The following is a 123,644-nucleotide window of genomic DNA, read 5'->3' as shown; positions in this document are numbered from 1 at the left end:
TGTATGTGGCCGGCTCACGCGTCGGAAAACCTTCCGATTTATTCGTGTACGCACCAGACGGAAAAACAAAAAATATCGTGTATCCACAAAGCACTCCAATAAATAAATAGAATTGAAACGACACTTTGAAATGTTTTCCTGATGAAAATGAATAATAATAATAAGTTTCAATAAAAATGATGAAATGTAAATTTAATTTTATCATAACGAGTTTGCTTGAATTTCGTTTCTTCTGAGATCGCAGCAATGCGCGACGGAAAAGCTAGTATTTAAATAAATAGATGTTATATGTTTTTATCAAAGCAAGAATTGGCATTTAGAGGGCATATGGAATATATTGGATCTAATAACAGATGTAATTATAATGAACTTGTTTATTAAGTACGTCAGATAAATAATATATTAAAGAAAGAATTAACTGATTGCCCCTGGATGTCGGCTTCTTATAGAAACACAGCTTCCCTATCATTAAATGTCACGGCACGCCCCTGATTATTCCTCGTCATTGTATGTGACAGAGATCAATGCAGTAGACAAAACAGTCACAATAGTGATTAATACGAAAACCTCTGTTTTTTTACCTTACAGAAGTACATATGAAATTCAATAATCCGACACCCTTTAATCCAATATATGTGGGATAACAAAGACTCTACACCAGCGTTTCTCATTTATGCTTGAGCAACCCAATATATTTGTTTGTAATGGTTCCGCGACCCAAATGTTCATAATAAAAAAAAATTTTAAAAACCTTGTAAACTGGAGTCACTGTTTATTATATAAGGAAATAAAATTATAGATTATTGATAATAACTTCCACGTGAAAAATGTAACATTGAATATCTTACTATTAATTAAGAACGGTTCAGGCCAATTTCAATTTATAACAAATAACTTACTTTAATGTCAGTTTTTTAAAATTGAAATTTAATTATTAAAAAAATGCAATACTGGCGATTGTAAATAAAACAAACTGTTTCCAAATTATTTGGGAGTCTCTTTTACTTTGAAAAATATTACAAGCTCTTTTTATAAACTTAATGAACCCTTTTTTGCAATGCACTTTTCAGATTGTAAGAATATTTTGTTAATTTAATTTTGTATATATGTTACCGCTAAAGCTCGAAATCCGTTAATGTGTACATTACCTAGCTAATCTGCAGATTAACTAGGGTGATCCGTTAAAGCTGCGAAAATTGTTCAATTTCTCAAATTACCTAGGTAATTTGCAGAGTATCTAGGTAATCTGCACATTAACGGCTTCCGTATCGTTAAAGTTCAAAAGTTTGTTTCTTTCACTTCCTTTCCCCACTCCTTCTTTTTACGTAGATAAATTTAAATCCTAGAATGCAAGCAAGCACCGAATTGGTGAGTAAAATCAAGAAAAGATTCTTCGCAAACCTCTTTAGCGAAGATTTAAAATATAATACGTAGTGTTTTAATAACAAACCAAAGTATGATTCCATAATTGAAGATGTAAAGCAAATAAAAGTTTCCAAGAAGAAAGAATCATCTCGAGATTATCAAATAATTCAAAGGTGTGATGTGTTGACTGTACGAGGCTGTGAAAAACTCATTGAGCCGTTGTCAGATGCGCGAGAAAGGTTTGAAAAAGTTTGTCCATGCCGGAGAATTGTTTGACATTCGATAAAAACTGAAGAAGACCTTGAAAAATTAGAAGATTCACAAGAGACTGTGATTATGAGATCACAGTCAAATCTTACTCAAGAGGACATTCCGTTATCCCCCGCTTCTACAGAATCACCTATAGAAATACAAGAATTTACCGATAGTAATCTTAAACTGCCTTCTATACCGTTGATTGATGATGCAGTCACGAAGAATATTCAGTTACCCTGCACCTCCAAGGAATCGCCTCTGCAAGTTGAAGAAGTCATCACTGAGTTACTCTCAACTTCAGCAGAATCGCCATCACAGTTTCGTACGGAGCCTGTAAAGAGCACTATACAAGACATAGTCTGTATTGTTTGCTCAAAAGCAGCATCAAGTGCTCACAAGTGTAAATCGTGTAATATGTTTGTTCACGCAGTTTGTGGTGAAGTAGATCCTAAAGAGGAAGGGTATGGTAAGAATGTATTGTGCATCATCTGTAAAAAGAATATGGATCAGAAAATACAGCGTGATGAAGCCAAGAAATGTTTAGAAAAGCAAGCAAAGAAAATGTTAGCAGTTTCTAATGCAAAGCACCCAAACGTCGATGAAGGTTTCGCTGTGAGAATTAAAGTACCCGAAGAAGACAGAGCAAAAACTGATGCACGTTCAATTTTAGCTGTGGTTCTTAGTAAAACAGAGGATGGCTTTTATAAACTTGATACTAAAACAGGTATTTTAAAACAATTGTATGCAAAATCTGAATTCAGTGTTTGCAAAGAGAGATTTTTAACGAAAGAAGATGGATGTCCCTGCTGTAGAAATATCTTTACGTCAAACAGCAATAAAACAATCCCTTGGTACTGGGCAGGGTTTCAGAAAATGTGACTGCAAATCTAAATGTACCACAAATAGGCGTGCTTGTCGCAAAAACCAATTGCTACGTAATTCAAAGTGTCACCAATCTTTAGATTGCACTAATAAGTAAGTACAATTTTATCATATGTTTTGCAAATTCATTTCCCTAATTGTAGTAATATTTTAAACCGTTTGATTTTTGTATTAAAGTTTTTTTAATTGATTGATGATTGATTCAATCAACTAATTTGTTGATTGTATTAACTTGATTCTTTAGATATTGAAAATTAAATAAATAACATTATGTTAATTTAAGCGTACAGAAAGAAACGTTGCTGTTGTTCCAGCAAAGATCTTATTTTCACTTTACCGAGTGCCTAGTAGGTAATTCGCAGATTACCTAGATAATTTGAGAAATGGAATAATTTTCGCAGCTTTAACAGATCACCCTAGTTAATCTGCAGATTAGCTAGGTAATGTACACATTAACGGATTTCGAGCTTTAGCGGTAACATATACAGTATATGCAAAATTGTACACATTTTGTATATATAATAAATAATGCTTAAAGAAATTGTGTGTGTATACACACACACACACACACACAAAATTTCTTTAAGCATTATTTATTGATCCATTCGTATTAAAATTCATCCTTATTTTATTTTTAATAATTTATTGTTATGTATGAGAATAAACCTAAAAGTTTGAATGAACAAGGAAATATTTTCAAAACCATTGCAATTTAAATGGCTCTTTAAAACTATCTTACATAAAATATCTATTTTTATATTATTCAAAATAGAAAAGAGAAATCAATTCTATAATCTTAATTTTGTTACTAAATGGAAACAATAACTATAAGAAACAAATTTCTAAAAATTTTCAGTACTTAGCAGGCGCATCTATTGTTAAAGTTCTTAGAGACAATAGAAGATTGATCGCGTTCCACAATGCCGATTTGTATATTACCCATAGTTTCAGATGTAGAAAGTAGAATAAAAGTAACTGGCCCACGTGCTTCTATATATTCTGACTTTTACTTTCGATACGTAAGGTTTATCTATCGCAAATATGCTACCTAAAATTTCAGACTTTTGGGCAGGTTATGTAACTACTCTTTCCGAAGCAAAATATTTGCAAACTCAAATTATTAAAATGTGCAAAAATCTTGGTTTTAACGTTTCACGATATGGGATACAGTCATTTTTCAAAATAAATAATTCGCAAGATCCAGGACCGTCGTCAAGTGTTTCAATTCGGCCTAGAAAAAAGGAATGCCCCAAGCCGCACACCTCAAGTGATAGGAAAAGTGCGACGACTGATCCAGTGGTTCAAATCCAAAAACCTAACGAAGTATTGCCCAGAGTGTTGGAATAGCCCAGTCCACGGATCATGCCATCATTCACAACAATTTGAAACTGCAGAAATGCTATAAAGGTCGAGTTCACAAGCTGCTGTCTCGTCACATCCAAGAACGAAAGACCGATTGCCGAAAACTATACGAAAAGTATCTTTCGGTAAACAAGTGGCAGTTTGTAGTCACGTTAGATGAAGCATGGATGTACATGAACAATTGTAACAAATCGCGGGCAATTTACTACAGACCATACCAAAAATGGTTCAAGGAATGTCGCGAAAGTTTTCTGTCAGGTTTTATGGTCATTGCGGATTATTGTTATCGTGGTAAACTAAACATCAGAAAAGTTGAAAAAAACGTTAAAATTAAATATATATATACAGTAAAATATCTGGTTTTTTTTTTAACTCTTTCCACCCTGTGGGCACTAAGAGGGCTTCTTACATCAAGCCCATTATGAGTTCAGCCAGGCCCACAATGGGGTGGCCGGGTGGTAAGGGACGGGGTCTCGACATATCCGGACAGACCACCCTCCGAAAAATTGGTGGGCATTTTTGACACGTCCGGATTTGATCCCGGGTCCCCCTGGAGTGGTAGGCTGCCACCTTAATCCCTCCACCATCCGGCTGTCAAAAAAAAATCTGTTAATATTCAAAAGAACATATATTCTATAATTTCCCAACTAATTTTTTAAATTTATAATGTATACACGTATCGACACAACGTAAATTTACAATTTTATGGTTTATTTTAAGATAAATTACTATATTTTGATGAAATTATTTATACAATAGTACTATCATCTATTTAATGAAGTATTTCATTTATATAACAGAGCTCAATCAATAGCATTTCACGGTGATAACTGAAAGACGCGAATGTTACGATGTCAGTAAATTCAACATAATTATCTGAAAGTAAAGGAAAATATATTACGTTTTATTTTGTGGTTATACTAAGATACATTTATGTAGTAATTCAAAATAAATATCATTTAAATAAGAGATAGTTATGAATAAATAATATTAGTAGACAATCTGATTGATTATTTTTTTATCTTATCAAATTAAAATCTTAATTCAAACTTTATTCGTCAGATGTCTCTGAAGGAAGACATCCGGGTGCCATTGAAGATGGCTCCGTGAGGATTAGTTTTTGTTGAAAAATGCGTCAACAAACCGTTCGATGTTTTTGGTAAGTTTATATGCTTATTCGAAAAGATGAAATACATAAGTTTCATCCCTTATCAACTCTCGATGATAGCGTGATGTTGATTATCGGAATAATTCTGTCAAAGGATGTAAAGTGAATATCCACGCCTATCTTGGAGTAGAAGGTCAGATGTGGATGGAGCTGTTCACTGATGATGAAGGAAAACGTATAATTTTGATTATGTGAAAACTTCCTCAAAATAGACATTTTGATTCAGTGATACATGGTGGAAGCAGTTGCTTGAGCCTTGGATAGAATCAAGGTTAGAGATGACATGATGGTGTTTCAGGGTCATTTCTTCCAAGTTACCGTTTTGATTATTAAAAATTCATTTAATTCCTTCACAAAATTCAACACGTTCTTCTCTTAAAGGTAGAGTTTAGGAATATATTCAATAGATTATAAAAAACAATCACTTCTGTAATATTTGCTGCTATATTGTTTACAAAAACATGGTACATGATATACTAGCATCAATTAATTCAAAAATGATTACTGTATTATAATTTTGTTTTGTTATTTAAACAGAACACATTAAGATATTTAAACTGTTTATAAAATTTTTAGTTTACTAACTTAAAGATCATTAACTTCATGTTTTTTAAAAATGTAGAAAGTGTCTTGTTTAGTGATTCAGCATGATATGCTACAGAGCAGATACTAACTAAATTCAATTTCTAATTAAATTGATTTTTATGTATTCATATTTTGTTTCATAAAAATAGATTTTGCAGGAAAAGTGATTTGAATTGATTTTTCTTTTTTTTTGGAAAGAAATATTTGTTGAAATTAAATGATTAAAGGAAGAAATATTTGCAAAAATATATAATTATTACTGACTTTTTTTTCAATAAAATTATTTTTTTTTTTAAATCTGTTCTGCAAAAATAAAAGAAATTCCAAAGTAGATAACCTTGAATGATATATTAATTTTTTTTAATTTAAACTTTGACTCTATTAAATTTTATTTAATTTAATCAGTTACAAAACTTATTAAAATGAAAGTGTAATGAATACTACAAATGACATACAAAAATTAGTTTAGTTTATTTACAATTTACAAAATTGTTTTATTTGAAAATATTTTATTGCAAAATGGTAAAAAAAATTATTAATTGTTAGGAGTGTTTTCTAAGATGTTTTGAAACCAAAAATATAGAAATTATAAATAAATAAGTATTTATTTCAGAGAATAATTTAAATTAATTTTAATAAATAATATACTTAATTGTTAAAATATTTTCATATACTGTAAAAAATTAAATCATTATAAAATTTACTTAATCAGCAGCAAATTACTATATATAGAAAATTCTTCTAATTTTACAATTATTTCTGGTATGAAGTTAATCATTTTCAAATAGTCTCAACATTCAGTTTGAATTTTGTAAAACTTATAATTATTAAAAACAGGTTTGATGTAATAAAAAAATACATTTTTGATATTAAAGTTCTGCTTTAAATGATAATTTATTTCTAATTTCTGAAATTCAATTTGTTTATCATTATTATGAAATTATATGGAATTAATCTCTTATGAAATTATTAGAAATATATGCTTAAATAGAATATGAATCATACATTAGTGTATTCAATTCAAATTAATAGTTTATTTTCTGATTTGAATAATATAGTTCAGTTTTATATTGTCTTTGATGAAATTGTATAACTTATAATTTTAACCACAGTTTCATATTATATTTTCAATATATAATAGTAAATTATATTTGATAATTAAAAATTTTTAAAAATTATAGAAACTTGTTGGGTTAAAAGTTATTTGAAATGTACATTTGAGTATTTTGTATAACCAGTTTTGCCTTTTTTTGTGTATAAATTTATCATAATTTGGGATTATATAAGTTAGTCTATTTAATATTAGTAACAATATAAATTATTTAAAGGGAAATGCAAGATAAAAATCTTCTGCACGATTTATATGTAAAGGAAAAAGTAGCCAATAAAATTTGCTTAACTATAACTTATTTTAAAAGTAGACTAAAGTTTACTTTTTATTTATCAGACATTTTCTGATTCATATTATTGTAATCAGTTCTTTCTATTATAGAGTAATATTTAAAGTAATTAATAAAACAGTATTCTTTAAATATAACATCTGTTTTTATATTTGAATAATGATGCATCTGTGTTCTGTTTTCATAGTTTTAAGCTTGCACATTTATTAAAATTATGAACAGATTTAACATTTATTATTCAGATTTCCATCTTCTGTTATCGTTTGCTGAAATCACGTTTGATTATTATAAACAAAATTTTTAATTTTGCATAAATGGTGATAAAGATATTACTTCTGTTTTAAAATAAGTTTGAATTTATTGTTTTTCTTTTATTTGTAAACGAAAACTAATCAAAAGATGTAATTCTTACAAACCAGTCAGAAAAAAAAAAAAACTTAAACATCCCTCTTTTTTACCAAGTCCTTTGGAAACTAATTAATAATCAATAAATGAATAACTATTACACTAATACATTTATAAATTTAAAATTAGTTATTTTTTTAAATTTAAAAATTTAAAATGGAAATTTAAGATTATTTCATTTTAATTTGCTTTTGGTTATCTAATTAAGTAAAATATTTAGTTAGGATTTTGAGATTCAGACTAAATGTAAATTGAATTTTTCCTTAACTCAATACTTAAATAATAATAATGGATAAGTTAGAAGGTGATATAAAAAAAGCAACAGCACTTTACATGAAAGAGGCTAGTTGAAAGAAAAACTCTGACTTCTGATGTTAAATTGATACATTTTGAATGTTAGAATGAAATTTGAAAGAGTTAAAGGAGTCAGGATATTTATTCAGATTAAGTGCTATTTGGCATTCAATCTCATCTGTAGATCAACAACATTCAATGTTCTGATAATTCAAATAGAACATTGAATATTGTTGATTTGAAGATGGGATTGAAAATCCAAATAAATATACTGACTCCTTTAACTTTGGAAAAAGCCATTCAATATTCAAATTACATATGCCTGAAGATAATGGAATTGATTCTTGTTGAAAGTTCTTTTAAGTTTTTTTTTAATTGTTATATCAAAATATATCAATTTAACATCAGAATTCAGAGTTTTTTTCAACTGAAGATGACATTTTGAAATTGTGAAAATGTTTGAGTTATTAAAGAATTTTGTTTATTTAACATCAAAGACTGAGTTTTCTTCTTTTTTGAGTTAAATAATAACATATAAGCTTTTTGCTTACCAAGGAGTACAATCAGTTTTACTACTGAGCACTTTCAGATGCATCGTCATCAGAGTACAAACCATACAAAATATGTTATGAATTTCTGTTGAATATTACATCATTGGAACTTTTGATAAGCAGAAAGCTAATTCTCTGATTCTTTTTTTTATTATTACAAATATATTTGACACTGCCATATGGCAATAATAGCCTCATCTCAAAACAACAATAATTAATAATCTGATATAGTAATTGTGATAAAATGGATTGTATTGATAGTTTAGATGGATAATAATAACAATAACTGTTCAAAAGTTAGCTTTTATAAATTAAAAGAAGCTAATTGTGTATTTTGTATGTCTGTTAGTGTAGTTATGCAGCCATGATTCAAGAAGATATTGAGGTCCAGGAAATGGGCCATCTTGTCATCCTGCTGGTCTAATGTAAGCTTAAGTCCAAAAGGGTTGTTGTTCACTATCTGCAGTACGGCGTTTAGATCTGGCTTGGATTTCCAAATGATAAGAATATCATCTACATAGCACGCGTAGAGAACGATGTCTGCGTTGAAGGACTGTAACACTTGGCTATCCAATTTTCTCACAATTAGTTCGCAGAGGTCTCCAGAGAGGGGGCTGCCCATAGGAACTCCCCTTTCTTGTAGATAGATTTGCTGGTTGAAGGTGAAGAATGAGGTGTAGCACATAAGATGGGCAAGCTCCAACACATGCTTGTGGTATTCAGGTTTGGGTGGAGAGGCTTGGAAGAGAAAATCTCAAGGGCACAGAAGCACAGTTCCAATTTAATGGAAGGATACATAGCTTCAAAGTCTAGAACTGTAATAAATTCCTGATCCGTCAGAGTGATATTCTGTAATTTAGTGATGAGTTCCCAAGTGTTCGAAACGGTGTAACTATAATCTTTTAAATGGCTTTTGAGGAGCTCATGTAGATCCTTCTCAATAGGTAGGGTTGGAGATCTTGATTTATGAACCCTACCTATTGAGAAAGGTCTACATCCTTCCATTAAATTGGAACCGTGCTTCTGTGCCCTTAGAGATTTTCTCTTCCAAGCCTCTCCACCCAAACCTGAATACCACAAGCATGTGTTGGAGCTTGCCCATCTTATGTGCTACACCTCATTCTTCACCTTCAACCAGCAAATCTATCTACAAGAAAGGGGAGTTCCTATGGGCAGCCCCCTCTCTGGAGACCTCTGCGAACTAATTGTGAGAAAATTGGATAGCCAAGTGTTACAGTCCTTCAACGCAGACATCGTTCTCTACGCGTGCTATGTAGATGATATTCTTATCATTTGGAAAGCCAAGCCAGATCTAAACGCCGTACTGCAGATAGTGAACAACAACCCTTTTGGACTTAAGCTTACATTAGACCAGCAGGATGACAAGATGGCCCATTTCCTGGACCTCAATATCTTCTTGAATCATGGCTGCATAACTATAAATGTGTTCAATAAGCCTAATCTTCAGTCTGTTAGTGTATTAATAAATTTTTGTTTAATAATTTATCTTTGAAGATCGTTAGCAAATGAAGATTCTGAAGGTTTGTTTTAATAATTTATTCTAAGAACTACTTTTGATCTGTTGCATTGATAACAAATAAGTAGGGATTGTATAAAAAAGTGTACTATTTTAAATTTTATTGTCATTACTATTATTTGACTAATATTAGCAAAATTATATTATCATGTAATGTCTGCTTCTTATGACACAATCTTTATCCAATTTCTTCCTTTTATCTGTCATGTTATGTAATTATGATTCTAAGATCATTTTTATTTTTAGTTTTTAATTTTAACTCTTAACTGGTTTTATGGGGGCCGCGCGGCCCCCACGCGTCATATTTTTACAATTTTCTAAAAATCTAAATATCGTGCGCAGCTGCCATTTTATGTAATCTCATTACGTCGCGACTCTTAGCAAGTGCCAAATGTTCGGCCCTGTAGCACTTACAAGGATGGAGCTACATACCAGTTATGATTGTAAAATTTACGAAACCAGTTAAGGGTTAAAAACTATAAATAATGTAGTTTTTGATAAATTCACATTCTTTACAATCTGATGAACTTTTTTTATATTATTTGTTATTTTGTTTAAAACAATTAAAATTCTTCAAACAAATATTTTATTGAAGTAACAAAAAGCACGCAAAAAAAATTGCAAATGAAAAATTATCTAGAAGTTCTCAAGTTTTCACATTTTTTTTACTATAAGAGCAGTGTTGCTTCATTCTTGTAGCAACTATTAATAAATAGAATCAAATTGATAATTATTGAACATTATGAACTTATTAAAATAAATTATTTAAAAATTTTAAACATTGTTACTTTTTCACTGAGAATATATACAAAAGAAAAATTTTTAAACATCCAATTGACAAATTGTTGGATAATTAGACTAAAGAACATTTCTAGTTTAATTACTTGAATTTAACCCAATGTCTTGCTAAGTAATTACAGGTATCCTTCTTATAACATGGTAATTATTTCCAATAAGTGCCGTGTTATGTAAATTTGTGCTATATAAAACAAAAGACTAATGTAAAACATAGAGTTACATTCCAGAAGTTAACAAAAGTATAATATTCTTTTTCATTATTCAGAGAAATATGTTTATTAAAGGAATTGATAATTTATTTCCAACTGATAATTTATTAACAATCACAATTATAAGTACTGTATTACATGTTAATATTAATTTTAGTTAAATGAACGTATTTTCTTTTTACAAAGTATCATCATCATCTCAGCTTTTTTGTTGATCTCAATCAGAAGGATCAGCAACATTTTCATATTTTTTATTTTTATCAAAAATAATTTTTATGTATGATGAAATTAAAATATGTTATTAATCAAAAAATTTTTCTAGTGGGTTCCATTTGTTCAGTCAAATACTGAGAGACTTTTTTTCCCAGAATTTATGTTCAAATTCAGAAGTGTTTGAGTACTAAAATACTGCCATATTTTGTTCTTCATTTTATGAATGATTCTTTACCTACAGTTAAAAAAAGTTTAATAACACTTATCTAAAAATGTTTAAATAAACTTTATAAATATGAAGATTAATTTATAAAAACAAAAGACAGTGATAGTGTTAAGGGCTAAAGTCTGAAAGCAATGACAATGACACCTGGTTGATAGGAAAGCTAGGACAAGGAAGAAAAAAAATTATACTACAGCAGAATCTCGCTTAATGAGCATAATTCATTTCAGAATCTTACTCCTAATGCAAAACACTCATTAAGTGAAACAATTTTTCCCATATAAATTAATGTAAAATATGATAATGCATTCCATGCCAAAAAAATACTCAAATATTTTATGTATAACGTTTATTCAAAGAAAATTATACAATATACATTGTTAAGGAGCGTGAATCATTATCATTTCTTCTTGTGCAGAATGAACCAACCTGGAATGCAAATTTGATTTGCAGTAAACAAAAAACAAATCGAAATTTAATTTGGAATCAGTCATTAAATTTCAAACAAGAGGGCAGCATAACTGCTTACCTCTAGTCAAATTATTTAATTTCTAATATTTAATTATAGCCTTTACATAGCCCAAGAATTTGGCATATTGTTTGGTGTGTTTATTATATGACAGGCTATGATTGTTGATGCTTATATGTAATATGTCTGAGCACAAGTTTGGAAAAATGTGTGATCACAAGCGACAAGCTAGTGGAATGAGTGCTAAACACAGACTGATGTAGCATGCATACAATCTGGGAATTCCTTTCTTCTTGTCACTTATTATGCAACATGTTGCTCGTTAAGCGAGACATTTTTTTACAATTTGCTTTGCTCGTTATGTGAATTACTCATTGTGAGAGGTGCTCATAAGGTGAGGTTTCACTGTATCAGTTTTCATTAAAGTAAACCTGATGAAAGGCACAAAATAATTTGAAAATTTCAATATTCTAAAATCCATGGACAAATTGAGACCACACACATGCTTACTTGAATAAAAAAAAATATTGAATAATGAAGTTTACACTTAAAAATTGTGAAATTTTGTATGGATGATTTCCAAAACCATGTTAGAGCAAAACCATAAGTCATGTTGTACAGGGAATATCCCCAATTTTCAAATTGTGTTAGAACAAAGTTATGTCGTAGAAGTACTGTGTTGTATGAGAGTTACCTGTATTTCTATATTAAAATAAAATGATTGTCTATATTTTTTCTATTGATTGCTACTCTATTCAAATTGCTTTAAAAAATTAATTTTCCATTTTCAAACAAGATAATTAACAAAAAAAATTTTAAAAATAGTTTAAATTTTTGAAAGATGTTTGAATGAAGTAATAATTATTAAGAAAGGTAGAGTAATCTTTTTCTTTACATTGAAACTACATCTTACTAAAAAGATTGTCAAATGATAGGGAGAAAGATGAAAGTATTTTGAATTTATTTAAAGAATTTTTTGAATAAACTCTCATTTAACAAAATATGCTACTTGTAATTTATAAAATTTATTTTAAGAAGTTTATGATATTATATTATTTTTAATTTGATTTTGTTTAAGAATAATTATATAGGAAAGCAATGAATGCAGGTATAAAAAAATTCTAATAAATTTTGTGATAAACCTATTTAATGAAAATTCATACATTTAATAGTAAAAATTTCACAATTTATTTAAACTGTAAATTTACTTTAAGAACTTCTTAAATGTAATTTGTGAATTTTATCTTATACAGGTAGTCCTCACCTTTCAACGTAATGTGTTCATAAAAATGTGTACAAAAATCACATGTATGAAAGTTGAACAATAGAGTTGTTTGCTATGAAGGAATTTTCATTCCCAGAAAGCTAAAAAGAAAAATTATAAAAATTTCTTATTAAGCGCTAGGAAAGTTTGTTCTTAATAGTGAATACAGTCGACCCCCGTATAAGATCATTGATTATTCCGTTTTATATGAATTCCATGTTGTACAAGTCACTTAAATTTTACAAATACGTGAGCCGTTCACAGCCCGGTACACGTATTTGTAAAATCTAAGTGACTCGTACAACATGGAATTCATATAAAACGGAATAATCAATGATCTTATACGGGGGTCGACTGTATATTACAATGCATAAAGCATAATTTAGATTGTTAAAACTGTAGATTAAAAAGAAAACAGACAATAAAACTTAATTTTTGCAAATGGTTTTGATCTCATTGGTAAAGCTTAATATTCTACAGATAAAATGATTACTGTTAATAAATGGGCATTTAAATAATAGTTCATTTGTTTCTTAATATTAACATCTCTTAGCTTTACAAAAATTTATTTAAAAAGAAAGGGCAATTAAATATTGCGGAAGAAATGTACAGGATATAAACTTTATTCCATGAAAATATCAGATCTGAATTTGGTATATATTTAAAGCAATTTAGTAGTATCAAAATGTTATATACAAAGTTGTTTGTATGTCAAGTATCACCTGCATAACATTGTAGTAATCAGACAAAATTTTATTTAATTTTGACAAAAATTTATTAACAATTATCCTATTAAATTCTGAAAGCTGATAATTCATATGAATACACGAATCATTATTATGCTTTTGTAAATGAACAAATACTTACCAGATTATTAAACAGCTGTTTTTAAAATTCTGGAAATTATTTGGTTCATTTAAATAATTTGACTATAGTTTGTATTTGCTAAATATTTGTTGTGTGTGGGTTGATGAAAATAGTTTTCTAGAAATATTCCTTTAAAATTATATATTTGACTATGCTATTTATTATTGTGGAAAATTTTCATTGTTGTTAAGATAAATGAAGATACCATAAATAAGTAAGCATTTATTTAATCTTAAATTTTTTTCTTTGCAAAACTTTGAACATTTGAACAGTTGGTACAGTAATTCATACATATTCAAATTTTAATTATTAGGCAAAAAAAATAATTAAAAGTTATTAAAAGAAATAAAAGTGATTTATTGTTGGCCAAAATTAGCAATATTTGAGAAGTTTGGACTGGAATTGTGTAAGATTGAAGCTATATATTCTCCCAGAGATGTTAAAATATCATTTTTAACTGAAATGATACTAATTCAATTAAGCTGAATTAATCAATGCACCTTCAATAGTAAATGAAGTGTAGATAATGCCAACATGGTTATCAAGTCATTTTCAAGTGTATACAGGGAAATAGAATTTAAGTTTTGAAAGTAAAAAAGATTGGATAGACCATGTTAGAGAAAACAATCAAGGTGGACTACAGTGGCAATGGTTGATACAAAAGCCAATTTAGATATTGCCAGATAGGGGAAGGAAGTATGTAAACATCAGGGTCAAGGACTTCCATCTGCAAAGGAATATCTCCTTAGTCTTTTGCATCTACTGCTGCCATCATAGTTCACTTCTCTTAATTGTTTACTCTAACAGGGTCTATCTTTTCTTCCAAAATTGGCATTCCACTTTTAACTGTCCATGCTTGAAGATGGCCTGTTAACAGGATTGACAATCTCATGCTTCTATTTTTTAAATTTCAATATGTAATTGTTTCAAACACTTATTTTTTAGAAATTATCACATCCATAGACTCCAAAAATACTAGCCAATCAACAACTTTATTTCACCCAATTTGGTTGAAATAAAGTTAATGATTGACTAGTATTTGAAGATTGAAAATGTATTTAAAGTTGAAGATTGAAAATATTAGCATTATTTAAATTTTATCCACTGTTAAAGGTACATTGATTAATTCAGCTGAGTAACCACAGTAGTTAGTCATCTGTATTAATTTAATTACATAATAATTATAAATTGCCAACATTACAAGAATCCAAAATTTGAAATTCTGTAATATAAAAGTTTTTTTAGGAGTGTAAAAAAAAATATACAAATGCTTAAAACTTTTTTAATTCATTTTATTTAATTATTTCTATTTCTAATAATTAAAATGTATATGTTCAAATTATTTTAGTATTTGAATATTCCAACATTTGTAAAAAGATTTGAAAAAAATGTTTAATATTAATACAAATTATCAGAAGATATTTTTCCTTTATTGTAATAAAGAAAAAAGTACCTTCTGATAATTCTTATGTACTAATATTAAACATTCTCTCATGTATTAATAAAGATTTATTTTTTATTTTTTAAAGTAAGTAGAAAAGTCCTGAAGGACAGTTGATATCTTCCCCAAAAATTAACAAATATACATAAAAAGATGAAAAACTCTTTGATATTTATCGAAGGACTTTATATTAATGAATAGTATCATTGATATAAGTAGTTTTTGAAAGATTGTTTGGTCAATTCAGTGAGTTCTAAGAATTTAAATCTATAGGAAAATTTATATTGAGGTGTCTTTCTTATTTTTAGAAGAGCCTAGTTGTTCAAAAGCTGTGAACCATTAAAACACATACTGGCAGAATGACTTCAGAAAAGTAGTAACTAGAATGGAAACTGTGAAGATTGAATGATTGCATTAATATATCAGTGAATTTATTTATCTTCACTGAAATTAAATACAGCAATATAATGGTTCAAGAATAATAAGTGTTCAGATACTTATCAGAAAATTATTAATGGACATTTACTCTTAAATGTTGCTATAAGAGATATGAGATATTTATATGCAAGATCAATGTGTGTAAATCTGATACTTGATGTATAGAAGTATGAAAAAAACAAGCCTTAGTTACTTGAGATTGTCAATGAAAGCTGTGAATAAAATAACTTAGTAACTGGATTATATATTGTAAAAAATTTACACCAATGTCAATGAAAATTATTGCAATTTTCATTTCTTCTTTATTACACCATTTTATTGGTTGGCATGCCCTATTACAAAAGACAAATGCACAAGAGAGATTTTCCTCTATTAGTGACATTTGCTTCCTTTCAAAACAATACAATAAATGTTTTAACCAAATTCTTTCATTAAATTATTTGACATTATTATAACTAGTTCAAAGTTATGAAACAATTTTATAGAGAATTTATATTCCTTAACTTTACGATTTATATATCCATTGTCATAAAAATAATGTCTTTCGACTTCTTTCCCAAAACTACAAATATTCAAGTACAAAGTAACTGGTTTCAACTTATTCTATTAAATAATTAAAAGATTAGGGAATTAGGGACATAAATAAAATCCTGCTGAAAGAGCTGGAATTTTACTTAAAAATTTAACTGAACCAATCTCTAGTCGAGTACAGTGGGGACTGATTTCTTCGCAATATTAGATAATAAAGACAGAAATTTTTCCAGTTCAATGAGAGTGACTAAATTTTGGAAATTTCCATGAACACCTGGTCCTAAAACAAATTAATTAGAAAACAAATGATGGACAATCTATTAAGTTCAACATGTTTAGATTTTTACATCTATGGTGAGAAATGTTTAAAATTTACAACCACCCTGTTGCATCTTTTGAGGTATACTAGTGATGCAACAAAAGAGGCATTTGACATTGATCAGTATCGGCCTGGGGATTTGGCCACCTTCATGCATGCACACAATGCACATCTACTCTGATTCCATCCATTAGCCACTCGTAGGGAGCTATTTGACTAAGTGCATTGTTTTAAGATTTAAAAAGTAAAGATTTTATTTTTATGTATGTTTCTGCACAAAGCTATATTTAATTATAATTTTCTTTAAAAGTATATAATTATATTGAACTCGTTTATTTATTAAGTATGTCAAATAATCTATTAAAATACATTTAGAGAAGTCTACGGTTTTTACTGGCTTATTGAACAAACAAATACGAATGGACCCTAGACCATCACCGACGCGCAATTAACTGACTGCTCCCAGAAGTTGGCTTCTTACAGAAACACAGCTTTCCTATCATCAAATGTCACAGCACACCATTGTAATGTTGTGCTGGATGTCTGGCTATTGTGTTGATATCCAATTGTTATCCAAAATACCACAGTGGAGGGGATTTTTGACCATTCTTATGATTGAATCTGTGTAACTTATTTTTGTGGATATACCTGAAAGAAAAAAAACTGTTTCCAATTAGACTAGCAAATGTTTTAGAGATACAAGCCCAAATTGTTCAGTTGTATATGAGATCTGATAAGAAGTGTGTTGTCAGATCTACACAAACAGGTGCTTGCATCTTGAAGCAGTCCAGTACAACAAAAATCATGTTGATCATGTAAAATGATGCATTTTTTTGAATGGGCTCTACTTATTTCTATACATTTGTATTTATTTTCAATGTTAAATAATGTTATAATGAAACATTTAAATGCGTTAATTATACACCATCCAGTGAAATAAAAAAAAAGTGTAATAGTAATTACAAATTAGAAGTAATAATAAATGTCTTCATATCTTTGTCCTTTTTCAACACCTCAAGAACATAAGTCTTTACAAGCAATTGAGACTACTTATCTTCCTCAATTTGTAAAACATTTAAAAAGGCAGATGAGTAGCATCAATAAAAAGTCAACTCTGTTGTAAAGACTGTTATGTTCTTGAGGGGTTGAAAAAGGACAAATGTATGAAGACATTTACTTCTAATTTGTGAATATTATTTTAACCAAACACTTTTTTTTAACAAATATTTAATAAATATAATTGCCAGGACAGTAATAAAATATAATAATAATGTTCTTATTTTGAATATAACTTTTCAGCTGCATCTGAAGATGGATTGTAGTTCATTTTTATTGTTAAAATTTAAAAAATGCATAAAAATTATATAAAATGAAATTAAATGAAAGCTTGATAATATGAAGATGACAAAGAAGTTATCTCAGTAATAAAAAAGTAGTAAATGTTAAATATTTTGACTAAAAGATATTACTAGTTCTCTTTGGCAAAATATTTATGATAATTTTGATGTAAAATAATTTTTTAATTAATGAGGGCATTTTATATTATCACTCATTTTTATTAATTCTATTTTATATTATTAATTCTTGTAAATCTTTAAATTTTCTTAGTACTAAGATAGTTAGCAGTTATATTGAAATGCATTATACATTGGAATACAGTAGAGCATCGATTATCCGACCCCCGATCAACTGTCACATCGGTTAACCGACCGCATTCTAGTCGGCAAATTCAAATGTCCGCTAGTGATGCGGCACTATAATATTTGGCTATGTCTTGGCTACTTTAATACTATTTTCATTAAATTTTTGGTGTTTTAGCTGGCAACACTGGCTTGACCATGAAAGGGATGCCAGTATTTAAACAAGGGTTAATTTTCTAATTATGAGTGGTTATTTGTTTTGTAAGCAATAAAATAATTTAAAAATAATTTTTAACAACACAATAGCGATGATTATTATTTTAAAAAAATTTTGTTAGGCTTAACATCGATGAAAATTCAACGTGAAGTAGGTTAATAGCGATATAATAATATACTATACTAATAATGTATTTTTTCATACTTTTCGTTTATCCGTTTTTTCAGTTATCCGACCAACCCCAGTCCCCAATTGAGTCGGATAATCGATGCTCTACTGTAATTCCATTTTCCACATGAATGTTAATTGTTAAAAATATTTGTTTAATGTCATTAATTCCATTTCAGCTTTGTATCATTTCAGTTTTATTCTTTCATTTCTTATTCCTTATTGTTTTTGCTAAATTTTAGTGAATTATTTTTATGAAATAATATACAAATTGTACAAAGTGCTTCACAATTTTTTTTGTGTAATTTTCATCCAAATACTTGTGTCATTGCTGTAATAGACTAAAGAGACTGAACTAAATTGACCTTTTAAATATTTACTGTTACAGATATTGGCCTATCAAAATTATGCAATGGAATTAGTGGCAAAGAAATTACTCATGTTACTAGCACTTGTTAATTATGACATATTATTGGGTTGTTCGGAAAGTAAGTTCGTTTTTTTTCATGAAAAAGAAATCAACTTTCTTATAATATATAAATATTTTATTCAATTATATATTGACCATTTTGGTCCAATACCTTTTGCCATCTTTCTGGTAGTAGCATGATTCCAACTCATAAAATTTCTGTTCTTCGCTTGCAAAAACTGATTCAAGTGATTTTTGACATCCTCATTTGAAGTAAATGTTTTACCATTTAAAAAATTTTGTAACGATCGGAATAAGTAATAATCCAAGGGTGCCAGATCTGGTGAATATGATGGGTTTGGTAGCACATTCCATCCAAGCTGTAACAGCTTCTGACAAGTTAGCAAACTTGTGTGAGGTCTGGCATTATCATGGTGAAACACTACACCTTTCCTGTTGATCAGTTCTGGTCTTTTCTGTTTGATAATATCACTCAATTTGTCCAGTTGACGGCAGTAGACTTCAGAATCAATTGTGGAATTGTCTGGTAGAAGCTCAAAAAAAAACAATTCTCTTAAAATCCCACCAAACAGAGAGCATCATTTTTTTTTTTGAAGAATATCGGCTTTTGAAGTGCTTTGAGCTGGCTCATCTTTTCTACTCCATGATCGCTTGCATTTGACATTGTTGTATACAATCCATTTCTCGTCACCAGTTATGATTCGCTTCAAAAATGGATCATTTTCTTGATGTTTGAGAAGCAAATCACAGATGTTAATGCGATTGTGCAAATCTCTTTCTTTAAGAACACGTGGAACCCATATATCAAGTTTTGAAACAAAACCAAGTTGTTTCAAGTGGTCATAAATGGTTGAATTGGACAAATTTAATCTGTAAGCGATTTCTCTTGTTGTTATTTGGCAGTTTGCTTCAATCAATGCCTTTATTTTGTCTTCATCAGCTTCAACTGGCCTTCCAGAACATGGTGCATCTTCAATATCGAAATTGCCAGTACGAAATTTTGCAAACCACTTTTGGCACTGTCGTTCTGTCAATACATCTTCTCTGTACACGTCACACAATTTTTTCTCGCTTGAACATCATTCTCACCTTTTCGGTAATAAAAGAGCAGAATATGCCAAAAATGCTGCTTCCGATCTTCCATATTTGATGGGACACAAAAAATAAACAATTGCACAAAATTAAACAAAATTTTTTACAAATAAGCCTTAAAATGTTAGCTGTCAAAATATATAATGATAATACAGTTTAGAATGAAAATGGTGGGAAAAATACGACTAATCCCTCTAGTGGTAAAAATAATGAACTTACTTTCTGAACAACCTAATACATTGAATTTAGGATGTACCCTATTTTCAGAGATAATAAAGTCTAAAAAAGTGCAAGTTACATTTGAGTAAATACAGTGGAACCTCATTTAATGAGCGTAATTCGTTCCAGAATCTTACTCATAATGCAAAACACTCATTAAGCGAAACAAAATTCAAAGAAAATTATATTGTATTTAATTATAGCGTTTACATAACCCAAGAATTTGGCATATTGTTTGGCATGTTTATTATATAACAGGCTATGGTTGTTGATGTTTATATGTAATATGTATGAACACAAGATTGGAAAAATGTGACCATAAGCAACACTAAGGGTTGAGTTATAAACTCATTAATGTAATCATATGGTCATACTGTATTCGGTAATATAAGTTTGGATCGACCAAACTTACAGTAGGGATATGGGGAATCGACGAACTGCACATGTGCCAAGTCAGTCGCTATACAATTGGAAGTTGTGCTGGAAGCAACAAATTGGTTGAAACATATCTTTTGACTAACAGTGCTACTTCTGAACAATATAAAATTTTAAGATAAGAGTTATTTTGATCATAAAAAATTAGAAAAATGATAAAATGAATAACTAATTATAGTGTTAGATCTGGCAACATGCTGATGATTTTGCACATTCTCACAATGGACTGCTTCATAAGCTGTAAAAAAAAGTTTGTTCCTTAATTAAAGGATACAGAAACGGCCTTATGGTATTTTATAACTATTGCTATAGATATCCAGTGTGGCAAACATTTATGGATACAGTTACGTTATGGAGTTTATCACTCAATCGTAAGATGCTAGCAGAATGAATGCTAAACACAAGTTGATGGAGCATGCACACAATCTGGGACTTTCCTTCTCCTCATCACTTGTTATGTGACATGTTGCTCATAAGCGTCATTTTTTCACAATTTGTTTTTGCTCATTATGCGAATTACTTGTTATGCGAGGTGCTCATTAAGCAAGGTTCCACTGTACCGTATTTCCTTAATTATTTTAAAAATTTTCATTAATAATGTCTATTGTAATCCAAAAATTGTTTATTTCCTGTAGAGTCAATTGACTTTAAAATAAATGAATTTGATTTCTAAAATATTATCTTAATTTATTTTATAAGCTAAAACATAAATTTTCATCTAATTGAGATCATTATTTCTTATACATTCATTATAATTTTGATGCTCTGTGAATCAATTGCTAAGTGTGGAAATGGAAATTAGAGATTTTATGACAGCATTGCATTCAATATTGATTCACTATTGATAATTGAAATGCCTTTTACATGAATGTGCTCATACACAGCTTAAATAAATTGTTAAATTACTATAAGAGATTGTGTCTACAATCTCTTATAGTAATAAAAATGTTTTTACAAAATTTTTCTGAAAAAATTATTTACATAAGTCATATTAAGAAATTTTGTTTGTTTGTAGTTTTATTGTTATTAGTTCTGAAGATTGGTTTATTTAGTATAGGTTTCCAATAATATATGGTGGAGTTTTGTGAGATTATTGTGAAATAAATAACTGTTAAAGTACAGTAAAAATATGTTTGAAGTTGCATTCTAAAATATTTATTGCAATCAGTAACTGAAACAATTTTATTAATCTATCAGAATTAATCTGAATGCAAAAATAAGTAAGTTACACACTGTTCTTGTGATACTAAGAATTTTTTTTTTCTCAACTCAATAGGATGACAGAATGAAGAGTTTTATATTATTTTCAGAGCTGTAACTAGGGTATGGCCAATGTGGCCCCAGCCATAGGTGCCCAAAATCCTTGTAATGGCTCTGATTATTTTTAACATAATAGTTCACTATTATGTTAAAAATAAACATAAATTAATTTCATCCATTTATTCAACATATATTATCTATGATCCCCAAGAAGTCTTAAATTTTTTCTTATAAGATTATTTAAAAATATGGCATAATATAATAATTATAATATTTTGTTCAAATATTTTGTTCAAATAAAAAAATAATATTTTGTTCTATTTTTTTACATGTAAGTTGTTTCATGATGAGAGTTCTGAACTATACATTCTTTTAGAGGAAAATCTATAAACATGTCTCAAAATATTTCCAAGAAACAATGCCTAAATAAAATTTATATACTATGATAAATTTTTATTGAAAAATATTATCTTTGAAAATAGTTTTTGACTTAAGGATGTTTTATTGCCTTATGTAGGAATATATAAATACAGTGGTGCCTCGGTATATGTCTGCTTTAGAATATGTCCAATTTGGAATACGTCCTGTTTGGACGAAACAAATTTTGCTCAGTATATGACTTTTGTTCGGTATATGACTTAATTCAATAATACGTGCCATCTATAAACAAGTAGCACTATCGGTGTATTGTACTAGACCAGACTAGATGTTCACAGTGCCACAGTTTATAACTTTGTTAAATTTCTTCTGATTTTAATTTGTAAGTAAAATTTTATTATTTTTATTAATCATTAATTGCAAAAAGGCAAATGAAAAGCAAAAGAAAACTAAAATAATGACTAGAATCACAATGGAACTGAAAAAACAGATTATTGTGAAATATGAAGGTGGCATGCATGTTCGAGATTTAACTGTTGCACATCGTATTCTGAGAATGGCGATATCGACAATCATGAAAAATAAAGACATTATTAAATCTGCTAACGTTGCAAAAGAGGTTAAATCAATTTCTAAACAGAGATCGAAGACATTAGATCATGTGAGAAATTGCTGTTGCTTTGGATAACTGAAAAACAGTGTGCTGGTGACACTATATCAGAAGCAATTACCGGTATTTGCGAGAAAGCTAAAAAGATACATGCTGATCTCATGAAAAATCAAGCAGGAACTAGTCAGGAAAGCGAGATGTTTAAAGCCAGCCATTTTTTTTACATGAGAACAGATTAATCATTTTTACATTACTTCTTATGGGAAAGGTTGGTTTGGTATACGTCCTATTCCGTATAAGTCCAAACATCAGGAACGGATTAAGGTTGTATACCGAGGTTCCACTGTATAATGTCTCCTTGTCTCCTTCAAGAGCACATTCACAAGTGATATTTACATTATTAGACAAACAATGAAAGAAGAAAAAAAAAAATAAATAGTTTTTTCTTCTTCAATTCTATTTTTCTCATCATCATCATCATAAACAATCAGTTTTGTTACTAGATTTTTATATTTATAGATATTTCACACTAAAAAAAAAAAATAGTTTCAAAACTAGCTAAGTTTCCTTCTTATAATTTTATAGTTATGGAATAATTTTATCTATTTTAAGTGATTATTGCAGAACTTACAAGTCAAACATTTTCTAGATCTTTCAAATCTATCTAATGGTTTGAAATTTTAGCAATGCTCCAAATACAACAAATTTTTAAAAATTTTGTTTTATAGTAGATACAAGCTTGGATAAATTTTAATCTAAACAATGAATGACTTATTATGATGAATAACATTTAAATCTATTTATATCATATTTGGTAATAAAATTTAGCAGATAAAAGTTCGATGAAAGTCATTGTATGAATTATAATGTAGAGGTCATCTTCATTTAACATTAAGTAATTTTATATAACATAGTTTCATTATAACTGTTAGAGAATTGCAGAAAATTGCACATAATTTGGTATTTTTGAGCTTTTGTGAAGGCAAATCCTTACTAATAAGTTAAATGTAATTTTTTGATATATTCATTTTTTTAATAAATTCTCACTATTGACTTTCTAGCCATTATGCAAAAATATTGAAAAATATTCATATTTTCTTTTGTTTGGAAATTTCCCTAATATATTCTGTTTTACTAAACATAATCGAGCTTGTTTGAGACTATTGAAAGCCATAACTTCAAAGTATGCATTTTGTGACTTAAGATTGTTTTGGTAATAACAAAACAAACAAACTGCTAAAGTGTAGATTACCAAAAGTATTTAAATAGATAATGTTTTTTATCTTGATTTAGGTCATATCAGTCAACAGAATAAACTAAATAGAATTGTTTTGCATTTAAAATTACAAATTCAAATTTTGAAAAATTTATTAATAAAATATATATATATAGGGATTGTGCTGCATAATGCCAAAATTGCCACTTGACAATATTTTTATTAAAGTGGAAATAAAAATATAATATTGGCGATAAATCCCTAGTCTGCTTATTTTGACATTCTGCATGAAATTGAATTACAAAGCACATTTCAGGAAAAGCAGCAAATGTCTAGCTCTCATGATTTCATGACATCATGCAGCAAGTTTGAGCAGAAAAGAAGGAAGTGATATTGAGAACCAAAGGCAGTTTTCATCCAATGTTGCCCAATGTTTCCAGATTGGGAATTTCTTATAGATTGACAGAAAATTGGGGAAAGTTTTTGGGGTAACATTTCTTCACTTTGCTCTTTCTCAATAGACTAAACAAAAATTTTGACATGACAGAATGTGTGAAATACTGTTTAAATGTTGTGATTAAATGTGTTATTCAGAGTTATTTATTACAGAATTATTCAAAAATGATTCCTATTGCTAACAAGGAGAAGGCCAGATGTTTGTGTCTCTGATTTGAATGAAATTTAGTGAGCATGTAGTCTTAAACACAAACAGTTCCTTCTCCAAATAATAGGATCCACTTCTCAAGCATTCTCAAAAGATTGGGAAAAACTGAGGTTTTGCTTATAAGTGTTTGGAAATTTCATGGCTCTAAATGGAGATAGCTGAGTGGACACTAAGACATTCACAGTGATAAGACACTAAGCAGTGGAGCTACACAATATAAATAAACAATTATTTTAACAACATAAGAGTTAAATCTACAGAGACTTATTTTCACTAAACAGTAAAATAATAAAATAATTATGTTACACATAAAAGAAAACAAAACTGAACTAAACATCTGAAGATTTGAATGTCTATCGTGTAGCTCCACTGCAAGTGTCTTGTCCACTTGGCTATTGCTTCTGAAAACTGTGAAGTTTCCAAAGACTTATAAGTGAAATCTCAATTTTTAGAGGCCAAAGTTTTGGAGATACTTGAGAAGTGGATTCTATTATTTGGACAAGGAACTGTTTGTGTTTAAGGCTACATACTCACCAAGTTATGTTTGAATTAGTGACCTGAATGTCCGGCCCTCTCCTTGTAAGTGACAGCTTAACATTTTTTGCTTTCCAGATGCCAAATTGATAAGGCCATCAGCACCTGCATTAATTACTAAGTAAAACTGTTGACAATAAATAATTTGAAGTGGTGAAAAAATTTAAAATTGATTTTTAAAATTTTTCAGAGCGACTCCCCTCATTTCACAATGAAATGTGAATTAATTATACACGTATGTGGGTGTGTGTAAGAGTTTTGAAAATGAAAAGGTTGAAAATGTTAGTTATATAATCCAAACCTAAAATCCAGTGAGAATAAAAACAAATGTTTTTAATCTTTGCAAAGGCCATCCTCAGATTTTATTGGTAGAACACAAATTGAACAAAAACAGAATTTAAATAACGTTTGTTGTGTATGAACATCGCATGCGCAGGAACACAGTAATAAGTTATAAAATAAAAATGATTACAAAAGAAAAACAATGCATACAAAAAGGTTATATGCTTATAAATAACAAAAAGTTAGAAAGTTGAAAATGTTTCTAATTAAATATTCTTCTGTAGCTGAATTTTAACAATGTGTTTGTTTTGCTGTTATTGTAATAATGGCAAGTTTCAGAGTATGTTCTCTATTATAATATAGTGATAGTGATAGTGAGCGAAAGAAATGGCGTACCCAGGGGTGTTGCCACTCAGAAAGAGGGTGATAGAGAGGGTGAGAGAATGATAGGGGGAGGGAATGGGGTGGGGGAGAGAAAAGAGGGGGAAAGGAGAGAACTGTAGGGTGTTATCCAGATAAGTGTGAAGTAAACAGAGGAGAGAATGCACTGAAAAGTAACAATTGTACAATTAATAACAGATGTCTGCCCACCAAGAACAGAATTGATATGCGGGGGCGGATTGGTGAGGGACACAATGGGCTTAGCCCCTGTAAAGATAGCTGTAATAAGCCTGACAACTAGGTTATCGCTCTGCGTCCATTGTGAAAGTTCATTAATGGTAGATGCTTACAGAAGTTTTTTAGTCCATGGAAGATCCGTATTGAGGAGAGGAGGACACTGAAGTTGCAGGGCCAATGATGACCTTCCGCTTGCACAACACTACGCAGATTTTCGCGGTAGGAGGTGTACTTAGGACAGGTGATTAAGACATGGAATGGATCCTCTTCTTCTACGATGTCACAGGTGCAATTACCATTTCCTTTCTTGAGGAAACGTTTAAGGTACGCACGGAAGTTCCCGTGCGCTGTGATAAGCTGGGTGATGGCATGGTTGGTGCGGAACTATCATAATATAAGGAAAAATACAAATACTAAGAAGATTATAGGAGTTAATACTTTTTATTTGTTGACAAAACATTTTTCTTGACTTACAATGTAAAACTTTGGTTCAGGAATTTTGAACTTTGTGAGTCTGATGATGGGACAGAGAAATCCCAAAACAAAAGTAAATAATCACAAAAAGTAAATAAAATGCACTGACTCCTGTAATCTTAGTGTTTATGTTTTTACTCCTATTATTATAATGATGCTAAGTTTTGTGGACTTTAATGAAAATTGTTTTGGTCTTTATTTGATCATTTATAAATTTTTATGGTATACATATTACCAAACTTTGATTTTAAGAATCATATTGGAATACAGTAGTACCTCAGGACACAAAATTAATCCATTTTAAAACTGAGATCATATCATGAAAATGTCGTAAGGTGAATCATTTTTCTCCATATGATAACCAAATAATCTGTTTGAACATGAAAAACACACTCAAATTAAAGCTAAGTAGTACATTGAAAAAAAAATAACTTTAGTAAGGAAAACACTAAAAAATGCATTTTGTAGTTGTAAATGTATAAATAACCATAATAGAATAATAATTGATTAAAAAAAAATGTAGTTTTATTTGCACTTTATCTTTGAGGATAGACAATGATGGAGGTGTAAACTGATGACAGAGGAGATGGAGAAGGGAAATGATACTAAAACTTAACTTACATAACATAATGTAACAATAACTTAAAAATAACTTAACACAAATTTTTTTATCTTTTCTGTTTTATATATATAGGCATACCTCGACTTACATCGTTTTGAGTTATGTCGTTCCTGATTATATGTCATTTGTCAAAAAAGTATATGGAAAAATAAAAATCAAGTTTAAGTCATTTTATTTGACTTTACATCTGTCCGCTACAAATATTGAAGTTGTAATATCACTAGAAAAACGTTTAAAGCACATAAAATCATATTAAAATATATACAGTAGAGCCTCGATTATCCGACTCAATTGGGGACTGGGGTTGGTCGGATAACCGAAAAGTATGAAAAAATCCATTATTAGTGTAGTATATTATTATATCCCATGTAATTAGTATATTGCTATTAACCTACTTCGCATTGAATTTTCATTGATGTTAAGCCTAACAAACATTTTTTAAAATAATAATCATCGCTATTGTATCGTTAAAAATTAGAAAATTAAGCCTCGTTTAAATACTAGCTCCCTTTCATGGTCGAATGAGTGTTGCCAGCTAAAACACGTAAAAATAATAATAAAGTAGCCAAGACATAGCCAAATATTGTAGTGCCACATCACTAGCGGACATTTGAAATTTGCCGACTAGGACGGTCGGTTAACCGAGGTGTCAGTTAATCAGGGGTTGGATAATCGAGGCTCTACTGTACAAGTACTGTGCAGGTACTGTAAATACAGTACGTATTTACAGTACCTGCATTCGTAAATTTAGATTACTTTTTTCTGTACTATATTAAAAACTAAAATTTATTTGTTTGTAAGCTTAAAATAGATTTTTATTAACCATATATTATTAAAAATGCATTAATAAATAAAATACAGAACCGGGAATGGTAATTTACGGTTTAGCCTAGTGATAAGTAGATTCGGAGACAAGTAAATTCGACTTACGTCGTTCTCCTGGAACCAATTACCGACATAAGGCGAGGTATACCTGTATTTTTTAAAATTTTTTATTCACTGCTTTTTGCTTTTTTTCCTTCACTTCCACCAGCACTCACTGGATAGAGGTCGCTTGGTAAAATATCTATCCAAAGAGGTTTGGCTTTGCCTACTTTTTAAAATGTTTCTAAAATGACTTAGGCAAATGTCATTACTCCGAGCAGCAATACGGACAGTGTGAACCTTTTCGGGATGTTTCTTTTCAATAAAATCAGTCACTTTCTGATAATACCTCAAGATTTCCTTTATCGAGCGAGATCCTTCCACGACGAAGCAAACACAAGGACTGAGATCAATGAACAGAAGTGAATAAAAAATGGCACTGTGAACTAATGTAACATTGTATGGTGAGTTTTTGTTTGTACCGTGGAGCAAAAATATGTTTGAATTTCATGTCGTATCCTGAAAATTTCGTATGCTGGAGCGTTCATATACCGAGGTACTACTGTAATTTCTCTGTTATGGTTGTATTAGAATCATAGCTTTATCATTCAAAAAAGTGAAACCATGCCATCAACATTAAATACATATTGGAAAAATGTATGACAAGAGTCAGTTCATTTAGAAACTTTGATGGAACTGGCAGAAAGTAGAATTAGTATGATAGTAGATAAATAGAATTAGTAGATAGTGGAATTAATCAGTAGACAGATAATGTATTGATGATATGACTACTGAAGACATCTACAGATTACTGATAGAAAAAGAAGCTAGCAAGACAGATTTAGTGGAAATTGCACTGGAGATAAACCAAACTAATTTAGATTATGTTAATGCAGATAAAAATTCCAAATTTTACAAAGTACATGAAAAGTCATAAATATAGAAAATAATTAGAATTTAAATTTTTTTATTATAATTTCTTTGACTAAGTAGAGCACAAAGTTCAAAGGGGACCTTCAAAAATGTTTAACTCCATACCATGAAATTTACAAATATCTTTTAAGCAAACAAATGCTGGATAGATATTTCTGTAGTTAGAGTGTATTAATGATTTGTAGACAGAACAGAGATATATAAAATATAGATTAGTGATGACAAACCTGTGACTTGCATGATGATTTCAAGGTACCCACATTGAATGTTCAGAAAGTATTAGGTTTTTATAAACTAAAAAATATTGATAGATTTGAAAACTTTGCATAAGTAGTATGAGAGCAAATTCTCACTTTATAGTCAACTCTGGCAATATATCAGCTGCTTAATAACTGGAAACTTCTCACCCCACTAAGATATCCTTAATATTGCCTCAGGCAGAAAACTCTGGAGGAGAATTGTCTAAAACTAAGATCTTATCTCATATTTATTATAATAATAGTCTTTTGAAGTATTCTTTGACAAAGTTCAAAATTTTAAGAGAATAATGTGAAATATGAGGTGGAAGTCATCCCTCAAAACTGAAATTGAATTTTGAGTGAGTAGTTGATAAGGCATTATAATTGATGAAAAGATGATGAATATTGATTTCATACATATTACGAAAGGTCAGGTGTTATCATTTTCCAAGAACAGGATGTTTGAAAAATAGTCTCAGAAAATAATAGTTCAATCATAGTTTCATCAGAAAACACTAATGAAAGTGGGTAAGGTTATTGAAAATGTAGTTTTGAGGAGTATTTATATGGCAAATTTGTTTATACTAAGAAAGGAAAGTAGATTCATGTAGTGAGTGGAGGTCTATGTTTGACTGGGATATTGCATTACAGATGATGTAGTTTCAGAGGGAAGTCTAGTCTAAGTGAGTGGATAGAAGACTATCAAGTACAGTTATGCATTCCTTTAAAATGTTGTCTTGGCTATTGCTTAGTACGGTTAGTTGTGGGAGAGGAGTTGCTTCTGGTGGTAAGTTTCTTTAGATTAGATGAGACTTTTGAAGATGATTGAATCAGAATGTTCTTTAATTAATTCTTTGGTGAAAAAGAAGATTTGTTTCAAGAGGAGTTTGGTTCTGCTTAATTCAATTTTCATGGCATATCTAGGGACTGAACAGTCAAGTTTTTAAAGCTTCCAATAAAAATGCATTGGATTTATATTAAATATATTTTATATTTATTTGTGTGTATAAATCACATGAATATTTTCTTATTTATAGCTATACTTAGTAAAAATAGTGATGAAGCTGATGACTTTTTAAACTATATCAATGAGACAACAAATATACCTCTTTAAATTGTAAAATCCTAATTTATTTTGACATTAGTATATTCAAAATCTTTCAATTTTATCTTTAGATATAAGATGTACAAGTTCAGATTCTCAGCATTTAGAGCAGGGATGGGCAACCTTTTTTTATGTAAGGGCCACATTTTGAAATTTTTGAAATGACATGGGCCGCATAACAGAAAAAAGTGAAGAAAAATGCCGGTAAATCACAATTATTTATTCATATATAATAAATTAGCATAGGTATACTTAATTTAGCTTCTGGAACTGATGTAAACGTAATATATCAGAAATTATTTGGTTAAACATTAGTCACCACTAGCTTTAAATTAGTTTCGGTGTATCTGTTAGCCGGTTCCTTGCTTTAATTTTTATTAAATTCATTACGGGAAAAACTATTCACATACATAAGTTATAGAAAATAATGTTTGAATTTTTGCTGCATCCTTCTTTAATCTGGGAAATTGAAATATTTATTCATATTTTATGTGACAAGGGCTGCAAAAAATATTAATGTGGGTCACAGGTTGCCAATCCCTGATTTAGAGCATTACCTGTTGGGATAACTGAGGAGCTGTAAATACTGATATCATGGTAGCTGATGGTTAATAAATGTCAAGAATAATGTTTACTAAATTTGTGGATTATATTGTTTTAGTAGTATTTTTAAAAATGTTTTAGCTATGTAATATTCTAAAGAAATTTATTTTTGTGTTTTTGCTTTTTTTATACAGGTGTTCTTGTACTTGCAAACAGGTTAGGTTCCTAAGGTTTTGTTGTAAGTCAAAATAAAACACTGCAAAAGCTGGAAAATAATATAAACACTCAAAAATACCTTCCATACTGATACCAACAGATGTATTAATTGGAAAAAAATGAACATTTTTGATCACTTTCAGGTTATTGTCCCATTGCAAGTATGGCAAGCAATGATATGTTACTTCTATCATTATTTATTAATGTAGAGGTAACATATCATTGCTTGCCATACTTGCAATGGGACAATAACCCGAGGGAGGTCCCTGAAAATGATAAAAAATGTTCATTTTTTTCCAATAAATACATCTGTTGGTATCAGTATGGAAGGTATCTTTGAGTGTTGTGGTACAACATTTAAAATTTTTTGTGTTATATTTTGTCATTATGTATGTTATGTTTTAGTTTTTTGAATTTCAATATCATCACATTGTGTACAGAACATTCCTTTTTTAAAAAGTTGTTTGAGTAATTGCATTTGATTTATGAAATGTATAATAACCTGAGGAAGGGCTCTGAAAATGATCAAAAACATTCATTTTTTCTAATAAACAAACCTGCTCAAACCAATATGGATGGTTTCTGTGAGCATAAGTCAAAAACTAACATAGAAAGTACATTTGTGCATAGAAAACTATTTATTGATAATGTTTGATCCCTCAATGTATTTAATAGAATACATTATGCTTATTTACTTGCTTACTCCTGCTTAGTAGCAGATGTTTTAATCAGTTGTTTTCACTTAATGCACTTAGTTTTAAAATGTCCAGTTTAGTTTCCATGGTAATAGAGGGACACTTTTTGCATTTATCTCTACTGCTAGATTTACTGTTATGTTTTGGACACATTTTTGAAAAACTAATCATAAAAGTTTATAAAAGTAGTTTGCAAACAGTATCAGAAAACATTGTTACTCTGTTATCAACTTCAACTCCAAGTGACAATGGAACCTCAGATTTTATGCAAACATGAAAAATGACAATATGCAATAGAAATAAGCCCAGTTTATTTATTACTGGCCAAAGGCTTACTTCGGTGCCACCTTATGAATAACAAGAACTTTAGAACCCACACAAAATTTAAATTTTAGATGTACAGTACAGTCAAATTGTTCATAATTCTGAAAGTTTGTAAGTTGAATGTTCATAAGTAGGGGGCACTTATATTCCAATGTTTGACCTCATAAATCTTTGAAGAGAAAGACTATGCACCATAATCTCCAAAAAAGAAAGAAGTTATACTATAACTTTAAATAAGGTACTATAATCTTATATTGAAGATGAAGTTAAAGACTTCAAATTGTTAAACATTTCTAATTTAAAAAGCATGTTTGCTTTCATATTTGATGATAAATCCAATTAAACAGTGAAGCTTTTTGTCCTAAAATTTATTTCTTTATATTCAATGACTATATGATTATACTTAAAGAACAATCACAACACAGGTCATCGGTTGACACAAATATAACCTATTTTATTCTTTTAATTTCTCTAAAATGTACATTGATTGCTTTTTAAGTATAACCATGTAGTTATTGGATATAAAGAAATCCAATTAATTTATTAATGTTAGATAGCAGCTTCAACGTAATTTAATGGCATATTCAAAATTAACACTCATCAGTACCAAAATCCAGAAAATGTAGAAATTTTAATATAAATTAACATTTTATACTATAAATTAACATTATATACTTTTAATCATGTACTCTGAACTGATTATAGTGTGCAGATGAACAACAAAAACAAACATTTTTGAACTCCTTCTGAGTTCTTCATCAGATTTTGTAACGATTCCCTGATGGTTCTTCATAACAGCTTTTGGAATAAAATTCGAACAAGCGTTTGAATATAAGTTTGAAAAAATTAAAACCATGTTGTGCCTGTGCAGAGTTGCCCTATCGGGACAAAACGAATAGCTAAACTGTGTTGTCAATCAACTCTTGCCAAGCCATTGGCAAAACCATTTCCTCTTTATAATTTATGCATGTTGATGTAAAATCCAATTTTACATCAATGTGCATAAATGATGTACATTCCTGATGGATTGTAAAAGGAACAGTGTCTTACCCATGTTGTTCTTCCGTATCCACCTTCCTCCTGGGAGTGAACCTCTCCTTAATAGGATGAGGATGATGTGCTTGAACAGTGCCATTTGTTCTCCAGGAAACAAGTATATTCTAAATTGGCAAAACTGGTAGAAATTGAAAACTCTTTGTTCCACCATGGCTTGGAGGTCCTATCACATGAGAATGCCAAGCTGGTTAGCATCCCAGATAGGCTAAGAATCAATCTGAAAAGACAATATCACAAAAAATTTCTGTGGATTCTGTTTTCAGGTTTCCAGGAGTCAAATTTTATTCCAAAAGCTGTTAAGAAGAACCATTGGGAAATTGTTAGTAAACCTGATGAAAAACTCAGGAGGAGTTCGAAAACATTTGTTTTTGTTTGTTATGTTTATGTGCACACTGTAATTGGTTTGGAGTATGTTATTAACTATATCTCGGTGTGGGTGAGTGATTGTTTTTTATATACTGTGTTTTCATCCAAGTATAATGGACATCTTCAGGTTTAATTTCATAGAATAGAACAGTAAAGTTAAAACTAGGAAATCATGTGACTTTGTTGTATCACAATAGAATTGAGGTGAAACTGGAAAGAAAGAGGCAATCCTTGCACTTGTTGGTACAGAAGAGACAATCCTTGCACTTGTTGGCACAGACGAGACAATCCTTGCACTTGCTAACATGGAGAGGCTAGTGCAAAGATTGTGTTTTGTTTGTTTTTTGTGTCCATTTTTTATTATTTGTATAGTGTTTTTGGTTGGAATTAATCTGTCTGTGATTAGAGAATAACAGATTAATTCCAACCAAAAACATTATACAAATAATGGGAGTCTGACCAATGACCTAAGGTTTGTGGATTGGTTTTAAAAATAATCTCTGTATGATACACAACTATATAGCTATAGATTAAAAGGGAGAAAATTGAAATTCTTTATATTATGTGTAACCAAATGGTTAATGGGAAGTTGTTGATACAATATATATGGATTTATAATTATGGATTTCATGCTTGTAATTTAGTGATTGTAATGGCTGAAAGTGGACAGCTTGTCTGCCCGAAATGCATACGGTGGTTTCTGATAAATACTTAATGTTCATCAGTCTCTGAATGAGTTCTCAATAGAGTGTGATAAGTCCTAAAAAGAGCTATTTATAGTGCTCAGATAATTTATTTATTTTTAATAATAATCTGCAAGTATCATTGAAGTTCTACATGCATAAAAAAAAGGCCGTATATGATACAATGTATTGCAAAGAAACAGAATAATCAGTTTGGTAGTACTGTATACAGTATACATTATGTGGATTACAAATAACATTAGGGTGATAAATGAGTGTTATTAAAAAATCTTCCAGACACAAAAAAAAAACATTTAATTACCACTCAAGTACTTTCAATTAAGTCAATTTAATCTTCTTCAACATAGAAGGTTGAATTGACTTAACCGAAAGTACTTGAGTGGTAATTAAATGTTTATTTGTCTGAAAAGTTTTTAATAATGCCCATTTACCATCCTATTGTTATTTATACTCAATTTAATGATGCTGAGGAAATACAGTAGAGCGTTGATTATCCGAATCAATTGGGGACTGGGGTTGTTCGGAAAATCGATGTTTTGGATAACTGATTATGTATGAAAAAATATATTAATTTATTCCATCTTGACATTTTTCTCCGTTGCATGTCGCTTCGCGTTGAATTTTTGGCGATGTTAAGCCTAACGAAGACTATTGTATCGTTAAAAATTATTTTTTTATTTTATACGAACAAAATAAATATATTGAAAAATATAAAAACAATAAAAATTATACTTCAGAAGTTAATTTAGTATCAAAAACGTAAAATATTTGAGTAGCCCAAGACATAGCCAAAGATTGAAGTGCCACAGCACTGGCGAAAATTTAAATTTGCCGACTGGAATTCTTTTGGATGATTGACTTTCGGATAATCGATGCTCTACTGTAATAAATATTATTTCAATTTTTAATAAATTGACAATAAAATTCTTGATAAGTAAGTTTTCCAAAATTGAAGAAAATACTACGAACTAACCTTATATTTCATAGAAATTTTTAACTAAAATATTTTCTGTATTTCTAAGGTCATTTTTGGGGCAAAACCTCTTCCAGACACAATTTGAACATACAGACATTGGACAAATTTTTCACCCAAACAATTTAAAAGAAAAAAGTTTTCAAACATTTAGGTTAAAACTCATACAGATGATTGTTACATCAGAGAATCAACAAATGCAATTCTATTTATGATTTAAATTCTAATTCATAATGGATGCATCATCATCTTTTATCCATATTTTTCTCAAACAAATTTTTTTTTAAGAAAATAATTTCAAGTACACAGTTTGGAGAGTCTAATTCTTTTCTTCCAAAACATTTTCTACCATTTGATAGAAAACATTTTGGAGTTTAAAGATTTCTACTGAAGGTTAAAATTTTTCAACTGTCCAAATTTGTCCAATGTCTGGGTGAAAAATTTGTCCAATGTACTGTTGAAAAATTTTAATTTTTTAAAATAAATTTTAAGAGTAAGTCATATACTGATGATACTGAAAATAACATTATTGATTTTTCATAAAAAATTTATATAAGAAAGTTTTATTAATAGATTGCATTTTTGGAGAAAAATTCTAGTTAAATGCAATTGCTATTATCATCAGAAGAATTTGAATGAACAAATTTAATTATTAATAATAATAAATACAATATAAATAGAAAACATTCAATTTAGAATATTCAACATAATAAAGATAAATTTGAAATTACAAATACAAAAAGATGATAAAATAAGAATAAATAAAATACATGTATAAATTTTACACTACTATACAGTAAAAGATGTCTAAAATGGACTTCCACAAAATGAAAATCTGTCGAATTGGAAAGTAAATCTCAGAATAGACTGATTTTCTATGTAAAATACTGTTATATATTAGAAGACTTTTTGGACTAATTGCATAACATAACCTGAAGTAATGCAAAATTTTTCAGCATTACTGCAGTTAAATTCGAAATCATAAGTAATGATGTAACATGCAAGCTTGGCTCAATGATCAACTGTGGTGTGACAGGTTAACGAAAACCACATTTTATGTGTAAAATACATTAAACTATCTCTTGTAATAGATAAACAATAGCAACAATATCAATTTATTATCTTTTATGTGGACTTACAATATCCTCTTTCATGTTGCACTTTTCTTAACAATAGGTTGCAATTTCCCGACAGTTGTGAGTCCTGGATCCAGCATGTGGACAATCTGTTTGCATCGACTTAAATGACTACTAAAAATTAAATTATTCTATATTAATATTAATGTTAGTTAAATTACGGAAGTAAGGGAAGATAAATTTCGTTAGTTTTCGGGATCCTGTATTCCTTTATCTAGCAGTTGGGGTACTAAAGGTGTCGTTTCCTAAAAGTAGAGACTTTATCACCTCATCAAAGGGATATCCTTTGTAGAAAAATGGGAATGTCAACTAATAGTCCTTTCTTCACTTCTTAAGATCACCAAATCCAAGCACTATTATCCCATGTATTTACTATATAGATCTTCATTCTCACAACTCTTCTCCTCTCTCACCACATGCTTCTGTCCTCACTTGATTCACCACGAATGAACAAAAATCGTCCCCCTATGCTGTGAAATCATTCGATGCCCCTTCCAGCCCAAAACTAGCCAGAAACAAACACTTAGTAGTTAAGAGTTGAAAAGGGAAAAGCGACAAATGTTAGTTAGATACACATAGAAGGACATATAAATTAACAAATATATATCGTGGGGGACCCCACCACACAACTTCTCAATGACACCCCTCCATCTTTCAGGCTGAGAATTTACCTTTGGAAGCAGTTGTCATCCTTTGATAGAAATTCTCTGCCTTTTTGAGATAACATATTACTTTTAATGAATTTTTTTTCACAAACATGGATTTATGGCCAATACTAAAAATTCCAACTTTGCATCTATGGCAGTTTGCTTTAGAAATTGTCCATTCCAACATTACATTTTCTGGGTTCAACATTTCCAGATGTATGAGAATTCTTATACACATACAAGAATTTTATTGAAAGCTTTAAATTTATGATTAAAATATATAAATTGTGGTGTATGAAATGTTTTCTCAAAATGTGGTAGATATACCAGACTGTTCTTTAGTATGAGAAAAGCAACATTGAAAATGGCAACATTGTTTTTTCTCAATGCCATTACCATGTTGATGAGGACTGGATGGCCAAGTGGTTAAAATATATAATTTGCAAAACAAAAATACTTGTACTGTATAAGGATGAAACACTTTATTGTGTAAAAATAAATGCTATGGACAAGAAGCAGTCTAATCAAGTTGGCAAATACTGTACAGTAGACTGCTCTCTATATGGCCAGATCAACGAGAAATCTATTTCTATGCCATTGATTATTTATGAAAGTAAAATATTAGCAAAAATAAAGATATGCAAATATATGTAATCTTCATAAGAAATGTGTTTTATTTTTCTCATATTGATTTGATTTAAACATTTGAGATGACTTTAATTTTAGGAAAACATTTGTTTTAAAGATTTCAATACTGATATTGTTACTATTGTTGTAATTAACTATAAAGTGTAAACTGCCTTTTATAAATTAATACTTGATTGTTTCTTGTTCTTTCTCTGCTCATTGGGGAAAACACAAAATTGCTGTGTCAAACTTATCATACAGGAACATATATGATGAACAGAATGGACTTAATAAATTACCAAATGATCGCCTAAATATCAGGCTATAATTAAATGATTGGAATAAAGTAATTTGTCATTAGCTTTATTTTGCCTTTTATAAAGACTTATATTTGGTCAACTTTTACAGATTAGTGCCAGATATGTCTTTATAAAAAGGCAGTGTAATAGTAACTAAAAGTACACTTATAGTTAATTACAATAACTTTGAAGTATAACCAATCCTCTATATTATTAATACGGTGGGTTATTGCCTAGTTAACAAACATAATCTGTTCCAAGACTTTTGTTCGTTAACCGATTATCGATTTACCATAGGTTTTTATGGGAATTTGATTAATTCATTCCACAGACTCCAAAAAATAAAAAATATATACTGTTTACTATGTTTATTTATATGTAATAACTAGCTGTTACCTGCAACTTTTGCCTGTTGCCTGCAGTGGTTTTGCAAGCAAACCCCATTTATATTCAGTATTTCAACAACCATAGTAATTGTTATATAACACCTACTGCTGAGAATGATGAGAATTACTGAAAATCAAATGAACTGTTTTCAATTTGATCAATTTTCTGGAACGTTTACAATCGTTCCATAATCGAACCAATATGCAATAACAAATTCGAATTTAAAATGGTTTGAACATTTGGTTAAAAAATCGAAATATATGAAAATATTTATAACAGTGTCTGAAATGTTATCAATGTAATACACCTAAGTACTTAATGAAGACTAAACATTGTTGAAAACAAAAAATCACATCTAAAATAGTACAGTAGAAGCCGTTTTTCCGGTTAAGCCTTAATGCTCTCCCTCTCCCCCCGCAGGGAATTTCGAAAAATCCCTTCTTAGTTTAAATAATTTACAACTGCTGGGAGAAAAAAAGAATCGGCCCGGAGCGGGACTTGAACACACAACTTCTGCTTACCGTGCAGGTGCATTGCCAGTTACGCTATCCGGACCTCCAGTCCGATCTCCTCTTCCAGCATATAGAAGCTAAGTTTATAACCATCGACGGTTATTACAATGCTGGTTGGGGACACATGCCTTATAGGATGTGGGCACTAGATGTGTCCCCAGCCAGCATTGTAATAACCATTGATGGTTATAAAATTAGCTTCTATATGCTGGAAGAGGAGATCAGACTGGAGGTCCTGATAGCGTAATTGGCAACGCATCTGCACGGTAAGCAAGAATTGTGGGTTCAAGTCTCACTCCGGGCCGATTTTTTTTTCCCTTCTTAGTGTGCATTCTCATGGTATACCCTACTACAACACAGATAAAAACAAAAAATTGCATCTAAAATAGTACAGTAGAAGCCGTTTTTCCGGTTAAGCCTTAATACTCTCCCTCTCCCCCCGCAGGGGAATTTCAAAAAATCCCTTCTTAGTGTGTGTTTCCGTGACACCCTAACTGTGTACCAAATTTCACCTCTTTAGGTTCAGTGGTTTGCTCTGGGCGATGATGAATCAGTGACTTAGTCAGTCAGGACAAGTAATTTTATATATTTAGATAAAAATACGTATATACAGTCGACCCCCCTATAACGTACGTTCCTATAACGACAATTCCTATAACGTAGCGAAAAAATTGTAGCAACTTTCGTATAACGTACCTCCTATAACGTCGTTTCGCGACAAGATTGATAGAGTCTGGACCAATAGTGGATGAGCAGCCGAACTACTTTCCTCCGACCCTGCGCCACGCTACGGAGGCTAAATTGAGTTTGCTATCGTCTGTTTAGTATTATATATAAATTATATATAAATTAGGTACTGTACATATAATTATATATTAATTATATATAAATTAGGTACTGTATATATAATTATATATTAACTTAATTTATTGTAACTTTATTATAATTATATATATGCTTTCTGCCGCCTGGCAACACGCTACGGAGATTTTAGGCTAGTAAGTTGAGTTTATTATCGTCTGTACAGTATGTAAATTAGGTACCGTAAGTCTAATACAGCACTAATTTTATACATTTCTTGTGAAAGAAACACTTCTTATTCAACGGCCATAAAAATTATTTATATTAATGATGTCTCCAAAGCTCAAGTTATTTTTATGCAAAAAATTCGTTATTAGAAATCGCGGCCGCCATGTTGTTCCGCGATGAAAACCAGCTTTAAGCAACGGCATAGTCGAACGATACACACTCGGTAAGTAATCCTATAATTTTTTGTTTATAGCATAGTTTATACGGATTACTCCCAAAAAATTATACGTGTTTTGGAAATGTTGAGTGGAATTAGTCTAGAATCGGTTAATTTTATAGAAGAAAACCTTTCGAACAGCCTTAGTCCGTAAAGTTCCCACCTATTGGGCTGCGATTGGATCATGTATTTAATCGTTCCTATAACGTAAAATTCGATTAGCGTGGAACGTATCTAAGCGTTATAGGGGGGGTCTACTGTATGCAGTCTTGCATTTTATTAGTCATGTTTTTTCCGTTTGTGGGGGTTAAAGAATCTGTCCAATGTCAATTGCTTTTCTCTTTTCTTCAGGATTTTTCTGAAGTAATTAATAGTATTGTAATTGTAGATATCCCCAACCCCATTAACCTTATTCTGGTTTGGATGATCATTGTTCAGACATCCTCCCACTTCTTCAAAAGATTTTTACTAGCAGATGTCGACATTGGTACGCTTTCGTCTTCCTCTTTTTTCAAAAGAAAACACATCTCGCTGAGTTTCTTGGAGAGTTCTTCTGTCATCAGATCAGTTTCAGGTTCCGTTATGAGCTCTAAAATGCTCTTTATTTCCCAGATGTGATTTTCATTACTCCATTAGCAGCTTGAGACTTCTTGATATATCTTTCATAGCTGAGATTGTGCCTACTGTAGACCTGTTCAAGCCATACTGCCTAGCAACATCAGACATCTTGTGCCCACTTTCTACCTTGGCTGTTATCTCTTACTTGGTTTCTACAGTGAGCACAGTTCTTGACACTCCTCTTTTTAGGCTTCATAATATTATCAGTTTCTTTTTTAAATAAAATGTTCATGAAAGCAGTTACAAACATTCAGAGAACAGAAATCAACTAGCCCACAAAAAATTATTTAAATGCAAGGCCTGGATAAAATTCAAAATTTGGGTATTAAAATGTTAATGAATATCCGATGGGACAGTTAAACTTTTGCCTTTCATAAATAAACCCTGATGCAAAAGTTAACAAGTGCCCATCTGACAGTCTTGTGAAGACTAAAAATTATTTGTCAAAAAGCTGGAATTACAAGGGAGAGTTTCAAAATTTGGAGGAATACTATCTGATTGGTATCGGGTTGAGTGTTGATGTTGACGTCTCCCACACTCTGAAAGGTTTTGAATTGTTACCTAAAAAAGACAAGTTAAAATCAATTGGTATTCGTTATTTTCCATCACTTCTTTTTATGTTTGTTTGGCAAAGTGTTCGTTATCTGAACATATGTTCATTGTCCAATCATAAAAATCTTTTGCAAAAGTGTTCATTATCCGATTTGTTCGCTATCCAAACTGTTCGTTAACCGATCACCCACTGTATATGTTACTAAATGCCAATTAGTTAAAACAAAGGGAAAAAGTAATGTGGACAAATACAACATACTACTAGTATGTATTAAAGACAAACACATTTATTATGAGGTCTCAAGACTATATTGAGACTTAATATCACTGGCATTTTTATTTTTTTAGAAGTGAAATGTTTTAGCACAAAATACATCCAATCTCTTCATCTTAGCCAGACAAAGAAAGAAATAATCAGTGTCATTTGGTAAAATTCTGAGAACTATGGAAAATTAATACTATGTTACTGAAAAGAAAGTTTGAGTGTAGAATTTTCTCTTTTGATTGCATTCATTCTAATGCACAGCTGATAATGATCTTATAAAAGAATGAAAACATTTTCAAATAAAAATTTAATTTGTTTTCCTGAATTAAGCATTTTTTCCCCATCTTTTTGAATATAATACCAAGTTCAAACATTCCTGACATAAAACAAAAATTAATTCTTAAAAACAGTCATTCTTATAGACAGTATAACAGTAATTTTAAATAAAAATTAAAAATAAAACTTTTTTTTCAATAACAAAAAAGCCAGTAAAACGAACAAACACTTGAAAAGCAGATGTTTTTGTCCATTTTTAAAGGACATCATCAGGCTGGTGTTCTGATATGGAATCGTATGATATTCAAATGGATCATAAATTCTACGTTGCTGCTGCTGATTGATGGACACATTGCATATATAATCTTGCAGGAATTGCAAGATTTATGTTGAATGGATATATATTTTCCACAGATTTGGGATTGTGTTATCTTCTTTATAGTTGATGGCTTGTTTTCTTAAGGCTGTCTTATAAATTTCTATCAACTCAACATATCTGATGTGTAATCTATCTGTTGTTCTGTGTAGGATTTTAGTCTGATTGAAATAGACTTCTATGTCTGAGTCTCTAGCATATGTTGATAAGGGTGATGGATAATAGGCTTTTAGATATGTCTGTTTAATGTTCCTTTAGATGGATGGTAATGCTGCCAACTTAAATCTTACAAGATTATATACAATGTTTTTACCAATCAGTGTCAATCAAGTATCCTAAAACCAGTGGCAGCAATGTAGAATTTATGATGTGTTTGAATTGAATATCATGCATTTGCATATGAAAACATCAGCCTGACAATATCCTTTAAAAATGGATGAAAACATTTGCTTTTCATGTGAATGTTTTTGTTTTACTGAGTTTCTTGGTTATTGATTTAGAAGTTTTATTGATATTAACTAGTAATCTGTTGTCTTTTAAAAATTAAAAAGTTTTATGTTTGTTTAACTTGATAGCCAGTGAATTGGATAGTGTATGAAGTAAAATATTCTCAAGAATACAATAATTAAAACATGTTCTGTAGTTTTTGGATCTTTAGTTTTTTTTTATGTAGTATAAAAACACATATTCAGTGTTTTGACATAATTTTGAGATTTAAAAACTTACGTTGGAGGAGAAGATAAGTTGGAGGTAAATCAGTTCTGAATATGAATTGTAACAGTTTTTTAACTTTTGTGTTTTTCTGCATTAATAAAAGCATAACCTTCATAAGTGAAAATCTGCAAAAATAAAAATTCTAAATGATATTATCATGTTCCATTTTAGATAGGTTTTACTGTACTGAGACAACAAAATTCTCTGCAAAAAATAAATCAGAATAAGAAACAAAAACAGTTTATCAGTTGTTTTGCACTTTTTTATTTTTATTTTTTTTTTTTTTACCTTTTCATTTACAGTACTTACTTATTACTTTGAAAAGTGTAAAACAATTTTACAATCAATTTTTGTATCATAAAGATTGTAGAATGTAAAAACAATTAAACCTGTTCCTAACAAACAAATACTGCTGTGTATTAATATCATAAAAATAAGAAAAGTATGGTAAATAGTTTTCTTTAGGATTTGCTGACAACTTATCTCATTAATCACTTCCATGATTTAAGTTCTCTGACTACTAAGGAATACTTAAATGCATAACTTTAACAAGAAAGTGGACAGAGGCACTCTGGAAGAAAATTATTACCATAAACATCTATCAAAGAGCCTTAATTGAATTCCAACAAGATGTAATTCAAAATAAAAACTTTTGGACTAATGTGTTGATCTGGAAATGGAGATCTTCTTCAGGTCCATGTATTTAATTTTTATTTTGAATTAAATCTTGCTGGAATTCAATTAAGACTCTTTGATAGACATGTTTATAGTTCATGTTAATAGTTTGATAGACATGTTGAATTCCAGTCTCTCAATCACTATTGGAACTCCAATTACCACCATTTTTATGATGATCAGCAGTGTATGTTGTGAATTGATTTATTCATGAAACAAACATATTGCTGAAGTTGAGGATACAAAAAAAAAATTTTTGATTAGAAACATTTTCAATCATCATTTTACTCATGACTCAAGAAGAAAAATTTTTTTTTTCCAAATTTATAATTTTAAATGAAAGAAAATTCTATTTTGTTTATTATGTTTTATTAGCTGATGATGATTGAAAATGTTTTAAATTAAATGTTTCTTGGTATCTTCAACTTCAGCAGTGCATCTATTTATTTTGTTGTTATAATATTGCCAAACTTTGTAAACTTTTGTGCATTCAGTTACTTTTTGTACTTATTTAGTTTTTATTTTTTATAATATCTTAGTATTTTATATAATATAGTAGTTACAAATGTATTTATTTATGTTTATTTTAAAATTTTTATATTTATAATTTCAAACTTTTCTATTACAAATATGTTGTATATTCTGAATTGGGTCCTGTTTTTAAATTTTCTAATATTGATAATTAAATTTTCTCTGCATTTAAATTGATTTGAAGATGGGTGTTTGTTTATAAAAATATTTAGTAATTGTTTATTTGTAATTTTCCACTAGTAAAAGCAAGCTATTAGCTTTTTATTGGAATTAGAACAATTATTGCCATTTGAAGACAAAAATAATACTTTTTATTAGCTATAAGACATATTATACAAATAAGAAAAATGTTTAATATATTGAGTCCCCTTTTTTTCCTATAGTGAAAAATAAATTTGGTATTTTTATTCTAATACACATTGTATTTAATCAAAAACAGAAGTTTAGCTGTTATTTTTACATTTACGTTTTTAAATTTAATTTGTACTATTTAATTTTCAAGTTATTTACATTTACATTTGCATTCTGGTTGTCATAGTGATAAAAGTTGTTTATTGATATAATATGTTTATGGATGTTATTGAACTAAAATGGAATATAGCCTATGAAAATGAATAAGTTTAGACTAAAACAATAATAATTAGTTTTTGTATAGCATTTTGATTTATTTAATTTATTTATATTAAGCAATTTTGAGTGTATCTTTTTGTAAAATAAAAGCAGATTCTTTAGATATTATAAAAATGAAAAATGTAATTGTTTTAATAACAATAAATAGTATTAAAAATTGTAAATACAAACATTAAATTGATTTTTCAAAATATCCACATTTACAGTAATAAGAACATGAAAACATCAATAGTATTTTATGGCTCTAATATGTTCATTTATCCGGGTTTTTAGTACTCTACTGGTTTCACCTATGTAATAGAATTTAGGATGACAAGTACAGGCAAAGCTGTAGACTAGATTGTTATTAAGTAAAATGTCTGTGTTACTATTACTTTGTTCATTGATTTTTAAGGAATTTTTGATTTTATTGTTTAGTGTGGGAGCTAAAATAATGTTATATGGTGTTAAGATCTTTTGGATGTTTTCAAAAATAGTAGGGATATAAACTAACTTTTTGTAAGTTACCTGTGTTTTTGGTTTGGGTTGACGAGAAGGGGGGTTGTGTAGCCATTGGTAGATGATTCTGTTGGGGTAGTTATTTAATTGAAAAATGCGGTAAATTTGGTCAATTTCGGTGTTTTGGTTAGTAATATTACTAGTACGAGTTTTGATTTTGTTGATATACATCATGAATATGTTCTTTTTAATGTACATGGGTGTGCTGGAGTGGAAATTTATTACTTTATTGACATTACATGGTTTTATATATTTTTTAAAAGTAATGTGCTTGTTATGTCTGTGTATGGTGATGTCTAAAAAATTGAGATTGTTGTTGTTTTCATTTTCAAATTCGAAAAGGATGTTTTTTTGGATATTGTTGGCCTGATGAAGTATGATATGAGGGTTGGTTAATTGTTTGTTATAAATAACAAAGCAATCGTCGACATAACGGTTGTAGAATATTACACCTTGTAGTTTATGGATGATATTGTCTATGTTGATCATGCAAAGTTCAGCAAGTTTGGGGCCGATGCAAGAGCCCATAAAGATGCCATCAGTTTGTCTAAAGAAACTATTATTACAAATAAAGTAATTGTTGTCTAAAACAAATTCAACGAGTTGGGTTATCCATTTATCACAGTTTAGGCTATTTAAAGTATTTATTATAAACTTTTTTTGGATTGAGGGGTACATGTTTTTGATATCCAGGCTTAACATTCTCATATTTTTATTTACCTTTAGGTTTTGGAGGTTTTTAATGAACTGGTCAGTGTTTTTAATGCTATTAATTGAGTTTTCAAATATGTTTAGTTTATTTTTAAGAAATTTCTCTAGGTTGTAAAGGATANAAAGTTGTCCTACCATCCTCCCACCTTAACCCCCACTGTGCAATTCCCACCAACCTCTGTATATGTTACAAGGATCCCTCACTTCTTTGTAACATCTTCCATCAGACCTGTCCTCTACACATCTCTTCTGTATTTGTCACATCCTACAGGTATTCCGTTAATTTTTCATAATTTACACCTTTTTAATATACACTTTTTTAGTTTTGTGCATACCACTTTTTATTTTAACACACATTATACTATCCTCAGGTGCATGTATATTGATCTGATAGCACTATTTGCTCATTCCTCCTCCCGTGTTTAAATATGTGTATATATATCTTATGTGTAATACCAGCTTAATGGTCACTATCTCAGGTAATTGTATTTTATCATATAAATCACTGTACGCGTATACTAATTTTTTAAATGAATTCTGTAAATTTTGATACCTGTAACCAATTTGATAATTATGTAATAATAATAGGACTGAAGAGGGGCATTAAGCCCGAAATGCATATCCGTCCAAATCAATAGTATTAATCATTTTTTGAATATTGATGAACAGTTTATAAAAAAAAAATAGCTAATACCAATGATCTTTATTATCATTCTTTTTGATGAGTATGTGACATTTTAAAAGGATAATTTTAATGTTTGGTTCCATTTTTATTATTTTAATAATAAGTATTATTGTTATTAGATGAATTATATTCTGAATATAAATTATTTATATATTCCTTTCTTTGATGTATTCAGTTTAATATGAAACCTCTGCATGGCTTGTAAAGAAAGCTAAAAAGATTTTATTTAATTAAATTACTTGTTGGAATACTAAATGTTTTTATTTTTTTATATTGTATTTAAAACTGATTTAACTATATTTTGACTAATTTGAAATAAGGTCAAAACAGGTTTTCATTAAAACAGGGTTTAAACTTAAATTCCACTCTGTATTTTAATTATATTTTTAAACAGAGTTTACCTAAACATTAATTATGTTATCATAGTTCTCTAAAATTACTCAGCATGCTTAAATTATATTCTCTTTTTATGAAAATTACAAAAAAGAGAGAATTAGACTTTAGAGAAAAGCTTTATATACAAATTATGTAAAAATAAAAACTACTTGAACTATTTTTCCTGTAAAATAATAGTTATTATTATTATTTATTATTTTTCCATTTTCACCATATATAACTCACAAAAATTGTACTTTTAAGGTTCAGAAGTATACTGTTTTTTATGATATAATATATTCTAGTCTTACAGTGTTTGAACTATAGTTAAAACTAAAACAGCCATTAGTGAAACTAAGAGTTTATCAACAAAGCTAACATTTCCATTCCACATAATCTTCAGAGTTTGTTACAAAAGCAACATACATTCATTCTTTAGAATAAATTTTTCTTTCTCTGGAAATTGCAGTAAGAAATGTTAACACCAAACTTTCTTTGTTGTACAGTACCTTCTGAACAGTTATCCAGTAGCTTATTATCTTGATAATGACTAATGTTTTTGATCCTTCAGCTAGATCTTCGGTGAAACATAAACATTGTTTTGGAAATAGTTAAATAAATATTAAGAAGAAAAAAGAAGAAAAAAACATTGTTTTAAAAAAATGTTCTGTTAATTGAACATGTTTCTAGGTTAAATTCACTGCATGATGTCATTGTTATAAAGCGAGATATAAGATATTAAACCCATTTCAAGCTATTATTTCTTTTAAAATTTTTAAAAATTTTCTTTGACCTGATGAAGATACACCTGAAGGATCAAAAACATTAGTCATTATCAAGATAATAAGTTACTGGAGAGTTGTTTAGAAGGTTCTACAAAGAAGGTTTGGTGCTATATTTCCACTCCAGTATTAATAAGCATGAGTAGAAGAAATGTTAAGAGAAAAGATTAAAAATAAATATTTAATACAGTAGAGTCTCGAAAACTCGACCTAATGTAGACCGAAGGGTGGGAGTTTGTGAAAATGCCGGTTATCGGGAATGGGGTTAAAAAAAAAAAGTATGAGTGTTTCCTCAGAAAATACTGTACTGTACTTGTATGTATTGTTTACTTGAGAATACAACAGAGAATAAACTGCCCAAATACCCTTAAACAAAGGAAAAGTACGTACTTTATGAAGACATAGAGCCTTTACTACATGAAAATGAAAATTAATGAATACACTGTGTACAGTAATTTACCTGATAAGACAGACCTCTGAAAAATACTTTATGAGGCATAAAGCTGTCTATAATGAAAATTAATTAAGGATTTTTTCGTCCTGCCAGGGTGTGGTTGAGTTATCCAGACTGCTGGGTTATCGAGTGCCAAGTTTTCGAGACTGTACTGTACATACATTATATTTATTGAAGAGTTGTGAAATAGTGAAACTTTAGAAAAATTTAAGACCTTTACATTTAAACAATATAAGATTATTAATTAGGATTCATAAAAATTTACTTTGAAATTTACATTATCTATATTTATATATTTTAAATAATTAAGATTTTATTTTAGGAATGGAAGAAATTAAAAAATTCTTATAGCATCAAATGATGAATTGAATATGCCAAAATCTTTACTGATATGTAATATAAATGCTTTATATATTTAAGCTTTTATTTTCTAATCTGAAAAACAATAAAAATAAAAATTTATTTTTATTGTTTTCCAGATTAGGGTATATAAAATAGGAAGAATAATATATAAGGTATATGAAAATTATCTTTACAACATCTTTAAAGTTATTAGTTGATATTCCATAAAATGGAAAAGTATATTGTTATTATAACTGGAACTTTAATTAAGAATTGACATAGACATGCTGTAAAGTTGCAGTTTATGTCTTCAAATCATTGGTATTTATATTTCTATATTAATATTTAATAGAGGAGAAGGTGGTATTATGGAACTACCCCATTTCGAACTGATAATAAAGGCGAACTGTAGCGGAATGTGGCCGAACTGAACTAGGCAGACATCCATAGCAAGGGGAAAACCCGTTTTACTTCAGTTAAACGGTTGTCTGTATTTAATCAGCAAATTTGTTTTTTTCAAAATTTACAAGTTTTGAATGCTAAGTGAATTTAATTATTTTTAAAATATAAATCGTGTAGTTGTAGGTTCACTGGTGCATGTATTCCGTTCCAGAGACTTAGGGGTACATATTAATCTGTGTGATGTTCACGTTTTTTAAATTTTGGTCTTGACAGACATAAGTTAATTCGAGATGGCGATGCGTGAAATACGGACCCCATTGGTGCTTTTACAGTAATATGGAACTCAACTCCTCCGAACTTTCTATTTGCAAGCAGACATTCCTCCAGAGCAATTTGTGAAAAAGACACTAGGTAGAAAGCCAATTCTTCCTGAGAATATCGAAAAAGAGCTGCTGGAATATATATTGTTGATGGAGGTCATATTTTTCTATTATAAAAGCATTTTTGCGATAAAATACATTGGAGTAAATAATTTTGTAATTATTTAACATTTTTTGTCCTTTCCTATTTGTTTTTGGCTACATTAAAGCATTTTTTTGAAAATATACAGTAAGGTTCCATATTACCACCCGATTTTCTCTAAGCCTACTTTCGGACTTTTTGTACAAAAGCCTTCAAAAACCATACTTATAATTACACTAGCGAAAAATCCAATTAGAAACATTTAGTTTACTAGTTACCAGTACTTTTCGCACAAAAAATGTGGGTGTAGTTATGATACCTTGTTTACAATTCACTAAAATGTAATTGGGGTTCCATAATACCACCTTCTCCTCTATATCATGTATCAGATTGTTTCTATAGAATCATAAATCAAAGATCTGGACCAATGGTGTCCAACTTCTTGATTACAGGTCAAATTGTACATAATTTGTAGGTAGGCAGGCTACACATATTTTGTATATTCCATATAAACAAAAAGTATGTCTATTTCTATCATTTATAAGTGATATATCAAATGTGTTTGTAGACTGGATTAATTTGTGCCATGGGACTGATTTGGCCTGGAGGTAGTTGTTTGGGCTCATTGATCTATCAAAACCCTACAGAAGCTAGAATAGTAAATAATAATTACCTTAAATCACCTTAAACACTACTACAGTAGAACCTCAAAAACTCGGCCTAATGTGGACCAAAGGGTGACCAAGTTTGTGAAAATGCCGGGTTATCAGGAATGCGGTTAAAAAAGGATAAGTATGCGTGTTTCCTCAGAAAATAGTGTATTGTACTTCTATGTATTGTTTGCTGGAGAATACAACAGAGAATAAACTGCCCAAATACCCTTAAACAAAGGAAAAGTACGTACTTTATGAAGGCATAGAGCCTTTACTACATGAAAATGAAAATTAACAAATACACTGTGTACAGTAATTTACCTGATAAGACAGACCTCAGAAAAATACTTTTAACTTTATGAGAGCTTTTATACTTTTATAAAGCTGTCTATAATGAAAATTAATTAACTAAGGAATTTTTTGCCCTGCCAGGGTGTGACTGAGTTATCCGGAGTGCCGGGTTATCGAGAGCCGAGTTTTTGAAGTTCTGCTGTACCAGTAGATAGCTTTATCACAAACATTTTCACCTTCTTAAGTAAAGGTTTTTTTGAATGCATAAAAACTCAATTATCTCTCATTTGGCAAAATTTATTTTTGATGAAAGACAAGTATGTAAATTCTGGTATTGTTGTTAAATTGATTTAAACATGATAATAAATGTATGGGAAAAATTTTTAAATTGTTTAAATTTTATAACAATTCAAAATGAATAACTAGATAATAAGAAGTCGAGTATGTAAAGGTGTTTTAAAGGTTCAAACCTTACAAACATTTGTAATTTAATGGATAACAAGTTAAATGTGCAAAGGAATTTTATGGTTTTAATTTTCAGTAATCTGTAATCTAAAAGTTGGCTAAAGAGGGGCAAGAAATGCCTGAAACGTATACAAATACAATGAACACGTATCATCTGAATAAAATTTAATGATGAGATTTGCCAAGTGTCTGAATAAATACAATATATGATTTGTGTTCAAATTACTAAAAATTACTGGCACGGTTTCAAAAATAGCAGAAAAATTTATTCAATCTTTTCAATTCAATCAAGCTTGTTATTATACTTAAGAGACTGAAAATGTTTGCATGCTGAAGAAGCTATCTGTTGGAAGTAGTGTTTGAGGCAATTTAAAATAATTATTTCTCACTGATCTAGATAGCCAAAATATAAAACCATCATAGTTTATCATTTGAGAAATCCTTATTGAAGAATTTTCTTTTGCTTTTTCAATATCTACCAATTTCTTTGGTAGCTTGAAAAACAACTAATTTTCACATATGTATCCAAAAACTGATAGTTTTTATGAAATTAACATTTTTTTCTTATTTCAAAACTTGAAATATTTATGCAGCCAGAAGTGATGTGTTGTATAGTTTCTGGCATGATGTGACATTTTCTGCATGTGTTGTATCTTTGAGTATGTGTTTTCTGTAGTTTTTATTATTTCTGACCTGATCCTGTATGGCAGTCATGAATCCTTCCATCTCCCCAGAGAGGCATCCTTGAGCTAACCAGCTGTTTGATGCTGTTTTGTCAACAAAATCCTGGACCAGGTCTTAAGGATGCCTGCCATGGAGTGCCTTTCAAGCCCATGATTGCTTAATGGTGTCTATGATTTTTATAGGTTGTGTTGTGTCCATATGATGTGAGTGTAAGTTTGATGGTGTGTTATTTGAGTCTGCTAGAGTTACTTATTTATGTAACTGTGATGTTTCTTCTTTTTATAGAAAAACTCTTGCAGTGTCTGTATTTGTTTGTAGTGAAGGTTTACTATGTTGGTCAGGCCACATCTATCATCTTTATATGGAAGGGTTAATTTTTCTATGATGATGATTATTATTATTATGGCATTTAATTAATTGTGTTATTTTTACTAATAATAAATTAAAACACAAAAACAATAAATAATAATATACATAAATACTGTATAATTAAATGAAAATTGTATTAAGTAATTGCATACCATTGACTTTGTCATCATCTTAAATATAGCTTTCAGATCTATCATGTGTGTACTGATTTTGTGCTTTGTGATAAGTTTTTTTTCACCTCAATCGTCAATATTGCAGCCTTCCTCTTAGACTTTGTTGCTTCCACATAATACTCAAATGCTATGGTTAATAAATAAAGGTTATATTGGGTTGAACAGAAAGATTTTGCATATTTTTGTTGTTACTTAACATAGATTTATGATTTAATTATAACAATTGTGAAATTTAACAAATTATTGCTAATGTGAGATTATATACAGTCGACCCTCCTATAATTACGATTCCTATAAAACTACAAAAAAATATACGTATTTTGGAAATGTTGAGTCGGATTAGTGTAGAATCAATTAATTTTATGGAAGAAAACCTTTCAATCAGCCGTAGTCCGTAAACTTGACACGTGTCAGGCTGTGATTGGAACGACTTGTAAGAAATCGGATTCCTAATAAATTGGAACGTATCTATATCTTATAGGGGGGTCGACTGTATATTCTTTGTTTAAAAGCATATTTTAAACTTTTTACTTCACATTTTGTTTGAATAAAATGAAGTTGGAAATATCTTCAGATAAAAAGCATATCAAGCATATTATGCTTTGAGTTTCAGAAAGATTTTAATTCCATCAAACAATAAAAAAAGAAACAAAATGTAATGTGTATGGGAAACGTTCTCCTAAACTTCAAACATGTCAAATGTGATTTAAAAAACTCTCTAATAAAATGAATTACACTTTACGCTTACATTTAAATATGTAAAATGTAGTTGTGTTATGGCTTTACTGTTTGCAACTATTTAGAGTTTTTATGCTCTAAATAGGTGCTCGCTAGTACTTTCAGTAGTATAAAGCTACCATCTTCAGGCAAATATCAAATATAAATATTTTTCAAACAATTAGCTTTCGAACAAACTTATGAAAAAACAAATTGAATACAGTTTGATTTGTTTTTTTTGTTTGTTTTAAATTCACTAATTGGATTGAAATTATTATATATCAAAGCCACTACTAGAATGCTCTGCCTCTGTCTTGCAGAACATTGCGATGATGTTGCACTTAGCAACTGTACAACAAAGTTAACTAAAAAGGTAATAGAGAGCAAGTTTGAGCCGCTTTGGTTTCAAACTTATTTTCTAAAACACTGTGGGGATCAAAAAACGTTATTCTCATGGAAATCTCTTTACATCTCAGCAATGTCACCATGTAACTCTCCCATACTACACATACTGGAGCTATGGATATCACTGTTTAATCTGCTAAAGTTGTAAGTCATATGTTTGTGATAAAATACCTCACAATCATTAGTGCCCAAACATTTATTATTTGTTTATTGTCCATTTAATTCATTATTAATTATATACTTTATATTTTAATCCAATTTTATTTCATTGTTTTCCTTTTACATATTATCATATTTTGAATTGTTGTATAAATTTTTAAAAAATTGTATGTGTGTAATTTATATTCCATGCAAATGTGGGACAAGCAGTTTGAAAAAATGTTGGTTTCTATTCAGATTCTATCACTTGAATTTAAATGTTATGTTCTTTGTAAACAATTTGCATGAAGAGGACAGTTGTATACTGTTGAAAGTACTTTCATAATAAATTTTTTTTATGTAACACCAACAGACAGTTCTGTACATTATTTTTCTAATAGTATTTGGCATGTATGATTATTTAAATTTTATTGCTTTTTTTTTATTATATTTGTTATGACTTTAGTCAGGTCTGCATTAATTAGTTAGGTGGTTGAAGACAATGTTTAACATAGCTATGCCAAACCATCCTGAAAAATTCTGAGTATATGATATGTATTCAGATTTTATTGACTGCTACTCCCTCAAAGGGAATAGCAGTCAATAAAATCTGAATACATATCATATACTCAGTCAGTAAAAACATTTCAGTCAGTCAGTAAATACTCAGTAATACATCAGTAATACTCAGTCAGTAAAATAGCATATACTCAGTCAGTAAAAAAGTAGCAGTCAATAAAAATAATTGTTGGAACTTGACATGCTGGAACTTGACATGACTGCTGCTTTGACTGCTACTCCCTTTGAGGGAGTAGCAGTCAAAGCAGCAGTCATGTCAAGTTCCAACAGTGGCTGATAGTAGTTTGTGAGTTCATGCTTGATCAATAAACTGGCTATGTAGAGTTTTCTTCATATGCCTAAACTCTAAATAGGAGCCAGTTTTCCATAGAAAATCCTTCTGGGAAATAGCCTCTCTTGGCAGATCACTATATGCTGTGTTACCATATCCCATCAAACAAACATTGACTACAAATCATATTCTCAGAATAAATACTCCATAGGATGCCAAATGATTGACCAAACATATCTTTTTTACATTTTAAAAGCATTTAAAAAAAACTAAACTAACTATATGATGATGTTTATATAATTTAATTTTATGAATAATAATTAATTTTACAAATTATTCTTTCTGTCTGGTAAGAAAATATTCTGCTTTTAAAATATATTGTCTTCATTATTTTGTTTTTATTTTTAGGTAATCTCTTATTTACCTGGGAAAGCTGCAGTTCCTCTGATGAGTCAAATGAGAAGGAACAATGAGTGATAGTTCTTCTGGTCCTCCCACTACCACTAATGGTGGTAAGGAGCCCACTATGGGAACAAAGCCCATGGTGGGCTCCAGTGAAACATCCTGGACCAATGATGATGGTCTCAATGTGCATTCATCTTCATCAATTGAACCTTCCTTTACAGGATGTGATGATATACCAACCAACTCCATATCAACAACTGTGACAGGATGTAATTTGCTGCATTCATCAGAAATTGCCAAATCTCCAACAGAATCTACATCACAATCATCAAACATTCATTCTGAAATGAATCATCCATTAGATTCTAAATTGAATGCATTATCATTGCCGACAGATAATGTAGAACATGTTGCAACTGATGGTTCAGAATTGTCCTCATTACAGGAGCATTCATGCATATCAGAAGCAGTTTGTACTATTTCATTAACAGAAAAAGAATTAAATATGTGTACTCCACAAATAGAGGAAAATAGTTCTCATACAGGATTTCTTTCTGGGGAAATAGATATAAGAACTCAAGTTTCTCCTCATATATTAGGAAATGTATCTGTAGTACAGCCTACATCAGAGATGTTAGCAACTGATATAGGTAATATAGATGAATCAAATAGTATTAGTGAAGTTACACCTAATGAATCAATATCTGCACCTCCAGAAGAATCTTCCATCCAGATGCAAGATTTAGTACAAGAACAAGAATTTAAGAGTATTAGTTCCTCTGTAATTTCTCATTTTCATTTAGGTGAGTCTCAAACATCTCTTATAATGCCAGACAGTAGTTCAGCATTGATGAGATCCACTATATCAAGTGATGGTTTGACGGGTATCTGTTTTTCTCCACCTCGTACTAGTTCATATGAAATACCAAAAGGAGTGAGCTTACCACCTGTATCAACTATTATACGTTCGTCAGCTTTAGCTGCAGCAAAAGGCAGATTTGACAATCCTTATCCAAATCCTGATTTAAATCTTGAACTCACATCATCTTTATCAAAAACAAATTCTTTTCCTTCACTTTCTTCTCTTGATGTTCAACAAACAATTATAAATCCTCATTCTTCAGAAACTATGGTAACTTTGGCTAATTCAGTTTTAAGTGGAATGAAAGATTCATCTTCGTTAGTTGATACCAAAATTATTTGTATATCTTATTCACAAACTCCTGATAGTCATATCCCTTCGAGAGTTTGTGACAGTTCTTCCATTATGGTAACATCTGCAGCTACATCTTGTATGGGACCAGAAACAAATATACCTCATACTTTATTAGATGATCAGTCAAATTCTTCAAAAGGTTTAGGTGCAGTTACTGTAGACCATCCTTTGCATTCAACACAGGTCCATATAGATTCGCTTCATGAAGTCTCTCGAGGAAAAGTTGATGCAGATACAAGTGCTGAACTTTCTTTATCAGGTGCTGTTGCAACTTCAGATTCTACTACAACTGATGATGCGTCTGATTTTGAATGCATTTCTACCCTTCCGCATAAAGATTCAGATGCAGTTGATTCAAATATATCACATCACATGGATCAGATTTGTCAAGTAGAATCTACCACTGTTATTCATTCTGTTTCTGATCAAGATGTTACCTCAGAAGAATCTACATCAAATATTTCAAGATCTCATTCTAGCCATATTACACAACTTCCTGAACTTATTAGAGTAGTTTCTAGTTCTAGAAATGTACAACATATGACAGTTCAAACTGGAAATCAAACCCTACCATCTCAAGTATCTACTTCTATCCCTCCAATAAGAACTTTACTAGCATCTCAACAAATTAAACCATCTTCTTCACCTTTTTCAACATCACCAAATTCTGGATCTTTAGCAGAAAATAGTAATGTACAAACTCAGGAAACAGAAAAGTTGGTATCTGAGAGTGCAATGGCATCTTTAGGTATCACAATGGAACAAGATAATCCTTCTCAATCTGAAAATATTTCAGCATTTCAACTTGCAATGGAAACAGCAGTATCTACAGTATCTACTTCTAATACCTCTTCTGGAACTAGTGTTATTCAGCAGTTTTTGGCAACAGATTCCACTCAGGGAAGATTATCATCTGTTGTCCATCATCCACCAGGTGGAGTGATTGCTTCAGTAATGACAAATAAGGTTAGACCACCTGCAACAACAATCAGAAGTGATGAAAGGCATGTTCATCATTCTCAATCTGTTATTACTGCATCTACTGTTATGGATACAAATAAAGCACCAAATAGTACAATAACAGAATATCCTTTGACTTCATCATCAATGATAGATGCAGGTGATTCATCTGTTGTAACTTGTACAGAACCATCAGTTACTACAGTTTCTTCACCTGTATCAAATACTACTGATGCTGCTGTGACTTCTCCTTTGTCTAGCATTGCATCTGTGGCATTGCCTTCTACTTTGACAAATTTATCACCCAGTGCCCTAGCATTTTTACAAGCTAATTTCACAGCTCTTCAGTCCATTCCTCATACCTTACCTACAACTTTAACCACTGAAGGTGCTGTCCAGACTGGTTTGAATTCTCCTTCAGTACCAAACATTTCCCCATTATTATTACCAAGTATACCAAGTATTGTTTCAAGTGCTGTATCCACCTCTGTGCCCCCAATAAAACAAGAACCTGAAGAAAATATTGCAGTTACTTCAACTAAAACAGCTGCTGCAACTCCAACAAACAATAGTATGTATGCAGCTCTAGCTACTTTACCTTCATTATTGAAGAATGATGGTACTGTTACTGGTCCACTTCCACCATTTACTGTTGTGTCAGGTTTGTCACCAATAGTCAAACGTGAAATTGGAACATCACTTGCCAATACATTTCTTGCTACTCAAGGAACACTTCCTTCAGGTGTAATGACTATAAAACAAGAAAAACAAGAATCTGAAATAGCTACTTTGACTTCATCTGATTCAAATGCTACCCTTCCAAGCCTGGTACGTCTACCATCTATTGCTTCAGTGGGAATTTCCAAAATAGCAACAACTGGAGCAGTAACTCCATTGTCCACCTTAACTAACCCAGTGCCTTCTCAAACTTCTACGGTAACTTTCCCTTCTGTTGCTATAACTACTGCAACCAGTACATCATCATGCACAGTTGCTACACCTACAGTGCTTGTTGGAATTTCAGCAGCAACAATTACATCAGTTGCATCCAAAGATACTGCAGAGGAAGATGATAAAAAAATGTGTTGTGTTATGTGCAAAAATGGTAGTCCATGTGGATTACATCCAACTCAGACTCAAGGAACATCTTCACAAGGGCCTTTATTGTCTACCGATCCAGCAAAACCTTTTCGCTGTCAGTTATGTGGTAAACATTTGGCTTCAAAAAACGTCTATCAGTTGCACATGAGGTCTCATTCTGGTGAGAAACCTTTCACCTGTAACTTATGTGGACATCATTTTTCACAAAAGACATCTCTCACTCGCCATATGCGATCTCATACTGGTGAGCGTCCTTTCCCATGTGAAGTTTGTGGGAAACGTTTTGCAGATAAGGAAAGAATTAAAATTCACATGCGTACTCACACTGGTGAGAAGCCATTTGCATGTGAGGTATGTGGTAAACGTTTTTCACAAAAATCTACTGTCAAAAGACATATGAGTGTTCATACTGGTGAAAAGCCTTTTAAATGTGAAGTTTGTGGAAAAGGATTTGCAAACAGGGGCAATTTAAATGCCCATAGTAAAACTCATGCAAATACATAATATTTGTAGATGATACATGCAGAAGTGTGATACTATCTTCTACATTTAAAAAAAAAGGAGTTTTTATATCTGCAAATATATGTTTTACTAACTCAAATGGTCAAGATTTTGGCCTCAGCCATTCTGTGAATTTTAAGGGATCCTATTGGCTGTAAAATATTGAATTGTCAGATGACATACCTCAAAACTGCTTTAGCAGTTCACTTTTCCTATCTCTTATACACATTAATGGAAAGCATCAGAGATGGGAGTTATGGCATCTGTGTTTCACCTGGCTAGTATTGTTACTTTATAGGTGACTAAATTAAGATACTGTATTATAGATGATGTTGATCTGTAACCTGTTGTCCACTTCAAGTGAACAATTGGTGATTTGTCACTACTGAGTGGTTGGCAAGTACAAAGTGATGTTTGTTGCAATATCTTAAGAAGGTTTTTAAGAAAATTCAGTAATGTCTTCTGTATACCTGTTTATGTGAGAATTGTCACTAATACATTGATGCACATATCTAGCACATGTCAAGCAAATAGAATATTGAACTGTGACTTAAAGAAACACTTTCAAGTGAAAATATTTTTGTTTTCTCAGAAATAATCAGGGTATTTCGAATATATATAGTCATGATATGTATCTATATATATATACATATAATACATAAATGCAAAAATTATATAGTATATATGTATATATATAATATAGAAAGAAGAGAGAAATGATTGATAACAGATTGTTGAAGTTGTTGGTTTTATAGCTTTTGAGCCAGGTAATGGCATTTATGCTTTAATTTATGAATGGTAATAAGTAGATTATAAATTCAATAGCTATTTCCATGTTAAAATGTTCAAATCATGCACATAGTATTAGATAAAATTTTAAAATAATTTGTTTATGAAAAAATTTCAATGAATAGTGACCTATTTTGTTGCCATTCCAAGCACAGAATTCAGATTTATTAATGTTAAATGAAATTTCTTAATTGTTACATTTTAGGCTATTGATTGTTGTTACAGTGCAGATCATGATGTTTAATGCATTAGTTCTCATAAATAGGGAGAGCTGTTTAATAAAATTCTGAAATTAAACATGCTCAAAAATTATGCAAAAACTTTAAATTCGATAGTACATTTTTATATTTGTTGTTATTTTTTAAAGTTTTCCTTATTTAAATTATATATATATATAAATATCTATATTTATGTATCATTTTAAAATTAAATTTATGAGAACCTCTTGTTAGCAGCATCATGAAGTACTGTCTGATACCTTACCTGGTGTACAGATTGTACAGATGTTGAGATAGAATGGATTTGGTTAAGAATTTAATAGTTATTAGATAGAACAACTGGTGTTAGTATAAAGATACTGGTTGTTAGCCAAAATTGCTGAATAAATCTTACTTTGCACATTTATTTTGTGCCCTTTTTATAATATAAGGTTCTAAACACTATTAGCAGCAGACTGATAACCAGTTATCTGAAGACTAATACTGGATATTAGGCAATTATCTTCCCTGCCTGTACAAAATTACTCTTAACAGGCATAGATACTGGCAACCCATATGCACATGTTAAGTTTTCATTGTAAATTTATGTACAAAGTATAACAGAGTGAGAGAGAGAGAGAGAGAGCTTATATATCCAGATGTTTTGTTTATATAAATATATAAATATATATATATATATCACACATATACACACACATACAAGCATACACACATAACACATACCACCTCCATCCAGGGACTTGGCCCTTTTTACATATGAAAATTAGTATATAGTGCACTAATTTGTGTTGTTTTGGGGAACTGCCAGTATATTAGTGGATAATACAGCCCGAAGCTGTTGGATGCAGACCATTGAGCCTTAACTGGAAACTGGAATTTATTTTGTGTTCAAGTTAAATTTTAGTAGCATGATTTTAAAATATAATTTGTTCAGAGTTTAATATAATTAAAAATATCATATAATCAACTTCTTTATCAGAGTTATATTATTATTTTGGTCATTGCACCAAATGTTTCTCTATTGTAGATCGGTTGATTGTATAGATATCTTGATACATGTTATTACAAATTATATTATATGTTGTAACTAAAGAATAGCCTTTATGGCAATCATAAAGAATTGTTATTAATATTTTCACTGCTGACAATCAGCAGAAAAGTTTTATTGTATATCTTTCCTCTGAAAATCTTAAATTCACAGTTTTTTGACAATGATATATCATTGTCTATCTTTTTGCACACATTATTGCCTGTACTTTAACATCTACTTCTGTACTGATCATTGAATGTTTGCAGAAAAATAATTGCAGAAGCACCATTAAATTTCTCTTCATCAAGTTTACATTTCTTGTTTTCAATTTGTATATATTTGACAGTGTTCTAAACAAACAGTTACATTAGTGAACATATATTTTTTTCTCAAACTTTCATTCCCAAAACTTAAAGATTTTTGTGTTCTCATTCTGAATCCCTCATGAAATGGCTGTTGAGCCATGTTTGCACCTTGCCTTCCCTACAGAAGTCAAAGAAAGTTATACATAAATGAAATATTTTTTGTTATAATATTTTGAAATTTTAACTTGTGCAATACAGTAGAATAGAAAATAATAATATAGGAAATAAATATTAAGTTTTAGAAAAATTAAATCTTGGATATAGTGATTTTTTTATTTTTTAAATATTTTTATTAAATATTATTTATATTTATCAAAAAGTAAAATATTTTACAAACATTTATTACTTGTTACAAATTCCATAAAACATTTATGTTTTAAATTTATATTACTGAATTTTACTTAAAATATGGTATAAATTACATTATATATATTTTTAATCATTTTTAGAGTCGAAAAGTTTTAAAATTTAATTATGTAATTCTCATATATTGTATAAGTTGTTATCTTATGTGCCCCATAAAGTATGAACATAATATAACAATTCTTAAAAATAATTTGAAAATTATTAATTTTACAAAATTAAAATATTTTTTAATGGGAGTTTTTGCATTTTATTATAATGGGGGAGTAATCCCTTGTATTTTATGGCATTACTATTGATGCATTTAAAATAAATAAATTAATATATTGAGTTCTTTTTTAAAATTTCATTTTAAATTCATAACAATAGAGGGAAAAATTATATTTAAAAACTTCAAGATACATTCTGTAAAAAATTTTAATTTATATTTTATAACAAGCAATATTGTAATAATCTATATTTAAAATTATAATATAAATATAACAAAAATCATTATTTGGGGCATTTAGAACATTAAAGTTTATGAAGAATAAAATAATTAAACTGATAAACATTATTATTATTATTATTATTATACAGTATATATGAATGCATGTTTTAATCTTTAGAAAAATATAATTGTTTTTATAAAAAACATTAGCATTTTAAAATATAACTTAAAAATAAATGTTAAAAAATACTCTATTGATTTCAGATATATTATCTCATCCTATTCTAATGAATATCCATGTCAAAAGAGAAATTATTCTAATTATAAAGTTAAAAATGGAGATTTTATTAAAAACGTGAATTATATCCTGTATAATGAAATAAACTATAACAGACTTTGAGTTTACTTATTAATAAAAACGAAAACAAAAAGCATATTATAGCATTTAAACACTTCAACTGAAATAAAAATACATTTTAAATGTAAAATTCTTTAATTTGCGCTTAAATTATTTTTAAAAATTTCAAATATTTAATTTATTAAACTTTAATAAAAAGCACACTGTATTGCATTTTAATAGCTGAATTATTTTGCATATATTTCACTTCAATATAATGTCCTTGATTCGATTATGTATTTTTAAAAAATGAATTGAAATTTGATAAATAAATCATTCGTCAAAATAATCGAACGCAACAATATATCCTACAAAATAATGAAAGCAAATATTATATTACGAAGTCCACTTGTTTCGAACTATTTTTAAACTTTCGTTTTAGATTTTTCTAATATGATTTTAAAAAATTATCATTAGATAATGATTTCAATTAAAAAACTTCAGCTACTGAAAAATCGTTTACATATAAGTAATCTCGATGATGATATTATTAAGGAAGATATTTTTGTTCAGGTAGGTCAATTAAAATAATAATTTTCTATAAAGTTTTAAACAATAACTACAAAATTACGAATTAAAAAAAAAGTTTACATAACTTGAATAGATTATCGATAAAGAAAGAGTCATTAAATTTTCAGTTGTTGGTAAGTTATATTTTCAAAGTAATTTTAAAAGCTTTATAAAAAAAATAGTCCATTAATTTATATATTATTTACTAAATTGTGAAAATCTGTTCGGACTTTGAGTTATAAATTAAAACCGTATAAAATTCTCTTACGCATTTATGCTTAACTTGCGTTTTCTTATTTTTCTCGATAAAATTTAGAAATCATATATAAAGTTATCAAAGGATATTTTTAAAATACAGGTAATTTTTTACATGAATTATTCGAAGCCTTATATCGTATATTGAGTTGGTTAAAACCAAATTCATAAAATCCAATTTAAATACTTAGAAAACAAAGATTTTCGCTTGAGGAATTGTAATTCAATCATGGAATAAATTTACGTTAAATATTTTATTACAGGAATTTTTGTCTGAATGGAAATTTTTTTCGATATCTTGAATACTTGTATAATAAATTGTTCGTTCTTTTAGGTTTAACTAAGGATTATTTACTGATTTTGACTGTTATAAATTTTTGCAAGACATGTTTGTGTAACAGGATACCCAGCTGGAAAAGAGGATGCGCCTTGCTGAGGAAAGTCCCGTTAACTGATATAATAATTAACAAAAGTAAAAAACAAATTGTCATCAATCAGAATCGAGAAAATAAGCGTTTATATTTATTAATATTACCTAATTTACCCGGATTTGTTTGGTATGAATGGTGTGACTTTCTGCATGCGTTTAAAATGGAATTTTCTAAACCGCTCCGTGATTCTTATAAAATTATTCATGGAGTATCAAAGTAAATAAATTTTGCTATGCTTTTAATATAAGTAATGATAAAATTTTAATATTAAAATCTACATCAAATAGTTTATTTCTGTTGGAAATTTTAAAAATCATAAATTGTAATTTTTAATTTTATCATCATCATAAAGTTATTATTCAGAAATTATAATACATATGTATTGCTTTAAAAATGAAATGGAAAAAAAATTTAGTAACTTCTAATAATAATAATTCAAAATCCATATACAGTATCTATTTTTTTTTTCAATATGTACACCACTCCAGGTATATACCACAAATCACGTATTACAGATAAAATTCCGACAATAACTGGGACGTCCTTACAGAAGTAACCATCAGAAGACAGTAGATAAATGTTGATGCCGAACAGTGCCGTAACTAGGCAGGTGCAACAGGTGCACCCGCACAGGGCCCACTTGGAAGGGGAGCCCAAAATGCATGTATTTGTTTTATTATTCTCCCAAACCTAATTAATTAAGGAGACTAATTGCAAATTCTTGCACAGGGCACAGGAATAGCTAGTTACAGCACTGATGCCAAAGATTTTATGGAAGACTATGCTTTTCTTCTGTACTTTTTGCAAAGTGGAAAGATAGTATAATAGATCTTGACGTCTGGATAGCCAAGCTATTTGGGCACTCTGGAAATCCGAAATGGAATTCGGGCGGGTCGAAAAACCCCAGTAATTTTTGAGGTAAAGCCCTGACATATCCGTTAGGATATATCAGGGTAATTATCCTGACATGGTGAAGGATCAGGGTAATTATCCTGACAACCGGATCCTGACATATGGTGAAGGATCAGGGTAATTATCCTGACAACCGGATGGTGAAGGATGAGCCCTGACATATCCGTTAGGATATCTCAGGGCTCATCCTTCACCATCCGGTTGTCTCATTGTGCTCTGGCCGAATATATATTGCGCTTTAGTGATCACAGAGCGGGAAGAATTAAATTAAAGTAACGGCTCTTGAACTAGAATATTTAGCAAGCAATACAATTAAACAATTTTATGTTGTTATTTAATATAAATTACAGATCATTAATATGAATACAATTTTTATAGATATCTTCAAGTGTATTCTTACTTTGATTACGAAAAAATAAAATCGTATTCCAGATTAAATGATGATGATAAAGAACGTAAAATAATTCCAATTAATCGTTTTGGTCAAAATATTAATGAAAATTGCATTTTTACTTTATATTTACCCGATCCTACAGTACCAGATATATCTGATCAATTATTTTTTCTTTCTCTCCATTCTTCGTAAGTAAATTGAAATAACTGCAAAAATTGCTGATAGAACTGAATCATGTTTGTAATTCAAAATATGATTTATTTCGTAAACTAGAAATATATTTGATTATTTTGTTATAAAATAGTTAAATATTTCTGAATAAACATTTTGAAATAATTATCTAGATGTATTACGTTTCCATTGAATGGAATAAAGCCAGTTCCGATTTTGGATATCGGAACCAGTTTACTGATAAAAAGAACAACTTGTGAATTAACTCATTTACGAAAATGTAATTCGGAAGTAAAAATGTCTGAATCTTTTAATTTGCGTTCTTATGTCTATGCGTCTTTGGAAGATTTAACTCCTAGTTTTATAGAGAGAAAATATTATTTATCTCCTAATTTAAACTCCTCTTTCGATATTTGGATGTTCGACGAAAATCCTTTGCTTTCTTTTATTGGATACAGTTCGAATCGGCTGAGTCGACGATTAATGTATAAAGATAGAATTAAAATAATGAGGTAAGAATGTTTGCATTTTAAGACAGATGTGGAAGTGAAATTTGAAAATTCATAATATGAGCTAACATTCATTTTTGCGAATGTTTAGAATGCATTTTATAAATTCGACATCGAAACAATGGACTCGTGAAAAAATACAGTCTATACAATATAAAATCAATAAAGGTAAATAATTTTTTTACTGAAATTTTTTAATTTTAAAAATAAATCTATAAAATAAAATGTAATGGAAATCTAATATTTCTATAGCTGTAGGTCGCGCTTTTTTTGCTTCATTATAAAAGATTTATTCTTAAAAATATTTACCGTCATGTAGTGTATGTGATGGTTTTTGAGTTTTCATTCTCCACCCTGTGGACACACAACCTTTCTAATCAAGATTATCGTGGGTTTGGCCAGGTCCACAATGGGAGCGACCGGTATTGAGGGACAATGTTCGAAATATTTGGGACGAACCTCCCATGAAAAATTCCTGCAGTTTTCCGACCACCTGGATTCAAACTAGTTTCCCAGAACGATAGATTGATGCCTTCGCTGCATCAGTCATCCGGCTGACCTAAACATTAGATACATTCCAATATGCATCAAACGGCGCATCGGTGACCGTGATGTAGTAAAATGTGTCCGATATTCGCCAATGAGTTCATCGGTGCAGCGACTCACCATATCCACATCGCACTCATCGGCTGTGGATATGGTGAGCTCTGATGAAACAAAATGGCCGCTTCGTGGTTATATAATTAGTACCATTAATACCATTTTTACTACTCGCATGTATTTAATCATAATTTATTTTGACAAAATAAGTGTGCAATAGCCAATGTAGCGCTGTTCGCTTCTGGCATCTTGTCGGGTTGCCAGATGTTCCAGTAAAAGCTTATTAAATCGTTTACCAGTGCATCGTTGTGGCTCAAATTGATGCATACTGAAATGTACCCATTAATTCTGTTGAATTCAAAGTGATTTTGAACTAGTTTGAAAACCGATTTGGCATCTGATATTTAACCAGTTTTGGTAAAAACCATTTTTTAACTAATTTCAAGGACTAGCTTGATGGTATAAGACAATTTGGACGATCTGACAAGGGAGAACTTTTTATGGGAGGCTGACTCATATCTACACGTAAAGAAAACGAGGAAAACGTCACGCTGTCACCTCTGTTGTTGATGCGCGAATTCACGACTAACTATTAATGGTTTAGTTCAGTTGGCCACTGGCCAATCTAAAGAATTTTCTGTTTTTGTCAGTAGTTGTCCCATTATACTCTATGCTATAAATCAGACGAAATTCGTATTTTTTAAACTACAAAATATATCCATATAATTTCTACACACTCAAAACTATTGTCATAGATGTGTAAGTACAGTAGAGCCTCGATTATTCGACCCCCGATTAACCGACCGTCCTAGTCTGCAAATTCAAATGTCCGCTAGTGATGTGGCGCTACAATATTTGGCTATGTCTTGGTTACTTTAATATTATTTTTACGTGTTTAGCTGGCAACACTCATTCGACATGAAAGGGAGCCAGTATTTAAATGAGGCTTAATTTTCTAATTTTTAACGATGCAATAGCGACGATTATTATTTTAAAAAAATTGTTGTTAGGCTTAACATCGATGAAAATTCAATGCGAAGTAGATTAATAGCGATATACTAATTACATGGGATATAATAATATACTACACTAATAATGGATTTTTTCATACTTTTCGGTTATCCAACTTTTCAATTATCCGACCAACCCCAGTCCCCAATTGAGTCGGATAATCGAGGCTCTTCTGTAGTAGCAATCAGCAATAAGTTGACCATTCTACTAACTGTAAAGCATACAAGTTTCTAATATATTGCAACATTTTAATTTGTACAATTATTATGGATTATACACATGAATATACTAATTTTAAAAGCATTTGTGATACATGGTTTTTCTTTTTTGTTTAAACTTTTTCCGTCCTGTGGGCACAAGAGGGCCTCTTTTTAGCATGCCCATTATGGGTTCCGCCAGGCCCACAATGGGGTGGCCGGATGGCGAGGGACGGGGTTTGACATATCCGAACGGATCACCTCCCGAAATTCCTGGGGATTTTTCGTCCAGATTCGATCCCGGGTCTCCCAGAACGGTAGGCTGCCACTTTGACCCTCGGCCATCCGGGCGTCAGTGATACATGGTTTGAGGCCCACCAGTGGCCAAGCGGTCTTCGTATCCTGAACACTGGGAATTCGGTCGTGGGTTCGCGCCTCGTTCGGACGGGCTGGCCACGCGGAGTTTTCCGGGTTTTCTCCACGTCTCTAACGCTTAAATAGGGGCCAGTTTCCCTTAAAAAGACCTCCCGGAAGGCATCCCCCCATAGGCAGATCGCCCAAGTGTTGCATTGCCATAAATTAACAATCGATGCATGGTTTGATAGGTATAAGAATCTATTGCTTTTTATTTGAGTTTACAGACGTGCAGAGAATTAGAATTAATTAAAATTTTTGACAGTATTTTGTAGTTTCATCTTTCGGTATGATTTAGCCCATTTAGTTTTTAAAATTGGTATATCACTATTGTTTGTTTAGTTAAGTTATGGCAACGCAACACTTGGCCCATCTGCCTAGAGGAATGCCTTACGGGAGGTCTTTTTAAGAGTAACTGGTCCCTATTCAGGCGTTACAGACGTGGAGAAAACCCGGAAAACCACGTGGCTAGTAAGTAACTCACGATCGAACTCTGTGTTCAGGAAACGGAACCGTTGGCCATTGGTGGGCCTCGGTATATCAAAAAAAGCTTCCAATATAAAATGGCACAAACAAAGATAAGATAAAATTTTAAGAATTAATATCAAATTAGTGTAAGCTATGTTTTTAAATATAATCACAATAAATGATTCAAACTGTTTGAAATTCGTCTCTCTCTCTTGACTTGAACCTTTTTATCAAACCTATTATGGGTTCGNTGATGTTTAATGCATTAGTTCTCATAAATAGGGAGAGCTGTTTAATAAAATTCTGAAATTAAACATGCTCAAAAATTATGCAAAAACTTTAAATTCGATAGTACATTTTTATATTTGTTGTTATTTTTTAAAGTTTTCCTTATTTAAATTATATATATATATATAAATATCTATATTTATGTATCATTTTAAAATTAAATTTATGAGAACCTCTTGTTAGCAGCATCATGAAGTACTGTCTGATACCTTACCTGGTGTACAGATTGTACAGATGTTGAGATAGAATGGATTTGGTTAAGAATTTAATAGTTATTAGATAGAACAACTGGTGTTAGTATAAAGATACTGGTTGTTAGCCAAAATTGCTGAATAAATCTTACTTTGCACATTTATTTTGTGCCCTTTTTATAATATAAGGTTCTAAACACTATTAGCAGCAGACTGATAACCAGTTATCTGAAGACTAATACTGGATATTAGGCAATTATCTTCCCTGCCTGTACAAAATTACTCTTAACAGGCATAGATACTGGCAACCCATATGCACATGTTAAGTTTTCATTGTAAATTTATGTACAAAGTATAACAGAGTGAGAGAGAGAGAGAGAGAGCTTATATATCCAGATGTTTTGTTTATATAAATATATAAATATATATATATATATCACACATATACACACACATACAAGCATACACACATAACACATACCACCTCCATCCAGGGACTTGGCCCTTTTTACATATGAAAATTAGTATATAGTGCACTAATTTGTGTTGTTTTGGGGAACTGCCAGTATATTAGTGGATAATACAGCCCGAAGCTGTTGGATGCAGACCATTGAGCCTTAACTGGAAACTGGAATTTATTTTGTGTTCAAGTTAAATTTTAGTAGCATGATTTTAAAATATAATTTGTTCAGAGTTTAATATAATTAAAAATATCATATAATCAACTTCTTTATCAGAGTTATATTATTATTTTGGTCATTGCACCAAATGTTTCTCTATTGTAGATCGGTTGATTGTATAGATATCTTGATACATGTTATTACAAATTATATTATATGTTGTAACTAAAGAATAGCCTTTATGGCAATCATAAAGAATTGTTATTAATATTTTCACTGCTGACAATCAGCAGAAAAGTTTTATTGTATATCTTTCCTCTGAAAATCTTAAATTCACAGTTTTTTGACAATGATATATCATTGTCTATCTTTTTGCACACATTATTGCCTGTACTTTAACATCTACTTCTGTACTGATCATTGAATGTTTGCAGAAAAATAATTGCAGAAGCACCATTAAATTTCTCTTCATCAAGTTTACATTTCTTGTTTTCAATTTGTATATATTTGACAGTGTTCTAAACAAACAGTTACATTAGTGAACATATATTTTTTTCTCAAACTTTCATTCCCAAAACTTAAAGATTTTTGTGTTCTCATTCTGAATCCCTCATGAAATGGCTGTTGAGCCATGTTTGCACCTTGCCTTCCCTACAGAAGTCAAAGAAAGTTATACATAAATGAAATATTTTTTGTTATAATATTTTGAAATTTTAACTTGTGCAATACAGTAGAATCAAACTTTGACAATTAATATNATAAACTATAACAGACTTTGAGTTTACTTATTAATAAAAACGAAAACAAAAAGCATATTATAGCATTTAAACACTTCAACTGAAATAAAAATACATTTTAAATGTAAAATTCTTTAATTTGCGCTTAAATTATTTTTAAAAATTTCAAATATTTAATTTATTAAACTTTAATAAAAAGCACACTGTATTGCATTTTAATAGCTGAATTATTTTGCATATATTTCACTTCAATATAATGTCCTTGATTCGATTATGTATTTTTAAAAAATGAATTGAAATTTGATAAATAAATCATTCGTCAAAATAATCGAACGCAACAATATATCCTACAAAATAATGAAAGCAAATATTATATTACGAAGTCCACTTGTTTCGAACTATTTTTAAACTTTCGTTTTAGATTTTTCTAATATGATTTTAAAAAATTATCATTAGATAATGATTTCAATTAAAAAACTTCAGCTACTGAAAAATCGTTTACATATAAGTAATCTCGATGATGATATTATTAAGGAAGATATTTTTGTTCAGGTAGGTCAATTAAAATAATAATTTTCTATAAAGTTTTAAACAATAACTACAAAATTACGAATTAAAAAAAAAGTTTACATAACTTGAATAGATTATCGATAAAGAAAGAGTCATTAAATTTTCAGTTGTTGGTAAGTTATATTTTCAAAGTAATTTTAAAAGCTTTATAAAAAAAATAGTCCATTAATTTATATATTATTTACTAAATTGTGAAAATCTGTTCGGACTTTGAGTTATAAATTAAAACCGTATAAAATTCTCTTACGCATTTATGCTTAACTTGCGTTTTCTTATTTTTCTCGATAAAATTTAGAAATCATATATAAAGTTATCAAAGGATATTTTTAAAATACAGGTAATTTTTTACATGAATTATTCGAAGCCTTATTTCGTATATTGAGTTGGTTAAAACCAGATTCATAAAATCCAATTTAAATACTTAGAAAACAAAGATTTTCGCTTGAGGAATTGTAATTCAATCATGGAATAAATTTACGTTAAATATTTTATTACAGGAATTTTTGTCTGAATGGAAATTTTTTTCGATATCTTGAATACTTGTATAATAAATTGTTCGTTCTTTTAGGTTTAACTAAGGATTATTTACTGATTTTGACTGTTATAAATTTTTGCAAGACATGTTTGTGTAACAGGATACCCAGCTGGAAAAGAGGATGCGCCTTGCTGAGGAAAGTCCCGTTAACTGATATAATAATTAACAAAAGTAAAAAACAAATTGTCATCAATCAGAATCGAGAAAATAAGCGTTTATATTTATTAATATTACCTAATTTACCCGGATTTGTTTGGTATGAATGGTGTGACTTTCTGCATGCGTTTAAAATGGAATTTTCTAAACCGCTCCGTGATTCTTATAAAATTATTCATGGAGTATCAAAGTAAATAAATTTTGCTATGCTTTTAATATAAGTAATGATAAAATTTTAATATTAAAATCTACATCAAATAGTTTATTTCTGTTGGAAATTTTAAAAATCATAAATTGTAATTTTTAATTTTATCATCATCATAAAGTTATTATTCAGAAATTATAATACATATGTATTGCTTTAAAAATGAAATGGAAAAAAAATTTAGTAACTTCTAATAATAATAATTCAAAATCCATATACAGTATCTATTTTTTTTTTCAATATGTACACCACTCCATGTATGTACCACAAATCACGTATTACAGATAAAATTCCGACAATAACTGGGACGTCCTTACAGAAGTAACCATCAGAAGACAGTAGATAAATGTTGATGCCAAACAGTGCCGTAACTAGGCAGGTGCAACAGGTGTACCCGCACAGGGCCCACTTGGAAGGGGAGCCCAAAATGCATGTATTTGTTTTATTATTTTCCCAAACCTAATTAATTAAGGGGACTAATTGCAAATTCTTGCACAGGGCACAGGAATGGCTAGTTACGGCACTGATGCCAAAGATTTTATGGAAGACTATGCTTTTCTTCTGTACTTTTTGCAAAGTGGAAAGATAGTATAATAGATCTTGACGTCTGGATAGCCAAGCTATTTGGGCACTCTGGAAATCCGAAATGGAATTCGGGCGGGTCGAAAAACCCCAGTAATTTTTGAGGTAAAGCCCTGACATATCCGTTAGGATATATCAGGGTAATTATCCTGACATGGTGAAGGATCAGGGTAATTATCCTGACAACCGGATCCTGACATATGGTGAAGGATCAGGGTAATTATCCTGACAACCGGATGGTGAAGGATGAGCCCTGACATATCCGTTAGGATATGTCAGGGCTCATCCTTCACCATCCGGTTGTCTCATTGTGCTCTGGCCGAATATATATTGCGCTTTAGTGATCACAGAGCGGGAAGAATTAAATTAAAGTAACGGCTCTTGAACTAGAATATTTAGCAAGCAATACAATTAAACAATTTTATGTTGTTATTTAATATAAATTACAGATCATTAATATGAATACAATTTTTATAGATATCTTCAAGTGTATTCTTACTTTGATTACGAAAAAATAAAATCGTATTCCAGATTAAATGATGATGATAAAGAACGTAAAATAATTCCAATTAATCGTTTTGGTCAAAATATTAATGAAAATTGCATTTTTACTTTATATTTACCCGATCCTACAGTACCAGATATATCTGATCAATTATTTTTTCTTTCTCTCCATTCTTCGTAAGTAAATTGAAATAACTGCAAAAATTGCTGATAGAACTGAATCATGTTTGTAATTCAAAATATGATTTATTTCGTAAACTAGAAATATATTTGATTATTTTGTTATAAAATAGTTAAATATTTCTGAATAAACATTTTGAAATAATTATCTAGATGTATTACGTTTCCATTGAATGGAATAAAGCCAGTTCCGATTTTGGATATCGGAACCAGTTTACTGATAAAAAGAACAACTTGTGAATTAACTCATTTACGAAAATGTAATTCGGAAGTAAAAATGTCTGAATCTTTTAATTTGCGTTCTTATGTCTATGCGTCTTTGGAAGATTTAACTCCTAGTTTTATAGAGAGAAAATATTATTTATCTCCTAATTTAAACTCCTCTTTCGATATTTGGATGTTCGACGAAAATCCTTTGCTTTCTTTTATTGGATACAGTTCGAATCGGCTGAGTCGACGATTAATGTATAAAGATAGAATTAAAATAATGAGGTAAGAATGTTTGCATTTTAAGACAGATGTGGAAGTGAAATTTGAAAATTCATAATATGAGCTAACATTCATTTTTGCGAATGTTTAGAATGCATTTTATAAATTCGACATCGAAACAATGGACTCGTGAAAAAATACAGTCTATACAATATAAAATCAATAAAGGTAAATAATTTTTTTACTGAAATTTTTTAATTTTAAAAATAAATCTATAAAATAAAATGTAATGGAAATCTAATATTTCTATAGCTGTAGGTCGCGCTTTTTTTGCTTCATTATAAAAGATTTATTCTTAAAAATATTTACCGTCATGTAGTGTATGTGATGGTTTTTGAGTTTTCATTCTCCACCCTGTGGACACACAACCTTTCTAATCAAGATTATCGTGGGTTTGGCCAGGTCCACAATGGGAGCGACCGGTATTGAGGGACAATGTTCGAAATATTTGGGACGAACCTCCCATGAAAAATTCCTGCAGTTTTCCGACCACCTGGATTCAAACTAGTTTCCCAGAACGATAGATTGATGCCTTCGCTGCATCAGTCATCCGGCTGACCTAAACATTAGATACATTCCAATATGCATCAAACGGCGCATCGGTGACCGTGATGTAGTAAAATGTGTCCGATATTCGCCAATGAGTTCATCGGTGCAGCGACTCACCATATCCACATCGCACTCATCGGCTGTGGATATGGTGAGCTCTGATGAAACAAAATGGCCGCTTCGTGGTTATATAATTAGTACCATTAATACCATTTTTACTACTCGCATGTATTTAATCATAATTTATTTTGACAAAATAAGTGTGCAATAGCCAATGTAGCGCTGTTCGCTTCTGGCATCTTGTCGGGTTGCCAGATGTTCCAGTAAAAGCTTATTAAATCGTTTACCAGTGCATCGTTGTGGCTCAAATTGATGCATACTGAAATGTACCCATTAATTCTGTTGAATTCAAAGTGATTTTGAACTAGTTTGAAAACCGATTTGGCATCTGATATTTAACCAGTTTTGGTAAAAACCATTTTTTAACTAATTTCAAGGACTAGCTTGATGGTATAAGACAATTTGGACGATCTGACAAGGGAGAACTTTTTATGGGAGGCTGACTCATATCTACACGTAAAGAAAACGAGGAAAACGTCACGCTGTCACCTCTGTTGTTGATGCGCGAATTCACGACTAACTATTAATGGTTTAGTTCAGTTGGCCACTGGCCAATCTAAAGAATTTTCTGTTTTTGTCAGTAGTTGTCCCATTATACTCTATGCTATAAATCAGACGAAATTCGTATTTTTTAAACTACAAAATATATCCATATAATTTCTACACACTCAAAACTATTGTCATAGATGTGTAAGTACAGTAGAGCCTCGATTATTCGACCCCCGATTAACCGACCGTCCTAGTCTGCAAATTCAAATGTCCGCTAGTGATGTGGCGCTACAATATTTGGCTATGTCTTGGTTACTTTAATATTATTTTTACGTGTTTAGCTGGCAACACTCATTCGACATGAAAGGGAGCCAGTATTTAAATGAAGCTTAATTTTCTAATTTTTAACGATGCAATAGCGACGATTATTATTTTAAAAAAATTGTTGTTAGGCTTAACATCGATGAAAATTCAATGCGAAGTAGATTAATAGCGATATACTAATTACATGGGATATAATAATATACTACACTAATAATGGATTTTTTCATACTTTTCGGTTATCCAACTTTTCAATTATCCGACCAACCCCAGTCCCCAATTGAGTCGGATAATCGAGGCTCTTCTGTAGTAGCAATCAGCAATAAGTTGACCATTCTACTAACTGTAAAGCATACAAGTTTCTAATATATTGCAACATTTTAATTTGTACAATTATTATGGATTATACACATGAATATACTAATTTTAAAAGCATTTGTGATACATGGTTTTTCTTTTTTGTTTAAACTTTTTCCGTCCTGTGGGCACAAGAGGGCCTCTTTTTAGCATGCCCATTATGGGTTCCGCCAGGCCCACAATGGGGTGGCCGGATGGCGAGGGACGGGGTTTGACATATCCGAACGGATCACCTCCCGAAATTCCTGGGGATTTTTCGTCCAGATTCGATCCCGGGTCTCCCAGAACGGTAGGCTGCCACTTTGACCCTCGGCCATCCGGGCGTCAGTGATACATGGTTTGAGGCCCACCAGTGGCCAAGCGGTCTTCGTATCCTGAACACTGGGAATTCGGTCGTGGGTTCGCGCCTCGTTCGGACGGGCTGGCCACGCGGAGTTTTCCGGGTTTTCTCCACGTCTCTAACGCTTAAATAGGGGCCAGTTTCCCTTAAAAAGACCTCCCGGAAGGCATCCCCCCATAGGCAGATCGCCCAAGTGTTGCATTGCCATAAATTAACAATCGATGCATGGTTTGATAGGTATAAGAATCTATTGCTTTTTATTTGAGTTTACAGACGTGCAGAGAATTAGAATTAATTAAAATTTTTGACAGTATTTTGTAGTTTCATCTTTCGGTATGATTTAGCCCATTTAGTTTTTAAAATTGGTATATCACTATTGTTTGTTTAGTTAAGTTATGGCAACGCAACACTTGGCCCATCTGCCTAGAGGAATGCCTTACGGGAGGTCTTTTTAAGAGTAACTGGTCCCTATTCAGGCGTTACAGACGTGGAGAAAACCCGGAAAACCACGTGGCTAGTAAGTAACTCACGATCGAACTCTGTGTTCAGGAAACGGAACCGTTGGCCATTGGTGGGCCTCGGTATATCAAAAAAAGCTTCCAATATAAAATGGCACAAACAAAGATAAGATAAAATTTTAAGAATTAATATCAAATTAGTGTAAGCTATGTTTTTAAATATAATCACAATAAATGATTCAAACTGTTTGAAATTCGTCTCTCTCTCTTGACTTGAACCTTTTTATCAAACCTATTATGGGTTCGGCTTAGTGTCGCCCACTCCGAAAAAATACCTGAGAGTTTTAGACCCATCCGGATTCGGGCCCGTTATAGCTGTAGACTGAAACCTTATTCCTTTGGCCATCCGACCATCGAAATTATTTGACTGACGAAAATATATTGCTTATTAATTTATTTATATCTATTAATTTATGATTGATTAATTTATTATTCATTTTACTGACAAAATGATTGTCATTGACGTTCGAATGGTTGAACGTTTAAGGTTACAGCCCATCTTTGGGTGATCGAAAACCCCAGGAATTTTTTGGAGGGTGATTCGTCTGTATATGTTGGGCCTCATCTCTTACCACTCGGCTGTCCATTGTGGGCCTAGCCGAACCCATAATGGGCTTGCTAAAAAACAGATTTCCTAGTGCCCACATGGCGGAAAGAATTACAAAAAAATCAAGTGATTCTAATTTTGTTGCAATCAAGATGTTAGGAAATATAAATTTTTAATATTATTCGACACATTTATATAGAACATCTTAAGAGTTTACTCTTCATCCACATCGTTCATGGCTACACCCAAAGGTAACAGAGGTAAATGTAAGTTTGCGCGTTCTAATTTTGGGTCTCATATTGTCGGTTCTAATTATTCTACTGGAACAAATATCCTTAAGATGTCGAACCATTACATTATGTCTTCCAGCGTCTTCGTAGAATAAATCTGGATTCCCATTTGTTTTCGTGAATAGTATTGGTATAAGTGGCATTCCTTATACTTCATCCATAATTGTAACAACCTGTATGATACAGGTTTTTACAATTATATTCACGGAATGAATATAATTGAATAGAGAAATATATGGAAAGAGGCAGGCGGAATAGCGTTTATACGTGCTATGCATCGGATTAAGTAATCAGTTCTTAAGTTATATGTTGAAATTGAAATTTTTACAAAATATATTTTACATAACTAATATAAATGTACATTAAATATTATTTTTTCCAGCCATAAAACTGATATATTCATGTATTCAGTCTAAACTAGAGAAGAATATATATTTGAAAAACAACAAAATATTACATCTAGCGTGGATAAATGAAATCGATGAAAATGTACTTTTTAAGAAAAGATATGAACTTACTAAATCATCAACATCAGTCAATCAGTCACTCCAAATTTTGGATATGCCTACAAAATTGTTAGCAAATGAAATCACGTTAATTGATACAAATTTATTTTTATCTCTTAGAGCAGAAGAACTTGCCAGATTAATATTTAAACCATCATCAGTTAATTCGGTAACAATATCTAAATTTTTAAAGTTGTATGTATATATGTAGAGAGAATGATGATAAATCTTGTGAGAATATATGTATACATAACCTGAAATAAATAAATATATATTTTCAGATAACTTGTCCCAACTTATGTCAGTTATTGAAATTTTACTTAAAAATATCTCATTTAGTAAGCTATCAAATTGTTCAATCAAATTTAAGAAAACAAAGAGTGAAGGTTATATTGAAAGTAATCGAGGTATTTATTTAAAATTACAGTTTTTAAATATAATCACAATAAATGATTCAAACTGTTTGAAATTCGTCTCTCTCTCTTGACTTGAACCTTTTTATCAAACCTATTATGGGTTCGGCTTAGTGTCGCCCACTCCGAAAAAATACCTGAGAGTTTTAGACCCATCCGGATTCGGGCCCGTTATAGCTGTAGACTGAAACCTTATTCCTTTGGCCATCCGACCATCGAAATTATTTGACTGACGAAAATATATTGCTTATTAATTTATTTATATCTATTAATTTATGATTGGTTAATTTATTATTCATTTTACTGACAAAATGATTGTCATTGACGTTCGAATGGTTGAACGTTTAAGGTTACAGCCCATCTTTGGGTGATCGAAAACCCCAGGAATTTTTTGGAGGGTGATTCGTCTGTATATGTTGGGCCTCATCTCTTACCACTCGGCTGCCCATTGTGGGCCTAGCCGAACCCATAATGGGCTTGCTAAAAAACAGATTTCCTAGTGCCCACATGGCGGAAAGAATTACAAAAAAATCAAGTGATTCTAATTTTGTTGCAATCAAGATGTTAGGAAATATAAATTTTTAATATTATTCGACACATTTATATAGAACATCTTAAGAGTTTACTCTTCATCCACATCGTTCATGGCTACACCCAAAGGTAACAGAGGTAAATGTAAGTTTGCGCGTTCTAATTTTGGGTCTCATATTGTCGGTTCTAATTATTCTACTGGAACAAATATCCTTAAGATGTCGAACCATTACATTATGTCTTCCAGCGTCTTCGTAGAATAAATCTGGATTCCCATTTGTTTTCGTGAATAGTATTGGTATAAGTGGCATTCCTTATACTTCATCCATAATTGTAACAACCTGTATGATACAGGTTTTTACAATTATATTCACGGAATGAATATAATTGAATAGAGAAATATATGGAAAGAGGCAGGCGGAATAGCGTTTATACGTGCTATGCATCGGATTAAGTAATCAGTTCTTAAGTTATATGTTGAAATTGAAATTTTTACAAAATATATTTTACATAACTAATATAAATGTACATTAAATATTATTTTTTCCAGCCATAAAACTGATATATTCATGTATTCAGTCTAAACTAGAGAAGAATATATATTTGAAAAACAACAAAATATTACATCTAGCGTGGATAAATGAAATCGATGAAAATGTACTTTTTAAGAAAAGATATGAACTTACTAAATCATCAACATCAGTCAATCAGTCACTCCAAATTTTGGATATGCCTACAAAATTGTTAGCAAATGAAATCACGTTAATTGATACAAATTTATTTTTATCTCTTAGAGCAGAAGAACTTGCCAGATTAATATTTAAACCATCATCAGTTAATTCGGTAACAATATCTAAATTTTTAAAGTTGTATGTATATATGTAGAGAGAATGATGATAAATCTTGTGAGAATATATGTATACATAACCTGAAATAAATAAATATATATTTTCAGATAACTTGTCCCAACTTATGTCAGTTATTGAAATTTTACTTAAAAATATCTCATTTAGTAAGCTATCAAATTGTTCAATCAAATTTAAGAAAACAAAGAGTGAAGGTTATATTGAAAGTAATCGAGGTATTTATTTAAAATTACAGTTTTTAAATATAATTTTATATTTATTTATAATTTATTTATAATTTATATTATTTATAATTTGAATTTTTATTTAAGTGGGCTGATGAATGTTACAAGAAAAACAACAAACATTCTGCAAGTGCTATCATATCCGGCTTGCTCAGTCCTCCAGTAATTCGATTAAAAGCAACTTGGAGAAATTTACGAGAAGAGTATCCACAATACATAAGGTATATATATTGCCTTATGGTCAAACACGATTGTATAATTTATATTTAAAACATGAAATAATATTTTATGTTATTTAGAAAACTGGAAGAATTTCAAAACATCCCGCATTGTTTACAGGATAAAACTGAAATTCCGTTACTTTGTGACATTCTTAATGTTTATCGCGCAACATCACAATATAAATCGGTGAAAACTTGGAATACATGGAAGAGACCGGTGAATGTTCCAAGTTAGTGATTTTATCCTAATATTTTTTTCAATGGGTATGATATAGCTCATTTTTTCACAGCTATATTTTGTTTTCGATTAAAATCGAATATTGTTTATAAATATATACGTACTTCAAATTATTACAAAATCATAATTATTAAACGTCCACCTCACCTTCCAGCACTGTCCTTAGCAGGTAGTTTCTTCTCAAGACTTGCCCCATTACGAAAAAATGATCTCTCTCTCAAAAATTAATCTATAATAGAATAGAAAACATAAACATTTATTAAATAGAGGTTTATTTACTTTTATTGTAATTATTTTCAATTCCATTAACACAGTATAATATTTTAATAACAATTTATGGAAATATTGGCTGATGATTTTAATAATTTCAAAACATAGCGCCTGTATTTACGTCTGTCTTTATAGCAATGCACAATGTGTTAAGATTCTCGATAGTCCAAAGCTATAATTTATAAAGTTTTTGTTGTTAAAATGATTGCAAGTAAAGAAGCTTCTAGATGTCTATAAAATAGAAAAAATATTTTAAAAATGTCAAAATATTTCTATTTTGACATTCTCGCTCTCAAACGAAAATAATATATAAAGTCGTTTATTGTTTCTCTTGTGAAATATATGAATATTTAATACGAATTATATCTGTGCGAATTTTTGATATCATATTCGAAGAATGGTTTATATATTTAGTAATAATAGCCATTCGTTTATAGTAGAATTGTTGACAATGGATTGAAAATACGTTTAACTGCAAATCATAAATACGTTACATTTTATGATTTTTAAATATTTGATGATGTGTATTATTGCATTGAGAATTTTTAAAGCCTGATTTAAGTTCCTACTCTAGCTTCTAGCGACTTCTCGTATGGAGAAAACACGTCACAATCGTGCTTCGCAAAGCTATGCGAACAAGTTGAAATGACGATTATGACATCAAATTGACGTTATTTCGCTGTATGCACAAGTCGCTAGACGCTACACGCAAGAACTTAAATCCGGTTTTAAGGAAAACATAGAAGAGATAATTAAAGTATTTTTCTTTCAAAAATAGTATAGAAAATGACACTATTTGAATGTCACTCTCTTTAAAATACAATAACAACTGTTTGCTGATTATATATAAATACTAGCAGATCCCGCCACGCGTTGTTGTGGCTCAAAATGTATCTATTATAAATGTATAACACTTCCCCCGTGGGAGGGAAATTTTCCGAAAAATCCCTTCTTAGTGTACAGTCTCTTGACGTACCCTATTAAAACGCAATCAAAAACGCAAAAAACCGCATCTAAAATAGTATAATAGAAGCCAAGTTCTTCACGGTAAGCCTTAATCCTGTCCATCTCCCGGGGGGATTTCGACACGTATATTATATAAAAACAAGTGCGTATTCGACTGCAGCGTTGTGTCAAAATTTCAAAGGAATCGGTAGGAACAAATGAACATTACATTTTTATTTATATAGATAGATAGAAGATGATCTGCTTTAGTTCATCCTCACAGAAAAGCATAATGTCTCACAGAAAAGCAAACTTAAATCATCCATCGTACTCGTAGCGCCATCTGTTGGACATAAACTTCTTAACCCTAGATGATATTTTTTAATTTATATGAATGTTTAATAGATAATATACAGCCTATGTCCACCGTGAAGTTCTATTCTAAGTATTGGTGAAAGAATTTTTTGAAATCGGATGAGTAGTTTCGGATATTACCTCCTACATCCGAACTTACAAACATTACCTCTTTATAATATTAGTATAGATCAAGGGTGGGCGACCTTTTTTATAACATGGGCCAGAATAAATTTTACGTTTTTTCCGCGGGCCATAGTAGTTAATTGACACCTTGTGACCTGTAAATTTTTAGTCTGCAAATATGAAATAAATAAATAAATAAATAAAAAGAAATTAATTACTACAGTCGACCCCCCTATAACACTGTTGATTATTCCGTTTTATATGAATTCCATGTTGTATGAGTCACTTAGATTTTACAAATGCGTGTGCCGGGCTGTGAACGGCTCACCTATTTGTAAAATCTAAGTGACTTTAAACACAATAAAAACAGCACTATGTAGTTGGATACGACAGACATTACATTTTCTAATTGCATAGCTTTTGCACATAGATTTTCTTGATGGATGATGCGATGAGATATAAATAATTTAGAAAAATTCTGTTCTCCCATTTTTTGTTTGAATAAGGAAATGACTCCCTTATTTTTTCCTGTCATTGCTGCCGCAACACTTCAGAAAATAATATTCAATTTAAACTAGACGAATTACATCGAAAAATATTTATTTATAATTTCTTCTAAACATCTCGCGGGCCGGATAGAAACTCTTCGCTGGCCGTAGCTGGCCCGCAGGCCGGGGGTTGCCCACCGTTGGTATAGATTACATATAAGTAATGTCTCATACAGCTAGAATCATATATTCAATTATGATAGAACAATTACCAAATACATATTAAATAATATTTCTAATGATATTAGAGAGGTTGAGGCGCACGTTTTAAACGTGTAAACGTGTACGTGTGACGTTCGGCGCCGCTTTCCCGTAAGCCTAAAAGTTTGACAATGGTGTTTGGATAGTCGGTGGAATCAAGCTCGACATTTCAAACACCATCGTCAAACTTTTAGGCTTACGGGAAAGTGTCGCCGAACGTCACACGTACACGTTTACACGTTTAAAACGTGCGCCTCAACCTCTCTATTATCGATGCATTTCTGTAAATACACGATTTTTAATTTTTTCCGTGAAGACTAATATTATGGGACTGTTCGGTGATTTCCTTTTATATTTCGTGATTGGATTTGTTGAACGTTAAAAACTGACTGGTGTTAAACATTCTGACGTCAGGATATCTGACGCTAGTATTCTTTTTTCCCGAAGAACTGACAAACTCTGGAAACGTGGGAGTTTTTATAGGTGTTTCATTGTTAGACATGGACAAGTTTTCTGCTCAGGAACAGGTTTATAGAGCAGGAGCATCAGAGCACTGGAATGCCTTTTTCCAACTCTCTATCATTAGCTCTGACTTTGGGAGTTGTATAACTTTGTCCATCTTTCAGGTCGTCGATCATTCTTCTTTTTCCTCTTTTCTTTACTGCGTCCACCTTATCTTTCAGCACTGTCCTCAGCAGGCAGTCTCTTCTCAAGACATGCCCCAGCCATTTTCCTTTTCTTTTCCGGTTACCTTTAATATTTTCCTTTCGTCTCCAATTTGCTCCAAAACTACTATGTTTCTGATTTTATTTGTCTTTTATTTGTCTTTTATTTGTCTATTATATAATCTTTTGCATCTTTTTCCAAGCCCACATCTCAAATGACTCCACTCTATCTCTGTCCTTCTTTTTCATTGTGCCCACCAGAGGCCAAGCGGTCTTCGTACCCTGACCACCGGGAGTTCGATCATGGGTTTGCGCCTCGCTCGGACGAGCTGGCCACATAGAGTTTTCCGGATTTTCTCCACATCTCTAACGCCTAAATAGGGGTCAGTTTCTTTTAAAAAGACCTCCCGGAAAGCTAGTTTTCCCCCTAGACAGATCTCCCAAGTCTTGCGTTGCCATAACTAAACAAACAAACAAACAAACTTTCTTATTGTCCACGCTTCTGCTCCATATAGTAGTATACTCCAAACATCATAGCACTTCACTAATCGCTTTCTTAATGGTCCACTTAACAGTTTTCTCTTTCTAATGAATGCATCCTTTACCTTTGCTATTCTCTTTATCTCCCTTTCACTTCTTTCTCCTTCACCTGTCCAAGAACCTAGATACCGGAATCCCTTTATCTGCTCTACATCATGTCCATCTATCTGTGAAGATATCAAGTCCATATGTACTCGTATAAACACATTCAGGAATTTTTATCAGTTATTTTTCAAATCTCTGATATTCACTACCCAAATTATTTTGATTATATTTCCATATTATTTTTCTGAAAAATTCTGTATAAAATAACAAAAAAATCACGAAATGTATTGTAATTGTAATATCTACTGATTTTGATAGGAAAATATGAAAAATATAATAGTTACAAAGAAAGAATAGTTCTGTATGATAAATAAAATAATAAATACATCTTAAAATGCTATAATTATTAATATAAAAAACGAGTTGGTAACTCTAAGTCAGTGACAAACATGGATGTTGGGAACAAGTGAGCGAAATCTCTGAAACCAGCGAGATGAAGCTAGCGGGCGGTTTAAGCCAAAAGAGCGAAGCGATGGGGCTACCACTGAGGGCGTTAAGCAAAGAAAGGAAAGCGTGGGGGACGTTGGATTGAGTGACTAGAGCGGGAATTTAAAATTTCAGATTTAACAGTTAATAGTGTAATATAGAATATACAAATTAAGACAAATTCAAAAATAGTTTTGAATTTGAGACAAATACAATAGATCAGATTTGATACAAATGTAATCGAGTACAAAGCCAATATTCGATATGTTTGATTCTCCAAAGACTTAAGTTCGATCGAAGTTCATTCGAATACACTTCGTCAGTATTCGAGTATTTCGAACTCGATCTCTAACACTCGTGGGGGTGAATAAAGGGAGCGAAGCGGGCGGATCAACACATCCTCTTTTTTTATTTAAAAAAAATTCTTTGAAATTCAATGGGTACATATGCTAATAATATATATGTTATAATAACTAAATGTACAATGAATTAAAATACAAATATTGATGATAAGAATATCGAAAAACAAAATTTTAAAAATCGCAACCAATAATCATAATTTTTATAGTTTATTTACTAAAAATGAAGTAATTTGTTTTCAGTAGTTCTTTACTTCTATATCAAATAATGCTATTTGCAATACAATTGAAATACAGTATATTAATACTATTATAAAGCTGATGGAGAGAGCTTTTCCTTCGTACATCTTTATTAAAAATTATTGCGACATCGTCACAATGGCCTGAAATTTTTAATCATATTTTTAATTTATTTAATTTAAAATATATGCTCTCCACCTAAAATTAGTACTGTAGTGTCTTGCTCCTGTACATCAGTTAAATCGTGCTGGTCATCTGTCTAACTCCTTTCAGGAAAAATTTTCGAATGAAATTTCCTAAAATTTAAGTTTTGGTTTGATAGGCTTTTTTATAACTCTTTCCGCTTTGTGGGTACTAAGATGACCTTTTTTAGCAAGCCCACTACGGGTTCAACCAGGTCCACAATTTGGCGGCAGGGTGGTGAGGGACGGAAGCCGACATATCCATCCGGATTCGATTCCGGGTCCCCCAGAGTGGTAGGCTGCCACCTTGACCGCTCGGCCATCCGGCCGTCGGTTTGATGGCCTATGACAATGCAACACAGGCAATCTGTCAAGAGTGGAATGCCTCTTGGGGAGTACTTTCTATGGAAAATTGGCTTCTATTTAGGTGTTAGATACGTAAAGAAAAATCCAGGAAAAGTTTACCTGGTTACAATGTAAGCCTATCGTTCTAGGGAATCTGGGGACAAATTCCGCCGGAATGAAAAATTTCAGAAATTTTCCGGGGTTGATCCATTCCAGATAAGTCGCGCCCCGTTGGTCGAACCACGATGGGCTTGATAAAAATTGACCACAGTGAGTAAAGAGTCAAAAATGAAAAAAAAATTACAGTAGACCCCTTATAAAACGGGGTCATATAATATGGATTTGTATATAACGGCGAAAAAATTGCGATCGTATTCGTATAAACACGCTAAAAGAGACTCGTATGATACGGTAAAACGTCATCGCCGACTCGTGTCGCGACAGGATTGGTCGAATCTAGACCAATAGCGGATATTGCAAAACCGTTGAGTTTAAACGAGCAGCGGACCTACTAAAAACCATTTATTATTTAACGGCCATAAAAATTATATTTATATTAATGATGTCTCCAAAGTTCAGCAAATTTTTCGCAGAAAAATAATTTATCAGGAAACACGCGCCTGCCGTTCGATGCGCCGCTCCACGACGAAAACAAGCGTAAGCAATGGCGTCGTCGAACGGTGCACACGCTGTAAGTAATCCTACAATTTTTGTTTATAGCATAGTTTATATGGATTATTCCCAAAAAATTATACGTGTTTTGGAAATGCTGAGTCAAATTAGTCTAGAATCGATTAATTTTATGGAAGAAAAACCTTTCAAACAGCCATAGTCCGTAAACTGCACACGTGCCGGCCTGTGATTGGCTCATGTATTTAAGGACTCGTACAATATGAATTTCATAAAACACGAAACGTATCTACCGTATTATAGGGGGAGTCTACTATATATATGTATATACAGTACATATATACAGTACATATATGACGATTATTGATAACCAAGGAACCAAATTTTAACTATCGAATACTTTTGATAATACTGTATTGAAGATTCGGCATCCGATAACATCGGAAAGCTTATGTTGCATATTCGAAGTCGTATCATGCGTAAATTTATTAGATGCAGGGCCGGTCCGAGTTAGTGTGCAGGGCATACTAAGCAGTCACCTAAGGCACAAAAATTTACGCCCCTAAATTTTTGTGCCTTAGGTGACTGCTTAGTATGCCCTGCACACTAATTACAGCCAGAACCAGTTAAAGCGAAATGTTTATCAGTTATTTTAATTAGATTTATTATGTAAACATTCAGAACTATCGCATGTAGGTGCACAGGTTATTCAATGCACAAGGCGTCTAGTAGTAAGACAGGAGGGTGTTAAGATTGAAATCTGCCTAATGCACCAAAAACTCTTGAGCTGGCCCTAATTGAATGTTAATCTCTTAAGCGTTTACATGTAATGTAAGCTTTCTATTGCAATTTGATACCGAAGATTTGCATACCGGTGTTAAGACTTAATCCCCAGAAATGTCTTTAATGAAACAAGATTGAGGTAAAATTACGAATTGCCTGTTGTATAAAGATAGAAGTAAATCGAATCTAAATATGTAATTATGTTCGAAAATTTTCATAGTTTGGTCGCAATTTACAACCACTTTATAAACAAATTTTGTAAGCAAATATTTTTAAAAATTTCAGACCGAATTTCTATCAATTATTCGACAAAACGACGTACAGAATGTGAAATATCAAAAGGGTGTTTAATGGAAAGAAAAGTTCAAGATATTAATAATGAAGAAATAGAAGAAATAAGTCACACGATTTCAAAACCAGAACTATCATTTGAGAGGATACAACGTTCTTCTCCCTGTACATTTAATTTATTGGAATGCTGTGCTCGTTATCCGAAATCATACAATGAAACTTATAGAAGAATTAATTTTTATCTCGAAAAGCTGCGCTATAAATTAACTCTTTACAAAATTTCCAGCGATTCTTACGTTCGGAATTTCTTACTAAATTCTAAATATTCAAAAGATATTTGGAAAATTTCTTTCGAAAGCGAACCTCCCAAGAAACATAATTGTTTTTGTAATTCAAAGCTTTTGGATCTTACTAAATAGCAATGATGTAGCTAACTTCTAGTACAATTGTTTAATAAAGCTATAAAATCATGTTATTTCTTTAAAAAAAGTCTAGCAATGAGTTACATAACTTTTCCGGCAAAAATATTTATGTTTATGAGACACGATATAAAATTTAAATAATAACAAAAGCTTAAGAGGAGTAACTTTTGTTAAATTATGAGAAATTTCTTTATTTAAAACAGTATTTATATTTAAGAAACACTAACAAGTAAGACACATTATGACGAAGTCAGTGGCGTAGCGTGGGTGTCAACCGCCCGGAGCAAAGGAAAATTTCGCCGCCCCCTTATTTAGGTATCTCAATTTAAAAAACTAAAATTCAGTTTCGTCACAGAATAAGTAATGAAAAATTCCGTGCTAGTGTTGCACCTTTTTAAAATCGCTGACCCGGACTGCAGGTGAGATGTTCGAACAGAAGTTCCTGACGCATGCGTATGTCATTTTGCAATACGAAGAATAATGTGCAGTGCAGGCCGGTTCAGTTAGCGATTAGGGAGAATTGGGCAGGAGTAACATAAGTAACCTAGATGACAGCTGTATTGGACATTGGAGGTGTATATGAATACGAGTGATTTGCACAAGCAAAAAGAAAAAAAAAAGTTAGGTTGTGCACGAAATCCCGGACTGTCCGGATGATGACACTTTTCGTGCTCATTTCAATCAGTCCGAATCGCAGGTGCGACGAAAATATGTGATGAAATGGTTCAAGTTTTTACAAAATATTATTATTATTTATTGTGAAATTTTTCCGCCCCCTAAAAAGTAATTTTTCCGCCTCCTAAAACGTAATTTTGCCGCCCCCTAAAAAGTGCCGCCCGGGGCGGGCCGCCCCTGCCTCCCCACTACGCTACGCCACTGCACGAAGTTAAAGTTGTATATAACGCCGTCTGTTATGAGATACAGTAATACCCCGACTTACGCTACCCCGACTTACGCGAACCCGGAGTTACGCGATTTTCAAATCTCGTCGATTCGTCTTTTGTTTGAGCGCCACGCAACCCTTGATTACTCACTCCCCCCACACTATTGTTCAGCTTACATGTTCGGATGTATCGCGCGGAATCCACACATAGCTACAATTTATTTTGTGTTATTTATTTCTGTGTTTGTTATATCTACGGAGACTTGAGAGACTCTACTATGTCATCCAAACGAAGTAGAACTAATTCTTCTGCATCAAACAAGAAAAGAAAAACTTTATCTTTGGAATGTAAAGTTAACATTGGGTATGTTCGTAAAGTCGAACGAGTTAAACGAGAATGACGTCATCGTTATTCCTATTTCGTTAGACTTTTCGAACGATTCGTTACTAACGCGTTTAACTCGTTTGACTTTACGAACGTACCCATTATTAAAGACTTCGATACAAAAATGAAAATTTGTGAATTGGCAAAGAAGTTTGATCTACCGGAATTGTCGGTCAGAACAATTATAAAAGGCAAAGAAAAAATTCTCGAAGCTGTGAAAAATGCTCAATCTTTAAATTCAAGCATCATTCGTAAACGTCACAGTATTATCGCTGAGATGGAAACAATGTTAAAATTATGGCGTAATAATCAAGTAAATGTGAAAAATTGTAAAATAATATAGGCCTAATTTGTTATACATATGTATTATCTAAGATTTTATTAAACATTTTTTTCTAAATTATTGTTTTCTTTAGTCTCCGGCCCCAATTAAAAATTATTTGTATGTATTTATATGCGAAATTATACCCCGACTTACGCGAATTCGACTTACGCGGTTACCGCTCTGTCCCACCTATCGCGTAAGTTCGGGCTATTACTGTACTCTACTGCAACGATCAATGACACTGGCAAGAGCGCTGGACTCAAAGTACAGTCGACCCTCCCGTGCCGGGCTGTGAACGGCTCACGTATTTGTAAAATCTAAGTGACTCGTACAACATGGAATTCATATAAAACGGAATAATCAACAGTGTTATAGGGGGGTCGACTGTACAGTAAGTAGGTCAACCTATGCCTTCGTGCCTGAAGTTTGCCGAACTCCAGTAAGTTGTGATTGGAACATAACGCAAATACTAACCGGACACGAGAGGTTACACCATTTCAAGTCCAAGTTTGGATAAGGAGATGGTTGCTGTTCTGTGGGTGCCATCGCGGTGATGCGAGGCACTATGTACTTGACTGTCTTCTTACAGAGCGTCGAGGGGCTGATCGGGTCGACTGGTCAATGCCTTCCGAACAAGTACTTCGAACGCTTGCAGCAAGTAAAGGAAACCTACTGAAACTAAAGGAATTTAAAGGAATTGATGAGGAAAGTAATAGATTTCTTTGATCTATAAGCTCAGTGGACGCTTTTCTAGGGGAGGGGACCCCGCTGACTATTTATAAGAGCTGGCCTCTCATTGGTAGAGTACTCTAAGGCAGTACAGGCTGCACATAAAACTGTATGGCATTGTAAGAGGGTTGAACTTGAGAGCAAGAAGACAAAGAAGGCGGGTTGGTTCCCTCTTGGATTGTATCGCCAGAGTATTATATCGGGTTTGACCTTTTAAGTCCAGGCACCTCGGTGGTTACGGGATGATTAAAGTACAGTGACTACAGTCCTAAGTAAATTTCCTCTGCTCCGCCAAATAGCACTACTCTTACTTAGAGTTGTGATATGAGGACCACTCCACAAAAAATTCCTGGGAATTTTTCGACCCGTCCGGATTCCCCAGAGAAGTAGGCTGCCACCTTAACCGCTCGGCCGTCCGGCCACCTTCATTAAGTACTGTAATTAAATTGCTTCTAAAAGCTATTTCGAAAATAAAGTAATTTAAACAATCTTTTATGACGTATAAATTTCCTTACGTCATTATAAATAAATAATTCTTCTAAATTATTCTTCATGCAATTCAATTGTGTAATGATTATCGCATAGGCATTATACGATAAGGTAAATATACAGGCTGAAAGAAAAGAAAAGAAAGGGGGAGAAAAACTATATATTTCCGTTAGATGGCAGCACCGAACGTAAACAAACGTGTAGTTTCGTCCGGGTGTTTTCAAGACATTTATCATAGATTAAAGTAATGCTGAATATTTATCAGGGATTTATGAAATATTAGGAATTCTGATAGAAATTTATGCGTATTGATTAAGGTAATTGACTATTTTATATGATAATGCTTTTATAATTTAAAGACTTGAAAATAATATCGGGTTAGAGTCCAGATACGTATACCGTCATGCGGCTCATCTCTGATTCCAGCAAACAAAAGAAAGGAAACAGTGGGGACGCACGTTCTAACCTAACCTAACCTATTGTAATACGTTACCATAATTATTACCAACCAAATTATTAGAATAGGTTAGGTTAGGTTAGAACGTGCGTCTCCACTGTTTCCTTTTGTTTGCTGGAATCAGAGATGAGCCGCCATGACGATATACGTATCTGGACTTTAACTTAATATTGTTTCTATTTAAAATTTAGATTTCAATAATGTTAAAATCAAATTGGGGAGATCTTCCAATGATACCAGACACGGAATCTGGCATCGCTGCTATTGAAAGAGAACAAATAACAAAACCAAGGCCTGTTCAGGTAGAAGGATCAAAGCTACATCATCCTTCAAGAAATGAACCTGTTATGTCTCATTCGTAAGTTTATAAAATAAATTTCAATTAAGAAATGTATTTATAAATTGAGTTTTATTCAATTTTATGATTACACAATGTTAGCAAGAGGAAGTCGTAATGTGGAATTGCATTTACTGTGTATTTTGTAGAATAGAATAAATGCACAGTCATTTTATCTGAATTATATGTTAAAAAATGTGGAGAACTGTTTTTGTATATATGTTTAGCAATTAAACTATTGAACTCCCATTAAAACAATCTGGATTTGAATTTTTAAAAGCAGTGGAGCATCAAAAATCCAGAATAATTGAGACCAGAGCACATTTGAGTTTTCAAATATAAATGCAAATTAGCATTTTAAATTTTGTAAATTCTTGTAATATTGTAATTCAAGTTTGGGTGTTCTGGAATCAAGCCATTATTTCATAAGGAATTTAGAGATTCAGTTTCATCAGTGGCCATCATCATCTGCAGTAATACAGTAGAGCCTCGAAAACTCGGCACTCAATAACCCGGCACTCCGGATAACTCGGCCACACCCTGGCAGGGCAAAAAAATCCTTAGTTAATTAATTTTCGTTACAGACAGCTTTATAAAAGTATAAAAGCTCTCATAAAGTATTTTTCTGAGGTCTGTCTTATCAGGTAAATTACTGTACACAGTGTATTTATTAATTTTCATTTTCATGTAGTAAAGGCTCTATGCCTTCATAAAGGATGTACTTTTCCTTTGTTTAAGGGTATTTGGGCAGTTTATTCTCTTTTGTATTCTCAAGCAAACAATACATACAAGTACAGTACAATATTTTCTGAGGAAACACGCATACTTATCCTTTTTTAACCCCATTCCCGATAACCCAGCATTTTCACAAACTCGGCCACCCTTCGGTCCACATTAGGCCAAGTTTTCGAGGCTCTACTGTAACAGATTTATTATACCAGGATAAGAATTATCACTTGATTAGGAAATCATCAACATTTATTGATTCATTTTATATGGGGAATGCATTTTGGACCATTTTGTCCCTCATAAGCCCATCCCGTATACAAGTTATATATTGTCAATAATCATACGTCATTTTAGACAAATGAATATACATAGATAAGAATTCCACTTATATTTTTTGACAGTGACTACTTTATCTGTTTCTTTACATATACAACAACAAATGTTAAAACATAATTAAAACATAATTTAATTAATTTAGAAATGGAAAAAATCAAAATTTCTTCATATAGAAGTATTTTTGAAAAAGAAATACAGTGGAAACTCTTAAGTTGACACTTCTATATTGTTTCTAAAATGATCATTCCAAAGTCCAAAATTTGTCTCAAAGAAATACACAGAGTTGAACTCTAGATGTTGACCATCTTTATAACTTGTATTTTGACCAATCTCAACCTAATCATGCCATAGAATATAATCTCTGTATGTTGACCAAATGCATACACTTTTGTTTCTATAATTGGAACTGTCTTGCAAATGAAAAAGTTTTAAATTTATAGTAAACATTGCTCTTATTATTGTAAAGAATTTGTTTACAGTTTATCAATAAAATTTTGCCTATTACATTTTATGACAAATAATTATCCTCAATTCTGTGTTTCAATTTCCTATTTTTTCCTTGTTTTGCAACATTAAATGTAAGAATTAACCCAAGGTTTTCACTTTTTCCAAACTAAGGACCCTTAATGTTTTGATGTCTAGAATTTTGACGTTTTCAGAAGCCAGAGATTATAGATTATACAGACCTATTTGGGAGAAAGAAAACAAGTCAGATTTCACAATTTGTGATTTTCATTAACCTTTAGGAGGTGCATCTTTTAATAATGGCTACATTTTCTGGGTCTCTTGTTTATATTAGATCAGTTGATAGTACAAATTAAGCAACAATAACTCAATAGTTATATCAGAAAATAATGAGAAATGTACCTTTTTAACACTGAAACACTTTGCCTTATCAAAATGTTCTGAAATGTTAGCAAGCAATATCTGCAGAAAATAAATTCAATGTTTATGTTTTAAGAAAAGCTGAAAAGACACTTTGATTCTTTCTTCAGCACTACTCTAACTTAAATGTTTTCCAGTATTCTAATTGCTTAATATGTTTTCTATTTTCATAATTTTTTTGAACAGATATAAACTATATACTCACAGAGTATTTTGTTATACAAATATTCATATTCTGAGCATTTAATTTGTGATATGATGTATATCTAAGTGTTTAATATCCCATTCTGTAATGTTTTCAATACATATATAATGAGAGAAATGTTGTAGTGAGATACCTTGTGAGTAAATTTAATTATGTATGTCGTAAGGTCTTTTAGTTGTTATTTCTGACTGCCTGTTTACATCAAGCTAATTTATAGTTTTTGCATCTATATGTTTTATCCCTAAATTAAATGTAAGATTGGTTGATATGTTTAAGAGATAAGTTTACATTATACCATTAGTTCCCTCTCTACCTTTAAAAAGATTCATATTTAGGGATGGGCCCCCTTGCACTGTTTTAGAAAAATTTAGTATTACACTATCCCTATTTCCATTCTGCCCATGTGTCTTGCTATAATTATATAGGTGCTATTTCTAGGCAGCTAAAGACTTGTTTATGTGAACATTACATCAATAAAGGGCTTAAACATACAGAACTAGAAAAATATGTCATAGACAAAGGTTATTCTCCACATTGGAAAGACATTAAGTTAATTCTGTATGACTTTTAACAAATATTCATTTGTGAGATATTAATCATTAAGCAATTCAAATCCATATATTAATAATTAATTTATCTGCCATATATCCACCAGATTATTTTATACAATTTACTGATTAATAATTTAAGTTAAATCAAATGTTCAATCTTGTATGTGTTATTGGGTATTTTGTTATTAATTTTAATAATTACATAATATATAGTCATGTTGAAATATGCATTTGATATAATTCAATTTACTTGTCTTAAAAATTTTAGTTTAATTTCATTTATGTAATTTAATTTATGCTCTAAAAAGAATCGTTCGTGATGATAGTTTATAATTGCTAAAAAATTTGAAATTTTTAATATTATTAAAGGACATGTAAAATTAACACCAGAAATTGAATATATTATAAAAATTGTAAAGTTAATAAACAATAAAATAAAAACTAAAAAAAAATCATAAAAACATATTTGATGTATCTATTGGAAATGAACAATAAACAAAATAATTTATCAAATGCAGCAGTTATATTCTCTGAATTTATACAACTAATTGAATTAAAAATCAATAAATTTTTATTGATATGTGATAATTCTCCATCTTATTTTTCATATTAGTTCCTGTTTAATACACGGTAACATTAATTTTAAAAACTATATGCAGTGTGGCTGTAATTTACAAGCTTAACTCATTCTTGAAAATCTCTCGCAAATTAAAATCTTATAACTAGAAATGAGCTTTTCCATTATTTCTTATGGTTGAAATTTGTGCCTTATTCTGACAATCCAGTTGGCTGAGGTAGTAAAGGTATCAGTCTGCTGCTCTGGAAGACTTGGGATCAAATCTGGATCAAGAACCATAGGAAATTTTCATTAGTGGTTTGGCCCCATCCCTCATCACCAGATCACCAAATTATGGACCTGAAAAAAGTCTCTCTTTAGTGGGCACAGGATGGAGAGAGTAAAAAAAAAACAGAACCCACATTTTTCAAAAATGTTACAAAACACTTATTTACCTATCAGTCAGTGTTTCTAAATGAAAAATACATTAAATAAAATGAGTGTTGATTAGGTTTGTTCACTGATATAAAAAGAACTAATATAAGATGACAGAAGTAAAGCAGATTTTTAAAATATCAGATATGTTTTTATTTAACAGTAAGAAAAAAAGTTTAGTTAAGATGAGAAGTAAGTAGAAAAAAGTAAAATAAAATTGTAATCATCAGTATAAAGACCTGTAATGTAGAGATAACAGTCACTAAACTGCACAACTAAGTTAAACTCTTCTCAAAGACATAATATGAATGAAAGCAAGAAAATGGAGACTGGAACTTACAAGTCATCTAATTATGCTGCCTAAGAATTTCAATCTCATCACACTTGTGATTAGAATATTATGTTCTCAAATATTGGTCGACGCAAGAGAGATGAAAGAAAACAGTTTTTGTATCAAATTTTTGTATTTTGAGTTCTTGTAAATAGGTAGTCACACTACACAAACATTAAAGAAAAAGTATTTATGTATTGAACAAGAATTGCTTCTAATCAAATCTTTACATTATTTTTTTGGATCTCATGATAAAAATTTTGATGTTTTTATAACAACTTATCTGAAAAAGAAAGCATTAAAAATCTGAAAATAAATTTAAAAAATTTTTCAAATGGATTATTTTTATTTATTGTTAGAGAAATTCATTAGGCACGTAATGATAAAATAAAATAAATTTATTTGTCTAATTTAGTTATCTACTACAGCAGTATTATATCTAAGTTTGATGTTTTGTAAAAATTTGACTTTATAGATTTTATTTATTATTTTCTTTTAGACTTCCAGCAGAATGCAGTTCTATAGATGATTTAACATTACACACAATTAAGTTAATCCAATATAACAAGAAGATAAAATCAATGTTAAATACTTTGCATTCAGATTCTCAGGCAAGTATAAATTTTGATTTAAAAAATTAATTTTTACTTTTCTTCAATTAAATTTTTAAAATTCCAAAACTTAAATAATAAATAGAATATAAATTATAACATTTTGATTGCAATATTTCAAGAGCTACTTTTGCAACGAGCAATTATTATTATTATTTATTTATTTTTTTTTATTACTAAGCCTAAATTTTTTAGTAACTTCAGTCACACAAGGATACATCATTTGAATATGTAAGCTTTTTTATTGTACAGTAATACCCCAACTTACGCTACCCCGACTTACGCGAACCCGGAGTTATGCGATTTTCAAATCTCGTCGATTCGTCTTTTGTTTGAGCGCCACGCAACCCTTGATTACTCACTCCCCCCACACTATTGTTCAGCTTACATGTTCGGATGTATCGTGCGGAATCCACACATAGCTACAATTTATTTTGTGTTATTTATTTCTGTGTTTGTTATATCTACGGAGACTCGAGAGACTCTACTATGTCATCCAAACGAAGTAGAACTAATTCTTCTGCATCAAACAAGAAAAGAAAAACTTTATCTTTGGAATGTAAAGTTAACATTATTAAAGACTTCGATACAAAAATGAAAATTTGTGAATTGGCAAAGAAGTTTGATCTACCGGAATTGTCGGTCAGAACAATTATAAAAGGCAAAGAAAAAATTCTCGAAGCTGTGAAAAATGCTCAATCTTTAAATTCAAGCATCATTCGTAAACGTCACAGTATTATCGCTGAGATGGAAACAATGTTAAAATTATGGCGTAATAATCAAGTAAATGTGAAAAATTGTAAAATAATATAGGCCTAATTTGTTATACATATATATTATCTAAGATTTTATTAAACATTTTTTTCTAAATTATTGTTTTCTTTAGTCTCCGGTCCCAATTAAAAATTATTTGTATGTATTTATATGCGAAATTATACCCCGACTTACGCGGTTACCGCTCGGTCCCACCTATCGCGTAAGTTTGGGGTATTACTGTATTTGGAAATGCATTTCATGTTAATAATTTCCAAATACAATAATAGAGTCTACATGTTTAAATGATGTATCCCTGTGTGATCGAAGTTACTAAAAAGAGACAAAATTTAGCCTTAGTAATCAAAAGAAACTAGTTATAGAAATGTGCAACCAGAGCAATTATTTATTCTGACATCATCACAATGTTCTCAATTTTAAGTAGTGTCTTGCCCCTGTACATCATACTTTTCCTGTTAGAAATAGAGTCGTACCAGTCATCTATCTAATTCAGTTCAGGGGAAAATTTTTGAATTGAAGTAACATGACTTCTGATCCAAACTAAAAAGAAGTTTGTATATAGCTAATCTGGGCCTCCTTCCCTAAGCTTTTCACATCTAGCCTCAACTTTCATTTATCTAACTCCATTCTTAAGATTAAGGACAGACAGGCTACAGTGGGAATTTATAGGTCTACAATTTTTTCAACTTGCAGCCCAATTACAAAATGAATTTTTAAATTTTTTAGTACAGTAATTATTCTTTATTCTACAAATAATCATTTTATTTTTCTTTAAACATTATATTTACATTTTTTACAAAAATTGAATTTCTTAATACATAACATAAAATAATTTATTATAAATTCTATTATTATTATTTTGAATGATAATAATTCATAAACATTTAATCAAGATGTAAAATTTATTTAAATGTTATTCAATTGACTTAAATTACTGTTTAAGATGCTCTTTAGGATGGACTAAAAACTAATAAATTTTGGATTTAACTACAGCCAAGTTAAAATAGAGTTATTTCATCTAAAAGATGGTGTTCAAAGTTACATTGATTCATCTGCAAGAGCAATTTAACATTTTATTATGTTAATAAATATTTCTTTGGTAATATTCATTGACATAATGAAACTTTACTTCAATTAGTAATATATATTATATGAAAAATATTCTCCCAAGGATATAAATTAAAATTAGATTTGACCTTCAGATTATCAAATTTCATATATCTCAGTCATGAGTCATTCTTTGTAAGAATTGTAGCATTGTAATGTTTTTGATTACATACACTGTGTAATATTACAGTCATGAATCTAATACATTTCTGTCATTTGGATGTGATATGAGAATTTTATCACTGCAAAAACTTTAGATATCTAAAGTTTTATATATTTAGATAAATTATCATCATAAGTATTTATTATAATTTGTGATTCAGCTTTGTTAGTCTTTGCTGGTTGAATAAGATGTTTTCTTTTAAGTAATAAAGCATTTTATCCATAATTCCCTCTCTTCAATCTCTAGGTGAGCCAGATAACTTTAGTTCTTTTGAATAAGTGTTATTTATATTCTTTTGATGTTCTTTCTGTTAGATTCTTTTTGATAATCATAAACACTGTTGAAAGACATTTCAAACAGTTTTAAAATTAGTCTGCAAAATATTTGTAATTCTCTTTCTTTTTTCTCTATGAAATTTTGATTTGCCAATAACTAGGCATGTATACTAGGTATTCAGCACTACTCTAATTTTTTTTTTACTTTAAGTTTTTTGTTCAACATTGTGAAGTGTTTTTCAGTTAATTTGAAACTATAGTGAATTCATCCAATTCAATGAATTAAATTTATTCACTAGTTCTACTGCTTCTCATTCCTATTTAAAAAAAAAAATAGAAAGTGGACATTGAAAACAATGTAGTGTCTCTCTTATCCAGTTTGTTAATTGTTCATTTCATCTACTGTATTCACAGCACTGCAGATTTCAGGTTTATAAAGTATTTTTCAAGCTAAATTGAATAAAATATATATTTGGAATTTTTTGTATCATAATTGAATGTTTTCTTGGTGTGGTGTGGTATATATATATATATATATAAACATCTAAACTCGATAGTTATAAAGCTAAATGATAGCCAAAAGCTTGACTCTAATGCCAAATTACTTAGCATTTAATTAATAATAGTATTAATTATATAACTTGCTATAATTTGGCAATCGTTTGACTTTGAATGTTTCCTTCTTAGATTTTATGATCTTGAAATTGTATGGAACAGTCCATCAATATCAAAACAACTTACACACATTCACTAATCTGACTCTACTTAATTCAAACCAGTTTTGTTCATTTTGTCATTAAATGTTTCAGGAAAAACAAAAAGAAATCACAAATTATTTTTTCTTAAAACATGACAGTTTTGTAAAATTAATATGTGAAACACATTTTAACATAAATATATGTGTTCAATACATTATAAAAATTTTAAAAAATATATGTATTTGTCTGTAGTCTTTTTTTTGACTATATATACATAGAAGTATGCTAACCTGAGCTTGTCACTGATTCAAATACATTTTTCTCAAATATTAGCTAAAAATTAGCTTTTTAAAGTTACAAATATTTATAACTTTTATATGAATTCTAAATTTCAACTTTGAAATTCTTTATTCTAATGTTCAATTTTAACTTATTGTTTAGGTTAACGTTCTTTTAAAAATTTTAAATTTAATTAAACTTTATTCTTGTTTAATGCTGCTTTCATAAATGGTGTAAGATGTAGTTACTGTCTACATAGATGATTCCTTATTTATAAGAAAAAAACTGAACTCTAAATGAAAAATACTATCTAATACTTGGTGCACTAAAACTTTATTTTTATACATTTTTGCTGGATGAACATAGGACCAAATAACTATCATAAAATATCATACAGAACACACCAAACAATATGATAAGTAGATGAAAAGAACAAATTTTCATTTAATTTATGGCAACTATTATACAGTTAGTTTTCATAGTATGTTTTTTCTTTGTTAAGCCATTACACAGAACAAATCTTATATATGTTGTATGTTAATTCTGTTGTCTCATATTCATATTTATTTATTTATTTCATTAATTGTAAATTAAATTGCTTTGACTCTGAAATTAATGGTATTGCAGAAGAAATAATGCAACTCATATTGGATTAACTAAAGGGTTAAGCAAAGAATAATGGATGTTGATCCTAATGTTAAACATTCAATGAAAGTGTGCTGAGAAATAGAAATTGTCATTTATTGTTATTGAGTCATGTAACAAGAAAACAAGAAATTTTCTCTTGTTTCATTTCATACTCATATGCATCTTTTAAATGATAATGTTTTAAAACATAAGGATGCACTTAATTTATTATCTCTTCCTTTAAATTACATACATAAATAAATATCTATTGTACTTTTTAATGTTTAAAGTTTTAATAATAATTTTGGAAAATTTTTGGCAGCAATATCCAATTTCCCATATAGTATTCTTGATTATCATTGTTTTAATTGAGATGTTTTTCTTGATGATATTAACTACAGTAACTGAGGTTTCTCTGTATGTATACATACATATGTGCACAAATACGTAAATACATGCATATGTATATTTTTCTATAATTCATAATATATTAAGAATAAAAATAAAATGGAACTATTATTCAAATAGATATTTTCTATCTCATGAAACTAAAAGATGTATTATTTTTTAATTTAAAAGTATTGAAGATGAATTATAAATATAATGTTAATCTTAACAAGAATGCAAAATAAAATATTTTTAGAAGTCTGTGGAAGATGGAAATCATAGTTATCCTGCAGCTCCTCCAATGCCTGAACTTCCAGAATCAGTAATGGTTCATTATATGAAAAGAGAAATTGCAAGTGACAGAGAAAGGTAAGTTGAAAATTTTAAAATATTTAAGATAAATTATAAATGTATTACATATTAACATTAATTAATTATAAAAATTATTAACATGAATTAATTATAAAACTTTGATATTTAAACTATATTTGTTAACTTTAAGTCAAAATTTAACATCTTTCTGTATTATACTAAAATAGGTGCTAGTTTGATTACAAAGGTATTTTTTTAATTTGTTTTGTTGTGTAAAACACTAATATATATAAAGATAAATACTTTTTATGAAAATTTTTCTAAGTATTTTGTAAATTTTAAATAATCTTTCTACTTTTATGTTGAAAACACCATTTATTATTGTATTAATAAATGGTGTTTTATTATTTATTGTGTTATAATGGGTAATTATTTTTACAAAATGTAATTTATATAAATACAATTTTAACTTAATGAAAAAAGTAACGTATTGCAATATATTAGTTTTTTTATAATATAGTAAGGCTAAAAAACTAAAAAACAAACTGAAAATATAATAATTTTTGTAATTTTATTACTCAAACTCATAAAAATTGACGATGTTAATAAAAAAAGTGAGGATACTAGTTTAGTAACATTTTTATATCTGTATCATAATTCAACATTTCATTAAACTGTATGATTGTTTAGAAAAATTTTGCCTAATAATAATAATATCCAATGAGTAATGCAATTATGGAAATTTTAACGTAATGAAAAAACTAATATATTAACAATATATTAAGTTTTTTATAATATAGTAATGATTAAAAAACTAAAAACAAACTGAAAATATAGTAATTTTTATAATTTTATTATAAAAATTTGCTATAGAAATGCATTAAACTTCTATAATTTTTTCAGTGTAAATTAAATAAATATAAGTAGTTAAAATTTAACAATTTCTGTTTTTGTCATAATACAATCCACTACTTCATTTACAATTCAATGATAAACATTTTTTTATAAAGTACAAAAAGTTATAATTTTTTACCTCAATAGTGTTTAAACTGTATTATTTTGATATGAAAAAAATAAATTTTAAAAATATTTTAATATATTTTAGTTTAAAAGATTTAGTAAATTTTAATTTTTTATAGATAAATTCATTCAAATAACTATTATTTCAATTAATTTATTTTTAGTGATTTTGTGTATGGAAGAGGAAAATCTCCACCAGAATTATCTTTTCCTATTATGCGTCAAATTTTGAGGAAGTCAGTTGCAGCAATTTGTGCACATATTGGATTTGATTGTAAGTAATTTCTACACTATTTGCAGTGAAAATACATATAATTTCATAAAATGGTGCCTACTTTATAATCTTTTTTTTAATTTCTGCATCTAAAAAAAGTTGTAAAGAAATGAAAACTTTTAATATGCAAAAGTAGAGTTATAGAATAGAGCCAGTTGTGCAAACAAGTTTAGAAAAACTTGTGATAGAAAAAATAAAAAATATTACAATAAAATAGCCAGAAAAATTACAATAAAAACCACAAAAACATTACAATGAAATGGATTAGCATCTTGGCTAAGCATATAGACAATAATTGGAAAAATTTTCCATAATGCAGAGAAATTATATGTTTTTCTAAAGTGAAATTGGAATGTTGTTTACTCTGTTTCTGATCAGTTCAGTCACACATTATATCACTGCCTACTTACATAGTTGTGCACTTGCACTAAGGATGAGTTGGTTTTGCTTATCAAACCACAGTTTATTTAAAAAGAATCAAAAGAGAAATTCAGGTTTTATTTCAAAATTTTTTTGACACAATTTAATGAGTGTGAAATTTTGTGTCAGCTCAAAATGAAATATTCACTTTGTTTCCTACATGGAAAATTTGCAAATTAATAAACCTCATTTAAAAACTTTCTTTGAACTGTGTCAATTAAACAGCTTAATAGAACTTTTATTATCATTTTATAAACATGGTTTTTTTCTTTATCTTTCTTATTTTTTCATAGATTTATTATAAAATAAAAAATATTAAAATATCATAAAAATATGGTCAAATTTGATTTTTCTTAATAATTATTTAACCATTATTGTTGTAAATAAATTTTGCATTTTTGATCATCAAAAAGGCCATTAATACTTAATTGTTAATGCTAAAATTGGTCATTTGGTCTGTTGGTGACAAATTCAAGTTTATTTCTATTAATTAATTAATCAATATATTACATGAAGTTTATAATTGTAAATGCTAGTAATTGTCCACAAAATGCTATCCTATGATGATGACATCCTTAAAGTATTCTTTTAATTTAAAAAATTTTACATCACTGTATCAGGTGAATGTTGCACAGCAAATTATATGGTAGGCCTATTTAATTTGAATTTTCCAAACTACCTAGTAATAATTATTAATTCATTCATAAATTATTTTTTTTATCTTGTGTGCTAAAGTGCAATAATTTTCAGGAAAATTTTGTGTATTTTTGGGGAATTTTTGGTCCTGATAATATTCTGCAACCTTATGCAAAAGTGAAATAAACAAAGGACAAGCATTTCTTACTAATTTAAATAGGTTCTTCAGAATTAAACTACAGTAATATCCCGACTTGTGTGAACCCGGAGTTACGCGATTTTCAAATCTTGTTGATTCGTCTTTTATTTGCGCTCCACACAACTCTCGTTTACTCACTCCCCCACACTATTGTTCGGCTTACATGTTCGGACATGTCGCGCGGAATCGACATATAGCTAGAATTTATTTTGTGTTATTTATTTCTGTGTTTGTTATATCTACGGAGACTCGAGAGACTCTACTATGTCATCCAAACGAAGTAGAATTGATTCTTCTGCATCAAACAAGAAAAGGAAAACTTTATCTTTGGAATATAAAGTTAACATTATTAAAGATTTCGATACGAAAATGAAAATTTGTGAATTGGCAAAGTAGTTTGATCTGCTGGAATCAAATGTCAGAACAATTATAAAAGATAAAGAAAAAATTCACAAAGCTGTAAAAAATGCTCAATCTTTAAATTCAAGCATCATTCGTAAACATCATGGGATTATCCCTGAGATGGAAACAATGTTAAAATTATGGNTTTAGAAGGATACAGATACACGATCTCTAACCCGGAGGGATTAGCAGAGCTCCTCAAGCACACTGAACATCCCAGCTTTATCATGGTCCTGGATTTCCGATCACTGTACCCTTTGATCGAGATACCTCCTTGTTTTTGCAACATCAGGGACCTACTGTTTACAATCTTACGCAATGAAGAGTTCCATCAACAAGTTTTAGAGTTGTCCCATTTGATTTGTTACAGCTCGATCTTTCAATTCGGTGGACTTACGTACACGCAGGGTAAAGGGGTCCCCATGGCAGTGCTGTCTCTGGGGATCTGTGTGAGTTAGTAATCAGACAATTGGAAAACAAAATACTGCCGAATTTCCTCCAAAACATCATAACTTACAAACGATACGTTGATGACATCATTATTCTCTAGAGAGACTCTCCGAACATCACCCAATTCTTGGATCAAATGAACAACAATCCATACAGTCTTACCCTTGAGGTTGAGCAGCACAGCGACTCATCGGTGCATTTTCTGTTTGTCTTTGTTAACCTATTGCTCAAAGCAAATGTTATATATTTTGTATGTTAATTCTGTCATATTATATTCATATTTATTTTTTCTCTAATTGTAAATTAAATTTTAGTTTAGACTTAATTAATTTTTATTTAATATAAGCTTTAAATTTGTATGCATGCATGTTTCTTTAATTCTTTGCATATGATGCTCTAGATTGTAACTTTAGAATTATTGTGTTTAAATGTGAAAATGGCTACTTAAAAATACATGAAAGCATTCATTGGGCTGCAATTTGAAAAAATTGTAGTCCTATAAATCAGAGATGGGTTGGAAAACACTACATGTGCATGAGAACAATGACGAAGCACATAATGTGATTCTGTCATCATGATAATATATTGGATCTACTGTCTTATAGGGGGATCTACTGTATTTGTATGTGAAATTATACCCCGACTTACGCGAATTTGACTTACGCGGTTATCGCTCGGTTCCACCTATCGCGTAAGTTCGGGGTATTACTGTACATGATTCTAAAATTATAATCTAGAACATCCTATGCAAAGAACTAATTTTCATTTAATTTATGTAGGAATAATGATAGAAATAGAGAACTAGAAATTAATAATCTTTCAGTGTTTGTAACCATCTTGATAGAACGATAATGTTCTAGCCTTTGTAATGTCTCTAGCCTTCTAATGTCTGTAAGCTCTTTGGAATGTCATTCGTCTGACCCCCACATTGTCTCTCTCTCCTGTTCTCCTTGTCTCCCCCGCAATCCCTTGTTTATTGTCTTAATGGTTTAGGAATGTTGCTAAGTCTAAATCCCACATGTTTGAAGACTATTGTACAATTAGTTTTTATATTATGTTTGTCTTTGTGCTGCTCGACCTCAAGGGTAAGACTGTATGGATTGTTGTTCATTTGATCCAAGAATTGGGTGATGTTTGGAGAGTCTCTCCAGAGAATAATGATGTCGTCAACATATCGTTTGTAAGTTATGATGTTTTGGAGGAAATTTGGCAGTATTTTGTTTTCCAATTGGATAAGGCCAAGGCCCCTTCACGCAAATGATCGCGCCGCATTTAGAAGGATACAGATACACGATCTCTAACCCGGAGGGATTAGCAGAGCTCCTCAAGCACACTGAACATCCCAGCTTTATCATGGTCCTGGATTTCCGATCACTGTACCCTTTGATCGAGATACCTCCTTGTTTTTGCAACATCAGGGACCTACTGTTTACAATCTTACGCAATGAAGAGTTCCATCAACAAGTTTTAGAGTTGTCCCATTTGATTTGTTACAGCTCGATCTTTCAATTCGGTGGACTTACGTACACGCAGGGTAAAGGGGTCCCCATGGCAGTGCTGTCTCTGGGGATCTGTGTGAGTTAGTAATCAGACAATTGGAAAACAAAATACTGCCGAATTTCCTCCAAAACATCATAACTTACAAACGATACGTTGATGACATCATTATTCTCTAGAGAGACTCTCCGAACATCACCCAATTCTTGGATCAAATGAACAACAATCCATACAGTCTTACCCTTGAGGTTGAGCAGCACAGCGACTCATCGGTGCATTTTCTGTTTGTCTTTGTTAACCTATTGCTCAAAGCAAATGTTATATATTTTGTATGTTAATTCTGTCATATTATATTCATATTTATTTTTTCTCTAATTGTAAATTAAATTTTAGTTTAGACTTAATTAATTTTTATTTAATATAAGCTTTAAATTTGTATGCATGCATGTTTCTTTAATTCTTTGCATATGATGCTCTAGATTGTAACTTTAGAATTATTGTGTTTAAATGTGAAAATGGCTACTTAAAAATACATGAAAGCATTCATTGGGCTGCAATTTGAAAAAATTGTAGTCCTATAAATCAGGGATGGGTTGGAAAACACTACATGTGCATGAGAACAATGACGAAGCACATAATGTGATTCTGTCATCATGATAATATATTGGATACATTGGTTTTTTAAAAATATTTTTCTAGGTTTATTTTTATGCTTTTCTGATACTTTTCCTAGTTACATTGTTATTGCACAATTTCTATATTTTATGTATTTGAATTTTTTGTTTTTTCAAAATACGTTAACATTCCAAAATGCATTCCATTTGACATAGGCCTGAGGAAGATCTTGACTAGATTGAAAACGTTTGTCTTCAAAGTTATGCATATCATTAAACAGTACTGGAAACAAAAAAAGGCTCTAAGTTGAATAAGATTTTTATTAGAATTTGTTCTTTATATTTTCTCAAGAATAATAATTAAAAAATCAAACACATTCTAAGGATAAACATTTTCTGGATATTCTAAAATATTTTATAAATAAATTTTATTTATATAAAAATTAGACTTATGAAGGAAAGACTTCTCTATGATAATGAATAATAAAAATATAAATCATAAAAACAATTAAGTGTAGAAACTTAATTTTTAATTTTTTCAATAGAAATTGCATGCTAATTAAACTTAAACTAAAGGAATCAGACAACTGTTATAATACAGTAGGTGATCGGTTAACGAACAGTTCGGATTACAAAAAAATTGGATAACGAACACTTTCAGAAAAGATTTTTATGTTTGGACAAAGAACACCTCACAGAACAAACACAAGAAGAAGCAATGTAAAATAATGAATACCAATTTGTCTTCCCTTGTCTTCAGGTAACAATTTGAAACTTTTCAGAGCACAGGAGACATCGACATCGATGCTCAACCTGGTGTATACTGATCAGATAGTATTCATTCAAACTTTGAAACTCTCCCTTGTAATTCCAGCCTTTTATTTTTCTGACAGAAAGAATTTTTTTATAGTATTTGTGAGACTGTCAGGTAGGCACTTGTTAAGTTTTGCGTCGGTTTTTATTTTCAAAAGGTGAAAGTATAATAGCAGAGGTAGAGAGTGGGCAGAAGATGTCTGATGTTGCTGGGCAGTATAGCTTGAACAGATCTACAGCAGGCCACAGATCAATCTTATCTAAGAAAGATACAGTATTGTGAGATTCAAAATTTAGTTAATTTTTTAAAATAAATTTATTCCGTACCTACAAAATCGAAATATAGAGTCCTTAGGAATTTTATGTCTTAATATAAACATTCTCACGAGGAATCTGTGCATAGTTTACACTTACAGGCAGAATTCATCATATTGTTGCCATTCTATCACCACCTTTAACCCCACACCTGCTAAAACAATTGATCACCTGACTAATTTTCCCACCACAAAAAGTATAAAAGCCCTCCTCCTTCCCCTCTCGGGGGAATCGCCGATCATCGAAGTCGGACATAGCCTTCTCCATCGCAGACCTACACTTCTGTCGCAGACCTATACTTGTGTCACACCCCAGAATCCATTTGCACGATTGAAGGAAGAATTTCCCCGATATATCCTGATATATGCAAAGAGGTATGAACGCATATTTGTAAACTCTCTTTCTCCGCCATCCGCACAGTAGCAGGATAGGTTGTTATAACAACTTAGAGTAATTAGGTTTGTAATTTTTTTCCATAGATGATTGTAATAAACTCTCATTTTGTTTTTAAATGGTGTCTTTACTTGACTTACTCAACTGAGCCAATGTCTTATCGTCGACCCCTCTGACTCACCTCCACTCGTGTAACACATAACCGAACGTTAACTACCCTCCTTGACAAGAAAGTAGGTCACTGACCAACTGCCTGAAAGGAGAGGAATTCCCAACCTCCCCGGCAGCTCACAGTATAATCGAGAAGACTCAAGCAGCTTAAGGAGTAACAAAAATCACACCTGAGAAATAAAGAACATTGAAGAGCTCATAATGGAACCTGAAACTGATCTGATGAAAGAAAAATGCCAAGAACTCTTAAATGAGGAACACCAAGAAACTCAGTAAGATAAATTTTCTTCTGAAAAAGAGAATTAATGCCAATATCTGCTATTAAATATCTTTTGAAAAAGTGGGAGGATGTCAGAACAATGGTCTTAGAATGTCATCAAAACCAGGTTGAGGTTAATAGGCTTGGTGATCGCTACAATTACAATGCTATTAATTACTTTTAAAAAATTCTGAAGAAGAGAGAAAAGCAATCGACATTAGACAGATTCTTTAACCCCCACAAATGGAAAAAACATGACTAATAAAAATGTAAGACTGCATATATACGTATTTTTACTATTACATATAAATAAATGTAGTAAGAAAGCATATATTTTTTATTTTTTGGNGATTCTTTAACCCCCACAAATGGAAAAAACATGACTAATAAAAATGTAAGACTGCATATATACGTATTTTTACTATTACATATAAATAAATGTAGTAAGAAAGCATATATTTTTTATTTTTTGGAGTTTCCAGAACGAATTAATCAAATTCCCATAAAAACCTATGGTAAATCAATAATTGGTTAACAAACAATTCAGATAGCGAACAAAGTCTTAGAATGGATTATGTTCATTAACCGATCACCTACTGTTTCTTATTACAGTCACAAAGAATCATATATATGAAGAGTTTTATACCAGTATCATACTTACAATATTTTTAAGAGTATGAATATAATAGTTTCTTGGCTGTGCAAAACAGTTAATGCTAAACCCGCAATTCCTGCTTACTATGCGGATGCATTGCCAGTTATACTACCCAGATCTTCGGTCTGATCTCCTCTTCCAGTATATATAAGCTTAAGAAATAACCATCAACATCTATTACGGTGCCATCTGGGGACCCCCCATTGCCCTCTGCCAGAAACAGCCATTCAAGGCACTCAGTCAGCCATCGCATACCCGGCAAGGCACAGATATACAAATATAAACATCCACTGGTTTCTATGGGTGTTTATATTTATATAAGTTAATGTTGAATTGTTATTATATTCATTAATGAATTTGTATTGTTTTTAATTCTTTTCAGCTGCAACAGATACAGTATTAGAAACTCTAACAGATATTGCTCATGAACATAATTTAAGGATATGTCGTCTTCTCAGGATGGGTGTGGATAGACAAGCTTTGACAGGATATACTGGATTTATAGTAAAGTATCATATAAAAATAAATTTTTAATCAGTTAAAATTTATAAATTTAAATTCAATATTTTATAGGATGTAATAGAACAAGTTTTTCATGAAGCTGGCATTGGTAGCATAACAACATTACACAATTTTTATCAATCTAGAATGATTGATTATCATAAATTTCTGTTTCAAACTTGTCAACAACTTTTAGAAGAATATGAGAGATTAAGAACTCCAGAAATGAAAACAGATCTAAGTTCTAAACCTATAAAGTGAGTAACTTTATATTGAAATATGTTATAAAATTTAAATTTTTTCACTGCACAACACACAAGGAGTAGAATTGTGTCACTGCAATATTGAAGTGGGTGAATGTGTGGTTAGATTTAGGTTAGCACTTTTTACTTAATAATGTTTGATATTTTCTATTAAATTAGATGATTTGCTTATTCATATCACTGCACTAACCTAAACCTAACTGCATATTCAGCAATTCTCATATTGCATTCATGTCATGTAATGATGTACTGCTACTGCTTGTGTTGTGCATTGAAGTACAGTTGTTAAAAATAATTTTCTCAACTCAGAGGGCTCTGGAGCATATTCTACTGCTTGAAATGAAACATTTGGACAACAGATACTTCAGATGATACACTTGTCATTTATTAAAAATTTTAAAGTCTGATAGTTGCACTGGAGCTATGCAACTGAGGCCTGAACCTGTGTTCATTATCAGAGAATGGTATCTTAATGTGCTGATGACTTTTATGATCCAGAGCTTCAACAATGAGGCTGCCTTCAGGATACTATTTCATGCAAGATGATGCACCATCCATGTCTCTTGCCCTGTTCAACATGTGTTTGTGTTAAGGCAGACTTCACAGATGAACAAGTGATCAGTGATTATTTTCCAACAGCTTGGCCTCCTCACTCATTGGAACCATTGTAATATCTGGTTATGGGATTTCTTTCAGATCTATTGTGAAAGATTTACAGTATATCTGTGTAAGATCTAAATGACATCATTCATTGGCATGTTCTTGTGATTTAAAGCAAACTCATTGTATTCAGTGGTGGAAAACATGCTTTTGTGAATGGAGAACATTGTTGAAAATAATGGCAAACATAGTGAACATTTATAACTGTGATTTGCACAGCTTTAGCACTACCTATCAATGACTTTTTGTATGAAAAATTTTTATTTAATAAATAGAGAGCATATTATCTGAAGTACCTGTTGTCCAAATATTGTTTCATTTCAAGCAGTATAACACACTCAGAGCCCTCTGAGTTGGGAAAGTTATTTTTTAACAGTTCTGTATTTACCTGTCACATTTGACAGTCTATTCCAGGATCCCACTTGATATTTTGGAATGCACTAAAAAGTAATTATATGTACTTTTTCTTGTGCTACAACTTTCTGATTGATAATATTACTCTATTCATTAGGGCTGATATTACAACAGTTCTATCTGATAGAAGGGCTGGAGTGGATAAAAATGTGCATCATTGTGTAGTGCATGCCCAACAAATGGTCCACAGTGATCATCTTATTAGTTTTTGAAATAATTGGCAAGAGAGGATTTTGTTACCATCCTCTATAGAAAGAGAATGATTAGAGTTAAGTCTGTTCCAGCAACAATTTTTATTTCTCAAATGTTTTTAGCTATCTTAATGGCCATTGTTACAATCAAACATATATGTAATAGAATTCTTTTAAAATTTAAATTTAATGTTCTTAACAGTGTTCTGAACATGATTCTATAGTAAATAACTAAAATAACATAAAATACAATTCATAATTTTTTTTTGTATTTATGAATTGTATTTTGTTATTTAGTTTATTTACCATAGAATCATATTCAGAACACTATTAAGAACATTAAATTTAAATTTTAAAAGAATAATAATAACAAAGAAAGCATAAAATACAAAAACAGTGATGATAATTCGCCACAAATTCAATTGAATATATCTGATTGAACAGAAAGTTCTTGCACTTTTTAGAACTTTCTAGAATAACTTTTTTCTGGAACATCCTAGAATGTTCCTTGGTAGTATATAAACAGGTCGGGGTACATGCTATAAGAAAATACCAAATCCAGTCCTCTTACTCTATCATGGCCAACCAACATCCGCTAACCAAAGAGCAAGTTCACCTGCTCCTTATTTATGACTATTGTTCCAAAAAAAGCAGCCAATTCTATCACTGACATCAATGCTGCATTAGGCCTGGACACTGTTGCCAGAACTGCATACAATTGGTACGAACACTTCAAAAGTGGAGATCCCTAACCGAAGAAGATCATGCTCTCTTTCTTCTGGAATTCTAAAGGAATCCTCATGTTCTAGTTGCTGCCGCAAAATATAACCACCATCAACGCAACTTTCTGCTGCAAACAACTCGATGTCCGCAGCAGAAACTGGAGACTCGCCTGAAACACCAGAATACTATCCTGCTGCATGACAATCCATGGCCACATACATCTAGGCAGATCTACCAGAAGCTACTGGACCTGAACTGGGAGGTCTTGCTCCATCTGCCATATAGCCCTGACATTGCACCTTCAGATTACCACCTGTTCGCTGCACTCAACCATCACCTGGCTGGCAAGGAGTTCAACAATGAAGCCAACTTGGAGGCCAGCCTGAACAACAAGTCGCAGCCAGAGTTTTATCGAGATGGCATCCATTCCTTGCATAAGCAGGAAGTGGTCAACAACAATGGTGATTATATTGATGATTGAAGTCAATTCTGTATGTAAATTTTCTTGCCTAAATGAAATGCGTCCAAATGTGTGAGAACTTTCTGTTCAATCAGATACATAATAATAAAGTATAATTACATAATGTAAAGCATGTATAAGAAATGAACCTTTTTGTAAACACCGGAGGAAATACAATTCACCACACCCAAAAACCTTTGTAACTCCAGTGATATGAGTTTACACACCAGAGAATGTTTTCGACCCCATCTGGGTCTTCATCAGGCTACGGTTATACGGAATTCGAACACATGCAGAATGGAACAACAAAACTAAACGAATGCTATTCAAACTTTAGAAAAAACCAAATTTAAGAATAAAATGGAACATTACCCATGTGCCGAAACGTTTCGCAAACGTGAAGTGGCGCATGCTTAACTGTCATTTTGGCACTGGGTAATGTTCCATTTTATTCTTAAATTTGGTTTTTTCTAAAGTTTGAATAGCATTCGTTTAGTTTTGTTGTTCCATTCTGCATGCATTCGAATTCCGTATAACTGTAGCCTGATGAAGACCCAGATGGGGGTCAAAAACGTTCTCTGGTGTGTAAACACATATCACTGGAGTTACAAAGGTTTTTTGGGTGTGGTGAATTGTAAGCATATAGTTTTGACCTCATCTTGGTTTACAACATACTTCCAAGCAAGTGGAATTCTTATGATTAATACACAAATTTTTAATACTAAGTTTGTATGTAGTTATTTTTTTAGGGATTTTTTCCCATTTGTTGATCCCTGATGGTTTTTAAGAGGTTAGTGTCCATGAAGTGTGGTACATATTCAGGAACCGTTTCCATAATAGCCAGCTTCATGATGTTTTTCCCTTTACGTATGTGGTATTGATGTTCCTTGAGCCTGTAGGAAGGTTTCAGGATGTCTGCTTTATATATTTGCTGACTTTGTTTTCTAGACCAGTAGTGAAGGATATTTCATACACTCCTGGGGTTATAGTAGGATTGGTAGGTCCTTTGTTATAAGTTACTGGTGCAATCCTGGGTGGAGTAGGTTTATCTTCTTTGAGGGAGTCTTCTGTGGTTGTGTATATTAACTAAGGCATTGATGGTGTATTAATTGTATCTATGAGTGGCTGCTATGTTTCTTATCCTGTTCAACTCCTTTAAGGTGTCCCTTATGTCTGTGCAACGTGTATAAGCTCTTGATAAAGGCTTTGAAAGCCACCATTTTGTCTGGGAGGATCGTTGGGATGTTGGTTTATCATGTACATTTGTGCCTATTTCCCAATTTATTAGAATGATGTTTAGATCTAGGAAGTGCATTTTTTTATTACTGAATTGGTCCAGGGCTATTTTTAATCCATTGGAATTGCTATTGTGTTGATAAAGTTTTGTATTTTCGGTTTTGTTTCATATGATCAGCACATTGTCTACATAATACCTATATAAAATATTATTTTGGACTTTAGGAATAAAAAGAATAGATTTTTTTAAGAAAAATCAGGCATTAATATGATCCCTTTACAATAATCAAACACAAATTCAAGACTATATTACATAGGGGCTATAAACAGAAAACTTTCATACAGATCAAGGAATGTCATAAACAACAAACATACTACAGAATCATCAAAAATTTATTGGATCTTAACCATATATTTTTGAGCCAAAACATCATTACTCAATGTGTTGAATACAGATCTATTTTCATTTGGAAATCATTATACATTTCTACATTAGAACTATTTAACAATCCTAGTTTAGAAATCTCAGGCATATGGATCACACTATTTAAGCTTTTAAATGATTAAGTATTTGGTGCAAAGTATTGAACTAAATTTATAGTTTTGTTATTTTTTTTCATAAGTGTCATTCTTATTTTATTTTCAATTTCTTTTAATTTATATTATTGATTATTTTTATCATTCTTTTATCTGATTTTAAAATCATTATAATTTCAATATCTTCATTAATATTTGCAAATTTAAATGTGTTATTTTTTGATCAAATGAGTTTTTATAAAAATATATATATTTTTAAATATTCTGTCTTCAGGTAGAAGTACTTGTTTTTGTTATTATGAAAGTGATAATTCCATTATCAGTAAATAATTTTAACAGGAAAGTCAGTATTGTTTATTTTGTAGATTCCAGAATAACTAGAATGTGAATATGTTACTAATTAGTTAGTGTATGAAAAGAGGAAAAACGTTATGTACAAGTGAAAATTAAAGAAGTCTGTCAAACACAGGCAAAAATAACTGAATTTTGTTTTAATGATATCCTATATCCTATACTATCAATAACTTTTTCTTTTTTGTTACAATTCTGATATCTGAAAGTAAATATAAACTAGTATACGATATACAGGTTTTTTTTTTCATTGGTTTGCTTATGTGAAAATCTGACAAGATGTGGAAAAAATGCAAAATCTAAATAATGGCATAATGACTTGATAAAAATATACAGGTAATCCCCGTATAACACAGCATTTCTATAGCATGGATTCACTCTAACATGGTTTGAGAATTGGGTAAAACCCTCATACAACATGAAATGTAATAAATTTTCACATACTTAAGTACTAATAGTTTGTGAAAATTATTATTTTTGTGAACTGTTAGTACTGTACTTAAGTATGTAAATTTTCTTTTCCGCCTTCTGTTGATACATGTAATCCTTCTCAAAACTTGTTTCAGTGTTGCCAGATCTCAACGCTTCTGATTTTGTGTTGCCAGATGTTTTCCCTTATTCCATACTTGCCTTATTCTTCATAAGTGCTTAGCACCATATAAGGAAATTTATAAAGATCTTTTAGCTAAAAGCAAGCAATCTAAAATAACATCTTTTGCAAAAGGTAGAGCATGGATCTGAAATAATGCAGAAAAATGCTCAAAGGATAAGATATCTTGCCAAAAAGAAAATGCCCTCGGTTAATAGTGCTTAGTGGTGACGAAGAAAACATTGTTTAATTTATATCAATATGTATCGTTTAAGAAAATTTAATAAAGATATTTATCTTAATTATGAAAACATAATAGCATGTTTTTAATTTTTGGAATCTAACCCCTCTTTTTGTACTAGTTCTTTGTTTCATATAACATGGATTCGCATAACACGGCAATTTTTTGGAACATAACTCCCGTGTTACATGGGGTTACTTGTATATATTTAATACAAAATTTAATATGAATAATAACTTTAATACAAAAAATATATATAATGCACAAAATAACAATTTTTTTAAAAAACACAAAGGAACATTTAATTCACAAATCCCATCAACAAGCTTCAGTTCATAAATCTATATTATGCATTCTAGAATTTTCAATATTTAATTAATTATTAAAATAATAAACTTATATTTGCTAGAATAATTGTTTAATCATTTATTTGTTACTAATTGTTAAGTTTGAATAAGTTGTTGTTATTTTTTTTTTTAAATTTAAGAATAAAAGATGAGCCAATGTCAGAAATAAATTTTCCTGTGAATGAAGAAATTGAGGAAAGTGCAATGGATGAACCTCATACACCTTTGCAACTAGAAGAACTTCCAAGTGCTTTACAAACTTTGGAAACCGAAGGTTCTGCAACTATGAAAGACGAAGAAAATATGAAATGGCCTGGGCAGAATGTTAAAAAAGAAGGCTCGTAAGTTATTGATTCCATGAAGTTAGTCTTTTAATACTGTTTTAATAACCTGTGTGAAATTTTATTAATAATAACTTCACTAATATAATTCTTACCAAACTGACAAATTCTAATTACCTAACAAGATTTACTCCTAATAAATTACCAGTGAATCTACTCCTAACCTTGATCCAGATGATGAGATTGATGGTAGTGATTCTCCTACATCTTCAATGGTTAGTGACATTGATATGTCTTCACAAGGCATAAATTCTATCGGAGTTACTGACATATCCCCTGGTATTGAATGCACTCGTATTGGAAAACCCCCAAAGAAAAAGTAAGTTAGCATATGTAATTCTTACTTACAGTTATTTGCATGTAGAATGCATTTGTTTAATTCTAATAGTTTTTGTCTATTAGAAATTAATTATTTGTTTATAAAGTAATAAAACTAATATATTTTTGTAAAATGTTTAATAAAAATTAAATTATAACTTTTGTAATTGTACATTTTGATAGGTATAAAGCATTCTGATATATTATCTACAAATATAGAAAAATTTAGATGCATGCAATATTAATGTCAATATCTATTCTATTTGAAATAGTAGAACAATTTATGAATAAACTATATTGATACAATATTCATTACAAATAATTCAGAAGTTAGCTAAAGGATTATATAGATACATAGATGGATTTATTTTTTATAATCACTTTTTAATGAAACATCAGTTAATATATAACACATAAATAAATATAATATTTTCAGAATTTTTTAAAGTTATTTATTTATTCAATATAAAATATTTTTAAAGTTTTAATGACACATTATAGATAGATTCACAAAATATTATGAGAATCATTATTATTTCTTTCACTATAAATTAGTCAAGAAATGAGAATAATGTTGAAGAATATTTGGATGATGATACATTTTGTATGTTTTCTATTAAAAAAATATTGAAAATATAGAAATTGATTTTATGGTAATAACTAAAATTCATTAATATAAAATATGCAATATAAAAGACATTTAATATTATATTAAAGATTAAAAAGTTTTAAAATGTAATTAAAAACACAAATTTCAGAAAAAATTTAGTATTAAAATTAATTTCCTTTTTAATAATCATATTGATAAGAGCATACAAGTGAAAATTTCATCAACTCTGTAAATTTGTAACTTTCCTTCTTATTGATCATCAATTTTTTCTGTTACAAAATCAAGAGGTCAAAAGTGGCTCAAAAACATACATATAGATATAAATTTAGGGGCTGTCCATTAATTAACAGTTATATAAAAGAAGATAGAGAATTTATTTGATTTTCCAAATGGTTCAAAATATCCAACTTAAGTTTTGTGAAGAAAGGAATATTCTCAGATCAATATAAAATTAGATTCTAGAAATATTGATGATTTTATTTAAAAATAAGCCTAATCAATAATTTGTAAATAATGTATAACTATTAAGATTTGACAGTAGGCATTTGACAGTATAAAAATATTTTTTGATTGAGAATCAATTATCTATTATATCTGATTATAATATATGTAGTTTTTCTCATCATAAGATAAAAAAACTAATTTGGATGATGATTCAAATTAGGAATAGGAATCAGTTTCTTCAACATCACTTTAAAATCAGTTTGACAATTTTATCATCTTTAATCATATTAAGAACTATAATACAGAAGTGGACTCCAACCATTTAATATGAGAAACTTTTATCATACAGGCGTTAAATTACAAACAAATGTCCATTTTTAACGACCTGATGAAGACGAAAATAATTATCTTCGAAAGCACTTGTCGGTCTAGCGACATTTGTTTGCAATTTAACGCCTGTATGATAAAAGTTTCACACATATTAAGAACTTTTCATTGCTTGAATATTGCCATTTTGATGGTATAATAAAATTGATATAATCTAAAATGTACTGAAAACATTTCAAGTCTTTAATACCAAAAGAAATGACGTAACAATTAAAATTTTTATTTCTAGTATTCTGTATAAATTATCAAATGTTTAGCACTTGAATGATTTTAATCTCTAATGATCACTTTTTACTAAGTTTGTCAATTAAATCCCAGGAGTACATAAATTTTAAGGAAACTACAAGTTTGAATAAGAATGAAAAAGTTTTCATATATGTGATATTTTTGAAGAACCAATGCATTTTTGTATTTACTTGCAGAACTGTTGGGAATATTTTTAAAACTCATTTAAATTTATTGGTGCCAAGTCATTTGTAAAATTTGCATTTAATGCCTTTTATATTATCTTTCAAAAATCAAATTAATGCTAAAAGAGAACAAGGAACAATATGTAGAAGATAAACCAGCAGGATAACAGTATGGTTTAATTCTAAATTTTATCAAATCTTTCTCTAATGTCATTGCACAGTGAGACTGTGTGTTACTGTGTAACAGGCACCAAATTCTTCAAAAAAAACATCTGATTAAAAAATTCATCTTTTGAAAAGGCATTTGACAGTTAATTAATTAATGTTGTGATTTTTCAAAATATGAGGGCAGGCTGAAAAGTAATGCACATATGCTTGTAGAACATGAACAAAAACAAATAGCAATATCGGGCAAAAAGTACATTAAAGTATAATTTTTAAGCTTCAAAATCATATATTTATTTTTCAGCATAGTCACCATTAAGGCTAACAAATTTCTCCCAACGTGTAACAAGTTTTTTCATTCCGTCACTGAAAAATTCTTTTGACTTTTCTTGAATCCAGGACTTGACAGCTGCCTTCACCTCATTGTCTGAGGTGTAATGATTATCCTTGAGGTCTCTCTTGAGTAGAGGAAACAAATAAAAATCAGAAAGCGCAAGATCGGGGGAATAAGGAGGGTGTGGAATCGGTTCAAACTTCAGGTTTCGCAGAGCCTTTCCAGTTGTGCGCGAGGCGTGTGGATGAGCATTGTCATGTTGCAAGATTATTGGTGCCAGGCTGCCTCTAACATGTCAAACTCAATGTCAGAGGTGTTTTAGAGTCTGTATGTACTGAGAAGAATTAAACATTGCAACAAGGTGCAACGGTAATTGTCTGTGGCAGTGATCGGACTTCCGCTGCATGTTTCATCAACAATTATGGCTTTTCCAGGCTCGCAACCACGAAATTTTATTATCCATCAATTTACAATAGACCTATCAACAGCATCGTCATCATAAACAGCCTTTAAACGTAATTTTTTCAGCAGTTAAAAATTCGATAACAGCACGCTGTTTAACTCGCATTGACATAGCATCAGAACATGTCTCCATATTTCTGCTTCTCAAAATATTCTTAATGAATGCAACAACTTCAAACTGTGCATGCACATAAAGGGGGAATGTTACTTCCATATGTCACCTGGCATGCTTCTGAAAATCATTTTGTTTGTACTCTATAAGCATGTGTGCATTACTTTTCAGCCTGCTCTCGTATTTTGCAATTCAAATTGTTGGTTGTCCATTGCATTTTTTACCTTCAGAATTTAGTCATTACAAATCTTGTGCTATTTTTTTAGCAACATGCAAATGAAAAATAAATGTATAATAGTGACTTAGGGCACTCAAAAAAACACTGTTTACAATAGAACCATAGACCAAAAAAACAACACACTATATTGTTTCATATAAACAATTCAGAATATTTAATATTTGATAGGAAACTTGTCACATAGACATTTTTGTTTTGCTATTTGATTCCACAGCAGTAAATAGAAGCTACTTCTAAGAAGCCTGTTATTAGTCATCAGTAAATGAAATATGCATGAAAATGTTAACATTATTTTTGATTGCAAGTAAACAGTAAGAATGTTTGTGAATCTACTTAGAAAGTTGTAAGATTAATACAACTTTATGAGCTGATAATTCAATATAACTTTTACTTTCAAAAGTTCTAAGTCTCAAATATGATCAACATGTTTGTTGCAATCAATACCAATATAAGCTTTTAATATGTGATTTCCTTCCACAATGTTTTATAGGCATCTTTTATAGGATTCTGATAAATGTTAAAAATTGGCATGTCCATAGTTTTGATATTGCCAATAAAAAATTTATATAGAAAAATATAACAAATTATTGCTCTTATTATTAAAATATATTTGAAAATAGAAAGTAATCATATAAGGTAAACCATCTTTGTATACAAATCTACTGAAAAGTTCCAGGAATTAAATTTTTTTTATTGAATTCAATTGATCCTTTATGTAACAATTTTGCTGATTTTATTTTCAACATATCCTCTTCTTTTGATACATAAATGGATTGTTCCAAAAGTCTCTCAGTTGCCCTAGGGAAGTTTTTCTGGGATGATGTTCAGGTATGTTATTGCTATTCTATGAATGTGTGGAGTGGACTCATATAATGTTCCTTTCAGGGTGCCTTGAGTTTTGGGAAGAGAAAAAAATCTATTTGGATGAGTAAGGGATGCATTATTGTTGTCACCTAGTGTCTAGCCAGAAACAATAGCAATGGTCCAGGTGTGTGTTGGAACATTGTCACAAAGAAGGAACAATCTCCACTTTGAAATAAATTGGCCAAATTTATTTTGCTGAATTTTTGTTCTCATAGAATAAGACAATTGTTTTCCTTCAGGCATAAATTCACAATGGTTAATCCCATGAGAATCAAAGAACACAATGGGCATCATTTTGATTTTTGGCTTCAAAGTCCTTGCCACCTTTGGTTTTGGCTTTCCCAGACTTGACCATTTTCTCGCTTGTCATTTTGTTGATGTCATATTCAAAACACCATGATTCATCACCAGTAATTATCTTGGTGCTGAGGAAATCTGGATCACTATTCATTTCCACCAAGTTTTGCAAAGTAATCTTTCACTGTTCTGTTTCAAAGTGAAAGTATGGGATAAACTTAGCATTCTTTGTAATGTTCTTGACAAAAGAAAGTATACACTATGCACTAATATCCTATTTTGCTGTCTTTGACATGCTAATTGACAATCCTTAGCCAGAAGTTTCCTAACACACTACATTTTTCTTAGTGTTACTAGTGGAAGAGTATTTGCTGTTTCATTGTCCTCCAATGACTTGACTATTATGAAAACATGAATATCATTCAACACCCTTGACTGGGAGAAACATTTATATATACTGTATGCTATTTTCATCAGTTTGTAATTTCTGAAGCAGATTTCTCACATTTAAAGCAAAATATGATGTTGACCCTTTGTGTTCTGTTCTCTAACATGTGACAAAAAATTCATCACAGCCAAAGCAAAACTGATGAAAAAATGGCAATTGCTTACTGAGGCTCCTGGGAAATACTGTATTTTGTGTGTCGCTTGAGTGATGATATGTGCAGTATTTAAAAGAAAAAAAATCATTTCTGGACAAACTATAAATTTTGATTTTGTTTTTGATTTATTATTTTTTGAATCTATATCATACAAATTGCAGTTATGGTTTAAAGAAATTATCTTAAATATATATTTACTTTTGAATGATTACAACTGTAGAATTAAACAGGTTTTATAAAATTACATGATTCATTTAAAATGAATTTCATTGCTTTATGCATATTTAACTTAAAAAATTACTAATCATATGTTTCTTTTTTTATTTTCAGGAGGAAAAAGATGTAACCTGAATTCTTTGTGAAATAATAATAAATAAAATCTACAGACTATTCTTTTATTATTATACAATTTTACATTCAAAAATTATTTACACAATATTTTTTACAATTTAACCTGTCAAATATTTTCTTCCAAAAAACTGAGTTTTCTTTTCAAATACAGCAGATTTAATTGGAGAATTATGTTCATAAAAAGGGTTCATAGCGTGCTGTTAAGAAATTTTTAAAAAATTAATTTGAAAAAAAAGTTAAATATAACTAAATAAAATAAATTTATTTACCTTTATATATAATTCATATATTTCAATGAAAAAATTCTTTATTCCATCTTCATTCTTTGTATCATGAAGCATTAAAAATCTCATTCTTAAGATTAATTAAGAAAATTATTTTAAATATAACAACAACATCATTACATGCATATCTAATATCAAATATAACGGAAGACTGAAAAGTTCACACTGTTGAACACAAACAATTTATATATTTTTCTTTAATAAAAAATAAATATAAATCATTTGTATAATTATTATTTTTTAATCTCACAACTCTATACATTTACTCAAGTGGTGTTTTAGTTTCTTTATACCCTCACAGAAATGCACTTCTTGTAACCCTTTGAAATTAATATTGACAGCTGATATTAGTTCATTATCAGAACTAAATTTTTTCTCTCCAAGAAATGATTTTAGTTCAGGAAACAGATAAATATGATGGTGCCAAATCTAATGAGAAAGGGGTTTCAGCCACACAGACTACTACTAATTTTTGGGTAATCGTGGACATGCACATTTTCCTGTGAAACATCACTTTTTTCTTTTTTGTTCCAGGTCACTTTTCAGTGATAGCTACCTTTAATTTATCCAAAGTGTTGCATATTTTTTTTAAAATTAAAAGATGGTTGTCACACTGCTGGGCTATGTACAATTTTTAATGTCAAAATAATTGCTCATTGTTCTTCATTTAGTGGTCTTTTAACCAGATACCTTTTGCATCCCAAAAGATGCCATGACCTTTCCTGTAGATAAAATTCTTGCTTTTTTGGTGTAGATTCTCTACATTTTTCCACAATTTTGACTGTTGTTTGGATTCTTGTATTATACCATATTTTTGCAGAATTGACCAGCATGCCAGTCTATCCAGGGGAGACCAGGAAACCGGATATTTCCATATGGTAAAAGGCAGTTTACTGGTTTAAGTGAGGTTATAGATCCCTCTCTAGAAGGCACATTAAAAAAAAAGAGCAAGTTTTTATTTTAAAACTGTGAAACTGTCAGCATTGCATCAAAAACTATGATTATATGATTAATTTCTTCATTCTGTCTCCTTTCTAACAATGTAAAATACTCTTGGAATTCTGAGTGCACTTTTTTTGTGTATTTTATTGTTATTTGATTCAAAAATGCAAAAATAAACATTAAATTTAAGAAACTTTTGTAAATTATCTCAGCTTACACCATTAACATTGGCTTTGTGAAATTTGAGAGGAAGGTGTTATTTTTAAGGTTAGGGTAGATGGTCAGTGTAGGCCACACTGACTGACCTACTACTACAGTACTACTACTATTACTACTACTACTAAATAAGTTGTTAATTGTTTTACTGTCTTGTAAACGAAAACTCTCTTCCTGATTTTAAGTCTGTCAAATTACAATGTTATTATTTTATTGTACTCAGAAGAATGTTTGCTTTAATGTTTAATTAACAACTAGTGTGAGAACTGAGGGGGTATGACTATGTCATACTTCCGTGGATTGGCTTTCAAGTCGGAGGGACTTGCTCACTTGTCAGAGATGGCTTAAATTTTAAGTTTATCCCAAGGGAACGGGACAAATTTTTTTTTCTGGTCTGGTCGAGTGTAGGAGGAAGGACTGCCGTCGGTAAGATGACAGGCGATATATGAGTAAAAGAGAACACCAATTTAACAAGGAAACAACAATTTATTAGCTACCTATATAGACGGTACAATAACTATTACCAAGAGAAAATTCTGAGTCCCTAAAATGCGAAGGGCCAAGAGAGAGTTCACAAAAATTTGTTCCATACCTCTTTATGTTGATAGTTATCCTTGAGGAAAATATTATTTTATCCAACATGTTAGGACCAGGACACAATATTCAAGGAAATTGTAGGTGACGGTTGATGAACGACTCCCCTGAGAGGGAGAAGCAAGTGACTTTTATAGTTTTGTCGTGGGAGAATGGTCATGTGATTAATTGTTGTGAGGTAAAAGGTACGTGGATGAGTCAAAGTTGTCCCCGGGACCATGCTAACCATCAACTTTGGAGTTGGAATGTGGGATTATTTTCGAAGTGGACGAATGTTTACTTTGAATGAAAGGGGAGATTGGAATTTCTCCCTTTTTTAAGTTAGGTTTTAGCTTAGGATTTAAAGAAAAATTTAATTGAGGGTTTAGGAAAGATACAGGATATTAATTGGAAAAATCGGTAAAAATTCCGGATTTCACACTAGTTTTGTTAGATATGATTAATTTTATATTTTAGTGGCAGTTTAACCAGCATTCTGGTCTCCCTTGTTTTTTGTGGCATGCCAGTCATACCACGAAACTACGGTAATGAATCAGTTTCATCAGTTGTTTTAAAGTAATGCAAGAAATTGATTGGATTTTTGAAAAACTTCCAACAGTGAATTTGTTTTTGTTTGTTTATGAGCAAGCTTGGCACCCATCTTACAGTTAACTTGGACATGTCCACTTTGTGTAAAATATGAAGTACCCATTCCTTTGAGATGTCCAAAGCTTCTGCTGTTTCTGAAGTCTTCAATCACCTATCTTTTAAAACCATTTCTGGCATTATAGTCATTTTTGGTTGTCCAGATCATGAATCATCTTCCAAATTGTTATTTACCATTTTTGTACTGTAGTCTAGGAAGGACGAGACTCACCCAATGTAGCCTGTATATCATAAACTTCTTTAATGGATGCTTGATTTTTCATAAGGTATTTGATCACTGCACAGTGTTTGATGTTCTCTATTTCTTTTTCCCTCCACACTAGCTACTAATGTCCATTCAAACTGGCTGCCAGATACAACTCAATTTAAAAATTTTTTTATTGTTACATGCCAAAATATAAATGGTCAAATTGCCCAGACCAAAAATAATAATTATATCAGCCAATGGCCAATATAATTGTTATT

At 30.5% G+C, this 123,644-nt stretch overlaps 5 protein-coding genes across 10 annotated transcripts in view; 4 read left to right on the top strand and 1 right to left on the bottom strand.

Moving 5' to 3' along the window:
• The first annotated feature begins 4,909 nt into the window (after positions 1–4,909).
• On the top strand, positions 4,910–59,921 carry LOC111620159 (uncharacterized threonine-rich GPI-anchored glycoprotein PJ4664.02-like). Of its 2 annotated transcripts, none has more exons than XM_023362029.1 (2): positions 4,910–5,023; positions 54,809–59,921. In XM_023362029.1, exon 2 carries the CDS (start codon positions 54,870–54,872, stop codon positions 58,584–58,586), a length of 3,717 nt encoding a protein of 1,238 aa, XP_023217797.1. In that variant the 5' UTR covers positions 4,910–5,023; positions 54,809–54,869; the 3' UTR covers positions 58,587–59,921. The 2 variants fall into 2 exon arrangements, with proteins under 2 accessions (XP_023217797.1, XP_023217798.1); XM_023362030.1 differs by having other exon boundaries at positions 4,944–5,413.
• A 2,579-nt stretch (positions 59,922–62,500) lies between these two features.
• On the top strand, positions 62,501–68,262 carry LOC111620162. Its single transcript, XM_023362038.1, has 7 exons — positions 62,501–62,688; positions 62,780–62,819; positions 63,275–63,587; positions 64,662–64,865; positions 65,022–65,360; positions 65,449–65,525; positions 67,922–68,262. Exons 1-7 carry the CDS (start codon positions 62,596–62,598, stop codon positions 68,056–68,058), a joined length of 1,203 nt encoding a protein of 400 aa, XP_023217806.1. The 5' UTR covers positions 62,501–62,595; the 3' UTR covers positions 68,059–68,262.
• A 1,985-nt stretch (positions 68,263–70,247) lies between these two features.
• Positions 70,248–77,527, top strand: LOC111620160. 3 transcript variants are annotated; one of them, XM_023362033.1, is made up of 8 exons: positions 70,248–70,435; positions 70,527–70,566; positions 71,022–71,334; positions 72,409–72,612; positions 72,769–73,107; positions 73,196–73,272; positions 77,018–77,336; positions 77,423–77,527. In XM_023362033.1, exons 1-8 carry the CDS (start codon positions 70,343–70,345, stop codon positions 77,424–77,426), a joined length of 1,389 nt encoding a protein of 462 aa, XP_023217801.1. In that variant the 5' UTR covers positions 70,248–70,342; the 3' UTR covers positions 77,427–77,527. The 3 variants fall into 3 exon arrangements, with proteins under 3 accessions (XP_023217801.1, XP_023217800.1, XP_023217802.1); XM_023362032.1 differs by lacking the exon at positions 77,423–77,527 and having other exon boundaries at positions 77,018–77,398; XM_023362034.1 differs by lacking the exons at positions 77,018–77,336; positions 77,423–77,527 and adding an exon at positions 75,669–77,011.
• Positions 77,528–79,490: 1,963 nt separating this feature from the next.
• Positions 79,491–120,606, top strand: LOC111620161 (STAGA complex 65 subunit gamma-like). 3 transcript variants are annotated; one of them, XM_023362035.1, is made up of 10 exons: positions 79,491–79,626; positions 90,526–90,692; positions 95,199–95,310; positions 99,877–99,989; positions 101,117–101,226; positions 108,433–108,554; positions 108,624–108,808; positions 114,704–114,904; positions 115,053–115,223; positions 120,478–120,606. In XM_023362035.1, the coding sequence occupies exons 1-10, from the start codon at positions 79,618–79,620 to the stop codon at positions 120,491–120,493; spliced, it is 1,206 nt and encodes a 401-aa protein (XP_023217803.1). In that variant the 5' UTR covers positions 79,491–79,617; the 3' UTR covers positions 120,494–120,606. The 3 variants fall into 3 exon arrangements, with proteins under 3 accessions (XP_023217803.1, XP_023217805.1, XP_023217804.1); XM_023362036.1 differs by lacking the exon at positions 79,491–79,626 and adding an exon at positions 90,034–90,194; XM_023362037.1 differs by lacking the exon at positions 115,053–115,223 and having other exon boundaries at positions 120,478–120,572.
• Positions 120,484–123,644, bottom strand: part of LOC111620150 (trafficking protein particle complex subunit 2-like) — a 15,722-nt gene continuing 12,561 nt past the window's right edge. Inside the window, exons 3-4 of the mRNA XM_023362019.1 lie at positions 120,768–120,860; positions 120,484–120,695 (exon numbers count right to left, since the gene is read on the bottom strand). Coding sequence (XP_023217787.1) covers positions 120,597–120,695; positions 120,768–120,860 — 192 coding nt within the window. The 3' untranslated portion in view covers positions 120,484–120,596. The remainder of the gene's footprint in view (positions 120,696–120,767; positions 120,861–123,644) is intronic.

The sequence above is a fragment of the Centruroides sculpturatus genome, unplaced genomic scaffold (genome assembly GCF_000671375.1).
Source record: "Centruroides sculpturatus isolate CEXI.00-Female unplaced genomic scaffold, Cexi_2.0 scaffold202, whole genome shotgun sequence".
Lineage (NCBI taxonomy): Eukaryota > Metazoa > Arthropoda > Arachnida > Scorpiones > Buthidae > Centruroides > Centruroides sculpturatus.
Note: the sequence above shows the minus strand (reverse complement) of the source record. Positions and strands in the feature narration are given on the sequence as shown.

What these genes read in the sequence shown, in the direction of transcription:
- LOC111620162 (XM_023362038.1), top strand. Translation starts at nt 62,596, where the DNA reads ATGATTTCAATTAAAAAACTTCAGCTACTGAAAAATCGTTTACATATA. An exon ending in AGGAAGATATTTTTGTTCAG is followed by an intron (nt 62,689 to 62,779) that starts GTAGGTCAATTA and finishes TAACTTGAATAG; the next exon opens with ATTATCGATAAAGAAAGAGT. An exon ending in GATAGAATTAAAATAATGAG is followed by an intron (nt 65,361 to 65,448) that starts GTAAGAATGTTT and finishes GCGAATGTTTAG; the next exon opens with AATGCATTTTATAAATTCGA.
- LOC111620159 (XM_023362029.1), top strand. Translation starts at nt 54,870, where the DNA reads ATGAGTGATAGTTCTTCTGGTCCTCCCACTACCACTAATGGTGGTAAG.
- LOC111620160 (XM_023362032.1), top strand. Translation starts at nt 70,343, where the DNA reads ATGATTTCAATTAAAAAACTTCAGCTACTGAAAAATCGTTTACATATA. An exon ending in CATTAAATTTTCAGTTGTTG is followed by an intron (nt 70,567 to 71,021) that starts GTAAGTTATATT and finishes TCGTTCTTTTAG; the next exon opens with GTTTAACTAAGGATTATTTA. An exon ending in ATTATTCATGGAGTATCAAA is followed by an intron (nt 71,335 to 72,408) that starts GTAAATAAATTT and finishes CAATTTTTATAG; the next exon opens with ATATCTTCAAGTGTATTCTT.
- LOC111620161 (XM_023362035.1), top strand. An exon ending in CAGGATATACTGGATTTATA is followed by an intron (nt 108,555 to 108,623) that starts GTAAAGTATCAT and finishes AATATTTTATAG; the next exon opens with GATGTAATAGAACAAGTTTT. An exon ending in CTAAGTTCTAAACCTATAAA is followed by an intron (nt 108,809 to 114,703) that starts GTGAGTAACTTT and finishes TTTAAATTTAAG; the next exon opens with AATAAAAGATGAGCCAATGT.